At 41.3% G+C, this 140,651-nt stretch overlaps 16 protein-coding genes across 19 annotated transcripts in view; 6 read left to right on the forward strand and 10 right to left on the reverse strand.

The window, feature by feature from the left end:
- The first annotated feature begins 3,558 nt into the window (after window positions 1-3,558).
- On the forward strand, window positions 3,559-42,622 carry LOC111594359 (ecdysone-induced protein 78C). The gene is given in 9 exon segments (XM_023307619.2): window positions 3,559-4,181; window positions 4,183-4,250; window positions 4,253-4,471; window positions 4,556-4,644; window positions 9,551-9,820; window positions 9,888-10,029; window positions 40,663-41,294; window positions 41,367-41,642; window positions 41,743-42,622. Coding segments are annotated over 9 exon segments (2,697 nt in total). The 3' UTR covers window positions 42,121-42,622.
- LOC111594376 lies at window positions 11,357-36,727 on the forward strand. The gene is made up of 2 exons (XM_030222937.1): window positions 11,357-11,435; window positions 36,189-36,727. Exons 1-2 carry the CDS (start codon window positions 11,357-11,359, stop codon window positions 36,698-36,700), a joined length of 591 nt encoding a protein of 196 aa, XP_030078797.1. The 3' UTR covers window positions 36,701-36,727.
- Window positions 42,623-44,601: 1,979 nt separating the features above from the next.
- On the reverse strand, window positions 44,602-45,907 carry LOC111594370 (inositol monophosphatase 1). Its single transcript, XM_023307635.2, has 4 exons — window positions 45,720-45,907; window positions 45,522-45,655; window positions 45,097-45,465; window positions 44,602-45,036 (listed from the first exon to the last, which is right to left on the reverse strand). Exons 1-4 carry the CDS (start codon window positions 45,786-45,788, stop codon window positions 44,772-44,774), a joined length of 837 nt encoding a protein of 278 aa, XP_023163403.2. The 5' UTR covers window positions 45,789-45,907; the 3' UTR covers window positions 44,602-44,771.
- Window positions 45,908-46,165: 258 nt separating this feature from the next.
- On the reverse strand, window positions 46,166-48,088 carry LOC111594371 (inositol monophosphatase 1). The gene is made up of 3 exons (XM_023307636.2): window positions 47,106-48,088; window positions 46,675-47,046; window positions 46,166-46,609 (listed from the first exon to the last, which is right to left on the reverse strand). The coding sequence occupies exons 1-3, from the start codon at window positions 47,921-47,923 to the stop codon at window positions 46,228-46,230; spliced, it is 1,572 nt and encodes a 523-aa protein (XP_023163404.2). The 5' UTR covers window positions 47,924-48,088; the 3' UTR covers window positions 46,166-46,227.
- A 14-nt stretch (window positions 48,089-48,102) lies between these two features.
- LOC111594372 (inositol monophosphatase 1-like) lies at window positions 48,103-50,323 on the reverse strand. Its single transcript, XM_023307637.2, has 5 exons — window positions 49,958-50,323; window positions 49,667-49,903; window positions 49,019-49,597; window positions 48,452-48,957; window positions 48,103-48,393 (listed from the first exon to the last, which is right to left on the reverse strand). The coding sequence occupies exons 3-5, from the start codon at window positions 49,151-49,153 to the stop codon at window positions 48,120-48,122; spliced, it is 915 nt and encodes a 304-aa protein (XP_023163405.2). The 5' UTR covers window positions 49,154-49,597; window positions 49,667-49,903; window positions 49,958-50,323; the 3' UTR covers window positions 48,103-48,119.
- Window positions 50,324-50,522: 199 nt separating this feature from the next.
- LOC111594374 (inositol monophosphatase 2-like) lies at window positions 50,523-51,622 on the reverse strand. The gene is made up of 2 exons (XM_023307638.2): window positions 51,224-51,622; window positions 50,523-51,166 (listed from the first exon to the last, which is right to left on the reverse strand). Exons 1-2 carry the CDS (start codon window positions 51,335-51,337, stop codon window positions 50,660-50,662), a joined length of 621 nt encoding a protein of 206 aa, XP_023163406.2. The 5' UTR covers window positions 51,338-51,622; the 3' UTR covers window positions 50,523-50,659.
- An 835-nt stretch (window positions 51,623-52,457) lies between these two features.
- LOC111594356 (acetyl-coenzyme A synthetase) lies at window positions 52,458-59,615 on the reverse strand. The gene is made up of 6 exons (XM_023307615.2): window positions 59,014-59,615; window positions 54,072-54,810; window positions 53,851-54,005; window positions 53,603-53,771; window positions 53,358-53,547; window positions 52,458-53,297 (listed from the first exon to the last, which is right to left on the reverse strand). Exons 1-6 carry the CDS (start codon window positions 59,322-59,324, stop codon window positions 52,849-52,851), a joined length of 2,013 nt encoding a protein of 670 aa, XP_023163383.1. The 5' UTR covers window positions 59,325-59,615; the 3' UTR covers window positions 52,458-52,848.
- A 538-nt stretch (window positions 59,616-60,153) lies between these two features.
- Window positions 60,154-61,204, reverse strand: LOC111594358 (glycine cleavage system H protein, mitochondrial). The gene is made up of 3 exons (XM_023307618.2): window positions 60,881-61,204; window positions 60,488-60,766; window positions 60,154-60,433 (listed from the first exon to the last, which is right to left on the reverse strand). Exons 1-3 carry the CDS (start codon window positions 60,996-60,998, stop codon window positions 60,333-60,335), a joined length of 498 nt encoding a protein of 165 aa, XP_023163386.2. The 5' UTR covers window positions 60,999-61,204; the 3' UTR covers window positions 60,154-60,332.
- A 344-nt stretch (window positions 61,205-61,548) lies between these two features.
- On the reverse strand, window positions 61,549-65,377 carry LOC111594357. The gene is made up of 5 exons (XM_023307616.2): window positions 64,956-65,377; window positions 64,322-64,610; window positions 63,242-63,573; window positions 62,197-62,276; window positions 61,549-62,136 (listed from the first exon to the last, which is right to left on the reverse strand). Exons 1-5 carry the CDS (start codon window positions 65,034-65,036, stop codon window positions 61,815-61,817), a joined length of 1,104 nt encoding a protein of 367 aa, XP_023163384.1. The 5' UTR covers window positions 65,037-65,377; the 3' UTR covers window positions 61,549-61,814.
- Window positions 65,378-66,097: 720 nt separating this feature from the next.
- On the forward strand, window positions 66,098-70,018 carry LOC111594375. Its single transcript, XM_030224331.1, has 3 exons — window positions 66,098-67,011; window positions 67,069-69,472; window positions 69,539-70,018. The coding sequence occupies exons 1-2, from the start codon at window positions 66,420-66,422 to the stop codon at window positions 69,411-69,413; spliced, it is 2,937 nt and encodes a 978-aa protein (XP_030080191.1). The 5' UTR covers window positions 66,098-66,419; the 3' UTR covers window positions 69,414-69,472; window positions 69,539-70,018.
- A 3,021-nt stretch (window positions 70,019-73,039) lies between these two features.
- Window positions 73,040-74,235, reverse strand: LOC111594377 (pupal cuticle protein Edg-78E). The gene is made up of 3 exons (XM_023307641.2): window positions 74,223-74,235; window positions 73,591-73,648; window positions 73,040-73,531 (listed from the first exon to the last, which is right to left on the reverse strand). Exons 2-3 carry the CDS (start codon window positions 73,627-73,629, stop codon window positions 73,175-73,177), a joined length of 396 nt encoding a protein of 131 aa, XP_023163409.2. The 5' UTR covers window positions 73,630-73,648; window positions 74,223-74,235; the 3' UTR covers window positions 73,040-73,174.
- Window positions 74,236-80,985: 6,750 nt separating this feature from the next.
- On the forward strand, window positions 80,986-81,502 carry LOC111603047 (pupal cuticle protein Edg-78E). The gene is made up of 2 exons (XM_023320491.2): window positions 80,986-80,997; window positions 81,092-81,502. The coding sequence occupies exons 1-2, from the start codon at window positions 80,986-80,988 to the stop codon at window positions 81,500-81,502; spliced, it is 423 nt and encodes a 140-aa protein (XP_023176259.2).
- Window positions 81,503-83,084: 1,582 nt separating this feature from the next.
- On the forward strand, window positions 83,085-90,231 carry LOC111603070. Its single transcript, XM_023320528.2, has 11 exons — window positions 83,085-83,128; window positions 83,474-83,701; window positions 84,433-84,633; window positions 84,695-85,612; window positions 85,691-85,813; window positions 85,876-86,865; window positions 87,415-88,377; window positions 88,442-89,430; window positions 89,490-89,592; window positions 89,655-89,821; window positions 90,043-90,231. Exons 2-11 carry the CDS (start codon window positions 83,647-83,649, stop codon window positions 90,154-90,156), a joined length of 4,623 nt encoding a protein of 1,540 aa, XP_023176296.2. The 5' UTR covers window positions 83,085-83,128; window positions 83,474-83,646; the 3' UTR covers window positions 90,157-90,231.
- A 1,600-nt stretch (window positions 90,232-91,831) lies between these two features.
- On the forward strand, window positions 91,832-95,159 carry LOC111603059 (protein henna). The gene is made up of 5 exons (XM_023320518.2): window positions 91,832-91,988; window positions 93,492-94,164; window positions 94,305-94,567; window positions 94,629-94,858; window positions 94,921-95,159. Exons 1-5 carry the CDS (start codon window positions 91,959-91,961, stop codon window positions 95,081-95,083), a joined length of 1,359 nt encoding a protein of 452 aa, XP_023176286.1. The 5' UTR covers window positions 91,832-91,958; the 3' UTR covers window positions 95,084-95,159.
- A 685-nt stretch (window positions 95,160-95,844) lies between these two features.
- LOC111603064 (circadian locomoter output cycles protein kaput) lies at window positions 95,845-109,803 on the reverse strand. 3 transcript variants are annotated; one of them, XM_030225990.1, is made up of 8 exons: window positions 109,710-109,803; window positions 102,827-103,159; window positions 99,526-99,674; window positions 99,282-99,463; window positions 99,000-99,216; window positions 98,590-98,940; window positions 97,941-98,527; window positions 96,282-97,874 (listed from the first exon to the last, which is right to left on the reverse strand). In XM_030225990.1, the coding sequence occupies exons 2-8, from the start codon at window positions 102,862-102,864 to the stop codon at window positions 96,282-96,284; spliced, it is 3,117 nt and encodes a 1,038-aa protein (XP_030081850.1). In that variant the 5' UTR covers window positions 102,865-103,159; window positions 109,710-109,803. The 3 variants fall into 3 exon arrangements, with proteins under 3 accessions (XP_030081849.1, XP_030081850.1, XP_030081848.1); XM_030225988.1 differs by having other exon boundaries at window positions 99,526-99,686; XM_030225989.1 differs by lacking the exon at window positions 109,710-109,803 and having other exon boundaries at window positions 95,845-97,874; window positions 99,526-99,686; window positions 102,827-102,864.
- Window positions 109,804-114,185: 4,382 nt separating this feature from the next.
- Window positions 114,186-140,651, reverse strand: part of LOC111603035 (LON peptidase N-terminal domain and RING finger protein 3) — a 27,521-nt gene continuing 1,055 nt past the window's right edge. The window contains exons 1-6 of one of the 2 annotated variants that reach the window (XM_023320463.2): window positions 140,365-140,651; window positions 121,443-121,561; window positions 121,244-121,381; window positions 120,680-121,181; window positions 115,092-115,978; window positions 114,186-115,021 (exon numbers count right to left, since the gene is read on the reverse strand). The exon at window positions 140,365-140,651 is cut by the window's right edge and continues 1,055 nt beyond it. In XM_023320463.2, coding sequence (XP_023176231.2) covers window positions 114,770-115,021; window positions 115,092-115,978; window positions 120,680-121,181; window positions 121,244-121,381; window positions 121,443-121,561; window positions 140,365-140,651 — 2,185 coding nt within the window. In that variant the 3' untranslated portion in view covers window positions 114,186-114,769. Of the gene's footprint in view, window positions 115,022-115,091; window positions 115,979-120,679; window positions 121,182-121,243; window positions 121,382-121,442; window positions 121,562-140,364 lie in introns of those variants that run through there. The other variant, XM_023320464.2, reaches the window with a different exon arrangement.

Here is a 140,651-nt window from a genome sequence, read left to right on the forward strand (position 1 = left end):
ATCTAATTGCTTGGAAAACTAGAGACTTTTTTAGACTTTCTATACTTAGAAGTTTTCTATATAAATTCTATTCAAAAATATTTTTATATCTCAAATACTTTGCTATTTAGAGATAAATATAATTGCATTAAACATACATTTGTATGAGTCAAAGTTTTTTGGTTCTTTACATTTGTTTAAGTACTTTAAATTATTAATTATTTCAGTTCCACTGATAACATTGCTGAGTAATCACAAATCTAAGTTGCTCTTCTAACATCTTAGCTCAACTAAAAGCCAATTAATTCCAGCTTCAAGTATTAATTTACTGCGCCTACTCCAGAACTTGTTTACAGCTTTTTAAGCTATCATATCAGCGCAGCTCCAAGCAGCAGCAAGAACAAGCGCCATCTATCCAACAACAACGACAAAAAATACAGAAGCTATGGAAAAAATGTGCAAAGTAAACAAGAATTTAAGAATCTAGCAGCAGGGGCATAATAATGAGCAAATAAATAAAACTAAACGCATTTGCGCCACTTTGTTGCTGCTGTCCGTGACGCTGCTTAAGTCATTGAACTTAGAGACAAGCGAATAAAAACGCAAAAATAAAAAAGTTGAGTAACAGCAGCAGCAGCCGCTGCCGTCGCGTTGATAAGTGAAATGCAATGGGCGCATGCCAGCAAATAGGCATGGTCATATTGGCATAGGCAATGGGCACAGCAACAACAACAGGCCACGTGGTTGCGGCGAAGAGGGCGACCCGCTTCAAATAACTCTCACTCAATGCACACACACACATACACATAGATATATATACGCATATACGCACACATTTATAGACAAATTCTCTCGTACGCTCTTTCGCACTCTCTCGCTGTTACACTCACAGCGATTACACAATCTTCGCCTGCAGCTGCGTTAGCGAGCGGCATTTTCATTTTTCTCTTCCTGGTTCGTCGACGTTGGCGTCGACGTCGGCGTTGACGTCGCGTGTCTTATGGCGTCGTCGTGTGTGTGTTTGCAAAGATCAGGTTTTATCAGGCAAATGCAATCGAACATGCTACGATTGTTGGGGGCGGTCGGCGGTCGGCGGTCGGGCATACGCTTCGGCTTTACGAAGCATTCCCGTTGCGCCCGTCTGCGACCGTCTGCGCCCGTTCTTTGCCTCGTTGACTTTTCGCTTTCGATCCTCGCTGCCTTTGCTGTTTCTTGTTATTTACAGTTTCTGTTGCTTTCGCTGCCGTTGGAAAAATAGCAAAACTAGCCGCAGTTGCGGCCGACGTCGTTTTGCCACACGCTGATCATTGACTTTCGTTGCTTCTCTTTTGTGCCAGGCATTCGTCATGGAAAATGTGTGAGGCGGTTGCGCCATGGAGACCGTTGCGAAATGTGGAAAACTGTGCGCATACAACACTTGCTTGATTTTTTTCCATTTATTTATAATTTTGTCATTTCTTTTGCGTTTTGATGAGTGCGTGAAGGAGGCAGCTAGACTATAGATTATAGATTATAGAGAGAGCAAGATTAGGAGTTAGAGTGGTAAACCAATATACTTTGATGGCTACTGCCTTATTCCAATTCGAATAATACTCTTCTCTAAATAGAAAGATTTTTTATAATTACATCTATTCAACAAAAACTTGTTTTCTTCTTCTTCTAATTTGCTTCCAGTAATTATATTCAAATTCTCACTCATGTGCAACTGTTTCTTTGGCTCTGTCTCCCTCTCTCTCTTTCTCTTTCGTCTAAAAAGTTCTTTCCGCTATGTTGCGGGCGTCAGCGCACAGCTCAAAATCTGTTGGCACCAAAACTTGTTTGGCACTTTCTACTGCCTAGCAACAAAAACAACATCAGCACCAACTGCAGCAGCAGCAACAACTACATCGAGTGCAATATTTATTCACTTCCGCATTGTAGAACTCCCGCTCGTTCGCTGCGCTCTTGCTCAAGCGCTCTGGCACGCTCAAAAGACGCGAAAGGTTCTTTGACTTTGCTGCTCTCTCCTGCCATTTGGTTTGCGCGCTCTCGCTCTCTCTCCCTCTCTTGCACTCACGCGATATTGCAAACTTTGTAACGGTTCTCTTCTCTAGGCCCGTTGCCTATCGTTGTGTGTGTGAAATTGATCTTGAGAGAAAGAAGTGTGTGCACTTGAAGTGAACGTCAACATCGACGTCGACGCTGACGCTGACGTTAGCGTTGGCGTCGCTGCTATCTCTGTAGCTGCTGCCCACGGGCAATAGAAATTGAAAATAGCAACCAGGAACCAAGTGGCCCCAGCAAATGGAAAAGTGCAGCAACAACAAACAGCGAGAGTGCCAATGCGTGTTGCTGTTGTTGTTGTTCTTGTTGTAGATTAGAAAGATAGATGCACCCCAGCTCCCACTCCTCCCGCAGCTGCTGTTGGTGCTCCTCTGCCGCTGCTGCTGCTCCTCTGCTTCTGAGTCAGCCGGTTGCCTAGTGCGGCGGTCGCTCAAACGGCGCTACAAAAGTTTTTCCTACTCCATGCAACCACACCACACCACACACACACACATGCATGCATGCTATTTTCCTACTCTTTCCACACACACACACACGCACGCGCCTTCTTCTTATTCTTGTTCTTTTCTTGTGCTCCGTCGCTGCCGTCGTCGTCGCCGCCGTCGTCGTCGTTGTTGTCGTTGTCGTAGGTTCTGCAGTTCTGCAGTTTGGTTTGAATTTCTGTTGCGCATTTGGAGCGCTGCGAAGTTGGCGCTTGGATCTCGTCGAGACGAGAGTTTTGTACGCGCGATCGCACATTTTCACAATTTCCATTTGGCATTTTCCTAAACGTTGTTGCGTCGTCGCCGTCATCGTCGTCGTCGTCGTCGCCGTCGCCGTTATCGCGCTCTCTCCCTCTCACTCAGTCTTTATCTCTCTCTCTCTATCTCCCTCTCTCTCTTGCTGTTTCTCCTTTTCAATTTGTTTAATTAGTGAACGCGTCCTGCTTATCCAACTGTCGAGATCTATGGATACTTATCGAACAGTTCCAATAACGGGTTTAACAAACATGGAAGTGATTCGAAAATTATATTGATGAAAATTGAAAATCAATCTTAAGCTTGTGTGAAAGTGAAGTGTGAAAATCGTTTAGCTTTTAAGCAATATATAAGTGAAAATATATGAAAAAATAATTAGTTTATTTTATAAATTGGAAAATATAGAAAGAAATCAAGAGGTTTTAGGATAAGGGTTGAGGGTCTCTGATATTTGATGCCAAAAATACCAAAAGGAAATATTTTGAGAACTGCAAAGAAAGGCTTGTTTATTAAATTAATAATTTAATTAAGTGAGATTCAGAAATGCATCAAAAAAATTAATTCTTTCGATTAAAAAAAGTTAAAAGTTTCAGATTTGTACAAATTATATAGGAATACAAATATTTTTGGACTAAATGTGTCATATATATATATATATAATTAAGATCGTATCAAGATATCTTTGAACTGTTTATTAAGTGGAAAGAAAATTGCAAATGTTGCTTGAATCGAATTCAATTTGCGAGATGTTGTTGTTGATGATAATGGATGCCAATGCGACTGCAGCGACGCCAGCAACATGGATGTATACCAAATAGAGCTGGAGGCACAGGCACAAATACGCTCCCAACTGCTGATCGATACTGTGGTGAAGAATCTGGGCCAGCCACTGACACGCCCGCAGCAGCAGCAGCAACAATTGCAGCAGGACAACAGCAATATTGCAGATTTGGAGGCAAAGCAAGAACTCCAGCAGGCAGACGACGACGAAGACGAAGAGGAGGAGGAGGAGGAGGAGGAGGAGGAGGACGAGGAGGAAGACGAAGAGCAGCCACAGCAGGAGGACGAGGAAGTAGATGAGGAAGACGAGGAGCAGGAGGAGGACGAATTGGAGGAGGAGAACGAAGCATTGCCAGAAGTCGGCTTCGATGCAAATTCAGATTTCAATTTGCATTTCTTTGACACGCCCGAGGATTCATCTACGCAGGGCGCCTTCAGCGAAGCGGGCAGCCTAGACACCGAGCCAGAGGACGAACAGGAACAGCAACTGTTGCAGCAGCAGCAACCACAGCAGCAGCAGCAACAGCAGCAGCAGCAACAGCTAACAGCAATAGCAGCTGGCCCAGCGCAGGAGCTGCAGCATTGTTTAAGTGCCATCGAAGCGGACCCGCTGCAATTGCTGCAGTGCGACAGCTTCTATAGTGCAACGCCAGCAACAGTTGCTGCCGCAGCACCAGCAACAGCTGCAGCAGCAGCGGCAGCAACAGCAGCACATCTGAGCTGCACGGCTTTGAGCAATGGTGGAGGTGCTCTGTACACCATCAGCAGTGTGCATCAGTTTGGTCCCGCCAGCAACAGTTGCAGCTCGGCCGGGGCACATTCCTCGCCAGACAGCGGACGCGGCAGCGGCTGCAGCTCCAGTTCCAGCTCGGCCAACGTCTCCTCCTCATCTTCATCCTCATCGTCGGCATCCAGTGGTGAGCTCTACAATCGTTCAACGCTACTCAATGCCAGCCATCAGCAACATCAGCAGCAGCAGCACCAACAGCTACAACAGCAACACAACGGCCATTCAGCAGCAACATCCTCGCCAGCGATCAGCTCCACGTCGGCAACTGTTGCGCATTTGAGCAAAGGACACGCAGGTATGCCACAGCCAGACGGTGTGTCACGTCTCTCTTCCGTGTTGCAACAGCAACAGCAACAAAAGCGGCAACAATTGCTGCCTCGACTCGTGCTTATCTTTTCTTTCCTCTTTCCATCTTTGCGTTGCGGAAACTATTAAAGTGCAGCATGGAAAATGTGAAAATGAATGTAATTCGCTTTTCCTCTTCTTCTCCTTCGTCTCGTTGCTGTTGTTGAAGGAAAATTGGCTTTCATGTCACTGCTGCTGCTGCAATTGAAAGCCATGGCAAAATGGTTTTCATTTTCATAAATGACTTTCAAATTGCATTTGCCAATTGCTCAGTTGAAATTAATTTGATTGCCGCAAACATTTTAATTAAGTTGAATTGGGCGGCGCATGCCACCAAATCAATCAACTTGTTGCAACTGATGTACAGGAAAAGCATTGGATAATCTTTGGCATTACATGTAAGCAAAGTCAAATTAGAGAGTTTATTAGGAAAATGTAGTGATTCGACTCGGAAAGCTGAAGCTTAACGATTTTGGTAACCTGGAAATATGAGCTGAGGCCTGTTGAGCTTGCCTGCCAGACTCTCTCTGTTCTTAAATTTGTATTTATATTGAATTCTTATCAAACACTTGAACTTTTTTAACTTCTGTATTTTGTACAATTTCTTATAATATTTGGGAGCTTAGGAATATATTCTTAATTCAAGTCATGAAATTTAAAAAAATATTAATTGATAAATTTATATTATTATTCAATCTTTTGAAAACAGTCTAGGGACTATATTATACTTTGTTATACCACACTACACTATACTATACTACACTATACTATACTATACTATACTATACTATACTATACAATTCTATAGTTAATATATCTCAACAAGGCAAGCATTTTTCAAGCAAGCTTACAGCTATAGAAATTAATGTTTTAAGTTCCTTAAATCAATTGCAAATAGTGTTCAAGCTGTGCTAAGTAGATACATGACTAACTTGGCTTTAAGCTCTTTGTTTTCTGTTTCGATAATTTGATTATCTAAATCAAGCGGAAACTGTTGAAATAGTCGCATGTTGTTGGCATATGTTTTGAGTGTCCTTAGAGAAGATGGAGTATGTTGAGTCGAACTGAAATGAAAACACATCAAATATTTATTAACAATTTATGTAAGCTTCTACAACGCATTTTATAAATATTTAAAAATATTTTAAATACAAATCAAAAACTTAGCAAAGCCAAAGAAAAGGCTTAGGCAAATATTTCATATGAGAAAGGCAAAAACGGACATTGAGGGCGGAGTGTATATGTGGGCTGCTCTGAAAATAGCTGAGCTAATAAAAATTGATTTAAATTTTCACTAAAATAACTGTAAAACTACGCTAGCTTTCAGACAAATAGAAACTTTATAAGCATATCTCAAGGCTTCCAGCTGCTCTTAATCACATCTAAAGCCCAATTTATAATTTCTGCTCAAGTTTATTAGTGAATTATATCTGTAAAGTTTTCTAGCAGAGTTTGCTAAGTGCCAAAGGAAACTTGTGCGCTGCAATTGTTGCTGTTGCAGTCGCAGTTGCAGTTGCTTTTGAGCAATTGCCAGGATTTATTTGCAGCATTTAATTGCGGCAATTAGCAAAAGCAAAAGAAACTAAATTGCACTTGAAGCGGAGGCGCTGTCAAAACGCGTTGCTGTTGCAACTGCCCCCTGTGCAGTGATTTTCCAAGCACTCAATCAGTTTTCCTTCTGCTTTGCGTCTTTTATCGCTGAATGCCAAGAAAAAAGCAAATAAATACAAAATTATGAACTGTTTGCTGTTGTTGTCGCTTGTCTATCGCTTGCCACTGTCTGGCAACGCGGAAATGCCAGGCGGCAGCTGCCCCTGCCACAGCCGCTGTCGCCCCCTCCCCTTCCGCCCAGCGGCAACAATGGCATCTAAATTGTCAGCTCACAAAGGCGGCCAAGTGATTTGCATTTGAACGCGGCGCGAAAATGAAGCGACAACAGCAGCAGCAGCAGCAGCTACAACAGCCGCCGCAGCAGTTGCAGTTGCAGTTGCAGCATTTGTGGCTGCAACAGCAACTGCCACTTGAATTTCCTTTGCCGTTGACATTTTCCAGTCGCCCCCGCCCTGCCGCTCTGCCACTCTTAGCTGAAAATTCAATTTGCAATTGCACAAGCCCGTAACACTGGGGCATATGCACCACACAAGCCCCAGCCTTGCCCCTAGCCAGCGTTGCAACAACTCTTGCGTCCAGTTGCCAGTGCGTCGCTCGTTGGCGCGTGCAAGCTGCACATTAATTTCATTTCATTTCGCTTCGCATTTCGAGGTGTGGCAATGCCGATTGCTGCAACAGCAGCAGCAGCAGCAACTGCAACTCGCAGTTCAAACTCCGCGCTTAGTTCATTTGCCTTTTTTGCATTAGAAAAAGGCAAATTGAAATGAAATGAAATGAAATGAAATGCCAAGAAGCCAACAGAGTTTCTCGGGTAGTTGTTGTTGCTGCTGCTGTTGCCGTTGCTGTTGCTGCTGCTGCCTCTTGTGTGCCTCAGTTTTTCCTGTGCAATTTGCATTGCAAATTTTCGGCGCTTGCAGTGGAAATTTGTGTGCGGCTTGTTGAAGAGTTTTCCTGCTGCTGCTGCTGCTGCTGCTGCTGCTGCACTTGTGTAGGTGGCTGTCTGTGGCGTATACGTGATTTTTTGGCATTTTTGCTTATCACACATTCAAGCAGCCATCAGCATTGTTGTTGCTGCTGAAGTTGAAGTTGAATGCACTTTTAGCGCTGCTGCTGCTCGCATTTGAATTTGATTGCTGTCTGTCGTAGCAATTGCGTTCACTAAATGCATTTTCGAGGCTGTTGCTGCGCAGCGCGACAGCACGACAAGAATCTGGTCTAAAAAGCTGAAGAGAACTTGAAAAGTTTTCAATTTAAACAAAGACAAATAAGAGCTGTCAAGTCGGGAGGCGGCACGACTAGGAGATACCCTGACCTCTGCTCATTTGAAACTTTTTTATACTTTACTTAGATGGATAGATGGATTACTTAGATGGATAGATTGCTATATTGCATAAATACATACATGCTTACATACATACATACATACATACATACATACATAAATGGATATCAATATATCCAGATAGATAGCTACATACATTCATACATACATTCATACATACATTCATACATACATACATACGTACATATATACATACATGCATGCATACATACATACATACGTACATATATACATACATACATACATACATGCATACATACATATATACATACATACATACATACATACATACATAAATGGATATCAATATATCCAGATAGATAGATACATACATTCATACATACATTCATTCATACATACTTACATACATATATACATACATGCATACATACATACATACATACATACATACCCTCACGCATATAATCATGCATTCATACATTCATATATTCATACATTCATACATTCATACATTCATACATTCATACATACATACATACATACATACATACATACATACATACATACATACATACATACATACATACATACATACATACATACATACATACATACATACATACATACATACATACATACATACATTCAAACTTACAGACATACATACATATATGCATACATGCATACATACATACATACATACATGCATACATACATACATACATACATACATACATGCATACATACATATATACTTACATACATAAATGGATATCAATATATCCAGATAGATAGATACATACATTCATACATACATTCATTCATACATACATACCTACATATATACATACATGCATATATACATACATACATACATACATACATACATACCCTCACGCATATAATCATGCATTCATACATTCATATATTCATACTTTCATACATTCATACATACAAACATTCATATATATTCATATATAAATTCACGCATTAAATCATTCATTAATATATTCATACTTTCATCCATACATACATAGATTCATTCGTTCATTCATTCATACGCTCTGCTTAGGCTCATGAGCTTCACTAAGGCAAATCCAGTGTTGAAAAACGTTTCTTCTAAACTTCAAGTCTTTTGTGATTTATAACAGATGAACCAACAGCAACATCGATTTAGTTCCCAGTTAAGACTATTCAATGTCCATGGAGCGTATGGAGTCTTCTTCTTTCTCTTACACAACTATTCTCAAGGTCATATCTGAATCCACATATCATTCTGTCTTCTATGGGTGCTTCTATATGAAAAGTAAAGCTCAAACCTGCAATTTAGAATATATATGCTCTTGAGTGCCCTTGCCTTATAAAGTGTTAAGCTTTTATGAGTACAACTACTAGATATAAGAAAACAAAAATTCTAAGTGAGTAAATATTGAGCTTCACTAAGGACTGAGCGACTGATCTATATATGCATAGATGCCCAAGATAGTTATTTACCTGCTCTACAGTTAGGTTTACTGAATGAATTCATTCAATGTGAATCAATTTGTTATTGAATTAATTTAATTTAATCTCAGCTTAATCTCAAATTTTTCATATTCCATATTCGATTCGCAGAGCTCGCCTTTTCCTGCTGCTTAATTGTGGCAAATGCCAGCTCAATATTGCCACAATCGAGCTGTCCATTAATATAATTTGTTTGCACCTGAATTCGATTGCCGTTAGCCAGCCACCCACAGGTAGCAGCAGCGTCAGGCAGCTCTATTGACAGGCGCGCGCGAGCTGTCAGCGTTTGTCACTGACAAATGAGGCGAGAGCTGGGAATGTGGCAAGAGATATGGGGCAGGCGATAGACGATTGACGCCTGCTCATTTGGCCAAGTGGCGTATGAGTAATGTGTAAAGCAGCTAACAGCAAATGCACTTTGTCATTGCAGAGCAACACTCACAGCAGCAGCAGCAGCAGCAACAGCAACAGCAGCAGCAACACACGCAGCAACAGCAGTTGCAACAGCAGCAGCAGCACCACGCGCAGCAGCAGCAGAAATTTGGTATTGTTGACTCCAGCAACGGCAGCAGCAATAGCAATCACAACAGCAACAGCAACAACAACAGCAGCAGCAACAACAACAGCAGCAGCAACGGCGTCTCCTCAAAGTCGTTTGTGCCGTGCAAAGTTTGTGGCGACAAAGCTTCGGGCTATCATTATGGTGTAACCTCCTGCGAGGGTTGCAAGGTAAGTTGCACTTGCTGCACTTGCAATTAGGAGTCAAGAGACTTCACTCACATCTATCCCGTTGCAGGGCTTCTTTCGTCGCAGCATACAGAAGCAGATCGAGTATCGCTGCCTGAGGGACGGCAAGTGCCTGGTCATACGGCTCAATCGGAATCGCTGTCAGTATTGTCGCTTCAAGAAATGCCTCTCGGCTGGCATGAGCCGCGACTGTAAGTACCCCAGCAGCTGTAGCTGTAGCTTAAGCAAAAGTGAATGGCTGCAGCCGACTGTCAACGCGCACAGCAACTAAAGCTGCGACCAGGCTAAGATCTCAGATTATGTCTGCCACAAGATCTGGAGAGTTAGATAAACAGTCGATTGAGACGTGGCCAAGCTCGTTGGGGACATTAACAGATTGTCGCGTTAAATGTTGTTAGGCTAAACAGCATTGCCATTACACTGTCTTATATAATCGTTTTATAGCCATTTAATTGAGTTGTAAATTGTGCGCGATATACACACAGATTGATATAGATAATTATAGATTATTATGTCTAGCATTTGTTTACATCGATTGTAGGCTTTTCGTCTCTCGAGTTGCCTTTAGGCATTTCATTCACGTTTCTCTACATTCTTCGCAATGCCTTTCTATGTGATTCTCATTGAAGTTCAGCTTTATGTTGACTTCCTATAGAAGTTATATGTCTTTCATTTGCTGACACAGATTTTAAGCTAATTGTAGGCTTTGCTGCTCAGTTCGAGTTGCACTGAAGGAGATCAGGCTTTTCTCTATAAATTTGCCAATTTGCGCATTGCCCTTCTATGTAATGCTCATTTAAGCTCAGTTATATTATGACTAGCGCCTATAGAATTTATATATCCAGTGTTTGCTTACAGAAATTCTAACCTACATAGATTCTAAGCTCTTCTGTCGCATTGCATTAAAGAATTTTAGACTTTTTTCTACAAATTTGCCCTTCTATGTGCTTCTCATTGAAATTCAGTCAATCAAAACTTTTTCTAATAGAATTTAATACAAACAAGCTTAAGCTAAATAAAATTCAATTATTAACAAGATTATCAAATATTTAAATTTATTTTGAATGAAGCTGTTTGAGCGTATTCGGAAAAACATGAAAGAGTATTTTTACATATATATAAGTTAACTTATAATTTATATATCCATATTTTTTTGCTTGGCTTCGAAATGTGTTAGACTCCTCTCGTAGCAGTAACTCAATCTTTTGATGTTGGAGCCTTAAAAGTTATGCTCTGTTCAAGCTCTTCTTTTCATTGTTATAACAAAGGCTAAGATTAGCTATGACAAAATTTGCAGCTATCGCTGCTACTCTTGCTGCATGTCTAGCTCTCTCTCTTTTCTGCCCTCCCAATTGCAGCACATCCACACGATTTCCCATCTCATGTGAATCGCATAGAAAGGCGTAAGCGAACGCTAATCGATTGCTGTTAACACAGCAGCTCGCAACATCATAATCCCTAGCGTTCGTCGCCAATAAAACTTTAATCTAAGCCCAAACATCAGTTTCCCTCTATGCGATGATCGCAGTTGACTTCGCCAACAAGCTGCGCACAGCCAGCAGCAACATCTGCAGCCTGTTGCAGAGGCCTGGCATAGGTGGGTGTACTTCCTGGTTAACACACACACACACTCAAGGAGCCTGAAAAAAAAGCAAATTAGTTTTTATGAAACTTGTCAGAGTGAAATGTTGCTGCGAGCAGCAATGGCTGCAGTCGTTGTAGTTGTTGTTGTTGTTGTTGCGTTTAAATGCAATTTATTTGATGTTGCACAATTAATTGCCTAAAAGAAAAGGTGGGCAAGGGGCAGGATTGTGACTTTGTTGCATGCTCAGTGGGTGTGTAAGAGGCAATTGTTGCTGCTGTTGCCGTTGCCGTTGCCGTTGCCGTTGCTGTTGTTGTCACTGCGAATCGTTGTTGCTGTTGCTGCTAGCTGCTTGCAACATTTATTAGTCGCCCTGCAACATTTGTTGCCATTTTTTATGGCCTGCGTTCACTGAGCAAACATTTCCTTCAATTTTGCCCACGCCAAGCAGCCCACACACACACACACACAGAGAGAGAGAGAGAGAGAGGGACAGAGAGAGGGAGAGAAAATATTCGTGTTTGCTTTTCCAGTTAAGTTTTTTTTTTTTATTGAAATTGTTGCAGCTTCCTCAATCCTTGCAGCCGTTGCATATGAAAACGTTTCAATAATTCACTCAAATTGCTTTTGTGGCAGCTTGTGATTGCTGTTGTTGTGGCTGCAACAGTTGCTGTTGTTGCTGGGCGTTTTGATTCGTTTGGCCTGTTGTTTAATTAAGCTCTTGGCCTGGCTTTAGCCAGTTTATGGCAATGCCAACTCTGCCAATCGCACGCCGTGAGAGAATTTCCAATTAACTTTGCAATTTTCATTACGATCTACAAAAACGAAAAACGAAAAGCGAAAAACTCTCAAATTATTTAGCAGCAAATTTTGTTTCTTTTCTCTCTCTTTTTTTGTTATTTTTGGGTCATGCAAAGAGGCAACTAAATGCAATTATGCTCGAAGCGGGCGTGGCACGCTTTTGTTGCAAATGCTGCAGGAGTGCAATGACATGGCCAGAAAGTGGCACAAATTTTTGATTGCAGCAGTAGCAAAGGGGGAAATGGCAGCATTAAGTAAACTAATAACAGATGCGGATCTGTATGTGCATCTGGAAATGGATCTAGATCTGAAGAGCTTCAATGCATTTTGCCTTTCTACGACTGATAGCTGCTCATTCTTTAGGCTACATCATTTATTTTCTCATTTCAAGAAATTAATCTTAAAGCTTTAGCTCAGCTTAGCAAAAAATGTTTTCCTCTTTGTAAATGACAATATTAGGCATAGCTTAAAGTTATATGAATCTAATTGCTATGAGCTTTATTCTAAGTTATAAAAGTCTAAATAGTTCTAAAAAGTTCTAAATAGCAATAAAAATATTTGAAATTGATTTCTCAATGTGCTCAATGTGTGCAAACCAAAGCTTAAATATTTCTATAGAAATTAAACAGTCTGCGCTCATGTGCTTTGACAATCAAAGCTTTTGAGCTCAAAGCTTATATAAATGTGTTCACTTAACTGCAAGATCTTCTTAGCACAAAGCTCTAAAAGCTGCTTTAATTGAAATCTTATTGATAACAATAAGTAGTAAAGCACGCAAGTAAGTGAGAATAAATTTAAAAGCACATTAAAGCAACATCTGAATTGATTCAATGCAATTTTGTGCTATTAAAAAATAAATTTAAATATGAATGCTTTCACTAAGGTAGCCCTTACTCGACTAGTAAATAGTTTTAATACTCTATTTCGCAGCTTATATATATTTCTATCTCTTTCTATAATCAATTCATATTTTTATATTTTCTAATAATTTTCAGCTTCATTATGTTTTAATTATGATTAAAGCTTAAAGCTTCTTCTTCTAGACTTCAGAATTAGCTAACAGCTTTTGCGTGCTCTCTCAAAGCTTTGCTCTGGGATTTATTTTCAGCTATTGTCACTGGAACTTTAATTAACTGTTGCCTCAAAATTGGGTCACAGGCCACAAGCCCCAACAGTTTGCCCCATTTTGTGGCAGCAACCGCAATGCGAATTGTGTGCTAATTCAATTTTGTGTATTTTGTTTTGGGCTAATTGCAAAAGTTGCCGTTGTTTGGGCAGGACGAAATGCGCTGGCGATTGTCAAACGCGGCGTATGCGTGTTTTCTCAGCGCTGTCAATCGAAATGCAATTAAAATGCCAAATTTTTGTGGGCCAGCAAAGCAGCAGCAGCAGCAGCAGCAGCAACTAGGTCCTCAGTGCCAAGTGTCTTGGCTTGGGAATGGGTACAAAGTTGTCGCCCGCGGCAACAGCAACAACAGCAACAACAGCAACAGCCAAGGCGACACAGTAACATAGAACAGCTCGACATCGAGTCTGACTCCAATTGTAGTCAATTTGAAAGCAAACTATCAAATGTCAGCAGCACACAGAGATCTGCTCTGTTGGATGACTCTTTGAACAGCCAAAAAGCGAGCTGCTGCTGCTGCTGCTGCTGCGTCTGCGCAGCTCAAGACAAACAGCGGAGCTTTTGAAATACGAAATTGTAATTGTGGCTTAAAACTGGGTCAGCTGCCAGTTCTAGACGAATGCGAATTGTTATTGCTCTTGTTGCGGTGGTTTTTTATTTTTTTTGGCCCATTGTTGTTGTGTTTTGGTCGACAATTGCTGTGCTTTGTTTGCCTGGCTACATTAAAGCGCAACAGCAAACACCTTTTGCCATTGTTTTCAGCCAAATCCAATTGTTTGAACTTTTTCTACTTCTATTTGCCAATTGAAATTGAGAGAGAGAGCGAGAGAGAGAGGAAGGCGAGCAAGAAATCAAAATAAACTGAAACAAAAAGCCAAATAATTCGGTCTATTTGAGGGCTTTCTGGGGCGTTATTTGTTTGGCTTTTACGATGGAATTATGGCCAAGTGGTTGCCAAGCTGTTCATAAAATGGATTAATATGCTCGTTAATGTCAGCTTAAGTGCAAAAAGTATTTAGAGCCCCGCAGACGTATAGATTCTTAATGAGAATCAGCTGTGAAATTGATAGAGACTGTTTACCTTTTTAGCTCAAGTTTATATTGATTCTGTTTGTGTAACTTATAAAGAGAACAGAACTAAAGAGAAGATAACACATAGAAAGTTAAGTTTGCTGAAGAAGTTAAACTGTTACAGGGTAACTGCGAGTCGTGCAATTGTTATATAAAAAAGAAATCTTTTTTTGAACTTGTTTAACTAACTGAAAATTGTGTACAAAATTTGATGACTCTAACGCTTTAAGTTTTTGAGTTATGTCAAAAAAACATTAGACTCCAAAATCGATATTTATCGATATTAGGGATATAGGAGTAGCTATTGCTAGATACATGATATAATTATGTTTGGCCTGGCTTATGTCGTCTGCTTAGGCGTAGAAAGGTATAAAAATACCCTGTATGAATTGATGTAATATACAGGGTATCTGCTCAATTTAGAGAAACTGGCATACCAAACAAACTCAATAAATCTAGCTTATATAGTGTTCGAGCTGTATTAAAAGAAGCCATGCTGATCGATATTTATCGATATTTATCAATATTTGAAAATTGCTTACAGCTGAGAATACTTTGCAATTCCGTATACGAACCGGTTTAATATCTTATCATACCTTACTTCACACCTAATCTGTCGGGGCATTAGCTTCATGCAGCTCAACCTACTCGCTCAGGTGTGTTGCCATGTTCAATGACTTCGAAGAGAAGATTACAAAATGAAAGCATCTGCTTTGCACTTCCTTTACAATCTTCCAGCGCCTTTCACTTTCAGTCGCACTCACTTCCGCTGCTGCTGCTGCTGCTGCTGATGTTGCCGTTGTTCTGTCATCTCTTTCCACTCAGCAGTCGCGCCGAGTCAGCAGCAAAGTCCAATGCACGCAATTTTTTATGACTTTTCGACACAAAACGAACTGCAAACATCAACAAAGACGAGCAGAAAATAAATATAAATTTTTGTGAATTGCTGCCGAAATATCATTTAAATTTTAATTATGTATTTAAAATGTGTTGCTGTTGTTGTTGTTTTGCTTTATTTATAAACGTTTAGCATTTCAAATAAATGCGCGATTAATCGCTGACAATTGCGATGAAATGTGAAAAGTTAAGTCAGCAACAGCAGCAGCAGCAGCAACACCTGTTGCAGTTGTTGCAACATTCTAGCTGCCTAATTGCAGTTGCAAGCTTATGCAATCAGCACGAGCAACACTTTGTCATTGTTGGCTGTTGCTGTCGCCTCTCGCCTGTTGCTGCTGTTGTTACGCATGCGCGCGCCTGGCAGCAACATCGCAATTAGAGGCGCTCGTTTGCTGCACTTCGCAGGGCAATGCTTGTTGCTGCTGCCTATTTGTTTGTGGAATTAACACATTGTCGCTGCGCAAAACAAATTCGCAAGAAAAGTGCCAGAATAAACAAACGAGCGACGTCAACAGCAGATTTTTCGGCTGACAAAAGAATGAAAAGCACATAAAAAAAGTGTGTAAAAAATAAAAATAAAATTAAAAATTATAATAATAACAATTGTGAACTGCAGCACAAAAGTTCAATGCACAAAATTTGTGGCAAAGTTTTCGAAATTGACTTGGCAACGGCAACAGTTGCTGCTGCTGTTCAATGACTAATCGTATTTGCGCTGGCCAAAAAAATGAAATTCTTGTTATCTGCTGCTGCTGCTGTAAAATTTGCACATTTCTGCATCAATTGCAAATTTATTTGCCCAAAAAACAGCGAGAAATGAGTCAGCGGGTGGCATTCAAGGCAGGTCGTTTGCATTTGCCTTTCGCTGTAACTTTCCACACGGCGTATGCGTAATTTTGTGCTTGAATAGTCAAAAATCCACACAGAGAACAGCTCTGAAATGGTCTTCAAATTGTGGCGCAGCAATTGTCATTGTTTGCTTTCACACCTGAACTTGATTCAATGACTCGTCCCACAGAGCTGCCTTAGATGTGGCTAATGGCTGTGAGTGCTCTGTGACTGTGAGCTCAGAGAGCTGGGCTGCATTAGTTGACTTACTTAGAGAGAGGGAGAGAGAGAGAGAGAGATCTTAATTGAAGTAGTCTGAGCTGAAGCAAATGTCCACCAAGAACTGAAGCTCAAGTGATTGAAGTGAAGCGACTTCTAGGCGAAGGGAAATTTGATTTGGCTTAGAGTGAAGCTGCAGATTGATAGAGTGACTGAGGTAGGTTGGAAAGGCAATTGGTCTAACGTACTGTATGAGGCACAAAGATGACATTTGACATCTCTTGGCATCTCTTAGCAACACTTGGTTTTATTATGTGATATATAAAATATTTTAAATAATTATTCTATAATATTTAAATAATTTTATAATATGTACTACAATTTTAACAATATATATCATATATATTAAATTTAAAAAAAATATTTTATGTAAATTTTATAATATTTACTACAATTTTAACAATATATATCATATATGATATATTTAAAAAAAAATATTGTATGTAAATTTTATAATATTTACTACACTTTTAATTAGATATATTATATATAAAATATTTCAAAAACTTATTCTAACAGCAGCTGCAGCTCTGTGCCGCCTTCCTCTGCATAACTTTCACATTTATGAGCCCAGCTTCACGTAGTCTCTTAGCACCTGCAACTATCTCATGCCAATTAATGACAAAAGACAAACAATCGCCCACACACACACACACACACACACTCTCTACTCAGCTGCAGATGATTGCAGTTTGACTTTGCACCCAGACGGAGTTGGGCTGGCAGTAAGACAAAGACAGCTGCGAGCGTTGACTTCTAAATGTCAATCAGAGTAAACTAAGGGAGGGAGCCCTGCTGGCTGCTCGCTGTTCACTGCTCAGCGGCGCTGTCAACGCGCGCTGCATACAAAATTTCTTAGTAAATGTCATAAAAAGAAGAAGAAGAGTAAGAAGAGGGGGAAAAATGTGAAGCACTTCAACTAAATGCAGCAAACAACAAATCACTGCTAAAAGCGTAGAATGAATAAAATAAGTTTATAAAATTAGCCAAGGCACTTGAGAGTGTTGTTGTTGCTGCAGCTGCAATTGTTGCTGTTGTTGTTGCAGTCATTGTTGTCGCGTCTAGTGCAAAAATAAATGATTATGATGCGCTGCCATTCGCCATGTACATATAAATATATGCTGTTGCGTATACTTAATAGTTGACGACTCATCGCCGCAGCAGCAGCAACAACACAAGCAACAACAACAACAACACCGAGTACATTGACAATTGCACCCGCTTGGCTAGGTTCATTGAACTGCGCTTTAGCAACGTGACGGGCGTTGCACGCATTTTTCTTGACGCTTCCGCGATTCTGCTGCACTTTTATCAGCTTTGATAAAGCTGCCAATTGCAACAGTTGCTGCTGCTGCTGCTGCTGTTGCTGCCACTTCACGCCTCGTTTGCCATTGAAGACGCCACCCGGAAAGCATTACGCATTTCCATTATGCAGCCAAAACTGATTGCAACATAAATTGACCAAAGCGAGTTGCAGCTGCTGCCGTTGCAGCAATCAGCAGCTGTTGCAGGCGACAAATAAAGTTAAATAAATAAGTTAGTTGGCTTTAAGCACTGCAGTTGCTGCTAGTATTATATGCCTCTTCTTCTTCTTCCTGATATGCACTTTTAAATACCATTTCTTGAATAACTTTAATTATTTATTTTTGCTTCAATTAATGAAATTTTTGCCAGAAATAATACTAAAAAAATACTAAAAATAAAAAAATAGTAAAATAAGACCCGACATCAATATATATTCATGCTATGCTTGCAATCTTCGAGATCTTATTCATCTCCATAGATATTTATATCTCATAATACATTCAAAAAAATACCAAATAATATACCAAACTTTAAGCCTTCGAGAAGTTATCTAACTTTAACCTATTAAGAACCAATTAATTTGTTTTTAAGTTTAGCTTTTGCTCATAGATTATTTATTTCTATGCTCAAGAGCTATGGAAAGTTAAGTTTTGTAGGCGAGCAGCATTTAAAACTTTGCAGAGCTCAAAATCAATGTGGCTTGACTAGAGTCGTTATAATAAGTGTAACTCAAACTCTCTAATTGAGTTGTTAACTGGGCATAAATTGACTGACTGATATGTATCAAAAAGAGCTTGAAGAGTAAAGACTGAAATGTGTATTATATAGATAGAGAGAGACTGGAATATAGCTGGTATTGTGGATAATATATGTAAACTCACTTTAATATTAAACGAGTAAACATAAAATATCTGCAGATATATTTTAAGCATATGCAACTAGAATACAAACAGCTTGGATCTATATAAAAAAATATATTAAAGAGTATATATATATATATATAAGATATTTATATACATATATCTTTAACTCTTTTCTATTGCTCTATGATTACATATATATATCTAAATACATGCAATTCAGAGTATCTAAGACTCTTTATTTTTCCTGATATTTCATACATTACAACTTTATAAACTTGTTAACAGATTGGTAAGTCCAGGGAGCAACAATTTCACAAAGACAAATATGACTTTTAGCATTAGATACAATAGATTGCAGACCTTCAAACCTATGAAAAGATTCTGCATGCAAATAGTAAAACTTCTTTGAGCACTATTGAAAATTCTAAGCATATTGAAATTTTACCCAGGAAAATATCTGAAACTTCAATTAATTCTATAAAAAAAATGAACCTGGCTCAAGTCAGCTGCTTTCAAAAACTTCAGTTGGCAAGCCCTTTAGACATAAAGTAGCTACAAAGTACATGCAACAACATGAACTCACAACTAATGCACATATTTTGTATATAATTTTGATATCTTTTGTTGTAGCAGCTAAAAATGGCCTTAGCTGAGCTGCAGCTAGTTGCATTCGATGCAACTTGAAGCACTTGAGCTGCACTTTGGGTGTCTGTTTAATTGCAACAAATTTACGACGAGTGTCTGTGCAGCAGAGACAAAGACAACAAGCAGAAGCAACAAGCGGACAAACAGACAAATCAAAAGATTTGCACACAGATCAAAGTGCGGGCAAAGGCAGAAAGGCAGCCAATGCAAGCGGAGCATTTAAGTTATGCGGTTGCACATGCAACAAAAATGAGGAAGCAAACTGCAGCAGCAACAGCAACAGCAACAGCAAATGCAGGCAGCGCTGATTGCAACAGCAACAATTGCTGTTGTTGTTGCTGCTGCTGCTGCTGGCGGCCAACGCACGAATCAGTGAAGCGTTTGATTTTTACCAGAAATACGAATAAAACACCCAGACTACAACAGCAACAGTTGCTGCTGCTGCTGCTGTCGCTGGCTAACAACCTCAACCTCAGCTTTGGCCAGTTGCCTGTCTGTCTTCAATTAACACGCCGCTTCGTTAAGTGATGTTGCTGTTGCTGTTGCTGTTGTGTGGCATTTCCCTTTAGGAGCGCACAGAGAGCGAGAGAGAATGCGTTGACCTTTTGCGTGCGCTCTCAAGTGTGGCCGCGGCGGCAACTTTGACAGGCGCTCGTTGAAAGCACCTCCGAGCCGTCGGCATGCGGCATGCCCAAGCATTGAACGTTTTGATTTAACTGCTTAATCAAGTGAAGCTGAAGCTGAAGCTGAAGTTGAGGCTGAAGCTGATGATGTTGCATGTTAAATTGCTGCTCGAACTGCTGGCAGCTGTGTCATAAACACACACAGCACCCATCATGATGAAGATCATTTGCGGTCGTGATCGATGACTCTTTTCCTGCTGCCGCGTTGCGTTGCAAGTGTTGCAAGTTGCAACTAAATTAAATCAAAGCTGGCTGCGTGCTTAAACGTGCCTGACATGCCGCAGCGCTAAGGAAATCAGCACTTGAGACTCATTCCCCAGCTGCAACCTGACCCGCCCCCTCCCCTCCACCTCGCTCCTCTGCCAGCCGTGCCCCCATTCAATGCCCCTTTTTGGTGTTGCATGTTGTGCGTGCTGCAAATTAGTTGCTGCGGTTTGTGCACCGAATAACGGTCGGGCGACCATGTTTAGCAACAATTTCAACCAGCAATTAGTTTCGAAAACACTGGGCGTGGCTGGGCTTGTAGGGCGTAGGGCGCGGCGCCTTGGCACCATTCGCTGCAAAACTGCATTGAAATGTTACAGTTTCAAATCAAATAAAAAATACGTCAAATATTTATGTTTTGCGGCAACTGTACTTCTGATGGACGTTTGTCTTAGATACTGTTTTTAGCTTGCAGATACATAAGACTTTCATCCTAGAGAAAAGCACTTAAGTCGTATTTACTGTAGCTCACAGATACTCTCTCTCTCTGTCTCTCTCTGTCTCCCTCTTTGGGATACATAGCTCATCTTGTATCTTTGAGGTACTTTGCTTCTGCTATATCTATCAGATACTTTTTTATCCTGTAGATACATAGCGCCTTCCAAATAATTTCATAGACTCTCTCTCTCTCTCTCTCTCTCTACATCTCTCTCTCCATATTTCTCTCGTTGTCTCTCTCCCTCTCAGACTCACAGCTCATTCTATATCTTCCAGATGTCTCTCCACCTTATAAACACATATCTATCTCGCAACCTCTCACATAATCTTTTCAGCCTGCAGATGCATAACTCATTCCAAATGACTTACATAAGTTTTCCCTCGCAGTTTATCTGCTTAATTAAGATTTCTTTAAATTTTGCATCTATTTCATGACTGGCGGAAATAGTAAAAGTTTTTTTTTCATTTTTCGTTGTCTAACGAAATTGGCAGCGGAAAATTGTCAAGCGACTTATCCTGTTTCCTTGAGGCAGCAACTTGATCAAAAAAATGCATTCAAAGCGTACAAAGCTGGCATGAAAAGTTACTTCCTTATTGCCAATACCCGCACACAGACAATCACGCTGGGAGGGAGAGAAAGAGACGTATCTAAGCCGTCATCTAAATCAAGGCTTATGTAACTGCCAAGCAGTCGCCATGTTCAGTGTTTTTTCTCTACCTTTTCTGACTTTTGCTGGTATTGCAAATTGTAAAACGTGCCGCTGGCCACGTTGCCAAATGTGCAGCAGGCACAAGCAGTCGCAGCTTCAAAATGTAAATGCAAATGCATCTAACACCGGTTGTGCAGCTTTTTGTTGCAATCTCACGGATGCAACACACACAAATCTCGTTACTCAATTTCAATTGGTTTGCAGTCGCTGCTGGCGTCGACGTCGCTGTCAACTGCAGCGCTTCCTGCTGCATTCGAAAGTTCTGCAAGCGCAAAAGCTCGCTCTCCGTCTCTCTCGCTCTCTCAATGGGTGCCGTGCACAGCTTTGACTGACTGCGAGACGCTCTCTCGCTCCCATGCTGCTGTTTGCACTTCTTTGTTTTGGTTCTCATATTCTTGTAGTGCTGCTGCTGCGACGCTCGCTGCGACGGCAGCTGCTGCTGCTGCTGGTGTAAAAGCTTTGCGTCGACGTCGCCGCGCAGCAGCGGCGGTCGCTTTTCGTTCGCGTCGCTTCGCTGTCGTTCGCTTGCTCGTTTACAGTTGTCTCTCGTTGCTTCAAGCGCGCGGCACGCGAACGCTCCCCGAAAAGCGAACACAACAAACGCTGCTCGCAGCTCGAATTCGCGTTCGTTTTGTGTATTTATCAAAAAATAAGAAGCAAAAAAGAAGAAGAAGAAGAAGAAGCAGTATCAGCGCAAAATTGTAACTTATAAAGTGCGTTAAAGAGTTCAATACACACTGATACACTCACACACTTGCAGCAATTGATGCGTCCCAGAGCCTGGCCACAGTGTGTTGCATAAATTGCTCGCGGGCATTGTGATTTGAATTTCAAAATCAAGTTGAAGTTGCGGCCGCCCGCCGCTGTTGCCGCTGCTGCAGCAGTCTCTCTGTGTTTGTGTGTGCGTGTGCGTGTGTGTAGAGGAAGAGGCAGCAAGAGTTCCCCAATTCCAGCTGCGAAGTGACAGTGAAAAAAGAAAACGTCACAAGAGGTAAAAAGGAAAATATAAAAAATCAAAAAGCAGAGCAGAGTGAAATTAAAGCAGCTGAGCGGCGCAAACTGTTGCCTTTAAGTGAAGTTTCTGAAATCAACACACGAGACAACAACAACAACAATAACAACCAGCAGCAACAATAAAATTAACAAAAAAGGCCAACGAACGTAGCTCCATAAACAACAACAACAGCAACAGCAGCAGCAGCAAAATTGAGGCGAATTGGCAGCGCCTATTTTTGGTCAGCAGCCGCCAATCGAAGCTTGCGGCAGGAGCTGCTCCCAATTGAATGGTAAATTGAATTCTTCTTTCGCATTTCCTTTACGCGTAGAGAGTTCTACACTCTCCACTCTTCACTCTCCACTCTCCACTCTGCTCTCTGCTCTCTACACTCGCTGCCTCTCGCTCTCACTGACTGAGCTTACGGCATAAATAATTCAGTCTTACACAGCGTATGCTTAATATTAATATAATCATCAAAAAATCAACACACACACAAATAAAACTCCTTCACTTTCTCACACACGCACACACTCGCACAGGTTCATTCACTTACAATAGCAACAACAAAAAGGCCTGCAACTTCCTGTCTGTTGTTGTGTGATTGTTGCTGCTGTTGCATTTTACTTCCTACATTTTCCGTACCAAAAAAAATATTGAAAATACAAAAAAAAAGTAAATAAAAAACTGGTTTAGTTCAACACTCAGCGACTATTGCAAAACTGGTTGCAATTATTGATGCTGCTGCTGCTGCTTCTGCTTTGATTTTGCTGCTGCGGCTGCGGGTTTGGCCAATTGATTTGTGCCCAGTTAGAGTCGCTTGGCATTTGCATTCCGGTTTAGGGCGCATCTTCAGCACTAATCAGAGCCGGAAACATAAAAATTGCCAGCCTGCTGCTGGCAGCCTTCTTCAAATGTCCAAGCTATGAAAATTGCTAACTACCTGGCCAACAGGTGCAACAGCAGCGGCAACAGCAGCGGCAGCGGCAGCCGAGACAATCAGTTGCGATCATAGAAGGATAGCCAGGCAACTAGTTGCAGCTGCTGCTGCTGCCACGTCTCGTAATCCCAGTGCAACAAATCAAATTATAAAACCCAGCAGAACCTAGCACGACTGCTACATACTCTGTAAAATGCAAAAGGGGGCATAACTAGGCGTGTGATTTGGATTAAATACAGAATTGCTTAAGTACGACCTTTAAGAAGCCTTTAACTCTGTCAAAATTTATATCAGAACTTACAGCTTTATTCTAAAAGTCATTTATATTATTTATATATATTTAATGACAGCTTAAATACCCATGCCCCATTGCTAGTTGTACAGGGTATCTAGTCCACTATTTCCAAAAATTACTGCCCCAAATACAATCTCAAATTCCTTTCTATTATCTCTACCAGAAATATACCCCATTTGCTGCTAGTTTCCCAGGGTATCTAGCCAAATAGCTATGAATATATTAGTCTCCATTATGTTCTACACATGTAGATCGTTTAACCAACGAATATTCACATTAAATAGTTGACAAATTGGCAACAAAAATTGCAAACACACATACACTCTCGCACACACACGCGCGCAATGCCGCACTTGCCGTCAAAAAGTTTGTTTGCTCAGTTCATTAACATCTAAATTCGTCCTTGTACGGCCGAGTCAACACAGCAGAAAAAAAGAAACACAAAATACGAGCCAAAGCAAATTGCAAACATAAATAAATAAATAAATAAATAAATAATTTGCAACAACAAAAAGGCAACAGCCAGAGGCAGCCAACGTAGGGCGAGCTGGCGAGCCTACAATGTGACCCAAGGATATCAGACGACGACACGTGCGTCTTCCCAATCTGACTGAAATGAATGTTTGTATCTCTAGCTGCAACTGTATTCGGGCTATCTGCAGATAGAGCATTGATATAAGTATGCATTACTTAAGTAGCTGTATCTTCATACATCTGTATCTCTATCTCAGTATCTAACAATCTATTTATAGCCATACAGATACCTGAAGCTTCATTATACTTGAAATGCATTTATATAATTGTTTCTGTAGCCATAGCTGAGTATTGATATGAGTATAACAGTATCTGTATCTTCATGTATTTGCATCTTTATTTGAATATCAAACAATCTATTAATAGACTTAGAGTTATCTGTATTTGCTTAAGCTCACACATGTGATTATACAAGTGTATCTTTATCTGTAGATAGAGCATTTATATAAGTATCTGCACCTTCATATATCTGTATCTCTATTTGAATATCTAACAATCTATTCACAGCTATAGATAAGTAATTGCATCGGTGTATCTTTATCTGTTTATGGACCTAAGCATCTTTGTATTTAAATCTGAGTTTCTTCATCTGTAGCTGTAGCTGTATCTAACGTACGTTTGCCTTGGTAGCTATATCTTTATGCATAGCAGACTCTCTGCACTTCTACTTCTGTATCCAACTAGCTTTTAGTATCTATAGTTGTATCTGTATCTTTATTACATATTTATAAGTATTTAGACACGTGTAGCCATGTGTAGCTGTAGCTGCATCTGAATGTTAGTACAGCCACATCTGTATCTATATCTGAATCTGTATCTGCATTTAAACAACTATCGATCTATTAGTTGCTATAGTTGTATATGTGTATCTGTATCTAGATATGTGGCACCTATACAAATTTGTATCTCATTGTATATAGATTGATCTCTAGCTGTATCCATAGCATATGACTGTCTGTTAGATCTGCTCCAAACAGCAAAAGATACAAAAGTATCTTTACTCAGAGCTGAGTATCTGCATTGTATCTGACTAGCTGAGTAACTGATTTGCTGTATAGCTATATCTGCAGCCGTTCCTATACATATTAATCGCTCTTTGTATATATTTGGCTTTGTGTATATGCAACTGACTCTTTATCTATTGGTTTTTTGGCTTTGGCGACAAAGTCAGACGCCTCACCTGCCCTGGCTGACTGGCTGACTGGCTAGCTGGCAGTGTCTCTGCGAATATGCCAGAAAGCAACTCAGCTAAAACTGCTCATAAATAATCAACATCATTGTCGTCATTATGATCATCGCGTAATCATCATAGAGCAGACTGGCAGCCAGTCGAGCCAAACGTTTAGCTCGCAACGGTATTCGTTGTAAAAACGCGGCCAATAAACTGAATGCGGTGCGGTTCAAGGTTTGGCCAAAGCCAAAACGAAACTAAAGCAACAACAGCAACAACAATGGCAACAATAGCAACAAACAAAGGCGAACACAACGCAGCGAATGACGAGCGCGCGCGCCACAGCCAAATGAATAACAATTAAATCTCACAAAAGGCATGAAATCATCTGCCGAGCGCTAAAGACTAACAAAGCGAAAGAAAGAAAAAAATGAAAAAAGATACAAAAACTAGCACAAAGTCGAGCTGTAGCTAACGTATCCATGAGATACATCTAGCTAATGCGCCAAGCTCAGTGACCAAAACAGTCATTGCTCCAGTCTCCACAGTCTCCACAGTCTCCACGCTCTCCACTCTACAAGCCACAAGCTCCCATCTAAAGACTGTCTTAAAATCTTACCGTTAAGCTCAACTCAAGTTGGCCCATTAACAGTTAAGCGGGCCAATTACCCAGTCCCAGTATAATTGCCTAAGAGAGAGAGAGAGAGGGGTGGGGGTAGACTGGGATCGTTGCTCCAGCCAATCATTGCAGCTTGTCAATCAGCTGTTCATCAATTGGGGATGAAAAGCCCCTTGCGTGCCGCAGTTCTATGGCTGCCTGACTGGCGCTGCGCCTTCTCTGTTTCTTCTGCCACACACACACACATATATATATATATATATACTTTATTACAAAATTGACCCACATATTTGTTGTTGTTTACTATACACACACATTCATATATATATTTCTCGCGAGTGGCCATTAAACAGATACTTTCTGTTTGTTATTCATTATTATTATTATTATTATTATTATTATTATTATTATTATTTTTATTATTGTTTTAGTTTTTATTTTTGTTGGCTCACATTTTGGTCTTCTCGCTCGCTTTAATCGGCATTTTTGCAGCTTTCGGTTCACATGGCAAAAAGAAATATGAAAAAAGTCAAAGTCTGTTTCGTTTCGTGACATTAATGAACTTATATGGGCTGGACAATTTGGATTTGATGTGTCAACGATTCAGCTGTTCGTGTGTGTGTGTGTCACATAATTGTATTGATTATGTGTAAGTGTGTGTGTCAGTGTTGGTAAAGGGTGTGGCCTAGTGTTGAGTAATTAATTGGCACACATCATTTAGAGTCTGCAAACAAAGAAATACTTGAAAGCTTTTATCCATAATTATCGCATATTTCTTATAACATATTTCAGATTATATATAACAGTGAATGGCTACAGCATTAGCATATTCTAGTTAACATTGTGAATTTAACATTAATGAGTGTTAATTACATCTTGCAGCTAACATTAGGCATGCGCTGTTAAGTAGCTGTTATTGATAACCTTCTCATAACATGTCTTAGATCACATTCTGTTAAGCATATTAACATATTATAGAAACACATTATATTGAACTTGCTTTACTTTCTGTAAAAAGCAGTCTCTAGTTAATAACATTATGTTAAATTTAATAACAGCAAATGCATGTTTGGCTCATAAAACTCTTTTGCAATGTAATTCTCTACAAAGCCAACTCCATATAATATTATCCAGTTAATATAGTAACATAATACAGCTCTACATAATGGTCTCTGAAATAACATTGTGCATTTAACATTTGGTTAACATTGATGACATATTTAACATAACAGAAGCCATAAGTGTACCATATTTATTTTGCAATTAGTTTTATATCTATCAATACAAAATAAAAAAATATATATAGAAGAAAATTCTTAAAAATTTGTGAAGCGTATTAGAGTCGTGGCTCGCAGTACTCATTATAATTGACATTTTTGGGCCAAGAATATACCGCAAACTGTTTCAGTTTTGGCTTCACGATTTTTTGTTGCTTCATGCTTGGCTGCAGATACAAAGAAAACAGCTACAGATACAGATGCAGTTAGCTAAGAATGACCTCCAAATTGAATAGAATCAAAATGCCAGAGAGTTGAAGTAGAGTAAAGTAGATAGAGAGAGAGAGAGAGGGGTAGGGGGAGAGGGAGAGAGCTGCAACCCTCTAGAATGTGTGGCAAGGTGCAGGCGAGCATAACCACAGTAACCACAGCTCGAATGATAATTACAATGCGCATGATGATCGAGTTGATGTTGATGATGATGATTAAGTAACAGAGCTCATGAGTGCAGCTCATAATGTGTGTGTTTAAGAAGTGCAAGAGCTGTGTGTGTGTGTGTGTGTGTGTGTGTGAAAGCTTTGTGTTGTGGCTGTCATAGACGAGCGCCGACAAACCATTCAAAGTGCCAAACAGAACAGAACCGAGGAGCGACGACTGAACCAAGGGACAGTAAGGTCAAAAGCTGACCACGACATGGCGGGCGAGGAAGAGTCTTAAAAGTAACTGCAACCGGCCAAAAAAAGAAAAAAGCCATTGATGTTGCTTTGACTTCAAGTAGAGAGCGCCCGTTGTTTTAATGCGCATTTTATTGCAAAATGTATTAAAATGTGACACAGGTGGTGATTGGACTGAATTAGTAAGTGGCACGGGTGGGGCGGGCTAGGGGCCATCAGCGAAGTTTAAGTGGACAGGTAGCTGAGGCCAACGACGGCCCGTTGATGGGCCTGTTAAATGCTGTTGATGGCCGTTGCTGTCGCTGTTGTTGCTGCTGCTGCTGCTGCTGCTGTTGATGAGACATGCGATATAAATGAATATAGCTTTGGTGTTGTTGTGGCTGCTGTTGCTTGGCTAATGACTGTGCCCAAAAATGCAGAAGACAAGTTTAAAGTAGGTTAAATGCCGTCTGTTAGCTAGCGGAAAGTTGCTTTCGTGCTTTTCAACTTGAGAAAATTTAACACAAATATAAACAGAGTGATGTTAGCACGGTATAAACTGGAAGACAACAGAAACTACGAGTTGTAATGCCCAAAGAGCAGTTTCAGTTTAAAGAAATATATATTACAAAAATTATCCTTGGATTTGTTAACTTTCTTGCAGTGTAGCTCATTCTGTCTCCCTTTCTCTTACACTGTTCACATTTCGGGTCTCTCTTTGAGATAGTATATTCTACTCTCTCACTCTCTCTATCTTTCTCTCTACTGCACTTTCACATTCTCTTCTTCCTTGCCAACTCCCAATCACCGACATCATTCCTAATGCATATCGCCTCTCTTTGCGATTCCCATAATCATCTTACAGCTTCGGCTATTGTTGCCTATACAAAGTAATTCGACTCTTATAGCTTTACCTGTGCACTATGCAAACTTTTAAGGTCCTGCTGCGCTTTGGCCGTTGCTTCGCGAAGTGGCAAGCCCTTAAGCTAATGTGTGCCCATTTTGCATTTATGCGTAACTGCGCTTATGCCACGCCTCAGCTCATTAGCAAACGCCAGACGCAAGGGGGCGCAGTAGGTAGATGAACAAAGGAAGCTGAGCAAGAGTTTTGATGAGAGGGAGGAGGGGGAGGGGTCAGCAGTTGGCAACTGCAGCTTTCTAGAGCTGCTGCGGCGACTGCGACTGCATCTGCAATTTTCACTTGCACTTTGCTGCCGGCAGTTGAGTTAATTTTATTTGCAAAATAAAGCGAAACAAACTTTAAATGGAGTCAAATGCCAATACACACACACACGCGCGCACACGCACATATGAAAAGGGAGACAGGGAAGTGGGAACAGAGGCGCGAGGCGAGGGACCGAGTAGAGACCAGACGTCTGCAGAACAAAGATTGCACACACAGCAGCAGCAGCAGCAGCGGCAGCAAAAGCAACAAAACGAACAAAAAAAGTTCAAACGCCAGACAAGGATGCACCAAAGTGCAAAGGCAGAGAGCAAGCGACCAACGACCGTACGTACGAACAAACGAAGAGAAGGAGGAGGGGAAAAAACGGCAAAGCACTCGACGCAGCAGACGACGACGGTGACGATGAGGGCGACAGCGACGGCAACGTTTGCCGAGCCAGTGCCAGTGCTTTAAAAGCGGAAAGCAAAAAGGATTGAACAACTAGAGAGTGAGTGAGCGAGAGAGAGAGAGAAAGAGAGGCGGGTGCAGTCAAAACAGCAGGAGGCAATAGCGACGCACGTGAAGACGCAGCAAAGCACACGCACACGCACACGCACACGCACACGCATTCACACACACACATTCACATGTATATGGGCGACTGAAACAAGAACAAGTGCATTGACACTTTATAGCGATGACGACGCGACGCGACGCCTGCAAAGGGTGAAGCACCAGTGAGACGACGCTGGCAGCGCTGCATTTTGATAGCAGCGCGCCGTAAATATGCAAAAAGAAACAAGAACAAAACGAGAGGAGAGAACAAGGCACATGAAGGGATCGGAGCACACGCACAGCTGATCAGCCAGGGGCGAGAACGAGACAGAGACAGCGTGCGCAAAGGGAGTGAGGGAGATGCAAAAGGGAGAGGGCATGCCCAAAAACTGGCGATCGTTGCACTGTGCACAGCAGCAGCAGCAACAACAACAAAAGCTTTAATTTTTTGTTTTTGTTTGCGAAGCTATGGACTGGAGCCGGTAGCTGATTATGAGACTGCAAAACGAGTCGCTCATTATGAGCGGGTTCATAATGTTTGTTTGCCCCACGATGACGTTGCCAAACAGCGAAAGCGCCCAGCAAAAAGTCAAGAATGAAATGCGAACAGCAACAACAACAAGGGCACAATAAAAAGCAACAACAACAAAGATCACTGACGACCAGACGACGATCAACGACGACGTTTATAGTTCAACGCTCCGTCTGGGCGTGCTCCCTGCTGGCATCGTTAGCCACTGGCCAGTGCCCCAGAGGCGCTGCGCTTTTCTTTGGGGGTCTCCTTGCAGAGGAAGAAATCACTCAGCCAAAGTCGCCGCCGCCGCTGCTGTTTGCTGCCGCTGCTGCTGCAATTCTTCCATTGTCGGTCATTGATCGTGCGTGATCATAATGAAGCCAACGACTCTCGTTGACTCTTTCATTAACTACACGACCTGATCATGTTGTGATCTTATTATGGTGACAGACGGAGAAGTAAATAGAATGAGAGAGTGAGAGAGAGAGAGAGAGAGAAGAAACGGCAGAGCAAGCAAATCCCCAATCGTAAATCATAAAGATTTCTAGCTGGTCTGGTCTTTATAAATATTGACTTAGCTTTGGGCATTCATCAGAATTTGATGTATTATTCACACAATTTATCGATCATTCTATGGTGACACAATGATTATGAATTGAGGATTAGGTGAGTTAGACAGAGGGGCATCCGCAGCGCTCAATCATTAATAATAATAGCGCCTAACTAGCTTTAGTTTTATTTTCTATAAAGAACTCAGCTTCTCTTTTATCGATCTAGGCTAAGCTATTGCCTGAGGCTTCCTCTCGTATTTAGCAAATTAGCAAGAAAAAAGAAGACGAAGTTGGTAGCCTCAAAGTCATAGTTTTAACTAGTCAACAATTCTTAGCTGATCTGCTAACTAGTCTGATCGCAAAACTTAGCTGATCATAAACCCCTTTCGTGATCTCGTAATAAAACTAAATGATCAATTGAGTGAGCTTCGCTTGGCTACTCGTGGTGATCTTGCCGTGAGCCGTCTAATGACTGATCGCTACTGAGATAAACTAGACTGATCTACAGCTGATCGTGTATTTGTAATAAAACTTCGCTAGATCAGTGATCGCAGCTACTCGTCTTTTCATCTTGTTGTGATCTGTGCAGTCAGCGAGCTACACCCACACCCTGGCCGCACGATCATTGACAAGAGCTCGGGCAGCTACTGCTTTAGCGAGATCATTGATCTTACCTACTTGGCGCTGCTAATTTGTATTATTAATTCAATCAATCACAGTCCGAACGCACCCTAACAACGATCCGATCGTAACATGGATCGACAGCAGCTGCCAGCGAGCATTGATCTCGTCTACATACATATACCCATACCCATACCTATATGTATATATGTATATATATGTATCGTATCGTCTCGAGCGATTGGCATTTCACAAATGCGGCGCGTTCTAGTTTCTCGCTGTCGATGCGAATTCTTGTTGATTCTTGGTTGATTCGCATTTCGTCTTGGCTAATTTAATTGTTTGCCTTTTCATTAAAGCGGGATGTGGGCCCATGGAAACATTTATAGCACAAGCCCCATCCTGCCCTCACTCTCTCTCTCTCTCTTATTCACTCACTCACCTCTCGGTCAGCATTTAATTCGCTAATTGCTAATGCGCCCAGCGCTTATCAAATTGGAGCATCGCTTCGCTATTTGCGTCCACCTTTTTTTTTGGCTACTGTCTGATGTCTTAGCGCTCGCGCTGTTTGCTTTAATTTAGCTACACATTTTAGTTCAAATATTTGATAAGCAGACGGGGCGGGGCGCGCTGAAGCGAGTCTGGCATTTGCGTAACTTTCGGCATTACTCATACGCCCCCTTAGCCCGCTTCCGCCCAGCCAAAATGCTTTTCTAATGATTTGCAATACAGTTTCAGGCAATATATCTTTATATCTAATCAGCATTCATGGCTAATTTATTTGACGTTTCGCTTCTTTTTTTATTGTTATTGTTTTTGGCTAAAATTTAATTTGAATGCGCGCTTTAAATATAAACCCGAGTTCAATAAACGCTTAATGAGCTTTTGTGTAGGCGTCGCTTTAAAATCGTTTAAGATTTTCACTTTTATATTGAACTTTGCACTGGGCAAGGTCTTTCGCCAATTGCTGTCGATAAGCTGCTCAGTCTTATCTTTGGCATAGAAATGGATATTAATTCCGAAGTTTATAATAATAAAGAATTAGTTTTCGCTACAGAAGTGACTAAATGACGTTTCAGCTAGCCTACTGTAGGCTACTGTAGTTCGCTGTAGTCTGCTGCACTAGTTCAAATAAACTAGTGAACTTGTTCAAATGAACTAGCTTATATGAACGTATTCAAATAACGTAAACTTGTTCAAATTAACTAGCTAAAGTGAACTTATTCAAATGAACTAGTGAACTTGTTCAAATGAATTAGCGAACTTATTCAAATGAACTAGGGAACGGTTTAAATGAACTAGTTTACATGAACTTATTCAAATGAACTAGTAAACTTGTTCAAATGAACTTATTCATATGAACTAGTAAACTTGTTCAAATGAATTGGCTGAAGTGAACTAGTCAAAACTAACTCATTCAAATGAACTTATTTATATGAACTAGTGAACTTATTCAAATAAACTAATAAACTTATTCAAATGAACTAGTGAACTTGAACTATGGAAGATTTAGACATTTCCGATATGCCTTGACCACAGCAGACATCTATAAATGCTATCATCGGACTATACTTAGAAGAGGTCAAAGCTGGGATTCTAGCCCCAAAACTAGCTCAAAAGACTCAATGAACTTTCAAACCCAATGGGCCTATCTAAAGCCTCTTTATGCTGCAGCTGACAAGGCTACACCTGAGTAGATTTCTTCCAAATTTGAATGATGGGCAGATAGACAGAGAGACGCACCGTTAGAAAAACAATCCATAAAACCAAAGATGACCCCAAAAAAATAGATTCGACTTGGCAAAATTTCGATCAACTCTCTAGTTGCTGCCCTATTTCTATAAATTACCAGGTACAACTCGCTAACGTTTTGCCCAAGTTAAACGTCCCTTAGACAAGCTGAAAACATATCAAATGGCAGCTGTAAGTTGCCCTCATTGCTTGTATCTATGGAGCATTCCTGTTGGCAGCTCCAAAGTGGGGCACACACAGTCTCTAGCGAGAGAGCGAGTGGAGGCGAGACAAGTTGACACCCGCTGTTGCAGTTGCAGCTAAGTTGCTTGCTGGCAACACGCCTCCGCGCTGGAGCCAAAGTGAATGCAACTTTTAAACACCTCCCCAGGGAACTGGCGGGGGCAAACAGCGCTCCAACGTCAGCCAACTGTATTTTTTATCTAATTAGGTAGTCAAAATATACAAAAAAGAGACAGCTTTATGCTTAGGCGAGTGTGCGAGTGTGTGTGTGTGTGTGTAATCTAAACTGTGTCACTAAACAAAAAAAAAAAAATTCTGAGCGAGGCAGAGAGAAGGGAAAAGGCAGCCAGCAGCCGCTGCTGAGCCCAGAAAATTGTGTCAAACAGATAAAAACTTTGAATGGAGACGAGACGGAAGCAGCGGCAGCGAGTGGGACGAGCCACGCCCTCTTTTTGGGGCAACAACAACATGAACAGTTATGATTATAACCTCAATTCTCGGAGAAAACTGGCCCGAAAATTGTAGAGCATTTGAATAAATTTTAACAAGAATGCAATAAAGCAAAGCACAAACAACAAGTAAATAAAAAGAGTGAGGAGAGAGGGAGAGAGAGAGAGTGGGAGGGAGATAGAGATATGTGAAAAAGCGGCTAAAAAGCCAGTGTACAAAGTAGGCGGCGTTGATTTAAATGGCACCCAAAAAGTCAGCCACGAAACGAGAGGGCAAACAGATAGACAGGCAGAAAGAGAGGGCCAGAGAGTGGGTGGGAGAGGGACAGACAGAGAGGAGATGGACAACTATTCAAATTGAGGTCATTCATCCCGCTTCGTTGAACGCGCTTAAGTGAATTATATATGTGTGCGTGCGTGTATCTGAGAGATACATAGATAGACATATGGCGAGCCATAGGTTACCCGTGCAATAGTTACGTTATGTGTCGCCAACTTGTGAATGGGGCAATAAAGTGGGGACATCTATCGGCGCGACCGACCGTCCAGCTTTTCTATAGAAAACGCCACTCAACCCATATCTATTTTGGGTGAAAGCCTTTCTCCATGCCAGCTAAGCAGCTTAAGTTTTTTTCGATTCTTTTAGGGATTTGCATGCCGGCAGCGAGGCATGAAAACATAATGAAAACACGTTAATTGCACACAATTTGAGCGTTTATTTAAGCATTTATATTTGATTGACTGGCTGACTGACTGACTGATTGATTGAGTGTTGGCGCAACAGTAGAAAGATCGTACAACGCCCCCAAATCAAACTTTGATATCATCATCAACTTCATCATCATCATCATCATCAAACATCGCACGCACTTTATATATATAAAACTTTTCGATTTATATTCAATTTTAGACTGCTGGGCATTCGTCTCTCTCTCCCTCTCTGTGTCTCTCTCTCCCTCTCTAACTCTTTGGCTTCGCCGTTTCATTTGCTTTTCATATGGGAGTAGGTCAGTTCAAAATTTGCATATGCCTTGACTGATTTTTGTTTTTGATTTCTTGCTGATTTTTTATTCATATTCGTTGCGTTCGAGTCTTGCTTTGACTTTTGCTGCCACGCCCAGTTGCATTTGTTGCCAATACCACTTGCCACCCACCGTGCCCTCGCCTCGCCTCGCCTGCACGTGGCACACTCGAACCCCAGGGCAATTTGTTTTAGCTTTTGCTGCCAAATTTTTGCATTTTTGCATTTTTTACCGAGCTGCGTGGGACTCACCTTTTGACATGGAATGAAATGGACCACAGATGAAAGCGAATCAGTTTCATCCTATTGAATGCTTAACGCTGATGAAAGTAGAGCTCGAGGGTAATAAATATGCTAAGCTATGAATAATAGATGAAACCCTAATCAGATATTAGCTTACTAAATTAGCTTTTATAGCTCAAATGGACAGCAAATGAATGACTTCATAAATCTGTATGAAGACGTATAAGCTAGCAGAAGTTGGGACATAGCAGTAGTGCAGGTATTATCTGGTACTAAAATTTCTTCTATCAGTTCTAATAATACCTGCATATTGCTTCTTTATATATACAATACATTTCTCTTTAGCTTACTGCGTCTTAAGCTTAAGTTCTGGCAGCAATTATCAACAACTAGAAGCTGCTCTCTTTAATTATGCACTATCGATAACACTGCCTATCGATTGATCAATTAAGCAGTTGCATCAGATAGGTTTTTGCCTAAGGCAATCTGCATACGTAGCAGATATACCTGCGCTTACCTGAAATCGACTTTCTATCGATAACTAAAGCAACCACATTCGAAATAAATGAATGCGAATTATCGATACACCTAGCTATCGCAATTTCTACAAACAAGAGTTGCTTTAATGTATAATATGTATAATAATAAATTGATGTCTGCCTTAACAGCGCTTAGCTGCCTCTCTAAGAGAAACACTAATTTATCGATAAAAAGTAGCTGCGATTTCTAAATGGAGACTAAGCTCATCTCTGTCTGATTTCTCTAAATCAATTTCTGTTGTAGCATTCTGTGAGATATTCACTAAATGCAAGTGAAGCGTAACTAGGAGCATAGTTACTTAAGTTCTCTATAACGATAGCCCAGGGCTAAGCGTTAGCTATCGTTATCTATCTTTATATCAAGTTGAAAATATGTGCCTTAATTTCTATATAAGGTAGTTAATCAACTATCGATCTCAGATAACAGCTGATAAATTATAACTATCGATACATGCACTTATCGATTGTTGAACTTTCCCAGCCCAAGTCAGCTCTTCTCTCTCTGTCCCTCTGCCTCCTTCTTCAAAGTAAATAGAGCACTATCAGCGTGTAAATCACTTTAAGCTATTTGAATCAAAGTCTTAGCAGGTCAAGAGCTGAGTCAACAAACGCTTCATCTAACTGTCTATCCATCTATCTAATCTATGAGTTCAGCTATAGCTAAACGGCTATAAAATGTCGCTGGCCGTCGCCGATCAGGCAACAGTTAAGATTCTTTTGTGCTCTGAAAATGCAGCAAGGTAAAGTGTTGCACAGCTCGCGTTTCACTTGGGTCCTCTCTGACAGAGTTTTTCCTTTCAAAGTTCTTCAGTTTTGCCTGCTGCTGCTGCTGCTGGTGGGTGCTTGCCGGGCACTCGGCGAGCTAGTCTGCAACTCGAACGGCTTTTGCTTCTGCACTGGGCACGAGGACGGCGACCTGGTGCCTGACTGCACGGATTGCCGCGCCTACTACAGGTGCGGCGTGAACAGCATTCAGCACGAGCTCTGCCCGCCGGCCCTCATCTTCGATGTCCAGCTGCTCGCCTGCATGCCTGGCAAATGTCCACGCTCGGATGGTGGTTGCCCAGGACCCCATCCAAATGGGTCAACGCTTCCGCCGCCGCCCCCTCCACCCGCCAACTGCCTAGAGCAAGAGGTGAAGTGCAGCTTCCATGGCCAAATACTGCCACATGCCTCACATTGTCGCTTCTTCTGGACCTGCGTGGAGACCTGCCCCGTGCTGGGCTTCTGTGAGCTGGGCACTTGGTTCGATCGCCAGAAATTCGTCTGTGACTTGCCCAGCAACGTGCACAACTGTCCCCAGGGCATTGACTAACATGCTAGTGTTCCTTAGGCTGCAGTTGCTGGCGTGCACAGGCAATTGCAGCAGCAATAGCAGCAACAGTAGTAGTAATAGTGACAGCAACAACAGCAGCAATATGAACTACAACAACAACAATTACAGCAACAACAACTCAACACAGTAACGACAGCAACAATCACAGCAACAGCTACATTGACATGAACAACTTTAAGAGCAGCAACAGCAACAACAGCGACAACAACATTGCGTTAATATACGCGAATTGCTTGACACAATTTGTATTTGACGGTGGGCGCTGGGCGTTGGGTGGTGGGTGTGGCAGCGCTGTGTTTAGCTCATTTTTTTCAATGTTTTGTTTTGTTTTGTTTGTTATTATTGCTGCTGCTGCTGCTGGCGTGGTTGCTGTTGCTGCAAATTCAGCACGCAACTAACAATTTTAGCTGCTCCAAATACAACAACAACAACTAATACTACTACAGCTAAACACATACAGACTTAGACACACCTTGAAGCAAAGCAAAAAAAATGAGAAAAAATGATGTAGCTTGAAATACCCTAAAACTTAAGAGAGAAGCTTTAAATGGAAGTTCACTTGGAAAATAAGAAAAAATTCAAAAAGAAAATTTATCTGATTCGAATTCTGCTGTTAGTTTTCAGGCTAAGCACTTTTTATGTTTAGATATTAATATATATAAATATATATATAATATATATAAATATATAATATATATAAATATATATAATATATATTTTATATATATTTCGTATCAATTGGCACTAATTCTTTTCTTTATATAAATAAGATATTCTATCCAAATAAATCTCCTTGCAATTGCGCAGATTTTGGTTTTAGACAGTGAAACACTTGGGTCAAAAATATGTTACTTAATAAGAATTCCACTTGAGCTACTATCAAAACTCTTTAGCTTACTTTTGCTGTCTAGAAATTAACTAGATTTATTCAGCTTAAATGAAGCTTGACTTGAGTCAGAAGCCCAAGCACCTTAAGCTGCCCGCAGCAACATGCATAGAGCAGCAGCAGCCACAATAATAAAAACAACAAACTTTTACCCAAGCCGCAGCATTTTGGACAATTTCGTAACTGGGTAAACACACACACACACACACATACACACACGTATACATGCGCTAGCAAATGTGGAGTGCATAAAGTGCAGCACGGCGACAGCAGCGACAGGTGAATGAACGACCTCAAACGAGGTCAGCAACAACTGCGGGCCAAATTATGCCGGCGGATTGTCGAGTGGGGCAGCGGGCAACGAGCCGAGTTGGCGGGGGCCCGGAAACGTTGGGGCTGTAGCCCATTCATGCGCACAATAAACCCAAAAAAAAGTAGAGGAAAAATCAACTATACGCAGTATGATTATGTGAATGCGACGTTGTTGCTGTTGTTGTTGTTGAGCAGTTGATGGCTGCTTGGCTGGCAGTTGGCTTCAGTTTTCAGCTCGAGCTTCGCATGCTAATAGCCGTAGAGTGAACAGCCGGTCAACAGCAGCAGCAGCAGCAGCAGCAGCCCCACATTTGGATGACCCAAATCCTGAACAGGCAAATGGATGGCCAAATGGAGGAGGCTGTGAAACAAGTTTTGCCTATACAGCTGCCTCTCTCCCGCCTCTCTCTCTCTCTCTCTGTTGGGTCATTTGGCTGCTCTAAATCACTTAAGATGCTTTTAGCTGGAAAAGAAGTTTAGGCTTAGTCTTATTTATGTGACTTCACTTTGGCCTCGCACCCTGCAACCTGCAACCTGCTCCCTGCTCTCTTGCTGCATAATGGATGATGTTGACCTGCACAGTTGCCGAGCTGCCAGCGAGTGGGCGCTTGAAGAGGCCTTCGTGGCCGGCCAAGTGGGCGGCAGGTGGCAACAAAAAATATGTAGAGCAGCCTGTCTAAGTTGGCCACGATTGAATAGCTAATTTCGTAGATTATCGCTGCGCCAAATGCAGCAACAAATTATTTACCTGAGCTGCGATTGAGTGCGCTATTACGTTTAGTTACAGTTTGATTGTTAAATACAAAATATACTTAAAGAAATATTTGGCTAGAAACTGGAATACTTAGTTGGCCTTTAGAAAATATTTAAATAAAGCGGGCTGAAATTTTTAAAATTAAATTTGTATTTTCTTAATAATTTGTTATTTTGATTAAATTTATTTTTAATTTAATTTTATTTATGTGGATAAACGACTTATTTTATTTTCTTTATTTTTTTATTAATTTTCTATAAATTTTATATTACTCAAAAATTCTATTTTACTTCAACAAGTGTTGAAATTAACACTGCAAAGATTTGATTTGTGATTCCTCTCCAAGTTGTTTACCTGCTGAGGCTTAACCCGAATCCTCTGCACCAGTTCAATTACCCATTTGGTCAAGTTTATTTGCAAATTGATTATAAATATGCTGCGATACTTAGCTGCTGCATACTCCATGCCATTCGACTGCCCCACTTATTGGCAGCTGCAGAGTGGCTCCGCGCATACCCTTGAGATAGAGTCAATAATAAAATACAAAATCTGCACAAAGGCAGCTAACAACGATTGACGAGCGCTGGGCAAACAAATCGTGCAGCGGCCAAAATGAGCTGCTAATTGAAGACACCTTAGAAATCATGAAAATAAACAGAGCAGAGCAGGGCAGAGCCCGCCACTGGCAATTAGCAGAGTTGAAGGTGGGCCTCCACAGTGTGCAGCTGCCTGCGTGTTGCTATTATGTCATAATTAATTTACGAGCTGTGACAATTAACGAGATGAGCGGCTGATGCATAGTGACAAGGCCAGCCGAACAGTCGAACTGGCAGCCAGATGTGGGTCAATGTGTTGACCAATTTGGAGCGTACGATCGCGCTTTTCCACACGTTCACAACTTTTCCGGCGCAATTTTCCAGCGGCGTGGCTTGAGCAAGCGCTTTGGCCCACTCTGCGCTCTGACCAATTTGCACAACTCGCACGCCATTTCGTCATAAGTGCACACACATAAATACGAGTATCTACAAGATACAAATGTATCTTTTGGATTGTCTGCGGCTGTTGCTGTTGCTGAAACTGACGCCGCTGGCTGTGCTGCGAATACCACGAAGGCAACAACAAGACAAAGCGAAAAGCAACAAAAAAATCAGTTGCCGACAGTTTTTTCTTTTTTTTTTTTAATATATATATATTGAGCACAGTGGGTCAATGTCCCACTGATAAAGTGAACGCCAGTTGCCGCTGCCGCTGCCACTAGCAGCAACTGGAGCAGCAGCAGCAGCTGCGACGTCGCTTGCCAAAAGGCAAATGCGATTTTAATTAACAAAATATGCGGTGTATCTTCGGTTGCACAAAAGAAATTTCACGTTTTTAATATTTTTGCAATTTGTTTCGTTCGCATTGGTGAAAACTTAGCCAATGAACATATTTTTTATTAAGTTATTTCATTTGCAGCAACAATCATTTTGCTGGCTGCCAAATTCAATTTGTAGTACACATTTTCTACTTGAGATGGCACAAGAATTTCGTTGCCCATTTGCTGCGTTCGAAGTGTGTGTGCGTGCGTGTGTGTGTTTGTGTGTGTTTGCCTAAGATTTATGCGTGTGCCAGTTTTATTGTGTGACATTTTTGGCTAAGATTTAAATTTAAATTGCTTTTAGAAACTAATAAATAGGTTGATATGTTTTCTGACGCAAAACAACAAGTTCGGTTGCCATGTTCGCCAAATAACAAAAATTACACTAATATATTCGTTTATTAGCTAATTATACTTGTGGGTGGAAACATTGTATACATATAAAGTGATTATTAAAATGCCGGCGCGCAAAAGTATGCTACAATTTTATAATACCGTCTGATGAAATTGAATGCAGCATACTTTTGTGCGGTTGCAAAATTCCATTTGTGCTGCATACTTTGCGGCTGCTTTGATTAATATTCAATTTGAATTGCTAACGTAACCCACGTCGCTCTGTCTCTTTCTTGCAGCTGTGCGTTATGGTCGCGTACCCAAGCGTTCACGTGAGCTGAACGGTGCAGCAGCAGCAGCAGCAGCAGCCGCCGCAACAGCCTCAGCAGCCAGCGGCGCGCCCCTAAATGTGGATGAAACCAGTGCCAATAATTTGCATACAAATCTAATACAACAGCAACAGCAACAACAGCAGCAGCAACAACAGCAGCAGCAACAGCAGCAGCCGCATGCGAGCAGCGTGCGCGTAAATACACCAAGTACACCACAAACGCCACAAATGTGTTCGATAGCCTCGTCGCCATCGGAGCTGGGCGGTTGCAATAGTAGTGCCAACAACAACAACAATAACAACAACAGCAGCAGCAGCAACAACAACAGCAGCAGTAATGCAACAGCTGTAGTTGTGGGCAGCCATCATCAGCAATTGGTTAACATGGGCAGCAGCAGCGACATGGCCATGACCCAGGTGGGCGTGGGCATGTGTCATCCCTCGATCGATCATCACGACGGCCTCGCCGGCACAGCCAATGAGCTGACTGTCTACGATGTGATCATGTGCGTCTCGCAGGCGCATCGACTCAACTGCTCCTACACCGAGGAGCTGACACGTGAGCTGATGCGACGACCCGTCACAGTGCCCCAGAATGGCGTAAGCATGCGAACTCAACGAAGCAACCACAACAGCAACCACAACTAATCGAGCGTATTCATTGCTTTGCAGATTGTCACCACTGTGGCCGAGAGTCTGGAGTTCCAAAAGATCTGGCTGTGGCAACAGTTCTCGGCGCGCGTGACGCCCGGCGTGCAGCGCATTGTGGAGTTCGCTAAACGCGTACCTGGCTTCTGTGATTTCACCCAGGACGACCAACTGATACTCATCAAGCTGGGCTTCTTCGAGGTGTGGCTAACCCACGTGGCGCGCTTGATCAACGATACGACGCTGACGCTGGACGATGGCGCCTATCTGACACGACAGCAGCTGGAGATACTCTACGATGTGAGTGAAGTGGCATGAATGGACGTAGAACGGCCTCTCGCTCTCTACTCTCCTTAGCTGATCACAGATCTAATTGAGTTTAACTTTGTTACCTTTGCAGTCGGACTTTGTCAATGCCCTGCTGAACTTTGCCAACACACTGAACGCCTATGGGCTGAGCGATACAGAGATTGGTCTCTTCTCGGCTATGGTGCTGCTGGCATCGGATCGCGCGGGTCTCAGCGAGCCCAAGGTAATTGCACGTGCACGCGAGCTGGTGGCAGAGGCACTGCGTGTGCAGATACTCAGATCGAGGGCTGGCTCGACGCAGGCGCTGCAGCTGATGCCGGCGTTGGAGGCTAAAATACCGGAGCTGCGCTCGCTGGGCGCCAAGCACTTCTCACACTTAGACTGGCTGCGAATGAACTGGACCAAGCTGCGTCTGCCGCCGCTCTTTGCCGAAATCTTCGACATACCCAAGGCGGACGACGAGCTGTAGAAGTTGGAGCAACGGCTCTGCGAACTCTATTTCTAAGTTATATAACATAGGCGTTAAACGAAGAAGAAGATGGAGGATGCAAGCAACTCTGCAACTATTCATAATATGAAAGGGCAAACATAAACCATTCTAACAGATAAAAGATACAATTTACCAGATACAAGATACAAGCTACAAGATACATAGTTAACTACAACTACAACTACAACTATAAAGTTATGCATTAAATATTTAGCAATGTTAAAGACGTTCGCAAACATTTTAAGCCAGACACACACACACAGATACACACACACTCCCACACACTCGATTATAGACTTTGAGATACTTTTGTGTTCTTTTTTTTTTGTTATTTCTGCTTGAGCTCGTAGCCGTACATATCCCATGCGCAACATCAAGTTTTATTTATTTCATTGATCAAGCTCATCGAATCATGCACTATCCTAAGTAATCCTTAAATTCCACTCCCCAACTCACTCAATTCTCATATTGCAACACTTCAAAAAGCAAAAAAAAAAATGAAAAATTAAGAAAATCTCGACTGATGTTCGAAAAGTACTGTTCACATCTTTTTATTTAATTGAATAACAATAACAATAATTCTTATTGTATAATTAAACAAAAAACTACTTATAAATCTATATATATATCAAATATATACAATCTATATATATACATATATATGTAAACCTAGTGGTATCTAGCGTAGTTCAAGCAAAAAGACCCAAAACATTTTCTTTGCTCGTTTTTATTTTTATTGTAAATAAATTTTAAATTAATTTTTAACAATTTGATTATTATTTCTTTAAGTTAAGCTAAACGAAGCTCTCGCTTGGACTGTGTGAGAAGCAATGGCAAGAATCGATCATCGATCAGTGATTATCGATTATCGATTATCGATCATTGGAAACGTGTTCATATTCATTTCTTAAAAACATTTATATATCGCCTAATCTTAAGTGCTTCATTTGTATAACTTGGAACAATCAAAATGATTTGATGAATTTTTTGAATAGATTGGTGCTAAATTTTTTCTCTCTGTGTATTACGTTTCAAAATCGAATACATATGTTATATATATATATATTTGACTTCAAAACTTTAAGGCTCTTCTTTAATTGTTGAATTTATATAGAAAAGATTTTGTAAAAACTAAAAAAAAAATATTAAATATTATAGAATATATATAGCGGGGGCTACGCATCAGATCTAAGGGCGTAGCAACCAGTTTAATGCTCCATGTGTACCTTTCGCTTATTGAATTAGAATATCTATCTATAACGATATATATATATATATGCATGTGTTTATGTATGTGTATGTGTCTATATGTATCGAAAACTATTAACTAAACAATTGTTCTAGCTGCAGATCCAAGAAGTTCAGTGAAAACCTCCTGTGAATGTAGCATTAATATTTGATTTAACTAAAATACATAATTAAAATGATTAAATAATATATATAAATATATATATTTAATATATAGATGCAATTTTTTACCTACTGTAGCTTTGATTACATTTTTGAATAATGTGTCAAATTTTAAATGATATTTACGATTAGCAACTACATTCATTACATCAAATACTCCACTAAAAACATAAATAATAAAAGAAAAACAAAATATAAAATCAACAACTTTTAAAAGAGAACAAGTCGACTTCCTATTGCAAGCAAATCTTTCACTCTGTCTCTCTCCCTCTTGCTAGCTAGTGTAAGTACTCAAAGACAGTTAAAAAAAAAAATAATATATATTTATATATATATATATATATATATATATACATATATATATATATATGTATATATATATATATATATATATATATATGTATATATATATATATATATATATATATATATATATATATGATCATATCATATATCTTTATTGCTTTGCTAAACACTAAACACGAGTTCGACTTTAGCTGGAAAAAAACTATTTGGCAATTAATTTATCAATCTTATCAAAATCATATATATATATATATATATATATCATGTATAAATATATATATATCAGTGCAATATGCTAAACTTCTATATCTGATCTAACAATAGTTGTTATAAGCCACAAACTTTTCTGTCTACATGCCATAGAAAACAAAATTGCTTTACTATCGCTAAAACAAACTCAAAATCTTATATATATATATCTGTATATGCATATAATAGAGACAACAGTATGCATAACAATAAGCTACAGAAAGTAGATAAGAGTGCGTTATAGCAAAATGATATATAAGAAGCAAAAACAAGCGCCGTAAAATGTAATAAAATTACAGAAAAAAGTACTTGAAAAGCAAACAAACAAACGTCTTTGAATAAACCGATAGTTATACAAGTATATACAGACTTTTAAATTTAAAATGCCAGATGCTAAGAGCGATTAAACTATACTATATAAGTATTGAGGAACTAATTGGTTAACGATGGCCTTTGTTCACATATATATATAAAAGGAATTCATTTATTGACGCATGGTAGTATACATCTGTTTGCCCATATAGGTCAACAGTTTTATTTCGATTAATAATGGAATTGCGTTTAAGGTACTTGGTTAACAGTAATCAAATGCTATTTGGTTAGGCGTCAGCTGCAGAGAACTTGAAGAGTTGGCCGATTGACATATTGATTCCCTCTGCGCTGCTTTAATCATCTCTTGGTAGGGGCTGATATTGCGTCAGCAGCTTGGCCAGATCTTGGGCCAGCTGGGGGGTGGCAGCGGCCAGAACACGGCGTGACATGATATCAAAATCACCGCCGGCTGGATCAATGACAACGCCGCCTGCTTCACGCACAATCAAATCACCGGCGCAGACGTCCCAGGCGTGAATGCCGAATTCGTAGTTGGCATCAACTGCACCTAGGGCCACCATGGCCATATTCAAAGCAGCAGATCCCAGCGCGCGCAATCTAAAAAGCCAGAATAATAAATCAATGCGTTGAGCTAGCATTTATAATCGTTCAACTCACCCGTGCACATGCTTGGCCATTTTGGCAAAGTTCTCATTGACCACCTTCATCTTTTGTTCGTCGCGCGTGGTTCCGAACTCGCTGGTGACCAGCGCTTTGTTCAGCTCTCGCTGTCCACTGGCTTGAATGCGACGTCCATTGTAGTAGGCACCTTGACCACGGCGAGCCGTGAACCGCTGCTCCAGCATGGGATTATAGATTATGCCAATTTCCGTAACCTTATTTACCTTGAGACCCACGGAAATGCAGGAGTGCGGAAAGCCGTGCACAAAGTTCATGGTACCATCGACGGGGTCGATTATCCAGGTTGGCGCATCGGTCAGCTTATTGACTCCGGCACCGGAGCTGCTCTCCTCCTCGCCAATGAATCTGCATTAAGAAATGTATCAGGCATTGGCATATACATTCGAAGTGAAAGCGCCGACTTGTGATCCGGAAAATGCTGGCGAATACCGTCCATAATTAGCTTCTCGACATCCTGATCGGTTTGCGTGACCAAATCAATGTCTCCGGACTTGCACTCAAAGTCTTGCCTCGTCTCATTGTTCCGCGCAATCAACTAAATGAAAGCCCTTCAAATTATTTATCAACCACTCGTCGCGAAGCCTTAGCTTGCGACTTACCCGACCCGCCTCTGTTGTGAGATTGTTAATAATCTCAAAACATTTTCCCAAGTCTACGCTGTCCGCCATTCTGTACCAGTTGCTGCTTTAATACGTCTACTTAACGAATGAGTCTCTTAATTAAATTATGTCTACGCACAGCGCATGTGAAAAGTTTTAAATGCCTGTATCGAACAGCTGTTTCAATAGAGTTGCCAAGTGATGGCAAAAATATTGAATTGGCACACATGAACAAAGTTGAGGCTCTGGTGAGGCGAAACTCAGTTGTCTATCGATTATTAATTAAATGTAAGAAATTCAAAGGATTTAACAAATAACACAAATATTCATTAGCAAAAATAAAAAAATGAGACTAGCTTAATTATTGTAGTTGTTAGGAAAAATAACGGTATTTGCACTTGCAAAAATAGTGACTAAGATTAAATGAAGAACAATGAAATTACCGTTTTTATCGTTCCGCAAATTTACTTAATTACATTAATTTTGAAATAGAGTATTGAAATTTGAATTACTTAGCACTATGGAATGCTGTCGCCTTTGAACCCTCCGAGTCTAATTCATCACTTGAATCGGAAAACTCTGTCTGCGCACTGAAATCCTTTGTTTTGGGCTGAGCAGCTGGTGTCTCATCGTCTCTTGGAAGAGGATATTCCTGCACTAGTTCGGCAGCCACTAATAAGGCAAGGGGCTTAGTGGCCGCAGTTAGGACGCGACGTGACATAATATCAACTATACCGCCAGCCGGATCAATTACCGTGCCGCCCGCCTCAGTTATCAGAATATTACCAGCAACCATATCCCAGACGTGTAAGCCAAAAAAGTAAAAGACATCTGCGAATCCAGAAGCAACCATTGCCATAGCCATGCCCGAAGAACCAATGGAACGCAACCTGCAAGAAAATGCACTCAAATCAGTCGAAGACTGCCAAACTTAAAATTTAGCAGTTGGACTTGCCCTTGTGACTTGTTAAAAAGCCGCTTGGCATTCTCTATGGCTGATGTGCTTCGGATGTCGTTCGTTCCAGAGCTGTACTCCTCAAGCATTAGTGCCTGCTGGATTTCCTGCTGGCCGCTGGACCGAATCGGTTCGTTATTGAGCCGAGCGCCTTCGCCATGGCGCGCCGTATACAAAGCGTTCAGGGGTGGATTAAATACAACGCCAAAATTTGTTTCCTTGTTTACCATCACCGCAGCAGTAATACAATAGTAGGGAAAGTTATGTGCGTAGTTCATGATACCGTCAATTGCGTTGATGATCCAGGTGATATCATTGGTAAGGGTCACTTTTTTGGTAGGCAACTTATTTACCGCCTCCGCAGCTATTATCCTGCAAGGACGGAATGAAGCAATTATGTAGAAATTAAAAACTGAACTCTTTTGTCTTACATGTGAGTTGGATGCTTTTCGGAAATTTCTTTGATCATTGCTTGCTCAATTTCAATGGCGGTCTGCATGCTCTGAACGCACTCATTATCCTTTTGATTACTCGCAGTGCGTTGCTTGTTGTATGACAAGGCAGTCGCTCCTGACTTCCTGACTAAGTAAACCGCAAATTCGAAAATATCATCCATTTCCCCTCCAGCTTTGCTAGGAACCGGCGTCGGCTCTGCCACTGGTGCGGGTTCTGCTGCTGGTACTACTGCTGCTCCTGGTGGACACACACAATCAAAGCCCGAGGTGTTTGTTGTCTTCGATGCATACTCTTTCGATGGATTGAAAGTAACATCCGTATTGGTAGTCTTTGTTACTCCCAAGGTCTTTTCTTTGAAGATTTTCTTTTCCACCATCGCTGGCGGTGGATTGTAAACGAAGACTTTTTGAGGCGTCTCTTGAGCTAATTCAACTCGAGATACTTCATCGGGTACCTTTGCCGGCTCTGCAAACACAACTTCGGTCGCGGGAGTTTGAGGATTCGAAACTTGTTGAGTGTTATCGACAGTCGCTTTTGGGGGTGTGGGACCTTGTTGAATTTGATTTAGTTTCGATGTGCTTGGGTCTGTGGAAACAGCCTTTGGGGTGCCATACACTTTGGCTGGTGACGATGTACGCCGGTTCATCGAACGTTGGTTCTTTAGCTCGTGCACCCGCGGATCCCAAGAGGTGGCCTCATGTTCCTCGAGCCCATATTCTGTGGCAGCATTCTGTGGGTTTTCCGGGGCGTCTGGCGTGGGATCAGGTTTTTCTTTCTTCGTCTCATCGACCATGGCAATAAATTGAATGGCTGCTCCGTTCGCTGCTAATCTACCAACTGCCTTTGGACAGTTGCATGCTCGTAAATAAATGTGCGGCCTGGCCCTATATAAGTTTGCAGTACGTATTTATATATAAATATAAAAATATGTAAGGGTGTAAGAATGTTTAAGCCCAACTGAAATTTTTTGATATTTGGCCCCATGCCATCTAAAGCTCATCATCTCGTTTATGATATATCTGATTGGCAGCTAGCACCTGGACCATTCGGCAGCCCAGCTGGGGCGTTGCTGCGGCCAGGACACGCCTGGACATAATATCGACCTCGCCTCCAGCTGGATCCATGACTACGCCGCCTGCTTCACGCACGAGCAACGTGCCCGCTGCTATATCCCAGCAATGGGGCAAAAACTCCACGTACCCATCGGCAGCGCCCATGGCCACCAGCACCTGATCCATTACACCAGAGCCCGTGCTGCGTATGCTGTAAGGATCTGGTAAGAGAATGCAGCTTAAACCGTAAACCTTTATAGATCATTTACGCTTGAGCAGTGCGATAAAGGTCGACTGTAATCGCCCACAGCTTGTCCTTGTGATCGTCCGTCATGTTCAAGGCATGCAGCTCGTGCATGATCAGCGCACGGCTCAGCTCTGTCTGCCCGCTGGTGCGTATTCGGCGACCATTCAAATAGCAGCCACAATTGCGACGAGCTGTCAACTTGAGTTGCAATACTGGGCACGAGCATATCGCTAACTCTGGCTGCTTGTTCAGCCAGAAGCCCAATGAGATGCAGCTGTAGTGAAAGCCGTGCACAAAGTTCATGGTGCCATCAATGGGATCAATGATCCAGGTGGGCTCATTTGTTAGTTTGCGTCCCGTCGAGGCGCCAGAGGTGCCCTCCTCCCCAATGTAGACATGATCTGGAAACTCTCGCCTCAGGCCCTTTACCAACAAATTCTCAATTTGACGGTCTGTGGCTGTTACCAAGTCCTGATTGCTCGTTTTGGCTTCGAATACTCGAATCTTTTTATTCGCCTCCATCAGTAACTGCCAACATAGCAAATAAACTCTCTCTCTCTGCCTTTCCCTATCAATCCCCAACTCTTACCTCTGCAGCTTGATCAACCAGCTCGCAGCTCTGCTTGGCACATTCGTCGACGTCCACCACACAGTTGGCAGTTGAGTAGCGCTTGATGGACGCGCTCTCTAGTCGCAACAACTGCCGCCATGAAAATCTCAACATTTTTCAAACAATATTTATTGTCCTAATTTTTAAAATAATTTTAAATTAATTGCCTGCTATAAGTAGGAAGTTTGTCAAATCGATTAACGACCTTCCGGTTTCTCCTTAATCTCGGTGTTACAGTCTCTTGTGTCGATCCGTGCGTTCTCGGCAACTCTCGCAGTGCGCTTCTTTCTTTCGGCACATTTTTGACGGCCCGTGATTTTGATGGAGCCCCTTCTCTCCACTATTTCATACTCTGGATGAGACTTTTTGAGTAAAGACAAAAGGTCGTCTGTCCAGTGCCGCATCGAAGAGGCCGTCGTGCCTGCCTTTTGATCCTGATTAAAAAACAGCATAGCTGTTCCCATATGCCAAGCCTGGTGGCCAACCTTATAGAGGGTCCTCCAATTTTCCGATGGCTTCTTGCATCTGATCAAATATTTTCTGCCCAGTCTGCGCAGTCTGATTACAAATTATGAAAATGACGGCTGCAGTTATTCCTTTCGAGTGGCAAATAAGCTGACGACTTACCGTTGAGCCAGTTTTGTGAATTCATCTATAACCTGTTGTTTCTGTGAGCCTATTCCCAGTACAATGCTAATGTTCATATCATTGTGGTTGGAAGATAGGGTAGTAAATCCGCGTTGGGAGTAGCAGGGCAGAACTCTTGAAGAACTGTGCCAAGTGACTGGCAGCAGACATCGAATAAAACCGTTGCTTGGAGGAGCACCTGCTGTAATCACACCCCCATTATGCTCGCTTTTATGACTGAATAAGTGTCGATCGTCAGTTCACTGGCTGCTTCTAGATGTTTCTACTCACCCATTCATTAAATCTGCCTTCAATCTACTCTCAAGTAGTCTACGATTCCGATTCTTCCGACTTACATTTTGCGTGGCCATAGCGTGGCCGTGTCGTGTTGTAGAATGCCACATGGCCCGTCTGAGGGGCCTTCTAAGTTGTAGCCGGTACTTGTCGGACGCAACAGCATTGCTGTTGATCACACCGTATGGAATATTAAAGGCAACAGCGGCAAGCAGGCCTCGACCGCTGCTTAATCCCGAGAATCTCCTACTAATGCTCTGCATCGGCTTATATTTACAAAAAAAAAAATTTTAACTAATTTACTTATTCCGAATACCGAATAGTTCCCTATCTCCTGATGCCTACTTATTCGAATGCTTTCGTTTCAGATTTACGTGCGCTCATCGTCTCGGGGAGAGGGAAAAAGTTGCTTTATCACAGACACAATTTGTTCAGCTAGTTCGGGTGTACCCGCAGCAAGCAAGCGACGGGCATACATGTCAAACGGCCCTCCACATGGATCGATGACAACGCCGCCTGCTTCCCGCACCATCAGCACGCCTGCAGCCCAATCCCAGACGTGCGAGCCACAATGGAGATACGCATCGCAGGCTCCATTGGCCACTTGGGCCAAATTGAGAGCCGACGAGCCCATGCTGCGTATGCTGTAGAGACGCACCTTAGGATCAACGGACTCCGGCTACAACTGTCAATCTCCACTCACCCGTGTGCCGTAGTCCCCAGCTCAAAGATGTTAGACAAGCTCACAAAATCCACAGCTTCGTGCCCCAAAGTTGCGCACTCCACATAGACGAGCGAGTGCTTGAGCTCTCGCTGCCCGCTGACACGCATCCGCTGGCCATTGAAGTAAGCCCCATTGCCAGGTTGCGTCATATATATTTGCCTGAGCATCGGATTCTCTATCCACCCAAGCACACCTTTCTTCTCCACGTACAAGGCAATTGAGGTGCAGAAGTGCGGAAATCCATGGACAAAATTGGTTGTGCCATCGATTGGATCAATTATCCAGGTGGGTGCATCGGTGAGCACCCAGCTCTTGGCGGTGCCCTCTGTGCCCTCCTCGGAGATGATCTCGTGCTCGGGAAACACCTTGCGTATGCCGCTCACCAGCATGCGCTCTACAGCTCGATCCCACTTGGTGATTAGATCGCGTTCATTCGCCTTTGTCGCATACTTGGGCTTGTGCTCTTGAGCCCGCATCATTATCTGTAAATATTCCGAATGGAATACCCATGTTAAGGCTACCCGAGGAATCTACGCTACCTTGCCTGCTGCCTTGCTCAGCTCCGAGACTGCCTTGCACGCCTGGCCGGGGTCTACCTTGGAGTATTGCCTGCTCAGACAAGGAGAGCTCACAGTCCTTAAAACTACTTGCATTTTGGCAATGGATGTTCCGCAGAGAATCGGGTTTTTTACTAAGTTAAATATTGGGTTATTAATTTAAAGCTAGAAGTTTAACTCTAAGGCTCTTTGCCAGCCTAGCAGCTGAGCTACAGATGGTATCGTATATGTTTACGATATGGTTAAATACTATATTTTATGTAGGGTATCACAAGGCCAAGGCATGAGACCGCAACCTCGTTCCGCTGTCTAAAGCTCCTCTGGCGCCGTCTTTAGTTAGCCTAAATTAGACAACTCCAAATTGCATTCAAACACATTAAAACAAACTTTATTATACACATATATATGATTCGATAAATATATATATTAAATATGTATGTACACAATATATATCAGAGTTAAATAATTGAAGTTCTTCCCTCATCGACACACACGCTAAAGCTAATCAACTTTATACAATCAGACAGGGCCGCTTCTGGGACGACCCTCCATTAAGATTAAGAAGCACTACGTTCCATTCAAATCTCTTTCGACTCTCTCGTCCAACGGTGATAACTATAAATAACAAATACTTACTAAGGTCTGTTTGCAAACACGACCAACAATGGCATCTATATATATATATATATAGTTTAAATATATTATATAAATTTTGAGTTTTGCAGCAGTTTCTTTGAATGATATGTACTTGTTGCGGTTAGTCTCCTTGCGACTATATAGCATATAGCATATACGATATATACGTAAATATGTATATCAAATAAATATATATAGGAATGTTGATAAGCTTTATGCAACACTGATATGTTTCGTTTCCAATCTTAAAAGCTAACGAACGTTTCGAACGTCTAGTAAATATCGCCACAAATATATATCTACGATCCGGACTTACGTGTTCCATAGAGGGCTAGGCTGGTGCTGGAAGTGACTGAAGATCGAACTCAACATAAGATAGTTATAAATATGTGAAAAACTACAAGAAAAATTCTCTAACGAACAAATCAAAAGTGTGTGTTTATGTGTTTTGTTAATGGATATTACTGGAATCGTGTATATATTTTGTTATATCAATTCTACTAAAAATACATACATAATCAATATATAATTAAATTTGTATCACAACGAATTTAGCAAGAACTTAATCTAAGACTACAACAAAGAAACAAAAGAACTGGAAAAATGTGCGTGCTCAGTGTAACATTAACTACGGTATATAAGGACACATACGATAAGAATCAAGAATCTGAATATATATATGTATAAATATATATATAGAAAGTAACGGGTGCATTTCGTATTGGTATCCAAGTGCTTGATGAATCATTACTTACGCACGCAGCTTACGAACTAAGTGGAATCTGTAAGCCCGGCTTGCGGGGGCGGGCGGGGGCCAACAGTTAAACGTTAAACATAGATAATATGGAGGAGGAGATTTACAAGATTCATGTGGTTATAAGCTGATCAACTGTTAGCCTATAGCTAGGTAAAGGTTTACAGAGCAGCAAGGTCATTCGATAAGCGAAGAGTAACTGCATCAATGGGTCTGTCTACTTGGCCTCCACGGGTCGATTAGCGAACAGCTGCTCCACGATTTGCTCGTCGGCCAGCGTGGACGTGTCGCCCACGTTGCGATCGTTTACGGCGATCTTGCGCAGCACACGACGCATAATCTTGCCGGAACGTGTCTTGGGCAAGCCGGGCGCATTCTGTATAACATCTGGCATGGCGAAAGGTCCGATCCGATCGCGAACCATCTTCTTCAGATCAGCGATCAGTTTTTGGTCGAAAGCCTCGTTCTCATTGGGCGTGATAAAGCAGTAGAGGCATTCGCCCTTGACTGGATGCGGACGAGATACCACAGCCGACTCGGCAACTCGTGGATGCTCCGTAAGCACAGACTCCACCTCAGCAGTGGACATAAGGTGACCAGAGACATTCAGCATGTCATCCACGCGACCAGTGATCCACAAATAGCCATCAGCATCGCGACGAGCGCCTACAAAACGAAGATTCGTTATGCATGTAGATATTAATAGGAAGGCATAGTTATACACACCATCTCCGGTGCAATAGTAGCCTGGAAACTTGGAGAAGTAGGTGTCCTCGAAGCGTTCATGATTGTTGTACAGCGTGCGCATCATGCCTGGCCAGGGCTGCGAGAATACCAGGTAACCCTCGCCCTCGCCCTTAATCTCAATGCCGCACTCATCCAGCAAAGTGGGCTTGACGCCAAAGAATGGAAAAGACTGCGAACGCAGATGTATTAGATAAGGCCTAGAGCATACATATCGATTCACTTACAGCAGAACCTGGTTTCATGGGCGTGGCTCCAGGTAGAGGGGTTATAACATGGCCTCCAGTTTCCGTCTGCCAAAATGTGTCCACAATGGAGCACTGCTCCTTGCCAATGTAGCGATAGTACCAAAGCCAAGCCTCTGGATTGATGGGCTCACCAACGCTGCCCAAGACCCTGAAGGAGAGAGAAAGAGAGAGGACAGAGCGAAGCTCGTTAGCTTTAAATTTTACTCCGGTTTGACAGGAAAACCTACTTGAGTCCGCTCAGATTATGCTTGAGCACTGGAGCTTCGCCGAACTTCATGAGCGCGCGTATGGCCGTGGGTGCGGTATAGAACTGCGTGACCTTATACTTGTCAATGACGCTCCAATAGCGATCGTTGCCCGGGAAGAAGGGCGTGCCCTCGAACTGCAGGCAAAGTAAAAATAAAGTTAGTTAATTTAATAAGCATTCGCCGGCTAATTGCGCACGTACGATAATGGAGGTGGCGCCGTTAGCCAGGGGTCCGTAAACCACATAGGTGTGTCCAGTGATCCAGCCGACGTCGGCAGTGCACCAGTAGATGTCACCGGGCTTGTAGTCAAAGACGATCTTGAACGTGGTGGCTGCGTAGAGCAGATAGCCAGCCGTGGTATGGAGCACGCCCTTGGGCTTGCCCGTGGAGCCGCTCGTGTAGAGCATAAATAGGGGATCCTCGGCATCCATCCACTCTGGATAGCAAGCGGGCTCCTTATCCTCCATCTCCTCGTGCCACCAGTAGTCGCGATCGTCAGTCCACGGTATGTCCTGGTCCACATGATTATCCTGGCAGGGCGTCACGCGCTTCAGGTGCGACACCACAATGCATTTCTCCACGGAATGGCCCATCTCGTCGACCTTTTCCAACGCCGTGTCGCACAAAGCCTTCAGGTAGAGCGGCTTTTCGCCACGCCAAGCGCCATCCGCTGTGATCAGCAGCTTGGCCTTGCAGTCGAACATGCGTTCCGCCAAAGAATCCGCCGAGAATCCGGCAAAGACAATCGAGTGCACGGCACCAATGCGGGCACATGCCAGCATTGCAATGGGCAGCTCCAGAATCATGGGCATATAGATGGAGACCCGATCACCCTTCTTAATGCCATGATCCTTCAGCACATTGGCGAAGCGGCAGACCTCCTCCAGCAGCTTGCGATAGGTGAGCCCACGCGAATAATCATCCGGGTGATTGCCCTCCCTGCAACATTATAAGAAATAAATGCGGAAATTAATAATAAATCCATTTTGGCAATCTGCCCAGCTAAAGAGAGAGAGAGAGAGAGAGAGAGACAGAGACGATGCCTGTCCACAGCTAAGTGGATACCTATTTAAACGCCCACGCAGCACTTCAATTGGATCACTTACTGCAATTTGATGCTTCCTAATTGTCGCTAGCTATTTCATTTGAATTTGCAACATAATTTGATGATTTGATAAGCGGCTCTCGCCTCTCTTCCCTAGTTGCTAGCTGACCAGCGCCTTTCTCTTTGATTCTCAACTTGGCAACAAAAGCCAATAACCGACCGCAAATCGCGACTGCTGCATCGACTACTTATACATATACTGCATATATATAACGTGTAATATAATATATAATAGTCATCGACCTAAGTACACCCACGGGACGAATTTTGACTGTAATGAGACAGTAGTCTATATACATGATCGTTTATATGTTTCCTTTATACAAAATATCCAAAAATATCCCCAAAAGAGCATATGATTAACGGATAATTCCCAATTTTCAAAAGAAAATTACTCATTTCTGATGGGAAAATTTTTATATTCACATATATTTTTGTATATCATTTTATCAATTTTTCAAATTTATCATTCATTGATTTAATTTTTTAAGTAAAAAAAAAATAATTTAACAATTTTTCTATAAATTCGTTTAACCAGTAATCTAATTTAAATATAATTTTTAGCAATTTTTAAAATATTCTCCAGCCAAAAACTGGTTGCTGTTCATATACTTTTGCAGCGCACTGTTATCCATTGAATTGTCTGGGTAGAATTAATTGCAACCAAATACAAAATGCATAAACTTAACAATGCGCCGTGCACAATTCAATATGAATTCGTGACGGATATATGTATATATATCTATGTATATTGTAAATTTGCTCAAGGACAGGTGGCAATAGAGAAAGCTACTAGCTCTACCTCTACGGTTACGGGTCTTGGTCTAGGTCAACTGTCGAAGTTCTAGACGTAGCGACGTGCAATTTAACACAAAAGCCACAGCAAAAAAAAACCTTTTTAAATGACTCAAATGCCATAAAAAATCTGTAAATCAATGACTAAATATTAATTTGGGTGTGTGAGGAAGGAGGTATCCAACTGCTTTGTCATTGGAACGATAAGATTTAGATGCCATTCAGGAAATAAATAAGTTACTAAAGCGCAATCGTGACGTACAAGAATCTATTTTAGCACTGCTATCATCGGCAGGCCGGGGCAAAGTACATTTCTTCCTCGAATATGCTATGAGTTGGCCTAGATATAGTATATATGTAGGAGGTGCGATAGTCGCTACTGTAGCCTAGCGAAATAATTTTCAACGCATGTGAAATGAATTGTATTTAATTAGTAAGATGTTAAAAATATATCGAAAACAAAAACAAATAAATGCTTGATAAACGGCGAGCAACAACAACACAATGATTGCAGTGACTGTTAAGCTAACAGCGCTGTTAAGTTAGCCTGTGCTTAAATCAAGGCCATTGCTCTCTCCCTCTCTCGCATTTTCACTCTCTGTGTAGTTTAGCAAGCACATTATTGCCGCACACTTGTCAAACTGTTGAGTATTCTCTGCAAGTGACTAATTATGAGTGTTAGCTATTCGGCCTATGGCGCGATGTTTTCTGTGCTTGCGCTGAAGTGCTTTCCATATAAACAATCGTAGCGTTTGTCGCTAGACAATCTTCCAGCTAATCAATTTACTAGGTAATCACACACATCGCCTGGAAACCAATTGAAAGACGGCAACAGCTCATGATCTTGACCGGAGACGGGGCCACTCATTGGCAGCAGACAGACGCGTGGCCCACCTCGCTTATCGCAAATCAAAAAAAGTCGCATTTTTTGTATTGGGAAGAAATTCACGCACGCTAGAATCATGTGAGGGTGTGCGACAGCCGGCAACGGCAAAAACAACAGCAACAAACACATTAACAATTATCTTAGCGTAAGCAGCTGTTGATTCGCGTGTCTGAAAGTTAAACAAAAACAAAACACTAAAACAAATCGCATCGAATGTTTTCATTTGTTGTTGGCGTCAAGAATTTAAAGTTAGCTTATTTTTGTGAAGCTAATGTGAGTGAGCGGTCGGCCGGCCTGCCCTACAGTTTGATATCAACATCGTATGATTTGTGTCTAGCCAAAGTAGCAGATGCTAACTTATGCAAATTGTTATTTTTAATGTCGAATGTGATGAGAGTGTAGATTGTAGGGTGTAGAGTGTAGAGTGTAGAGTATAGAGTATAGAGTGTAGAGTATAGAGTGTAAAGTGCCGAGTATGTTCTACTATAAAGAGGGCACCTCAACAATTTGATACCAATTACAAATGTGCACTGTTGCGAAAAGTGATAACAAAACGTGGGCGAAAGGGAACAAACAGACTGACATGCATATGTATGTATGATGACTGCCCAATTAATGTTGTTGTTGCCCATGCTTGCCCTTTAGTTGGTGTCAGCACTAACAATAATTTCGTTTCTTTTACACATGTACACACACACGCACGTACCAACACACGCACACTTTTTAGCCGGTTTAGCGCATGTGTGAATGCCTATGAATTCTCTTTATGTGATTGGCTGTGAGTAATCGGACGACATGATCGCGTGATTTTCGTGGGCCGCTCAGTGCAGCTCAAACTGTGTAGGAAGTGCTGTGACCTGCAGCGCGGAAGCTGCGCTTTGAGCTGAATCTTTTAACTTTTGACACTGGCATTGTTTCTTATTCTGGTTTCTCTTCTTCTTCTGTTTGTGTCGGCATTTGTTCATTGCCAGACGTTGTGACATACATTAAGGCGCGAAGTATTTGATTTGATTTCGTTTTGTTGCGTTCACAGCTCGAATTCAATTTGAATAAACAATTTGAGCACCTTGTGCTAATCGCACGCTTATATAAAACTGACAATACAAATGAGTTCAGGTGTGTCTGAATTGAAACTTATAATTTTATGGCACAGTAAAAGCGGAAAGAAAAAAAAGATTTTGCTGTGCTTTTCAACTTTATTACTTCGTCTATGAATTATCTGTACTTTCCTATTTCTTTTTTTTTTGTTGATTGTTGGTTATTACGCGCTTTATCTTATCTCTACTGATGAGCGTTTGTATTTGGGATTTCAGTTCAATGTTTTTTCAAAATATTTCTAGTTTGACCTTGCCAAGCTCTGCTCCATCTATGTATGTACCTGATTTCCTATGCTCTACAAATATATATTACGATTTGCATTTCTTTTCGCACGCGTCTTCGTTGAACTCCTGATAACCCGAGAGATTAGAAAAAATTAACATTAGTTAAAGATTTTTATTTTTTCTTATGTCGGGATTGATTTGAACTTTGTGAACGATAACCTGCAAGACATCAAATATTCCACAAAAATATGAAAAAGAAAAACAAACGGAAAAGACGCAATAAGACGTAATCGATTGCAATCTGAGGGCATTTGTGACTTTTGAAGAACACTCGAATCAATCGAGGCACCTGATTCAGTAATTAGACATTGATAAAATACGAAATAAATCAACTCGATTACAAATTTCAAGCGATGGGAAAGTCCTATGAAACGTATAGATTGTATTTCAATTGTACTTTTGAAGTATTTACATTAGTTTGTTTGCCAATAGGCTAGGCGAGGTGTTAAATATTTGAACAGAACAAAGTAAACATGGAGAAGAAAACTAATAAACTTTGCAATTTACAACTCAAATATTGTATACATATCGATATACCTGTGCTCAGAGCTCTGACATTGACCTTGCCAAGAAGTAGGCGCTGCAGCTTTAATGAATTCACAATATTCGGTCAGCTGTCAACTCGTAAAGAGCAGCAGGGCTCTGTCCTTGAAAGAGAAACAAAGAGAACAAGAGCGACCGACCTAAGGCAAAGTAACGGTGGCCGCTGCCGCTACCTCAGCCTAAGTTAACGGCGAACAGATGTTCCGTCTTCGTTCCATCTCGTGCCTGCGCACTGCAAGCGAGTCAAGGGTAGGTAAAGGAAGGAGGCGCAAGCCACCACGATGGGTGGCAGCACTTCGCCTACGTCACGCGCGCGTTTCGTAACAGCAAAAGCATGAATAAAAAATCAATACGTAATTATCCTTTACGTTTACTTTTGTTTTCATGCGTCGCACTCAAAGGGCCAGGCCAGCATTTGTTTTGAAACTTACCAGTAGTAGGCTATTTGATCGCCCAGTCCGTTGCGCACATTTCGATCGAGCAGATTGTAGCAAATGTTGGTCGAGGCGCCCTCCATCCATTTTATGGAGATGGGTCCTTTGGAGATATTGAAGTTGTATTGCATGAATTTCGAGGGATCCGCTGGCGTCTCCCAGTGAAATTGTTTCGCTACGCGAGACCAGAACTCAGCTGGATTGTCCAAGGACTCCTTGTAGAATTTCGTGTACTCGTCAAAACTGGATATGTAGGCATTACGGCTAATCGCCGGATTCGGACTGAATATTGATTTTTCCGTTGGCATTTTGCGTCTGTTGTATCTTTTGTTCCACTTGGTTGGCTCTGCAAATCTATGACAATTATCCTTTGCTCATTCAACTTGTCACTGTGCCCCTTGTATTAACTGTCACTTTGTTTGGCCCTTGACTAATAATGTGTGCGTGCGGCTGTGTTTCAATTTGTGTATGTGTATATGTATATATATATATATATAATATATTTATTTATTTATATGTATGTGTGTTGTTCTACTGCCCGAAGCGCACGACTTCTTGTACCGCACGGTTCGAGTTCAATTTGAGCACTGAGCGGAGCGCTCACCCGATATCAAGCTTTTTGCCATGCCGAGAGCTTTTGCCCGGTGAGCTTTTAGCGCGCGTACGAGAACCTTTCTCGCGCCGTCAAGTTCAAACTATGCGAGCTTATCAGCATCTGTGTTTGTGGGCTGACACTGGCAGACGCTCGACCTGCCCATCAGTTGCTTATCACCTCATCACGGAACGTACGTACATTTCCACGCTTGGCTCAAGGGTGTGCTTACTTTCAGTCCTTATCTAGAGCGACGTCTGCCGCCGTACGTAATCAGGTGATAATCGCAGCCTCAGCAACAGATTCCGTTACATGTTGCGTGCAGCGGCTATTTCCGCTGTGAGCCAACGCCACGCTGCTTGGCAATGATCTAACATTGAGTGGAATTTGAGTGGTTTGATAAGAGCTCACTCACACGCTAAGAGCGCACTCTCGCTTGATCGCTCGCTCTCAGCTCGACTGTCTTATCAGTCGCAGCCGTTGTGATTCCATGGGGGAGCAGCGATATTGAGGAGCCACCCGTAGGTCACTGTGATTGCGATTGCGATTGTGATTGTTTCAAGTGTAATATTTGGCTTTTAAGTTTATTCTTAGAGCATAACGAAATCCAATGGATATTTGTGTATTTTTTAACTGTGTGGATGATAAGAGTTTTGAGTTGGAGGCGAATTGTCAATGAGTTTACAGCAAATGTTTTAATGAAAGCAATTATCTCATAACTGACTTAATGATCTTCGCTGTTGGCAAGAAAAACCTTGTACTGCTCCTCAGTCATAAGTTTCTTTAGTTCCGTGGCATCTTCGATCTCTACCTTGAACAGCCAACCTGCATTTAAAATAAAGTTAGAATTGCTGATTGCAATAGTGATGAACAACTCACCTTTCTCGTAGCAGCTGCTATTGACTAGGGCTGGTGTATTCTCGACTTCGCCATTCTTTTCCGTCACCTTGCCACTGACGGGCGAGTAAACCTCGCTGGCTGCCTTAACGCTCTCGAGTGCTCCGCACTCATCATCCTTCTTAAGCTCGGTGCCCGGTTCGGGCAGCTGTGCAAACACAACGTCGCCAAGTGCTTCCTGTGCGTAGCTGGAGATGCCCACAATGGCTTTCTTGTCATCTACCATCTCGACCCATTCGTGTTTGTCTGTGAAGCGTCGCTCTGTGCGATGGAAAAGATATTAATACCTTATACATTTTCAGCTGACTTCGCACCAATGGTTCTCAAACCGTTGTTGTGTTTGCCTCGTTTGATTGCATAAATGTATGGGTTTACCTTTGTCGAGAATGCAGCTGACATGGAAACTGCGCCACTGTGATGCTGGAAGAGGCATGGCACGCACCTGGCGAGCCATTTGTACACCAACACGAGCGAATTTTGTTATGAAAACCATTTTCGTTGGAGAATATTAAATGCGAGTATATATGTATTTTTTCAACGATTTTCACCGGCACGTTATGTTCCCGAGTACGTTTCAAAATGAAATGAGCAGTATTAAGGCAGAGTACTACGTTTTACGGTCAACAATACGCTTTAAGTCAAAATCTGTCGTCAAATTCGACCGGCTTATCAATATTATGAATTATTTTTGTGAACTTTCGATTGACCTGTGTTCGATAGATATGCTCAAACTGCGTAACGGAAGCGCAATAATGAGCAACGTAAACGCAGGATGCCAATTACTTGACGTACATTTAGTATTTTTAGTACTTTTGCAACCAATCATGTGTTTTCCTTTGTTGGCGCTAAGTTTAAACTTTAAGAAAACATTTAGCTGTTACCGCTAAAATCAAAATAATTATTATATGACGTAGCACATTTGACAATCTAAACAAAATCGTTGCTGGGGTGCATGATTCAATAGAGCGTAAACTTTTAACATTAGTTTGCTCTCTTATCAGCAGTAGAACCAAAATCAAACACATTAAATTATACCGTGTGTGCAAATAAGTATAAATATGTATATTTTGTATATATTGTATTCACAGATAATAGCATATATACATCTATTGTTAGTTGACCGTAAATAAATAGAACATAATACTCTGATAAAACTACAATTGGCGCCAAGTAAATGTTTGTTACTTAATGTTAACTGCTCTACTTCTTGCTGTCTTTAATTGTGTGGCGAGGGCGTTGGCTAGGGTGGGGGCGTTAAATATTTGAGAATTATATGGATTACTTTAGGTAGAATTGCCTTGGCACACATTTAGTACTGATGATGACGTAGTATGCCATTGGGATTGGGGCTGGGCTGTGGCGAATAGTCGGGCATTGGGAAACCAGTAGAGGCCATAACTATTGTCTCTTGTACAGGACCCTGGGAGGACTGTCGTGCGGGTCTGTTGTTCGGGTTGGGCAGCGGATACTGCTGGAAGGCATCGATGCTGCGGAAACGACGATCCATCAGGTTCGCGTCGCGTGACATATGAGCAGCGCGGACAATAGCCTCCTCGTTTACCTCGATGGTCTCCGCCGTGGAGCGAGTCTCCGGCATGAAGGCATCATTGTTATAAGCCTGCACCTCGAGTCTATACGAATGAAAAGTATATTTAAAGAAAGATTTCATTAAAATTTAAAGACAAACTCACTTCTCCTCCTCGTAGGCGCGTATTGGGGGTCTGCTGCTAAGTATGTCGTTGGAGTCCTTGCGTGGCATGAACAGCGTGTCCTGTAAGTAAAAAAAATATTAAAAATTAAAACTTTCACATTTTTATTTTCTTATTCGAAGACAGCAGGAGTTAAACGTATTTATGTAGAGTGCATTTCAACAATAAATATACCCTGCAAGCGATAAGCTCTCTCTATATAAGACAATTAACTTCACCACGCCGCTTAAAAGCTGACAGCTATGAAACTTCCCCTGGGCAACGCCGGCTGCAACACAAATTATACAAGGAGATTTCACAGGACTAGATTGACGCAACTCTAGATCCTGCTCAAGATTATATATACGTTCTGAGCTTTGGCACGCCCACTTCTGCTTGCAGAGCACATTTTAATAATATCAATAATATCCTACTTTCAGTGTGAAAATATATATGAAAAATAATTACGAGAGCGTGCGCTGGGCTGCTGTCAGAGGCTGTCTGATATGAAACTACAAGCATTTATGTCGTACCCGAAAGATGCAGTCGAAATGAAAGAGCTAGAGTGCTGTAGCTGCCAGCTTTCGAGCTGCTACTGTTGATGTTATTAGAGAGAGAGAGAGAGAGAGAGAGAGAGAGACTGGGAGACTTGAATGATTACAGGGTATATTTGCAGCCGCTGCCAACTGAATTTTGCATAAAATTTAAACGACGACATAAAAATTCCCATTATTTATCAGCGAATGGGTAAGCCAGTTTATCGACTGCTGGACGCTTCCAACTGATAAGCCTCTGCCTACGTACATTCTCCGCACTTCCCGTGTGTACACAGAGCTCTAACTATAGACGTGTCGTAGGCGCACGGCGTAGTCATCGAAAGTATCACAATTTAATTTGTCGCTTACATACCACACACAAGAGACTCGCATGTCTACTTAGCTCATTGATCTTAGTAGTTAGTGGGGCGAGCTGACAACGGGACTTGGCTTGATTTATTGCAGCCCAATTACATGAGCCACGAGCTGTCAAGTCAGATGATGTCACTTACCGAACCATCCTTATCTTGGTTAATTTGCACCGCCCGCGACACCAGATAGATGAGCAAGTGCAGGTTGATCAGCCACATGATGAAGCCCTTGAAGGCGATGATCATCATTGATATGGCTGCCACGCCCCCAGCGACAAGCTGCGCCGCATTGGGATCCACGTAGCCACTGTTCATAGAGTTCGCATTGAAGTCGGATGCCCGCCCATGGAAGCGGCTATAGTCAACGCCAAAGATAACGCCAGCCACCAGATCCATGGCACAGATGACGCCCACGAAGAATGCCCAGCTATAGATCACGCTCAACGTCTGCTTCACATTATCTTTGTTCAAGGCTGCAAAGGGGACGTTGCAGAAAGGAAAATATAATTGAGGAAATCAGTTTCACGCTCATCTATCAAGTGGACAATTAGTACAGTAATTACGTATGAATGATAAAAAGTGCTTGACTCTGACAAGGAGTACATTCCTAACTAGCTGTGTGTGAGTGTGTGTAGTGTGTGTGTGCGTGTGTGTGTTTGTTGTTATACCTAATCAGGAACTTGAGGAAAACCCTCATCGTTTATTACACAACACAAATATTAAATACAAGTAAAAAGACAAGCAAACGAAACGTTCCAATATACCCTGTACACATTAAGCTGACTAAGGGGCATGCTGCACGCGTATTACAATGTAGATCATAAGTTGTGTGTGGAACAAGTCTGAGCTGAACTCGAGCTCGAACTGCTTGATCCAAGGAACATCTTTCTGCCTGTTGCTTGCTGTTAGGAAAAGGGGTATCTGCTAGTCAATCACCATAAATTGGAGCACACATTTGTTAGTTACGGGGCTTTTGATTTTATCTTTGGGCTAAGCTGCTTGAATATAAAAATGTTATTGAAATGACGTTAGATAGTGATAAAAGTAACTTTAACTTTATTGAAAGGCCGCGCCACGTGAGTCACCCAAACTAATGAAATTGCAATTTCCGTCAGCGTAATCAATGCCAAAAGATGAAGAGATATAAATATTATATATTATTATATATATATATATATATATATATATATATATATATATTGGGGAGGTGGCGCGACTCACCTGTCAGGAGCAGCAGCGATACAATGAACCAGCAGACCGCGAGTCCAAGGTAAACGCAGTCCCAGATGAGCAGCTGTGTGGGATCGAAGACGGTATCAACGCTATTGATCATGGTGCGATTGTAGCTCTGATAGGCATCCAACGACATCTTGCAGCTGCCGTGGAAGTAGACGTCGAAGAAGATGAACTTCACGAAGTTGCCATAGTTCATTTTGTTGCCGATGTAAATGTTGCAGGTATACGCAATGATTGCCGTTATCGTCAGACCGATCCATATGACAGCTTGCACCTGTAATGAGCAGGTGACAGAGATGGAGAGAGGAAGGTGGTTAGCAGTTGCGAGTGGGTGGGCGGGGGGCAGCTTGTTTGTTGACACACGTCAATGGGCGCATTATGTAGCTTTTTTGTGCAGTCAAGTGAATCAGTTTTCGATAGCGACTGCGATTGATTACGCGCAGCTGATCGGCGGAAAAAATATGTGTTGCCTGCTCTTCAGTTCAGGTACATTCCCCAAAAATGAAACTGTAACTGTAACTGGAACTGTGCCACAGCTGGCCAATAGATGTCGCTCTTATCGAACGCTCGAATGAGGTCAGGCTAAGATAAAGTAGTTCAAGTTGCAACAGTTACTCACCAGGCCGAGGGCACCTGCCCAGTTGGCCCAGGTCTTGAGGGAATCAAAGTTCCTAATGCCCAATGCTGGACGCCCGTACATTTTGACTGACTACCTATATCAGACGTCCACACAACAATTACTCCCACAATCGACGATTGCGAGGTGCTTTAAACAACTAAATCAACCGGACGCGTTGAATGGAAATCGCAGCGGGTCCGTAACATGGGCTAATTAAGTTTAGCGATTTTCAATTTGTTTTTGCGACTCGTTTAATTTTCGATAACACTTTGAATACTACGGCAGCAATAACAACAACAATAACAACAGCCACAAACTGGCCAATAAAAAATTGTCTGAGCACACTTTTATTTTCAAATGTTCGACTTTACACGCTGAAATGCGTTCGCTTTTCGTATCGTTTGGCAACTGAAAATGCGTCTTTTTGGCCACGGGCACTGCTACCAATTATATATATATATATATATGTATACCATTATTATTATTATCGGTGAACGGAGGTTGCTGATAACGCTTGCTTCAATATTGCCAAACGTGGAGTCTCTTGCCCCTGTCTCCCTCATTTGCCACCCCCATAAACCGTTCTTTGGACGTGCAGAATCGTGTGGAACATATATAACAAATCGCTGTGGAATCTTATCATCCCATTAGGAATGTTCAAAGTTGTAAAGATATATCAGCTATAAATTCTAGAGTGCAGCATAACCTACACAGCAAAATTTGAATAGCGCGCGCATTTGGCGACACCTAGAGTTAGTTTGCAGTACTAGGCGGAACAAACTAATGCACTGACGTGTCGTACGAACTGCAATGCGTTACTGATAAACGTGCATAATTTCCTAAAACATACAATTAACACTTAAACATGCATTTTATGTTTGCGGTAAATATTTCACTTGCATTTTAACAAAAGTCTACATTTGTTACACACTCAAACAATATGTAAATAAGTTTTATAATATTGCATGATGTTTGGCACACGTCAATTGATGTTTGATTTGCGTGTCGAAACGTGTATGTCTACCTAAACGGCCGCCATTTCCGCATCGTGTAAAAGAGACAGCTGACTATCGCATTGGCAGCTAACCCGCCATATGCGTGTGCTGAAACGAGACAACTATATTACGCGCCGTAGCTCAGAAGTATTTAACCCTAAATAATACAGCACTCTCGATAGACTTTAGTACAGTCGAAGTGACGCCGCGGCATACAAACTTTAATGAAAACCTAAACAAATTGTTGTCCGCTTGCCGAACAACAAAAACGACAGGAAAAAAGATTATAAAAATAAAACAAAGTGCCGATTGTCAATTGCTTCAAACTGTGCTCGACTCAAAATAAATGTGGTAGTGAATGCAGGCGGTTTTAAAGAGAAAAAAATTTTAAAAGAGATACTAGAATAATAGCCAGCGAGATCCACATAGAAACACACAAAAACAGACACATTGCACACACTCGTATATAATGAACAATCAACTCAACCCGGCCACCTACCGCAAATTCAATAATTTGCTCAGCAGCGGCGCAGTCACCGTCACCGGTCCCGGTCAGCCACGCATATTGAAGACGACGCGTCTGGCGACGCCCGCATCGAACGTCGCAGCGCAGCAGCAGCAAAGCATGATGGACTCGGATGCAGCTGCACGTTGTTACATCTGTGACGAGCCACTGTTGGCCAGTCAGACTCAGACATCGCTAACTGATATGTGCACCACGCACACCTCCACCAAATTTCCGAATAAGCTGGCCCAGCTGGTGGGTGAGGGCTTCTTGGTGATTGTGTGCAATGAGGATTTCGTTTGTTCGCGCTGCACTAATCTGGTCAACTACTTTGATCGCTTGGAGAATGACGTAGAGCGTGTAAAGTCGAATCTTTTAAACTTGCTTAATAAAAAGTATGGCATCAACGAGGACAGTGGCGGCAGTCATGCAGACGCCGCTAGTCCTCCGCTCAAGATGCAAAAGCTAGCCGGGGGCGTAGGCAATCGCTCTATGGAGGAGTCTGGAGGCGGGGAAGTGTTGCGCACACGTAAACTTGTGCAGCAGACGACGCCAGGTGAGCACTGGTAGCTGGCCAAATATTTGTCAGCCTTATTAACTTTCTCCCTTTCAGTCTCGCAGCAGCTGAAGCTGGCCACAGGTTCACAAGGCACTGTAGGTGGCACACAGACTGCAGTACAGCGTAAGGCAACAAAGATTTACAAGTGCACCTCGTGCGATTACAAGACCTCGGACATGCGTCTGTTTAACACTCACTACGAGACCTGCAAACAGCAGACGTTCCAGTGCAAGACCTGCCGCAAGATCTTCCCACATTTTGGTGCCATGAAGCAGCACATGGTCCGGGATCATAATACGGCCATGGACAACACGTGCGCGATGTGCCACATCAATTTCGTTAACGAGGCCAGCCTGCGCAAGCACATGGAAACCAATCATGCTACAAATGTGCTGGTCACTAGCACCACAACCATACCAGCAGCTGCAGCACCTGTTACAGCGGCAGCTGCTGCTGCTGCAGCAGCAGCTGGCGTCACTGAATCCATTGGCGCATCCGGCTCAGCTCTGTACACATGTAATCACTGTCAGTTCAAGTCGACCGACAAGGGCGTCTTTGATGAACACATGCGCAAACATGTCAGCGGCAAGCCGAAGCCCTTCAAGTGTCGTCTCTGTTCGCAGCGCTTCGAAACGCGTGAGGCGGCCACCATTCATGCCAAGCAGCATCAGACGAACTACTTCAAGTGTGGTCAGTGCGCCATGACGTTCCCCAAGCGTGAGCTGCTGGTCAAGCATGTTGAGCTGCATCAGGCTGAGAAGCTGAATGCTGCAAGCGGTGGCAGCCAGAACTTGAACACACAAAAGCTGCTGCAGGAGACGATTGATGAGGCGCTCAGCGATAGCGTGCCGGCTCAGGCAGGCGCCACTGTTGTGGCCAACGCTGCTGAGGCTGAGAATAACATACGTTTCTTCTCATGCAGCATCTGCTCGCTGACCTTCATCCAGGAGACGTACTACAATCACCACATGGAGACGCATAGGCGCGATAAGAAGGGCTCAGCTGCTGGCGGTGGCGGTACCACAGCCCTCAACTCGGCAGCCACAGCGCTGCTCAGCGATGAGCCTGGAGATGCGGGCGCTGGCGCCAAGGAGGAACTCAACGAGCAGAATGCCGAGGCGGATATTGAGAGTCTGTTCGAGAAATTGCATTCGGATAAGAACGATAGCGAGAAGACCGGCAAGAATGAAATGGTCATCACCTCGCAGGAGGGCAGCGGTGGCATCACCTTCAACATAACCATACCACAAGTGGATGCCAGCGGCGAGCAGGCAGAGAAGCATTCGCCAAACTCGCAGGCACCCGTTTCGGTGAGCATTGACATGCCTGTGCTTGACCAAGCCGAGGAAGACGAGTCACAATCCCAAAGCAGCAACGACAACAAAGCAGCCGAAGCCAGAGATGGCGGCAAGTCGAATGCAGCGCCTGTTTCGATGCCCAGCCTAGACGATGATAATGAGGCAGCGGCAGCCAATGCAGCGGACACAACTGACGGCAATACGGCCAGCAGTGGCAAGGCGAACGAGAAGGTCGGTGTCAAGGCAGACCAATCAGCAGCTAAAGACAAGTCCAAGGAGGCCGAACAATCTGGCGACGCGGAGGGCGACGCAGAGAAGCGCGAAGCCAATGAAACACCAACGGCCGAGCAAGCAGCTGATTCGGAGGCAGCGGCCAACGAAGCTGCCGAGGCTGAGGCAGCTGCCACAGCTGAAGGCGAGGCAGCTGAAGGATCCGCAGGCGAACAACAGGTGGCCATGGAGTTGGATGAGGCCATGCAGGCTCAGGTCGATGGCGGCCAGATTAAGTTCATTGTCAATGAGAACGGACACTTGCTGCAGCTGGACAACCACATACTAACCGATGCCGATGGCAATCAGATCATAGTACAAGATCCAGAGCAAATCCAGCAATTGCTGCAAAGCGTGGGCGTCCTACAATCGGGTGAAGGTCTCGAGGGCGAAACTTTGCAAATGATGACCGACGGAAGTGGCCAGATGGTGCTCGTCCATGGCGACAACAATGAGCAGCAGCTGATCGACGCCTCGCTCCTTAATTCCGAGGGCCAAATAATAATACAGCAAGGACAGGATGGTGAGGAGGGACCGCATGTCATCAGCGAGGATGGCACACGCATACCAGTCTCCGTCTCTTACAATGAGGAAGGCCAGCCCGTTATCCAGGTGCAACAGCAGGTGCTGGAGGCAGCGCAAGCGGGCGCCGATGAAAAGGAAGCCGCAGCTGCAGGCCAGGAGGAGGCTGCCGAGGAGGCGCAAACAAGCGAAACGGTGACAGTGACCACCGCAGCTGCTGCGGTTACCACCAGCACAGCCAGTAGTAGCACCGGTGGCACCGCTGGCTTCTTTGCGCTGGAAGAGTTCGCCGAGACGAAAACGGACTAGGATTGGCTCTAGGAGCGGGGCCGTCAACACTACACAATTCTGGCATGCGATGAGGACTGGTAAATGGACCCCATTAATCAACTGAAATTTGTTTAATATTAATGGGAATTTCTCTTCTTTTGTAGGTTTTAACAGATATAGACCAAAACAGTTGCTAAATCGAGCTCTGACAGAACTCTCGGCACAGTACCCCAAATATACAGACTCCCACACAACACTCACATCCGCATTTTAAATACGCATCCTCACACATACACACACACTTACACGTTTATACATACATTTAGCTTATGTATTAACACTCCAGTTGACAACATCAACAACAACAACAACATCTGTAATCAAGATCGAATCACTTCACAATTGCTGCCGAAGCTCATTTTTATTGGCCCTGGCAACTGGAATTGGCAATTGTTTTTTTGCTGGAATTCGCAGAGAACGTTTTAGGCTTAGTTTTAGCATAGGCAACAACAACAACAACAACAACAAAATACAAAACAAACTATAAAATGTAAAAAAAAACAACAAAAAAAGAAACAGTTCATAGATGATTACAACAGAAGCTTGAATTATTATAATAAATATACAAAACAAAACAAAAACAATTATAAAACATAAACACTAAATAAAAAAGAAAGAAAACAACAACAAAAGTTGTCTCAAAGTAGTTCATAATGGCAAGAGCTATGCACGAGCTAAAGCTAAGCTGAGCTCGCTGTTAGATTGATTCACAAATGATAAACACACGAGCACACAAAGATACATATATATATATATATATATATATATATATATATACGTGTATTGTATGGCAAATGTAAAGATATCCGATTGTGTATGAGAAAACGGCAAAGCAGAGTGTTTTATATATTTTTGCATTTCGCTTTAAGTGCTTGGAATTCAATTTGCATGTAGATGCAGATAAAGCATTTGCAAAGCCATATAAATATATAATTTTTATTATTCATATATAGATGAAGATAGATCCCGATAAGCTTGAAAACAATTCTCACAAATTGCAGCGTGCATTGAACCCAACTTGGCTTGACTTGATTAGGTTTCAGATATGCATAACTAGCTATGATACAATCTTTTCTTTAAATGCAAATAATCGAAAGTTATTTTTGTTAATGTTTGTAAATTTAAAGCCGTTGGATGTCTTTGTTTTCGGTGTTGATAATGTCGTAGTTGACATTGAAACTTTATTTTCAGTTGCTTTGACCGCTCTTTAGGTCATTTTAATTGGGTAATAAATCTTCAGATTGTTGGCACTAAAGTTTGAATCTCAAATCATGGCTTGACTTGTGCGCAGTTTGATACCCTACCTAGATGTTGGAGAGGGCTAACTAGGTTGATAGAACTAAGCTGATAAAAGACTAAAAGCAGAGCTCAGTAGCTCATTTTTCTTCAACTTCAGTTCTCTTGTTCTCTTGATCAGCAGGGCAAGCAGTGTCTAAGGTAGTCTATATTATCTAGTAATTTGAAATTTAAATCATTCTATATTAAACATTATATTCATAAAAATTATATTTTAGTCATACAATCTTATAATTGTGTAAGCTTAGTTTAAAAATTAGTTCGAAACGTTTGTCTTTTTTTAATTGAAATTCTTTTTTATTTTATATTAGTTTTATTTACTACTCTTTGAGTCTGTACAAATGTCATTGAGATGCATTCACACTCTGATTTATATTCCAACTTAAGGCGAAGACAGGATACATCTAAATACATTCAAGCCGTTGTTCGGCGTCCAATTAGCTTAACAATTTTTCAGTTGCTGAACCAGATCAGAGAGGCAAAAGCCAAAAGCATGCATCTTGAATTGCAAGAAGACGAGGATATTGAGTTGGAGGATAGTGACGATGAGGAGCTACAGACCGAGGACGACGAGGACGACGAGGACGACGAAGACGTCGAGAATGACGAGGACGAACAAGTTGAAATGGTGAGCATTTCCACTCAGACAGACGGCCCCATGGTCCAGCTTTGGATACGAGAGCTGGTCTATTCCCTGCTACTTGGGGTGCTATCTAAAGTGATTTGCCAGTGCACATGGAGCAAGTATATAAAGGGGTCTTATTGGCGTTTCTCACTCTACCTGTTGCTGATCTTTTTTGCAATTCTCTTAAACTTCCATGTGGTGCGCAGCATACGTGAGAAGTGGAATGGCATAACGGAAACTTAGTTCGATTCAAATAGAAAAAATAAAAAGAGACAACTCTAAAAACTTAACCTGCAAGACTCAGCTATGATGATATTTATTTTCGAAAGAGTAAAACTGAAAAACATATCACGAGGTATCAGCTAGTTAGCTATATCCGACGAGAATTAAGTTTGATATACACAGTATAAAATAGAGGTATCACCTAGTCAGGCATTCCTCACTAGAACACCAGTCTAGTAGACAGTCTGAGAGCTATCTTCACATCATTTATTTTCTTTACAAACGTGTTGAACTATCAAAGTTATCCACAGCCAGAATTCATGAATAATGAATGAATAATTTCGGAAAGTTTTGTTTTTTTTTTTTGTAAACGAATTCACGTAATGCTTCATCTCTGTTTAGTTCGAACTACGTTTTGATTTACGTTGAGCTATTTGGTCAAGCAGAATCTTCATTTGGACCATTCACCGAGCTGATTAAATACATTCCAGTCAAGGACGTGGCCTAAGTGGGATTACACAGTTGCAACAGTAGTTTCTGTTGTTGGTCGGCTTGAGATGAAAAGCTCGATTTGATGGTTGTCTTCGGTTTACATTTATTTATTACATAATCTCTAGCTCCAAGAGTCGGTCAACATCATGCAACGGCCTCAATTAGTCCAAATCGCCATGCAAATGAGTGCCATCAATATTTTCTGTTTCTGCTTTTGGTGTTACGATTCGAAAGTCGTTCTAAAGGTGGTTCGAATTGCCATTTGCAAAGCTTTAAATATGTCAGATATTTATCGAATTTATGATAAATGGATGCTATTAATTGAAGCTTTCAATGCGCACATGAATCAACTGCCAAATGAATCAATTTAATTGAAATTTGTTGAGACTTTTGAACTAAATAGAAATCTTCATAAAGCTTGAAATATATTTGCTGTATATTAACTCATATATATGAAACAATATTTCGTTATTATATCTTGCATTCTTTAAACTTTGTTTTTGTTATTGCTTCGCTAAATGTTTAAACAAATTTGACTGTCTGCAGCTGCTGCTACGCAACAGGTTTTCATTCCCCATAACCATAAAGCTGTCACAAAGGTGTGTGAGGCTTACTTTTTATATATTAAGAATATTTCATTTAATTTAGAGTACATACATAATAATATATCCATACATAGTACGAGTTTTGTCCAAGTATTAAAATTAAATAAATAAACATATAATTACGCCATATTTGAAAGTCGCGCATGCCTCATTGCAGCAGTTTCACTTTCAATTCATTTGAATACAACTCAGAAGAGGGTTGGTCTCTGATAGAATCAATAAAGAATTTCATTTAGCTATCAACTATGTTTATTTTTTGGAATTCTATATATATATATATATATATATATATATATATATATTATGTGTGCAATTTGAAGCGAAATTCACCATTTGCATTCGATAGCAATAAACATAAATCTCATCTCAATTACGTCTTTGCTACATATAATTCCATAATATTAATAATAATAATAATGTATTTGTATGACAGTCGCTCGATTTATCTAGATATACAAAAATGTATGTGTATATAATATATACATATATAGTCAGGATCACTACCAACGTCTCGATTTCTGCTCATCTACCGATGGATGCGAGCGTAGATACTCCAGCTGTCGATCCAAATGCTTTATGGCATGATCTCCACTCGGGTGATAGCCATTTTCATCAGCCACATAGGTAAAGGTTATGGGCAATCCTTCCTTGGATATATACTGGACCACGCCCACTGATCCATGCTCATTCCCGGCCCCCTTAGTGGTGATGCCATTGGAGGTTTGGTATTCGAATTGGTAGTTTCCCTTCGCATCTGGTGGCTGATAGTTATAGTAGATTGTATGGGGCGTTGCTGGGCGTGCGGTGGCAAATAACAGTGAATAGGAGAAGAGGAAGAGCAGCTGCATCAGCCGAGACTGTGGCAGGAATTTTGTTGAGCAGAGTTCAAAACACCAAATGAAAACAACTCACAAACCTTGACAAACAGGCGACGGCTTTGATAACTGGAATGCATCTCTGGGCGCGACAAATAACTGTAAATATATATAGATATATATATGTATATGCGAACGTTGATCTGTTTGTGATCTGAACAGCGAGTGCGTTGCGAGATCCGTGTGATACGAAAGTTAATTTGGAACTGGGATACAAACAATTGGCAAATGTTCAAAGAAGCTTACGCTTCATTTGAATTTAAGCAAAATTCTCTGAGCTCTCAGCTTTACCGGAACTTCAGCATTCTGTTCTAACTCAGTATCAGCAGCTCTATAAAATGATCGCGTAACAGTGCAACAAGCCACGACGAACTGCGTATATACTTTTAGATCGGGTAGACGGCATTCTTCTGCTATATGAGTTGGATAGGATTTCTAAGGATTTGAACTTGAGACATGGAATTTTAACTTGAAAAGCAAATGTCTAAAATGTATCTAAATGTATAACTAAAGTATTTAATAGATCATGATAAAGTAGTTTCAGAGCAGTATATAGCTTAATACTCTCATAAATAAAAATTCAAATTCAAACTCAATTTCTTGTCTTTATCTTATCTTCATCTTCTTTTATCTTTCAATATGGTTATCTACCTGTGATAACTATCTACCTTACTCTAAATATATGGATAAATACCGTCTGCAACAGAAAGATTTTATCAAGTCTCGTTTTAGACTCATAGACGCCCCGTTCATATAGACAGATGCATATTTATGATGACAACACCATCAAATATTTGCATTTACAGCTGGGTAGTACTTAAGATCGTTGGCATAGCTGACAATCATATGCAGATCTGCCTAAAATATTAGTGACCGATGAAACATCTGTAGGTGTGTCGTACAGTGGTGCAAACCTGTTTGGAAAGTGTCGCAATTATATATAATATAATTATAAATGATCTTGAGAATATATATTTAATTTAAAAGGCATGTAATTAGCCAGAAGGCTATAAAAAAATTAGGGTATAAACGCGCTAATTTGACAAGAAAATATAGAAAGATAACTGGTCCATCAGAGTTGAACGTAATTCGACTTGAGGCTTCATAAAATAATGCAATTAAAGAACATGCAAGTTAAATGCTAAAGGTAGATTTTTATTTATTTGCTACTGCTATTTCTTATGCTCGACTTCTGCGGCATTTGATTAATGATTAACACGAATATCTTCGATATGGACTAATGAACCAAAATTATGACCGAAGTGATCCGAATCGAAAATAATTGTCAAATTCAATAAACTGTAAACAGGTTTCGGAGCGGCACACACTTTGAACTGTTGCACCTCACAGAGCTGGCATCGCACTGTGCAGCTATCTCAAGGTATCTCGACCTAGACCTTGCACGACTTGACCACACCCAGCCGAAGCAACTAAAAAGAGATAGAGAAATCAAACTATTCCATATGCATAACAGTTCCCACTCAACTTTGCCGCGTCGCTCAAGGCGTTAAAAATCAATCAGCGCATCAATCCATTAATTATTATACGAAGAGATCTGCGACATTTGTTATTGATATTAAAGACATGAAATTGAGTTGTAGAGTTATACAACGTGATATCATATTGGAATGAAATGACATAAAATGAAATGAAATGAAACTGTATGCTTAATGCTGTAGGTTGTCATCTATCATCTATCATCTATCATCTATCATCTATCATCTATCATCTATCATCTATCATCTATCATCTATCATCTATCATCTATCATCTATCATCTATCATCTATCATCTATCATCTATCATCATCATCTATCATCTATCATCTATCGTCTATCATCTATCATCTATCATCTATCATCTATCATCTATCATCTATCATCATCATCTATCATCTATCATCTATCGTCTATCATCTATCATCTATCATCTATCATCTATCATCTATCATCTATCATCTATCATCTATCATCTATCATCTATCATCTATCATCTATCATCTATCATCTATCATCTATCATCTATCATCTATCATCTATCATCTATCATCTATCATCTATCATCTATCATCTATCATCTATCATCTATCATCTATCATCTATCATCTATCATCTATCATCTATCATCTATCATCTATCATCTATCATCTATCATCTATCATCTATCATCTATCATCTATCATCTATCATCTATCATCTATCATCTATCATCTATCATCTATCATCTATCATCTATCATCTATCATCTATCATCATCATCTATCATCTCTATCATCTATCTTCTATCATCTATCATCTATCATCTATCATCTATCATCTATCATCTATCATCTATCATCTATCATCTATCATCTATCATCTATCATCTATCATCTATCATCTATCATCTATCATCTATCATCTATCATCTATCATCTATCATCTATCATCTATCATCTATCATCTATCATCTATCATCTATCATCTATCATCTATCATCTATCATCTATCATCTATCATCTATCATCTATCTATCATCTATCATCTATCATCTATCATCTATCATCTATCATCTATCATCTATCATCTATCATCTATCATCTATCATCTATCATCTATCATCTATCATCTATCATCTATCATCTATCATCTATCATCTATCATCTATCATCTATCATCTATCTATCATCTATCATCTATCATCTATCATCTATCATCTATCATCTATCATCTATCATCTATCATCTATCATCTATCATCTATCATCTATCATCTATCATCTATCATCTATCATCTATCATCTATCATCTATCATCTATCATCTATCATCTATCATCTATCATCTATCATCTATCATCTATCATCTATCATCTATCATCTATCATCTATCATCTATCATCTATCATCTATCATCTATCATCTATCATCTATCATCTATCATCTATCATCTATCATCTATCATCTATCATCTATCATCTATCATCTATCATCTATCATCTATCATCTATCATCTATCATCTATCATCTATCATCTATCATCTATCATCTATCATCTATCATCTATCATCTATCATCTATCTATCATCTATCATCTATCATCTATCATCTATCATCTATCATCTATCATCTATCATCTATCATCTATCATCTATCATCTATCATCTATCATCTATCATCTATCATCTATCATCTATCATCTATCATCTATCATCTATCATCTATCATCTATCATCTATCATCTATCATCTATCATCTATCATCTATCATCTATCATCTATCATCTATCATCTATCATCTATCATCTATCATCTATCATCTATCATCTATCATCTATCATCTATCATCTATCATCTATCATCTATCATCTATCATCTATCATCTATCATCTATCATCTATCATCTATCATCTATCATCTATCATCTATCATCATCTATCATCTATCATCTATCATCTATCATCTATCATCTATCATCTATCATCTATCATCTATCATCTATCATCTATCATCTATCATCTATCATCTATCATCTATCATCTATCATCTATCATCTATCATCTATCATCTATCATCTATCATCTATCATCTATCATCTATCATCTATCATCTATCATCTATCTATCATCTATCATCTATCATCTATCATCTATCATCTATCATCTATCATCTATCATCTATCATCTATCATCTATCATCTATCATCTATCATCTATCATCTATCATCTATCATCTATCATCTATCATCTATCATCTATCATCTATCATCTATCATCTATCATCTATCATCTATCATCTATCATCTATCATCTATCATCTATCATCTATCATCTATCATCTATCATCTATCATCTATCATCTATCATCTATCATCTATCATCTATCATCTATCATCTATCATCTATCATCTATCATCTATCATCTATCATCTATCATCTATCATATCATCTATCATCTATCATCTATCATCTATCATCTATCATCTATCATCTATCATCTATCATCTACATCTATCATCTATCATCTATCATCTATCATCTATCATCTATCATCTATCATCTATCATCTATCTCTATCATCTATCATCTATCATCTATCATCATCTCATCTATCATCTATCATCTATCATCTATCATCTATCATCTATCAGCTAATCTATCATCTATCATCTATCATCTATCATCTATCATCTATCATCTATCATCTATCATCTATCATCTATCATTTATCGTCTATCATCTGCTGTATGCTGTATGCTGTATGCTGTATGCTGTATGCTGTATGCTGTATGCTGTATGCTGTATGCTGTATGCTGTATGCTGTATGCTGTATGCTGTATGCTGTATGCTGTATGCTGTATGCTGTATGCTGTATGCTGTATGCTGTATGCTGTATGCTGTATGCTGTATGCTGTATGCTGTATGCTGTATGCTGTATGCTGTATGCTGTATGCTGTATGCTGTATGCTGTATGCTGTATGCTGTATGCTGTATGCTGTATGCTGTATGCTGTATGCTGTATGCTGTATGCTGTATGCTGTATGCTTATGCTGTATGCTCTGTATGCTGTATGCTGTATGCTGTATGCTGTATGCTGTATGCTGTATGCTGTATGCTGTATGCTGTATGCTGTATGCTGTATGCTGTATGCTGTATGCTGTATGCTGTATGCTGTATGCTGTATGCTGTATGCTGTATGCTGTATGCTGTATGCTGTATGCTGTATGCTGTATGCTGTATGCTGTATGCTGTATGCTGTATGCTGTATGCTGTATGCTGTATGCTGCTGTATGCTGTATGCTGTATGCTGTATGCTGTATGCTGTATGCTGTATGCTGTATGCTGTATGCTGTATGCTGTATGCTGTATGCTGTATGCTGTATGCTTAGCTATGCTGTATGCTGTATGCTGTATGCTGTATGCTGTATGCTGTATGCTGTATGCTGTATGCTGTATGCTGTATGCTGTATGCTGTATGCTGTATGCTGTATGCTGTATGCTGTATGCTGTATGCTGTATGCTGTATGCTGTATGCTGTATGCTGTATGCTGTATGCTGTATGCTGTATGCTGTATGCTGTATGCTGTATGCTGTATGCTGTATGCTGTATGCTGTATGCTGTATGCTGTATGCTGTATGCTGTATGCTGTATGCTGTATGCTGTATGCTGTATGCGTATGCTGTATGCTGTATGCTGTATGCTGTATGCTGTATGCTGTATGCTGTATGCTGTATGCTGTATGCTGTATGCTGTATGCTGTATGCTGTATGCTGTATGCTGTATGCTGTATGCTGTATGCTGTATGCTGTATGCTGTATGCTGTATGCTGTATGCTGTATGCTGTATGCTGTATGCTGTATGCTGTATGCTGTATGCTGTATGCTGTATGCTGTATGCTGTATGCTGTATGCTGTATGCTGTATGCTGTATGCTGTATGCTGTATGCTGTATGCTGTATGCTGTATGCTGTATGCTGTATGCTGTATGCTGTATGCTGTATGCTGTATGCTGTATGCTGTATGCTGTATGCTGTATGCTGTATGCTGTATGCTGTATGCTGTATGCTGTATGCTGTATGCTGTATGCTGTATGCTGTATGCTGTATGCTGTATGCTGTATGCAGACAGAAACAAATGTTTCGTAGAATAAATAAAGCAATTAAAGAAAAAATATATATTATGTGTTAAAAAAGGTGTCAAAAGCGAGGAAAAAAGTCTTGAACGAGTTGCTTCATGGACATTATCATTAATACCTCTAGGTGAAGCTGAGATTCTCATGAATCTTAACTCAATATATATAATTAATTTAAAACTCGAATGGAATTGAGTTGAATGCGTGTGACAAATGCTGTCGCTGCTCTAAGCTGACAATAGATGTTAGACGAAGTCTTCATTTAAGTTAAGCATATGATTTAGTATAGAGTATATCTAAGTATACAAATGCATATCTTTATGGAGTAGCTTTCGGTTTCACTTCTAGTTGCTCGATTTGCATAACTGGCAAGTCAATCCTAACGATCGATCGATCGATTGATCGAATCAGTTGGTTATTGAGCTGTGAATCGGCCTAAAGATCTTCGCATCTTTTCTAGAATTAGTCGTTGATTGGCTTTGAAGCGGTTAAGAACTCAGCTGGTGGGCCCATTAACTGGTTGATACGGAACCACAGACAACTCTTTAAATTGTTCATGTTATTTTACGTGCTATCTCATGCTGTGTTCGACTGTGCGATTCTTATCAAACTCGATAATTTTAATATCAGTTTTTCATTGGATTGGCATTCTTAAGTGGCATGTGACGTCTTCCAAAGATTATTTTTAATAGCTTTAACCAAAAACATAAAAGTGGACGACTCGCAGCTTCCGTATTGTCGCGTCGCGTCATACTTGTCCAAAAATTATGTGTGCAAATTATTAAACACTTGTTAATTGGATTAAGTTGCAGAAGGTGAGATGAGAATGGCGGGAAGAAAGCTAATTAATAAGAGGACAAAGCCGGCAGTGTGCCCATGGATTATGCTTTATCTGAATAGAAAGTCTTAATGGCCAAAACGTAGATAAACAAGTGCTTGGAAAAAGATATCAAATACAAAGATGATGTTAAAAAGAATAGATTGTGACGGATATTACGGTGTTAAGCTTTACTTGAAGATAATATGTGTATGTAGACTGAAAGCTAAAAGTTTATAAGCATATTTACCAACAAATTACACAGATAAACTTTATTTAAACTCTTCAAATCATTTTCTCATTTCAAATCATTTATAATTTTCAGCATTTGGCTTCTTAACGAAAAGCCCTAAGATAACCTTCTTATAATTTATTTAAGATTTTAAAACTGTATTTTAACATTATTTTGCATACAAAAATGTCTGAAATATATGAAATTAACCCAAACATTATAAAACAATATTTTTTATTACTTAAACAGGTTGTCAAAACCGTATATATGTCAAAGTTGATTGGCCTAAGCCGCAATAATGCAAATTAAATAACATTTTTGTATCGAATATTTATAATATATTTCGGAACTAAGAACCGGAGAACTGGAACTAACATAAAATGCAGTCATAAATAAATATAGTTAGCTAAGCAAACAGAATTGTTGGCTATTAGCGCGGAAATGGACGAGTGACCATCGTTGATTGAAGCAACAAGCCAAGCCAAGCCAGCCAAGTCAGCCAAGTCAAGACAGAGAAACAATACAGCCGTGTTTATTTGCTTATGTTTATTGGTTTTTCTGTCGCTTCTCACATCGATGACTATGTTAGATATACGTATAAAGTTGGTAACACGCGCTCGATCAGGCTGCAGTACGTTGGCAAACTTTGAACCTCGCAGAGCTCACGACGCGTTCGTCGCGCTGTTAAATCGAACGAATCTATTTTTTATAAAAAACATTTAATTATAATTTATAATTTATAAGACTTACAAGTGTGTTTGTTTGTGTGCCACTCAAGAGTTATGCGAAATTTTGTAAGCCACTCGACCTTGTGCCAGTCACGCGACCCATATCGTCTCAATATGCTGATAAAGCTGTTTCCTCTCTCTCCACTCTCATTCCATGCAGCTGTCGATCACTTTGCTGTGTCTGGCCCTGCTGTGGTGTCAGCTGGACGCAAGACTGGTAAGGGTGCGTCGCATACGCCGTTTGGTGGGCCAGGATGAACGCTATGCAGAGATTACGGACTATCGAGTCTCGCCCTTGGACGAGCAGGGCATCTTTAAGTTCGCCTTTAAGACCAGCAACGGCATCGATGTGCAGGCAGCGGGCAGCGCCTTGGAGACCATTGGCATCTTCAGCTACACCTCGCCGGAGGGCGTGCCCATCGAGACGCGCTACATAGCAGACGAGCTGGGCTTCCATGTGGTGGGCAAGCATCTGCCACAGCCACCGCCCACGCCGAGCTACATTCTGCGCTCCCTAGAGTACATTCGCACCCACAACGCGGATGGCAGCCTGAAGGCCCACACCCTGTGAACCGTAGCTCGTAATCATTTCGAAGAAGGCTGATAATACCGTGTAGTAACCGACTAATTTCTATTTTTAGTTCTTGTATAGCTCCTAGATCGTGTCATCTGTTATAAATCATGTGCTCAACACCTTTACATAAATCTTACATTTAAATATAACTTTAAAATATAAAAATAATAATCAAATCTTATGCGTGTTTCAGTTTTGGTGTGATGACCCTAACAAATCAGCTCTCGTTACGAGATTAGCCATAAAATCTTTTAATATGTTAATCAAATCAGCTTTTTAACATTAATGCTTCTACTCAGATCGAAAATGAGATTCTATTTCGATTGCGACTTCAGTTCTTTCCGGGTGTTGTTGTACTACGAAAGAAGTCAGCTGGCTGTGAGTACAGTAGAATGATATGTGGCTTTGTTTTCTTTCAAGATTTGTCAAACTTGTTAGCGGTTTACGCTTATCAAGAGCCATACCACAAAGCTTAACGTTTGTATTTTATTTCTAATTATCAACTAATTCAAATCATAAGATTTTATATGCATCATAAAAGATTTCTATACATGTGTTGCTATAGGTTTTTGCTTGTATTCGTTTAAGTCGTCTACTTGGAGGCTTGTCCATTGTTCTTGTAGAATATTTGTTTTTATGATCAAAAATGTTATTGAATATTGCGGTTCCCAGAATCAGTTAAATTATAATGAGCTTAACATGCGCCTTACCATGTGCATTGAAACTTATAATATAATTTAATATGGCTTTCACTGATTCACTCTATAGCTAGATAGATCTATAATAAATTTGGCAAGATGCATTCACTTTTGCTGCTTTTTACTTTATTTAAATTTTTCTTCTTTATGAAAATCGAATATCAAATCTTTCTCATTTATCAATCCTTTAAGTTTGTCTTAAGAATAGTTAATCCTCTAGTTAAATCTAATATTTACTTAACATAATTTTATAAAATATTTCCAAATTTTCAGTCAAATGTTTCAAATGTATCATGAAATCTCCCAAGTCTCTAGCTTCGGTAAACTCGTTTTGTATGCAAATTAATTTAAAACAAATTGAAAATTGTTAAGTTATGTCTTTCATTGACAACACTAAGGATTACCATGAGGACTTAAGCTAATCCTCAGGCATGCTTTGGCAGCTGAAAATTCTTGGCATTTAATGAGAGAAACGAAATGTTTTAGGTGCTCATCTGCACATTAACAAGTCCCTCTCCCAACCCAATAGCATATTTTTGACTATATTCCCTATTTGAGTAAATATTAATTGCACGGAGTGAGCTGCACGGCCATCAAGTTCATTGCAAGCATCTTTGACACGCTCCTTGGCATCGGGCCACAGAGAGAACTCATCAATTTGAGGCAGCATTCGCAATGATCATCAGCAATGGCTGCTGATCATACTTTCAGCTGATTCAGATGATGATGATGATGATGTTCTTAAAAATAGGCCGACGACGTCGTCGTTCTCCCTGTGGACGGCAGCGGCACTTGTGCAGAGCTCTCGCGCTAATTTGCTTTATGATAGACATGAAGATCAGCATAAATATATCTTTTTGGAGACAAATTTCTTGGCTTCCCTTGCGACGAATCGTCAGTCTTGCCTTGGCGCTTGTGGGGAACGGTACGTTGTCTCCTTTCAGCAAATCCTTGGATTTGATATCATCAAGTGCAGCCTATCTTTATATCCATATCCATCTCTATATATACTTGCTCGTGGTGTTATTTGAAGTTCTTATCGAGTCCGCGGACAGATGTCGGCGACTGATTTATAGTTTTCATATAGTTCTGTGAGTGATGTGGAGTGTTCTTATCGCGTTGACAAATGTGAAAATAGTTTTTTTGTGTTCCTGTACCACTCGAATCGAATCTACATATATGCAGATGAAGTGATGCTGTGCTATTTATAAAGCCGCCTTAATCTTAATGGATTTTTATACCATCTACCTATACACATCTATATTTTCAGCCTGCGCTCGCCTTCCAAAATGTTCTGAAAGAAAACTAAAAATTAATTAATGGCTTGTTATTTTTAAAAGACAAAAAAAAGCTAAGAAATCAAGTTTCGAACGTGTAAAGGTGGAAAGCAAAATAGTTTCGATCGAGCACATATAATACCAGATTATATTCCAAGGCGTCAGAATGTTGCCAGCACATTTTGCTTTATGTCTGCTCGGCTGCATTGCACTCTCTGGAGGTAAGTGGGCGTAAGCCTAGGCAAATATCTATCATAAAGATCTCAAATATGACAGCTCGAAAGCTTCCTGTTGTACGGCTGGTAATAAATAATTGGACTATATTTTGAAATACATATATCAGACTGGCCAGAAAAACTTGTAACCTTTTCTTATGGCTCATAAAGACATCCACATGTGACTATAAAAACCATTTGCTATAACATCCATGAGTAAGAACTAGGTATACGAGGTTCGTCACAGCGAATGCCCGAACTATATTTTACTTTTGCATCGTTTCTTTAGTTTAGAGTCGTAAATTGTTCGTACCCCCCTCGCGGTTATAAATATAACTATATAGCTATATATATTTAGAGATCTATTCACCTTTTTTATGATATCGCGATACATATAGGTGAGATCTAGTTCAACATATTGATGATTCATGACCAGTTTGTCTCTGGCCCAAGCATCTTTAGCATTATGAGAGTCCCCTTAGCCCTACAAATAGGTCCCCACTTAATTACCGGCCGGAATTTACAAACTATAAACATAAATAAGGATCGTAAATTTCTGTAAAGATAAAAATAAACAGAAGTATAATAAAAATTGTTTTAGCAAAGATTTCGAAGAGCTCTTCGTAATGCTCTATAAAAAAACCATAGAGCTATCAGAGCAATGGCTGTGCTAATAGTTCCGATTCGTTTTAATATTCAAATAATGTAATATTTTATATTTTGGTAATCTTCGACAGCTGCCCACGCTGTCTATGAGGACTGCAAGACGCCTCCGCCTGTGGATCACGCTCGGGCAGAGCTGTTCGAGAGCGAGGACATTAACACGGCTATCTACAGCTGCGCGAGTGGCTATGTGCTGCAGGGCTCCAACGAGCTGATCTGCAATGTGGAAACCGAGGAGTGGCAGGGCGAGCCGCCCAGCTGCCTCAAGGCGAAGGGTGAGTGAGTAGCGGAGCTTTGCTCACATCCACAGCTCATAGTCAGGTTCTGCTTTCACAGTGAGCAGCTCTCATGCCAAGCTGAAGAAGAAGATGCTGTCCATACCCGAGGAGCCAAATGTGCCCGCCGACCTGGCCCAGCGATTGGATCTGAGCTGCATTCAGGCCAAGATCCAGGCGCCTGAAATCAATCATGGCATAGTTTTGAAATACGAACGGCGTCGACATGGCGAGAAGATCTTCCTGGTGGCCTACTATGCCTGCAATGAGAACTACGACTTCGAACGTGTCCAGGTGCAGGCGCTCTACTGCAGCGCCAATCAGTGGGTGGGTGAGCTGCCCACCTGCCTGCCACGTGTCGAATATACCGAAGAGACCGATGATCTGGATGATTACGATGAATACGAAACGACGGATGAGGAGGATCTGGAGAGCGAGTCACAGCCAGCAGAGACTGCGGATCCCGTGGCACCACCACCACCACCGCCACCTGTAGAGAAGGTGGAACGGGAGGAGCTGGACGAAGATGAGGAGCAGGAGGAGGAGGCCTCTGTGAAGAAGGAACTGCAGCCTGAGCCAGTGGCTGAAGTGGAGCCCAAAACAGAAGTGGAGCCCGCAGCTGAAACAGCAGCTCCTGCACAACCTACCGCCGAGCCAGAACCTACAATTGTGGTGCACGTGGATGAGCCGCAACCGGAACCAGAAGTGCAGCCAGAACCACAAGCAGAGCCAGAGCAACAACCAGAGCCCGCGGTTCAGACCGATGCTGCTACGCCCGCTACAGATATCAATATTGTGGTTGAGCCCACAGAGGATCCGTTTACACCACGTCTGCTGGATGAGAGCTGCGGCGAGGATCGCGGTGGCTGTGCTCACAAATGCGAGCGTCTGCTGTTCCCTGGCGAGAATGAGCCAAGGCTCAAGTGCAGCTGCAACGAGGGCTACACTCTGGACCCACAGGACTATGCCAGCTGTCACGGTGGGTGACCCTCGAAGTTGCATCAAGCCTTGTCAACCTCCACTAATTTAAATACTCAAACGTGTCTTTCCCTTGCAGACATCGATGAGTGCTTGGAGTCCAATGGAGGCTGCGCAGAGATCTGCAATAATCTGCCGGGCAGTCATGAGTGCGCCTGCCAGAAGGGCTATCAGATCAATGCGTCCAACGGCAGCTGCGAAGGTGAGTCAATGCCAAGGCTAGCCTTGCCTCGCGTCTCAGCTCTTACTCACTTTCCTCCTCAGACATTGACGAATGCGCACAGCCGGAGGTGTTGGCCGAGTGCAGCAATGCCTGTGAGAATACGCCTGGCTCCTATCGCTGTGTCATACCCTTGGACGCCAAAGAGGAGGCTGTGGAGGAGTCACTGGAAACTGAGCAGGATAACGAAGCTGAAGCCAATCCTGTTGAAGAGCCGAAGGTGGAGGAGCCAGCTGTGCAGAAAGCCAACTGCAATGCAGGCTTTGTGCTCTCGCAGGACGGCAAGGAGTGCCAGGACATTAACGAGTGTGAGATCGTTGTGGAGGACAATGATAACGCCGATCATGTGCCGCATCGCATCTGCCAGCAGCAGTGCGAGAATACAATTGGCTCCTATCGCTGCAGCTGCCGCGAGGGCTTCCACTTGCTGGAGGATGCGAGCAGCTGTGCGCCGGATGGCTGCAAGGACTTGGATAATCCGCAATTGAGTCGCAGGCGTTGCGCCCATCAGTGCGAGGATTTGCCCAGTGGTGGCTATGCCTGCCGATGCCCCGATGGCTATAAGCTGGGCGAGGATCTGCATAGCTGCGACGTGCTGGAGACCGTGTGCAGTCGAGAGCAGGGCCACGAACGCTGTCGCCCGGGCAGCTGTCTGGCCAGCAAGGACAACAGCACCTTTAGCTGTCTCTGCCCGCCGGGCTATGCCAGCGATGTCTACAGCTGCCAGGATCTGGATGAGTGTGCCATGGGCACGCACAAGTGCAGCCACGAGTGCTTCAACACCGCCGGCGGCTATCAGTGCTTGTGTCCGCGTGGCATGTCGCTGCAGGAGCCCGAGGGCCACACCTGTGTGGCACCAGATCCGTGCGCCTTCAACAACAATGGCTGCGAGCAGCTCTGCCTGAGCGCCGAAGGCGGCGCCTGCACCTGCAGCAAGGGCTACATTTTGAGTGCCGATCAGAAGAGCTGCTCGGATGTGGATGAGTGCCAAGTGAACAATGGCAACTGCCAGCAGCTCTGCCGCAACTTGCCAGGTGCGTATGAGTGTGTGTGCGCCGATGGCTATGAGCTGCTCCAAGTGGAGGGTCTCGATGGCTACTGCTTCGACATTGACGAATGCGCCAGCAACAGGCACAGCTGCGACTCGAGCATGCGCTGCGAGAACCTCAATGGCTCCTACACCTGCCTGTGTGCGCCTGGGTACGCCTTGGGGCTCGCAGCATCAGCTTCAGCTTCATCTGCATCATCTTCATCGACTGCTTTGCCCGCTTGCTTGGACATCGATGAGTGCTCCATGTCCAATGCCAACTGCTCTCATTTCTGCATCAATCTGCCGGGCAGCTTTCAGTGCGCCTGTCCTCTGGGCTTTAGTCTGGCTGCCGATGGCAGCAGCTGCCAGGATAACGACGAGTGCCAGCTGGACAACGGGCATTGCTCACAGCTCTGCTTGAATCAGCCTGGCGGCTTCGCTTGCGCCTGTCATCCCGGCTTTCAGCTAGCGCCTGACGGCTTTGCCTGCCTGGACATCGATGAGTGCGCTGTGGATTTTGGTAATTGCAGCAGCATTTGCATTAATCTTCTAGGTGCGCATGCCTGCGCCTGCGAGCGAGGCTATGAGCTGCAGTCCGACGGACAGAGCTGTCAGGATGTGGATGAGTGCGCCGGCCTGCTCTCTGGTGGCTGCACTCACGAGTGCATCAACAAGCCGGGCAGCTATGAGTGTGGCTGTCCGCTGGGCTATTTGCTCCAGGAGGACGACCGCAGCTGCCGACCTGCCCTGGTGGGCTGTCCGCCTGGCGCTCGGCAAACGGAGCAGGGCTGCCAGCCAATTGAATGTGATGTTGGCTTGCTGCTGGGCGCCGATGGCAGCTGCGTGGACATTGACGAATGCCGCGTGAACAATGGCGGCTGCTCGCACGACTGCCGCAATACCCAAGGCTCCTACGAGTGCGCCTGCCCAGCTGGCTACGAGCTGGCGGCCAATGCGCGCGACTGCCAGGATGTGGATGAGTGTGCCAAGGCCAATGGCGGCTGCGAGGGCAGCTGCATCAATGAGCCAGGCAGCTTCAGGTGCGAGTGTGCGGCGGGCAAGCGTTTGTCGTTCGACGAGCGCAGCTGCTATGAAGTGCCGGCAATCGAGCCAAGAGTAGCGCCCTTCCCCCTAGCTCCCATAGCACCTGCTGCCCCCGAGCGACCCGTAATGCCTGTGCGTCCCATGCCCACGCTGCGACCCGTGGTATTCTTTAAGCCTTCGGAGTCACCTGCTGTGCCCAGTGCCACGCTGCCGCCATTACCAGCTTTGCCCGTTCAACCCGCTCTGCCCTCTCTGCCCTCCTTCCCCAATTTCCAGGTGAGAGATCAGTGTCAGCGCTTCGTGGCCCCGGCCAATGGCCAGGCGCACTGCAACAAATATCGCCACAAGCGCAGGCTCTTCTACACGACACGCTGCAAGGTGCGCTGCAATGCTGGCTATCAGCTGATTGGCTCTGAGATACGCAGCTGTGGCGCCTCCGGCAACTGGGAGGGACAGGAGAACAAGTGTGTGCGTAAGTATCAGCCATAGACCCAAACACTCTCGGCTGCTGCTGAAGATTAGCTCTTTCCTTGCAGCTGTTTCACAGCCACGTCTCTGGACTTCCGTGGCCACTTCGCGTGGCCAGTCTGGCTGTCCGGCGCTGCCAACGCCACGCAATGGCGTCATCTCGCCCGCCAGCTGCACGCTGGGCCCCTCCAGCTTTGGCTCCATTTGCCAGCTGCGATGCAACATGGGCTACGTGCAGGTGGGCGCAATGTTCACCACTTGCTTCAATGGCTGGACGCTGGGCTCGCTGGAGTGCAAGCCCTTCGATTCCAACTTATTTGGCTCCCAGCTGAACACGAAGGTTCGGGCGCCCTGGCAACAGCAGTCGTTCAGGCAGCCGCAAACAATCAACCAGCGACAGCCATTCCGACAGCCGCAACTATTCACGCAGCAGTCATCGATTCAGCGGCTGCCCGTCAAGCCCTACATCAAGTGCCCCGAGAACGTGGTCATTCTACTCAATCCACTGCAGAGCAAGGCTCACGTCATACTCCAACGTCCCGCTACGAATGTGGATTATAGTCACGTGGTTGCCTTTCCGGCCTGGGCCAAGCAGCTGCAGGCTCATCTGCCCGCAGGCACGCATAAGATCGTCTACAGGGCACACGATCCAGCTACGTCACAGAGCGTGGGCTGTCAGACCATCATCACGATCAAGCAGGCACCCGGCTCCAGTTCGATGCCCTCTTTTCCTGGCTTCAGACCAGCTGCCATTTCGGGCTTTAGACCCGCGCCCATGCCACAGTTTCAATCTGCGTCGCTGCCCGCGAGACCCTACGCTAATCTCATTGATGTGCACTCCGAGAACTTGATTGCCCAACCTCCCGCTGAAGAGAGCTCAGTTTCATTTTCACCCTCGAGATCTGCTGAGAGTAGTCGCATTGATCTGGGCTCCTCCTCCTCCCGCTTTTGTCCGCCTTCCTTTGAAGTACATCTGAAGGAAAATCAGAATCTGCGCTCCGTTGTCTGGGAAGAGCCACGCTTCGAGGGCAAGCTACTGAAGATTTACAAGTCATCTGTGAGTATGAAATGAACTCGATTGTGGATGAAACTTATTCGACTCGACCCCATTCGCAGTTCCCTGGCGCTCTGTTCGGCAGGGGTGATCACGACATCCGTTACGAGGCCACCACCACGGATGGCCTTAAGCTACACTGCAATTTCCAGATACATGTCAAGGGTAAGCCCACAACAGTTGAGCCTAAGATCTGGATATATTTTGTATCTCTAATACCCTTTTAGCTGCTGCACCAACACCCCCGCCCTCCCACGCCGAGATCAGCTACCCAGATCTATCCCCTGCTCCCGCTGCCCTCACCCAGCCCTCATCCAGCAATCTCTTTGCTGGCCACGAATCCTATGTACTGTGTCCCGGCAAGGAACCAGTCAAAGTGACCTCCAGCCAATTCGTAAGTTCAACTGCGAGCAACTGCAGCCAATCCAAAGCCAAAGCTTCGACTAAGTATAATGCAAGAGAGCTCGTGAAGGCTTGGCTGGCAGCCATATGTATTTGCTTATATTTGTATCTCTGTCTTGACACATATGCCTTGGTGCATCTATAGATACATATGTATCTCTATGTCTATCTTAATTGCTATTTCAATTTATATCTATTCTTATCTTTATCTAGGTCAATCTGCCCGTGGGCTGCACTCTGAAGAACGTGCGTCCGCAAACGTCTGGAAAGACGCATCTGAAACGCGGCATCCTCACCTCGCTCTGGCGTCGATACAATAATTTCTAATTATTTATTTATTTATTTATTTATTTCTATCTATCTATATATTATAATGAACATTTGTAAAACTACACACATTTTTCGAACACTATTTTTTTATGCGATTTATTTTTGTATACCTTTTATGCGTAATTTAAATAAATATTTTTATGAAATGTACTTTCAAATGCGTTTTTTATTAAATGGGAATGGGCAAGGTTTCTTTTGAGAACGTAAAAATCAGCTGAAGGCCGCTTGGATTTGGTCCACAAAAAGTATCTCAGCCTCTTTGTCTTGTGTTGTGAGAACAGATCAAAGTCTTTAGCTGCGTGCTCTACTTCTTAAGATTTTACATCACGAAACTGAAGCATCCGAAATATGCTGATAACACAAAAATTCGGTTTCTGTAAATTTCATGGCATATTGCATCAGATTTTCTGGAGATTGAAGCGAACCATAAAAAACTCATAAGTGTTGACCTTACGATGGCGCGGAATGCAGAGCTGCATAATCTACGAAAAAGAGAGAGAGGTACAAAAGTACCAAAACGTTAATTTATTGCTTAATGGTACATTTGAGTAACATGTACCCCAGCTTTCTGTATACATAAGAAGAAATATTTTATATTATTTTATTTATTAAATTGATTGAAAAATCCATAAATCATATATTTATAAATAAATATATGTTTCATTCTTACATTATTATTATTTATTTTAATTTCTGGTTATATATTTATTATCAAAAAATTTATTTTATTTATATTATTTAATTCATTATATATTTTTTGTTATTTATAATTATAATATATTCTGTAAAATAAGAATTTAAAAATAAAATTCAAGTTCAAGCTAGGTACATTATCAGAAAGGTACATTTCCCTTATTCGACATATGTAGGTACAAGCAGATGCAAGTGCTGCGCCAAAGCAGAGTGCTGCAGATGCGTTCCACAAAACACGTTCCACACACACCAACCGCAAAGGCGGCCTCGCGTTGATTGAACGAAAGCTGATTTCGCACACTTTGTCAGTTTGTTGGGGCAGTTGGGCGGGTCAACACTCGTTGTTGTTGTTGCTCACTTGATAAGCAGCTGTGCGTGTGCCTTTGTGTTTGTGCCACTTGCTGACAAACTTAAGACAGGTTACCCAGCTAATCAAAATATTATTGTGGAACTCAAACTAGAGCTGAGTTTTTAGAAAGCTTAGCGCGCTTAAAATGCGCGCCTATTAAAACTTTATTTACCTCCAATAATTGAGCAGAAATGCCGTTGAACTCGTTTGGTTAGAACCTGTCATTAGAATATTGATTATTTCGCTTAAATATTGTTTTTTGTTTTGCTCTTAAATTTGTTCTTAATTTTTTTTTTTTTTGCGAATTTCAAAATATTCAAAGACCACAAGCAGCGCACATACTAAGATAAGAATAATGTTCATACTTACGCACCCATATAGACAACTCAACGATCTATATGAAGACGCCAGCTGAGCTGATAACCCTACGAGTGCGATAGATTGACTCTACGAAGTGGATGCTGTTCTGTTCTGTTCTGATCTCCGATCGCCGGCCGCCGATCGCCGATCGCCGATCGCCCGCTCCGTACTCAGTTTTGGTTGTTATTGTTGATGTTATTGCTGACAGAGATTAGCTACTGGCGAGTCTATAAAAGCGCCTGAATAGCTCAAAAGCCAAATCAGTTTTAACTCGTGTGTTTTACGGTGCGTTTGCATCTGTTTCGTTTAATTTCAATTCGTTTCGTTTCGGTTCGTTTGGTTTCGTTTCGTTTCGCTTCTTAGCAAAAAAGTCTTTTTGTCGATCGAGTCGCAGAAAATGTATCAACGACAAGTTTCCTTCGATAAGGTTCGTACACTACGCCATTCCCATACTATATATAGACTATAAAAAAGTGAAAATCATTTCGATTTAAATCGTAAACAATTAGTTGACGTAAAGTGTTAAAATTGAAGAATATTAATTTTAATTGAATTATCAAGATTCACATTTGTCTCAGCTATATTGTGGATGATGCTAATCTCTCTGGAATCATAAAAAATCCGGGTTCCAGTGGTTGCCTTTGTCAAAGACTTCAAGACTTCTAGTTTTTAACTCTGAACTAATTTCTACTACTACTTAATAAGAGTAACTAAGCATATATATTGGTATACTTGTGTATTATATAACTATATAAAGATGTTTTTTTAAACCAGCTTTTATAGAAATTTAAATTCTAAAAAAAACTTTTATGAATATTTATAAATATTTGAGAGAATAATTATAAGTTTATGAAGATTTTTAGAACTAGTTTCTGTAGAATATGCAAATGAGAAAAACAAATGATTTTTAATGAATATATATACATATCTGTATATATATATGTGTGTGGGCGTGCTTACAAAAGGACAACAAAAATTGTGTTTTAAATTTCACAAGCTAAAATCTAATTTGATTGAAATTTGCTTGTCATCGCGTTGTTCTACATAGATAATTATACGAGTCTTTAGAACTATGAACTGTGGAACCTTAAACACGCTTTCAATTTTATGAATATATATAATTCATAAAAAAGTCTTTTGATATATGCCACAGAAGGATTTAGATAGCCAAAAGAGGGTAACATTGAATATTTTTGGTCTATATAAGTTTGTTAAAAATTCAACAAGATAAAATTTAGAAGCTAACATTTGCATAGCTGTTTACAGTTAGATTGTATTCTTAATTAATATATAATAATTAGAGTACATAGTTTTTTTCTGCTTGAAGATAAGCCTCCTGATCTCAAAATTAATTTTCGCTGCCAATTTCAAAGCCAAAATCAATGCTATGCAAACCTCTAAAATGTAGATTAAAGTCTTAGACTTTGAGAATTGACATCTCTAAAGCAGACTTAAAAGCAAGAGTTGTGTCTCAGCTTAGCTTAGCTATATATAAATATCTATATAGATAGACCCTCAATAAAACCTAGTTGTAGGCTTTGGCCCTGCAGCGGTGCATTGCGGTTAGAGTGGAAACCTTCGATATGCATCGAGCAGATCTCGGTTAGTTGTTAACCTTTGTAACCTGAGCAACGCTCAGCAGGCATCAAATTCAGTATTCAAAATACAAAATACAAAATACAAAATGCAATGAAATAAAATTTCCCTGACGCTAATATCTGTTTGCAATGCCCAAGACGCAAAACCACTTGACAATTTATATGAAAACAGAAATCTATAATGTAGAACATTAGCTCTGATTGATTGATGGACACTTCTGCTGATGCCTAACTGATAGCTTAGTCAGACTATTATGCAAGGCGATTAGCATACGAATTGATAAGCGCTCGTATTAACTGCTTCGATTTTGTTGCTGGGTTTTTTTTTATAGCCCACGCGCATTGAGGACTCGGCGTATATAGCGGAGGGCGTGGACATGCAGGAGGCTAGGAACACCTGTCTGCTCTTCTCGCCCAAGGACTCGTCGCTTGCCAGCGGAGCCTTGGCCAATACCCTGGCCATCTTCAAGAAGCACGACATCAATTTGCTGCACATCGAATCGCGCTCGTCGCTCCGTGTGCCCGGCTACGAGTTCTTTGTGGAGTGCGACGGCAAGTCGGGTGCGCTGGGCAAAGCCATTGAGGATGTCAAGGAGCAGTGCAGCTACTTCAATATAATCTCGCGTGATTACAAGGACAATGCCACGGCTGTGCCTTGGTTTCCACGGCGTATACGCGATCTGGATCGCTTCGCCAATCAGATCTTGAGCTACGGCGCCGAGCTGGATGCCGATCATCCCGGCTTCACAGATCCCGAGTACCGCAAGCGGCGCAAATACTTCGCGGACATCGCCTACAACTACAAGCACGGCGAGCAGCTGCCCCATGTGGACTATACGAAGGAGGAGATCGAGACCTGGGGCATCATCTTTCGCAATCTGACCAAGTTGTACAAGACGCACGCCTGCCGCGAATACAATCACGTCTTTCCCCTGCTCGTCGACAATTGCGGCTTTCGCGAGGATAACATACCCCAGCTGGAGGATGTGTCCAACTTTTTGAGGGGTAAGCCGAAGCGGGTGGGGATCTAGTTCTAGCTCGAGTGCTGGAGTTATCTCCTAGTCATACACAGCCGACTACTACTACTACTCTTACTCTTACCTGTTAGATTTATATTCAAGTTTCTCATGATTTCTATTTGCCAGACTGCACGGGTTTCACTCTGCGCCCAGTGGCTGGCCTGCTCAGCTCTCGCGATTTCCTCGCCGGCCTGGCCTTCCGCGTCTTCCACTCCACGCAGTACATTCGGCATCCCAGCAAGCCCATGTACACACCCGAGCCGGACGTCTGCCACGAGCTGCTGGGTCATGTGCCGCTCTTCGCTGATCCAGCCTTTGCCCAGTTCTGTCAGGAAATTGGCTTGGCTTCTCTGGGCGCACCCGATGACTACATTGAGAAGCTATCCACGGTAAGTTGCCCCCTCTCTCACTCTCTCTCTCTCTCTTTCATTTGCTTAAATTTGCCTACAGATCTTCTGGTTCACAGTGGAGTATGGCATGTGCCGTCAAGAGGGCGAGCTGAAGGCTTTCGGTGCTGGTCTGCTCTCTTCCTATGGCGAGCTGGAGTATTGCCTGACAGACAAGCCGCAGCTGAAAGACTTTGAGCCGGAAGTGACGGGCATTACCAAATATCCCATTACACAATTCCAGCCGCTTTACTACGTGGCCGACAGCTTCGAGAACGCCAAAGAGAAGACCATGTGAGTAGCTGCAACATTTTAGATTAATTCAGAATTTTTCTCAAATCTCAATTTGCTTTTAGTAAATTCGCCAACTCCATTCCGCGTCCCTTCGGAGTGCGCTACAATGCCTACACACAGAGCGTGGAGGTGCTCGACTCCAAGCCCCAAATCTCCAACCTGATGAACAATATCAATGCCGAGTTCCAAATACTGCAGAATGCGATTGTCAAGCTGCGCGTTTGAGCGACGCCATATATCCATAAGAAACCCCCCACTTTCTCCCTATATATATATATACGTGTATACTACTCTATGAAAATATATTAAATACTCTGCTTTTTCACCTCTTGTTTATTACAACACACGTGTTTTAATTAACGATCTAGTTATTTACAGGAATTATAAAATACATTTATATACAAGGTTTCGCTTAGGCATGTACAGGTAGTACTTAGAGCTATATATAACTAGCTAAAAGATAGATCGTATATGATTTAAGCTCTCTGCATTTCGGCACTTCATCAGCTCTCATTGAATGTGAATGTGAATCTGATTTAGCAAGATATTCAGAACTAACGAATAAAAAACAATAACTGAAACAGAATTTAATACAGATGTCTCTCTCTTTTTCTATATATATGTATATAACAAAACTTCGAGCTGTCAAATTAGAATAGAAAAACAACAACAACAACACAAAAGAAACAGTCGAATGTTTTTTTTAATATTTGAATATGTTCACAGCAAATAATTCAGTTGCAATCTCAACCTGAGTTTTGGACTTAAGAACTAGTTATATCTTTAGCTTAAATCGAAGCACAGTCTTTAAAAATAATATATATATGTGTGTGTGTGTATAAGATATATATATATATATATATAACTGAATGATATGGTTTTTGTAAGGTTTCTTTTGTTTTAGTTGCTTTTGACTAAATGTACATGGAAATGTGTGTCTGTGTGTGTGTGTGTGTGGTATGCCTTTATATATATATATATATATATATATATATATATTTATGTATGTCTATATTTATGAGAGATCCCTTGTGTGCGCCACTGGCACTTACTGGTTTAATTGCAAACGTTGGGCTATTCTTAAAACAAGTCGAATTTTCGCTAGACTAAAACTAAAATTGATTTTTGAGAACTTGAGCCCAGAGTAGACATAATATTTAGCTTAGCTATAGCTAGAGTGAATTAAGCATTAGAGCAATACTCAGTCTGTTGAGATCTACAACTAGTTGTGGCTATTGTCTATGTACGATAAAGAGAGAGCCATGTGCCGTAGGACTTAGAAACGATTTTTACAATACGAATTACAGCTATATACATATATAGATATATATATATGTGTGTGTGTGTGTGTGTGTGTGTGTGTCTATGGCTAAGTTTAAGGAATTTCAGTTGGTCAGTTCAAGTCAGGCCACGCCCACTTTCACTATTGACTATTGTTCGCTGTGTGCGGCGAGCTGAACAGATTTTGCGTTTGCTCCTGCGAGATTTGATAAGGCAAAATCTCTAAATCATTTGCCAGCTGACTTTGACTCGTGCTGCCAAAAGGATTTGCGGCAAAGAAGTTTTGCGGCGGTTGCTGCGGCTGCTGCTGTTGCTGTGGCTGCAACAGTTGCGGCTGCGCTGCTGGCTGTGGCTGCAACAGCTGCTGCTGCTGCTGCTGCTGCTGCTGATTGCTGCTGCTGCCGCGCATCAGCTTGTTGTCCTCGCTGTGCGACTCGGAGCCATCGTCGCTGATGCCCATGTGAAAGTTGAGCGAGGCGCCCGACTCGGTGGCCATTTGCATATAGGAAAGCAGCGAGTCCTCATTTGTGTTCTCAGGAGCATTCGAGTTGTTGTTGTTGTTGTTGTTAGTGTTGCTGTTGCTGCTGTTGCCATTATTGTTGTTGTTGTTGTTGCTGCTGCTGTTGGCAGCAGTGTTGCTGTTGGCATTGTTGGCATTGTTGTTGCCGCTGCTGCTGTTGAGCTGATTCAGCGACTGCAACGGCGACAGATTGAGAAAGGCATCAATGTCCTCCATATCCTCGCGCGACAACATGCTGCTCTGCTGCTGCTGCTGATGGCTGTGCTGCTGCAGCTGCAATTGTTGCTGCTGTTGGCTTTGACTCTGTTGCAGCTGCAACTGTTGCTGACTCTGCTGCTGCTGTTGCTGCTGCTGCTGCTGCTGCTGCTGCTGCTGACTCTGCTGCAGGCTGTGATTGTGCTGCTGCTGATTGTGCAGATTCTGTTGCTGCTGCATCATCATCTGTTGGTCCTGCTGATTGAGCATCTGCTCTGAGTTCAGGGCAAAGCCGTATTGATTGAATTGGGGCTCGACAGCGTTGCTGCCGCTGAAGTTGAAGTTGCGCTGCACGTGGGCGCCGGCAGTGCTGCCCTCGGCTGCAGCGGCGGCTACGGCCATGTTGCTGGCAGCAAAGCCCATGGGCATCATGGGCTGCAGATAGGTGTAGCGCGCGAGCAACAGCTGCTCGGAGACGATGCGCAGCTCGTTCTGCTGCTGCATGATCAGCTTCTGCAGCTCGTCGTGCTTGCGCTGCAGCTGATCCTGCAGTTGGCTCTGCGTGGAGGTCATGACCACTGCGCCCGGCAGCAGCTCCGATTGCGCCTGCATCGGCAGCGGCGACAGCACAGGCGCCACCGGAAACGGCGCCATCACTGGCTGCATGGGTATGGCAGCCAGGTACTGCGGCGGCTCCAGGAAGCTGGGCGCCACCAGCTGCGGACTGGTGAGTGGATAGCTGGACTGAGGAAACTGGCAGGCATTGCTCGTGACAATCTGCGTGGCTGCCAGAGGCATGGGCAAGATTTTGGGCGCACCAACGCCCTGCTGCAGCTGCAACTGTTGCTGATGCAAATGATGTTGGGTGAGCTGTTGATGCTGCAGCTGCTGCTGCTGAGAGTGCGAATTTTGCTGCTGCTGCTGCTGTTGCTGCTGTTGCTGCTGCTGCTGCTGCTGCTGCTGCTGTTGTTGCTGCTGCTGCTGCTGATGATGATGATGCGAGCGCAGGCGTTGACTTTGCTGTGAAGACAGAGAAGCCAGCGATAGAGAGAGAACCTATCAAACAGGGCCAATCCAAGAGCTTACCGAACTGACGTGCGTCATCAGCGACTGCCGGCTGATCACAGAATCTGCGGACATCGAAGTGGAGTCCGACTCGTTGCCTCTATTGTAGAAGTAGCACTTGCGCTTGGCCTTCGGCGAGATGCCAGTGGAGCTGATGTTGCCATAGCTGGAGGCAGGGCGCGAGGTCTTCACCGAGTTCAGCTGGCAGGTGCTTGCAGCGGGCGCCGCACCCGTCGACCACATGGGCGAGGAGTCCACCGTGGGCGATGTGGCAGCAGCCACCTCGTTGCTCAGATTGGCCAGCGTATTGCCCAGCAGCGTGCTGTCCAGATTCTGATTGCTCAGCTCGAAGTCGCGCAGCGTCGTCGTAGCCGAGGCGCATTTGCTGCTGCTCGAGGAGGTTAGGGCTTTGCTCGGCTTCTGTCGCTCCTTGTGGTTCTGCTTGATTACCTCCGCATGGCTGACCACCTTGTGCGTGCACACGACATAGTCCGGCTTCGAGTTGTACTGGTGGTAGCTCACATAGTAGTCCGTCTGCAGCCAAATCCATTGCTGGCCCTTGGTCAGGAAGCGGTAATAGCAGGACTTGCCCTCGCCCGTCTGGCGCACTAAGCGGAGTAGAGTTAACGATTAGAGTTACATTTGAATGCCGAGTCTTGCCTTGGCTTACACTCTTCGTGGCAGGCCACAATGCTGTCCAGGTCGTCGAAGTGATAGTAGTCGTAGCCCGAGGTGCCCAGCACCTCGAATGGCATGTAGCCTATGATGGGCGGCGCTCGATGGTCGAGAAAGAGAAACTTCCATTCCATGCTGTGCTTCGAGGTGAACTCGTTGCTGGTGGGATCGATGATGCTCATTTCGCGTATCAGCTGCGGCGTCTGTATGCGGCCCGTGCCCACAAAGACCAACTTCTTGTCCACCTCGACGCCCAGATTCTGCTGCAAGATGCGCGGCAGCGACTGCTGATTGCTGTTGCTCTGGCTGTCCGAGCTGGCGTTGGCATTGGTGCTGGTATCGTTGCCTACGGAAAAGATCTTAGTTTAAGTAACTCCGCTCGCGCTGCACGGCTCGACTACCTACGAAAATAGCCCACAAACTTGACCAGCTCATAGGAATTGGCATCAACTTTCTCTAAGCCGCCGCGCTTCAGGTGCGTGTAGAAGGTAATTTGATTGCTGGCACTGATGTCCGTCTGGCGGGGCTCGATGACAGGCGTGGGATTCAAGAAGATGTTCAGCAGGGCCTCGTGATCCGTTTCATAGGCCAGATCATAGATGCTCATGTTGTATAGGTCGTGCTGTGCAGACAGAGAGAAATGCCATATGAATACGTGAATCGTTGCCTTTGAGTGGCGCCACCTACCGGCAAGTAGCCCAGCTGCGAGGTAATACTTTCTGACGCATAGAATATGGAGCCCAGACTGCTAAACACCATCATGAAGCCATCCAAAGACTCCAGCATCAGGTGCGTGAACTCATCGTTTGTGAGAAACGTCGGCTTCCATTCCGGCTGTATCTCAAAGACCTTCGATCGGTCGGTCGCCTCTGCAGAGACCAGAGAGAGATCATAGAATTGAATCGCCGCTAGACTAGCGCTAGGCACTTACCATTGTGATTCTTTAGGAATGCAATTGTGGATTTGAGCACCGTTGATTTGTCCATTTTGCGATTCGATGTGGTTATCAATGCACTCAGATCATTCACCAGCGAATTGAACTGATCCCGACGCTTCTTCTCGCTCAAATTCCTGGACTTTCTGCAAAGAAGACTTCGGGTTAACCAAAGAAAATGATGATCAAATCATTTGTATATGGTAAGAGCACAAAAGAGTGAGGCTTATGGAGATTAGCTGAAGTGTAAGAGGTCTTTTATGTGTAGCCAACCCCCAACACACACGCACACACACACAGAGAACAGCTGCTCACCTTTGGCCCACGTGTGTGCTGCGCTTGATGCTTTGTCTGGCGTTTATTAGACAAATCCGCCCACATGCTCTCACATACATGCTTAGGCAATTGATGTGAGAGTGGGTGGGGTGGTTTGGGTGGCTTGGGTTTTGGTTGCGTGGCCGAGACTGAGACTGTGGGCGGGGTTTTTTTCAGTTCTATTGTCGCTTTGCATTCGTTGCGCTAGAGCAAACATTTTTGGGCTTCGAGTTTTGCATTTGACATTTGCGTGTCAATAAAATGAAACGCATACAGAGCAATTTATAGAGAACGCCAAGAGAGACAGAGAGAGAAGGAGTGTATGACAGAGATAGCCAACTACCTAGTTGTTTATGTCAATTCCTGGAATTGGGACTCATTGAGAAAGAGAAGGCGAGCGAAAAAAACATAATAACTCATACCACATGATACGGTAGTTGCCTTGGCTTAGCCACTTCTTCTTCATTCTGCTACTTTATTAAACGGATTTAGATACAATTTGCTTTTTTATCGAAACGGACTGAGGTTGATGCATCAGCCAATCAGAAAATAGTAAACTTGTTAGCTAAAGATACATAAATATGTGTATTATATCCAACTATAATACTGTATGTCTATGTAAGTGAATATATACGTTTATCTACAGAAATATATCTGTCAAAAATATATCACATCTACCTATCTATCTCTATATCTATAATTTGTCAGACCTATATCTATATATCTATTTTTATATATTATAACTTCTATCTATTATTTATGAATTCATTTATATATATTATTTATTCTCCTTTCAGCCAGCACTACTATTTCTATGAAAATCCGCTAACGAACTAATGAATTCTAAAAAAAATAAAAGGGATTATTTCGTAATTCTATTCTTTGTATTCTACTCTAAGCAAAAAATAGGCAGTTTTGTATTTTCCATCGGAAAAAGTGTCTTTTTATTCGGTTAATGTGTTAATAAGGTGAGCACTACTATTTTTTTTAACAAAATTGTACATATATCTAAATATTAGATATATATATATATATATAAACATATATCTTACACCTAAAAATATAGTTTTTAAACTGAAAACTAGTATATATAATATCTGATATATCCATACTTCCTTGTCACGCAATTTCTTAACTATAAATGCAGTCGAAAGACCTTTCCTGCATCAAGTTATATGCTGCACAGTGGAATATATCTATATCCTTAGTTATTTATTCTTATTATTCTCTATATACATATATACCGTTATTTTTGTCTGCCTGCATCTCCCTCTTTCTCTTCCTTTCCCTCTGGAGTTACTAATTTGATATTGTAATACAAACTCAGCGCGTTTACATATTATGCAATGTCCCAGACAGAAATGGAAAAACAATTATTATTAAATATAATTATATTATATATATATAGCTACATATATATAGAGAGAAATACAGAAACAATTCGGTGAATGTCCAAAAAACAAATTACGCTCAAATTTCAGTTAATTGAAGTTCGGAATTGGACTTCACTCTGCTTTTGATTAAAGGTGTCTATTACCTGGCCACAAATTTAGCCAAGTAAGCCCGTTTTGTCTTTCTTTTTCCCGTTGCAAATGGGCCAAAAGGGTGGGCAAGAGGAGGCAGTTGCTCGATTATGACATAGCAAACAAGCAAATGAATTAACACACATTTTTGACTGATTTTGCTGAAGTTTCATTAAAGCTAAACAAATTACAAAAAAAAAAAAAAAAAAATATATATATATATATATATATATATATATATATATATATATATATTTATATATATATATATATATATATATATATAAATATATATTATATATGCATACATATATTCAACTATATACCTATATCCCTCAATTTATCTATGCTATTTGTTAGCTGTAATCTCAATTTCTCTCAGAGGTCTCACTCATTTCTTTCTATCTCTCTTCCTCTCTCTCTTTATTTCGCGCTCTCTCTTCCACAATAATTATAATAAATTAAAGCTGCCTTAACAATAGTCAATTAAAACCAAATTCTTCTTGTATTTAAAACTTCTCTAATATTTCAAGAAATAACTTTGATACTACATAAAAGACTAAATGTTGTTTATCTAATATATACATAGGTATATATAACTTTCTTCCATCTTTTACCCAACTTTAAGTCTTGTCTATAAGTCCTGTTGCTGCTCTAATGCTATCTCTACCTATTTATACTTTTACAATCAGATTTCTTTATAAAATATATGCATTAACTGATATGGATTATTATCCATATTTCATATAAAAATAATCATTCATCCAAACCAAAGTTTTTGCATGTTAAACTTGTCAAATTTATACAAATATTGATTGCTTTCTTAGTTCCTATCATAATCAAAGCTCTAGTTAACTATATTTTATACATATATATTATCTGTATATATATATTTATAGATGTATATAAAGTACATAATTTCTTAAGTAAATAACATTAAATATATATTTAGACAGCATCGCTTACTAAAGTCTTTTAGCATAGAATTCTTTTGGTACTTTCTCGAAACATCTTTAAGAATTCAAGATATCTTAAGTAATCAATCTGTGCCTAAAGTAGAACTGATAAATCTTAGTTAATCAGTAAATTCTAAATAGAATCGCTTGAGCCTGAGTTTTTTCTAAAGAATATTCAAGTTTGTTCTTAAAAAATATCTAAATTAAAGCAGAATCGAGGTTCCATATTTGCCATAAGCACAATCAGTTACTAATGAAGCTTTCACTTAAAGCTTCCACTCAAAACTTTAAAGCTTCCAAAGAGCATTCAAGTTGTTGCGTTATACAAATTTATACAACTTATTCCCACTTGATTCTATTCTATTTCGTTGTTCTTTTCCCTCAGTTGTTGTTGCTGTTTTGTCTACGTCTTCAAATCATAACTGTCAATTGCAGCGCGCCCCACCCACTGCAGTGGCTTGATGTATTATATGTGTATATGTTTTTTATATATTTTTTGCTCACCTTTTCGTGTCATCCTTATCGTCGCTTTCGTCGTCCATTTTCGTATTTATTAGGTAATCCACGTCCAGATTGCTGATAAATATTTTATTTTTTGTTTTTTTTTTTATTAATTTAAGTTAACAAAAGAAGGAAAAAACAAACACCTTTGCACTAAAACTTTGTTCAGCCCACAATTTAATTTTTTACATAGTTATTTCTTTGAATTTTTGAAATTTCTTATATTTTTAATTTGATTTTTATGCTTAGGTCACATTCACACGGCAGCTGAGTTCCATTTGTTTAAATATTTGACACATATTGTGTTTTTTCTTGCTTCCAGTTAGTTTTGAGCTGCTGATAATTTAAAATAAATTTTAAGAAAATTTTCAATTTATTGAATTTTTTATTACTTTTTTTAAGAAATATTTTTTAATGCGCTGAATTTCGCGTACCGTCAGCAACAAGTGCAGTTAAACATCTGCTGCTGGCCTTTCAATATACATTAGCTGTCGACAATGCGCACACACACACACAGATACACACGCACACACACGTACACCCACATACATCGGGCATTGTTCATGGCTTTATGCCGTTGGCAGCAGCCGCATCATCCTTCGTCAAGAAGCTGCCGTTGCTGCTGCAGTTACGTAACTCTCTGCTGCGCCTGCGCATGTGTTCAGCACCGAGTGCCCTGTGCCCAACTAGCAGCGGCCCAGCGCCAATCAGTGCAGCCGTAGCCGATGCTGCACTTTGCAACCCCTAAAAAGTATGCTACGTTATTTTGCGCCTGTTACTAAATGCGACAGCAAATGCCATAACAACTTTCCAAATGAATTCAGCTTTTTTTCTCTATATAGACAGACTACATATATGTGTGTGTGCCTGTGTGTGTGTGCCTGTGTGTGTAGCAGCTGCTAACCAAATGCCAACCAATTGGCTGCGCTTGCCTCTGCCTCACACACGTATTGCATAATCGCGCGTGTGTATGAGTGCGCGTGTCTGCGTGTGTGTGTGTGTGTGGGTGTGACACTACATTTTCAAGCACTTGATATGTATATATATATATCGAATGCTAATGGTTTAAGTCTAGTGCTCGCGCTTTTTAACATCCATAACAGAACAATCGTTTGCTTAATTGCAAAGTTTGCTGGGGCTTCGAGTTGATTTGTTTTGCAGCAAAACTTTCACTGCTGCCGCACAAGTTGTGTGTGGGCCAAAAGAAAATGTCAAAGAAAAGGTGTTGCTGTTGCGAAGTCTTTTTGCATTTGCCAGGCTTGCCTGCATTGCCTTAATTAAAAGCGTTGCCAGCAAACGGCTTTAAACATGCTGAAAACAAGCGGCTTAAAACGCACGCACACACAGACACACATGTGTGTATGTGTGTGTTGGTTACTGCTGCTGCTGCTGCTGTTTAATTAATCCGTTTAGCCATTTGTCCGGCGAAGCATTTAACGAATCATAATTTCCCACATGTATTCAACAGTTGCAGCACAACAAACATTTTAAATACACATCAAAGTCAAAAGCGCCGACAGCCTTTGCCCACCTCCAGCTGGGCGACAGGTGAGTTCTTGTTGTTGCAAGTGTTGCTGGTTAACCCTAAGTAGCTATCGCTGCTGCTGCTGCTGCTGCTGTTGCTGTTCTAGCAACTGGTTGGGTTCAGCTTACGTGCTGTGGTTTTGCCCAGCTTTAAAAAAAGCACAAAATTGCTGCCGCTGATAATTGCCAACGTGTTGTTTAATGGCTCGAATTGCAATTAGTGCGGTTTGCTGCCTGCCAATAGCCAACAGACTACGAGACCGGCTGAGACCGAGACAGCGGGATTGGCGAGAAAAGAGAAAGGTAGAGTGGGTGGGAGGCTGGTGCAGAGGTCAAGATGGTTAAAGCTCAAATTAAACAACAATGTAGACAAGTGATTGGTATGACTTACTGATCTAGTTTGAAGAAAAAATAGAAGAACAGAATAGAGAGAGAGAGAGAGAGAGAGAGTGAGAGAGAAAGAAGTGAAGACAAAGCATTAAGAGAGAGAAAGAGAGAGAGGGAGCGAGAGCTGCAAAAATGAACAAAAAGATCTGACGGAGACAGAGACAGACAGATATAAAAAGAGGGTCAGACAATATGAAAAGAGTGAGACAGACGAAGGAAAAGTGAAAGAGAAGGACAGAATAGAAAGAGAGAAATATTCAGTTAGAGATAGAGATAAAAGTAGAGTGTGAGGGAGAGAGATAGAAGATAAGAAGTGACAGACAAAGACATAAGAGAAAGAGAGATGAATACAGATATAATGACAAAGATATGCAGTAGAATAGATAACGGAACAAGAGAAAAAGAGAGGGAGCGAGACCCCAATGGAACTACAATAAAAGAAAGAGAGCCACAGAGTGAAGTGTAGAGATTAAGATAAAGACAAAAAGTGGATTAGATAAGACTGAAAGATAACTCAAAAGAGAGAGAAATGAAGAAGGAAAAGTGACAGAAAAAGAGAAAGGCTGAGAAAGACAGAGATAAGGATATAAAGTACATTAGATATAACTGAGTGAGAGAGAGAGCTGAAGAAAAAAGGCATCAGAAAAAGGCAAATTGAAAGGCAAATGAAGGATGAAAGAGAGAAAAAAAGAATACCATATTATATAGAAAGAGTTAGAAGGAGTATAGCAATTCAAGTCAGAGAGAAAGATATAGATGAAGTGATTGGGAAAGAGAGAGAAAAAAAAGGCTGCTACAACATCTAATATATCCAGATCTAGAGCTCTAGAGCAACGCTCGAGCTGAATTTAATGTCATTTAGCATTAGAAGCTGAACAACCAATATATAGATACATTCATATGCACATATACTCAATTAGGTAATGTACATATAGAAAAAACTTAGCTATAAATAGAATAAATCTAATGCAGAAGCTATTTAGATTTCATTCGCCTTCACCTTAACAAGACAATTGCATAATAAATCTAGCCGAATGCAGAGCTTAAGTTAAACAAAACAAATAGCTCGAAGAGCTTGCGACAACTGCACAACTCCCATCCTCAACCCCTACACCTGCACACATTCAATCATTAAACAACATTTTGTTGTTCTTATTCTATGCTCATTTGGCATTGATAAACGTTTTGTATTTGTTTTTGTTGTTGCTTTTGCCTCTTTTGCAATGCGGAAGCAGAAAGCTTGCAAAGCCGGTTGCCAACTGCAGCCGCAAGATCGTTGACTGACCTACTCATGTTAGAAAGCTCTCTATTTGCCAAGCAGCGCTCTCCGCTCTCATACTTCTGCATAAGAACGCGCGCTCTCTCCCTCTCCCGCTGTCAGTCGCTTTGCACGCGTGCTCTGCCTGCCTCTCTCGCGCGCTCACACGCTAGCAGCTAACGTCATTTGATTGCATTTCTAAAGCTTCGCTCAGTGCGCAAATTATCGCATAGTTGCTCTGCCTCAGTATTAGTATACATATATATGTATGTGTGTATCTGTGTGCTTGCTTGTGACAGTGTTTGATTTCTTTGTCAGTGAACTTGAGCTTTTGCTGGCTACGCTAATTGCATTGCGATTACAGCATACTGTAACTGTATGTGTCAATGTGTCTGTGTGCATGTGTGTGAGTGTTTGTGCATGTTGTGTATGATAATACCGCCCTGCCAGCACCCACAGTACTTTTGCAGTGTTTTGTTTTGCTGCGTTCCGCCTTTTTTCCAAAGCTTTGCGACTTTTGTAATATTTTTTGTTTCACTCGCACACACACACATATATATGTATACAGTTACAAGCTGGTTCTCTCTTCCTCTCTCTCTCTCTCTCACTATACATCTCAATTGTCTATGCTCTTCTCCTTGTTGCAGTTGTTGTTGTTTTAAACTTGACTTAATTAAATTTTTCCTATTTTTTATTTTTATCTTTTGCCAATTGTCTGTCATTCATTGATTTGCTAGTTTTCTATATACACACATACATACCGTATATCTATATATATATTATTTTTTCTTTTCCTTTTACGCTTTGTTTCTAATAAAGTTTTAGCACTAGTTAGGCCTAGGCTTGAGCCTGAGGCTTTTCATTTCATGCACACGCTGATCTCTGCTCGTTCAGATAATTTCCATGCAAAGCTGCTTTGCCGACTTATAGACATGTCTGGTTATAGTATATACTATATATTATAAACTATTGTAATTATTCGTCTGGTTCTCATAGTTAATCGATCTTCATCTTGAGGCACTTCATCTCCACTTTTGATGCGGATGCGTTGCAGCTCGAGTACTTTTGGCTTAAAAGGCATTCACTTTAGGTTTTTTTGTTTATAAACTTGGCTTTGTTTTAAGTCATCATTTATAATAGCTTTATAATGATTGTTAATAATTACATTATGAATTTTCAAACTTTAATTGGTTTGAATATTTTTATATTTATTGGAATTTTTGTCTATATTTAATTTATTTATTTAATGATATAAGTTTGATATTTTTAATTCAATTTTGGTATATTTATGTATTTAATATATAATTTTTAAATATACATAAATTGTTAAGTTCGTTTTTATTATTTATTTTTTCTATATTAATGACTAAATATTTTCTAACACTTTTTTTTAACTTTATGACGCATTGAGCCAGTTGGCCATTAGTTAAAAATGGCTAAAGGCCTTTCGAGTGTTTTTTTACTTATTATATTATATATTTCTGATATTTATTTGGAGTAAAATACTTTTAAAGACTTCGCATACATCTTAATGGATGTTGATCAATATTGATTAAGAGCTATCAGAATAATTGAAGCCTGTTTGATCACTGCAGTCAAATTGTATTTTAATGCTATGTAATGAACATAGTTAATCATATATTCACGATTTAATTAGAGGAGTGGAGCTGACTGCATGCCATCTCGCTCGCCCTCTAGTAGTAAATAGTTGTAACATATTTGTTTATTATTTGCGGGTTGTCAATTGAAATGATTTTACGCTGGCATTTTAGCTGCTTGGCGCATGATCATACACACACACATACACACTCAGGCTCACCAATGCAGAATGCACACGCGCACTCACACAGTGAAGCGCGCGAGGTAAAACACACTCACACGCACACACACACACACACACAGAGTCAGTCACTCACTCACAGAGACAGTCGACTCAAACGCTGACGATGACGTTTCAAAATAATAAAACTAAAGACGCTGCTCAAGCCCTCGCAAAGAACCAAACCCCAAACCCCAACCCACTCAACCCCCTCTCTCTCTCTCTCACCAAAAACAAATAAAAACGCAGCTCCAAAAACCGCAAACGTGTCGCCTCAATCCCATCAAACTAAACGACTTTGACACTGTATTCAATTTATAATGAAAATAGAAATAAAAATATAAATAAAAAATTGTATATATAAATATAAATAAGTAGGTTCTCATATTATTTAATTTAAAAAATTAAATGAAATATGAAACCTTTTTCTTTCTTTATTTAATTAATTAATTAATTTAATGATTTTCAACAATTTTATATTAATTTTTCATCCACAAAAAAATTAAATATAAAATAAAATAAATTGTAAGAAAGTCTTTAAAATTAATTTGTGGGAAAACAAAAGAGATAAAAGTAAAAAGTAAATTTATTATGTTTCTTGCATGAAAATCCTTTTATTATTAAGTGTATAACTTTTACACTGTTGCAAAAGTGTTAATTTAAAAAAATCAAAAAATGGATTTATAAAAAATTCTTTAAAAGGCTGACAAGTTGCTCTGTTTTTACAGACAACACAATAAACCACAGATAAAAATATATTAACTATTTAAAAAACTATTTCAATTCATCTAATTCATTATAACTTTTTCTTTTCGAGTTCTTGTCTCACAAAAAAAGTAAAGAAAAGTTGCAGAAAATAAAGACACAAAATTAAAAAAAAAAAATATAAAATTAAAATATAAAAAAATAAATATTTTCAAATTCAAAGTTTGTACAAATTTTTCTTTATTTTAAATAAATAGAAGCCAAGTCAAAAGAGACCAAAAAATCGCAAGCTTTCTTTAAGTGCATGCCTCTGGCCAGTGTTGCATAACGTTTTATTAGTGTTTCCTCAACATTTGTTTGTCCAGTTGCGTTTTACGCCGTTCGCTTTGAGCCGCCATTTAGCGCGCTCTCTGCTTTGGGCACGGCATGTGCCAAACACTTTTGGTTGAATGCACTTTTGATTAGTTCTCATTGAATTCTCTGTGATTCTCTCTCTTTCTCTGCTGATTCCCCCAAACAGTTAAGTTCCTTATACTATAGAAACCATTTTTTATTATTTATTTTTTATTATTGTTTAAACTTTCGTGTTTCACTTTAAGTATTTTCTTCTGTATATTCACTTATTTTTTTTTTGTTAAATTTTTAGTGCTCGTTTTGTTTAGATTTTTTTATTTACTACTGTCAAATAACTTTATTTACTTTTTTAGATTTAATATATTCATGCATTTTTTTGTTGATTCAGCTTTTTTATTTTGAGCATTTCAAGATTACATAATAATAAATATTTTTGTTTACTTTGCTTAAAGCTGAACAGCACAGCTTGTGGAACTTTATTTATATTTTACTTCATATTTATTTTATAATTATTTTCAGCAAATTTTCTTGTTTTGATTTTTATTTAAGCTTAAATTTTTTGTTACACTTTTTTGATTTTTGAAATTTGAGCAAACACCAAAAACGCGCGCAGGAAGAAGCCGAACACAGCGACACACACACACTGCAAACACCTTAGCCAGGTGAGAAGAAAACGTATATACGATCGAGTTACAGCTGTTAAGTCCGTTAGGCGATAGAGCGAAAGCAATGCTAAACGAGTTAGAGTGCAGATATTTATCCACAAACATGCACAGATCTATATATATATATATATATATATGTAGAGAGAGGGATATATAGCCAAGTATGTGTAGTACGTTTAGGCCCTCGCTGTGGCGCCTCTGAACCGTGTGCGAACGAATGGAGTGAGAGAGAGACGCGCGTTGTTGGGGCTCGTTGTCGCTGCGCGTGTCAAAATCTAACTGAAAGAAAAAGGCCCCAAAAACCGCTGGCGACACGAGAATTGCAATTTCTAAGCTGAAACGCGCTCACAAACAAAAACCCAAAACACAACAACAACAAGCTGACGCGCGCGCGCATGTGTGAGAGTGTGTGTGTGTGTGTGTGTGTGTGTGGATAAGCGTCGAGCGAGCACAAAATGCAGCGAAATGCAACCGAATGAGCGCAGACCGAGCGAACAACAAGAATGAAACGCTCTCAGCACACACACACACACACTGAGACACTCTCGCACACACACACATACAGAGACGCATTCGCTTCATTTAGCCGGCACTCGCTGCTGGCGCACGGTACGTATACGCGATGTGCGCGCACGTTCTCTGCCTGCGCGCTGACATTTGCGAGCGTGTCGGCCCGGCTATTATTTAATATTACAACAACTCTCTCTCCCCTCTCTCCACCCCTCCCTCTCTCCGTCTCTCTCCCCCTTTCTCAGCAAGCACGATCGTCGACTGCGCTTTATCTCTGACATTTACAGCTGCTTTGGCAGTTATCAGCCAGGCGCAGGGTCGCCTCAACTGCAAATGCTTGGGGCAAGGACGCATGCCCCTGGGCTTGTGGCATGCCACCACAGATAAGACTACAGACGCCTTCATTCAACGTTTCTCTAACTCCCGCTTTACTGGCGCAGTTCAAGGTCCGTCGGATCTTGTCGCCGATCTTGGCGTAGGTTAAGGCAAGCGACAGCCTCTAATTATCATGAGCTGCAGCTGGCATTAGCAGACTAATCATACCCTTTGACTGCGCAACAGACGCCGAGCACAAATGTGCTCAATAAACGTGCAGCCACTCAACTTATAATTAGAATTCAATTTAGTTAAAGTGGAAACTAATTATTATAGATTTATTCTTATTTATAAGAGAAATTACGGGGAAAATATTGCCTATGTACAAAAGTTTCTATGGGGGGAAAGCCCTAAATACAGATCTTACAGATCATAAAGAAGAAGAAAAGAGAGAGGGAGAGAGAGAGGGAGTGGAAGAAAGAGCGAGAGAGTGAAAGAGAATTAGAAGTCAAAAGCCAAAAGTCAACTGTCTTTAGTGAGCTACAAATTTAGAGACAGAGAAGAAGATAAAGAGAGGAAGAGCAAGAAAGAAAGAGATAGGGAGGAAGAGGGGAGAATGGAAAGAGAAAAGGGAAATAGAAAGGAAGGTGAGGGAATTGTAAAGAGGGAGAGAAGGAAATACAGAAAAGAGACAGAGAGAGAGAGAGCGTGTGTCAGATAGAGACAGAAAGACAGAGGCAAACAAAGAGAGGAAGAAGAAAAGAGTGAGCCAGAGATAGAAAAAAGAAAGCGTGGTATAGGAAGACAAAGAGAGCGTGAGAGAGGGAGAAGAGAATCAGAAGACATAAGAGAAAATGACAAAGAGAGTCTCTGGGACTCTCCAGAATAGGAAAAGCGAGGGGAGGGAGGGAGTCAAAAGCAGCACCAGATAAAGAGAGAGAAAGAGAAAGATGAGAGAGTATGACTTAATAATAGACAGAGACAGAGACAGAGATAGAAATGGCAGGCGAGTGGGAAGTAAAATAATAACTAAGCAAAGTAGTAGAGGAAAAGAAGAAATTTTGATGAGTTCTTCAACTTAAACTATTCTATCCATCTATCTAGATCTATAACTCTTTCCTTTCCCGAATATTGAAAAGCTGAAATATCGCAATTGAAGCAATTGAAGCGAGTGAAACACAACACGTTTCATCGCAGTTGAGAGTGGAAGCTTCCAGTTAAGATTTATGCTCTCTAAGAGCATCTACAGGTCATCCACTGGAGCGTCGCAGCATCTTTATGCCGTTATCTTTTGCGCATGCAAATGTGCGCTTTGAATATTTCATAAACAGAGTTTGAGCTTAAGATGGGCACAATTCGAAAAGACCTTAAAGGTTCGGCTCGAGCTGCGAACTCTGTGGCATATCAAATGATCGATGCAAATGCAAGTCGAAAGTTTCATCAATTAGCATTCAGATCAGATTTGGACGGCATAGATTTCGTATTTATAATATGCTGAAGTAATAGTTGCGATTTGCATTTTATCGAGTTTTATTGGGGTTTATGCAACACAGGATATATTGAGATTGTATATAGTGCAGTGGCCACATATATCGGAGCAAGTGTTAAATATTTATAGACCGAGCCAAGCCAGGCAAAGCGTATGCCTTGCATTTCAGCTCTATCGATGCTTCTAGTTGGCTTTTCAGTTTTCTCGTAGCGTTGAACTCCAAAGTCGAAGGCTAGATGCCAGATGCTAAGTGCTACATAGGCGAATGCATTGCAATATCATTAAACCGAAAAAGAACAGAAAAAAACAATAGAAAATCATAGTGAATTGGGGTGTCACTGACAGCATAATACTCGCTCGCAACTCTGAAACAACTAAAATTGATTAGAAATTCGATTGCTAGATCTATAGATCTATAGATGAATGTAGTCAGCCCTAGCAAGCGTAGAGTCCAGAGTCTATATATACTTCTATATATAACTATATCTTCCCTAGTTTCAAATCTGATTAGCTTAGCCATAAAACTTCAGTAAGTTTGTTGTTTTTCAATTTGCCAAGCGCCAAGAAAAGGTCAACGATCATTAAGATACCAAACTTTGGAATGTTCCCCGTCTAACTTTATGCAGGCTCTTCGAATTCTGAAACACCTCAGGCTACACAGCTTAGAAAACTTTGATGGTTTTTCTAAATAGTAGTTTATATATTATTTACCAAGTCTCTAGCAGTAATAGACACCCAAGGGAAAGCATTCATGTGGTAAAAAGATATAGCAAAGGCCTATTTATCAGCTCGGTATACTCTAGACTATGGCATAAACATTAATTTCGATGCTATAAATACGACACTAGAAACCAAGCCAATATACCCGTCTGAGCTCGTGAGCGAGCATGCAAAATCTAAAGACTTTATCAGGCAATAAGACCAGCGCGTATATATCTTATATATCATACAAATCTCAAGACAGCGACGTTACATAAAGCCCATGTACTCCGCCCACTTCGGCTAACGGGCACGCAGAAAAGTGTAGAAAGAACTGTAAAATGTGAAATGTTAAATGTTTTCTCTCGTTTACAGTTTATTTTGAAGGAATCGCAGCAAATTAAGAAAAAGTAGAAAATCAATTGAATGATTTATATATGGTTTATATATATCGAAGATATTCGTTTTATTTTTTATTTTTGTTTTTTTTTCCCTTTTTTTCGTTTATAAATTAGACACAAAAAACGTTTACAAATTATGTTTGAAATTTGTTTTGCTTTTCTTGTTTTTTTTTTGTTTTTTTTTTTTTAATTATAGATTGTATAAAATTACATAGCTAGGTGCTAAATGTGTGTGTGTGTGTTAAAATTAAATTCGTGATCGTATAAGAAGAAGATGCTTGTTTATGCTCGCTTCTAAGGCGTAAATTGAACAAAGTCCTAACTATATACAAGTACCGTTATATATATATATTTATTATATATATATATGTAGTCAAATGGGCTGACTGGCAAAGCAAATTGTTGTTTTTAAAATTCATTTGCTTTACAAATACAAAATCAGCAGAGAAAAACAAACAAAATACAATTGAAATGAGGCATGAGGCATTGGCTTAAAGCTAATTAAATTAGTTTAATTGCTATTTAAAGTTTGTCGTGTGTGTGTGTGTGTGTGTGTGTTGGGTGTTGTGTTTATAGGAATGCGGACTTTAGATACAGATACAGATACAGATACAGATACAGATATAGATATAGCATATATATACACACCTATATATATACCTTTAAGAATACAGAAAAACGAGCTAGATTTAATCCTGCGCATATATATATATAAGCATATAGAATAATATAACTTGAATATAGCTTAACAAAGAGAGAGAGAGAGAGGGACAGTGTGTGTGTGAGAGAGAGACGGCTATAGAGATGTTACTTAGATATGAAAGCTAAAGCCAAATCGTTCTGAAAATTGCAAAAGGAAAACATGAAAATTCTAACTACGCGCTCTTCCTCTTCTTCTTATTAATATTATTTATGTAGTTTTAAATATATATATATATATATAGAGTATATAACAAAGAAAAAAATAATTTTGCAGATTGTCTTATAGTTCCAGCCGCTTAGTCTAAGAGAAGAAAAAAAAATAGAATTTAAGAAAAACTCTCAGAGTTTTCTCTGCTTTTTTTTGTTTGATTTCAAAAAAGTTTTCTTGGCCTTTACATAGTTTTATTTCTTTTAGTTTTACTTTAAAAATTTGTGTATTTTTTCATTTTGTTGTAGAAACCATGAGTTGTTGTTGTTGTTGTTGTTAAAGTTACTTTTTTGCTGCAGAGAATTTCGATTTAAATTTTACTTTTGACTTGATTTTTGGAATGTGTTTTGTTTTGAAATGGTTTCAACAAGTTATACATATATATATATGGGGTGGCTCTCTAGATTGTTAGGGGCGCGACTTTTGATTGTATGTGTAGTATATATATATATATATATATATATATATGCATATACATAGATATATCGATAGTTATATAGTACTATATATATTGTAAATCTCTCTCATTGGCTACACACATCGAGCTCAACATTTTACACACATTTAGTTTACAGTTTGTATAGCTACAGTTGCTTAACATTGCTAGTTAACAGTTACAGTTACAGTTACAGTTACAGTTAGAGTTAACAGCTACAGTTACAGTTACAGTTACAGTTACAGTCGCTACTGATAATTTGGTTCTGCTAAGTTAAATATATAGATCTATATACCTTTTCGTTTTGGCCCCTAGGATAACAGTTAAAGTGTAATACGAATGGCTTTTAGACACAGAATTTGCTTTTACACATTGAGAAACGCTTTAGACACCCAACTAGAGCTACAACCTAGCACTATGCATATACGTATCTATATAACTAAAGCTAGATCTATGTTGCGACAGGCGGCTGCACTACACGAGCAGCTCCTCGTCTGTGTGTGGCTCGGCGTACAGGCAGCACTCGTCGCTGTTGGCTGCCACCTCATCGACGGCCACCTGCTCCTCGCAGTCCAGGCTGAGATCATCGTGCGGCTGCAGCTGGGACTGCGACTGCGGCGCCTGCTGCTGCTGCGGCTGCCGCTGTCTCAGCTCGCGCAGCCAATCGAGCGTCTTGTCTATGGCACGCAGACGTTTCATCAGCGAAGTCGTAGCCAAGATGTCCACCTGCAGGGTGAAAGAGAGAGAGAGAGAATGAGTTGGAATTCCATTGGCATTTAGTCCAATTGCCACTCACCTTCAGCTGCTGGGAGAGCGGCAGCAGCGCTATGATCCACCAGGCCCAGGCAGGTCCGTCTGTGATCAGCTCCCAGCTGTGCTCGACCGGCGGCATTTGGCCATAGCTCTGAAAGATCTCGTGCTTCTGCTCGGTGCTCAGACTCTCGAACCAGACGGTGGCCTTGGCCAGCACCAAGGACTGCAGCGTGGCCAGCGACTGCACCTGATCAATGGCTATCGGCTCGTCGTAGATGTACTCCACCTTGGCCGTCTCGTAGCCATCCTTTTCGCTGCGCGCCAAGATCTTGAAGCGCTTGCAGCCGATGGTGCTCAGTATGGAGCAGCCGTCGCCGAGCAGCACACAGTCCCGTATGTCCAAAATGGTGCCGACGTCGTAGTAGCGCGACTTGCCGTTGTGCGGCTGGACAATGCCGAACGTCTTGTCGCCGGACTCGAGGGCACGTCGCACCATCAGGCGATAGCGCGGATCGCAGACGAACAGCGGACAGGGCACCGAGGGGAAGGCTGCGGTGCATATGAACACGGGCACCGATGGCTCCTGATCGATCTCTTGGCGAAATCTGGTTTCGTAGTGGTCTGGAATGAATCGTTTCATTGCGGCTTCTAGGAATTTCGTAACTGGCCGCTTGGCCAGCGCAAAGGGTACTGGCGAGGATGAGCCCTGATACAGATTATTGACATTTAGTTCCACAAGTGGTGACATGCACAATGGACACGAGGAGTTGTAATCCATGCAACGATCCAAGCATACCAGACAGTAGGTGTGTCCACACGGCGTCACCACCGGCTTCCACAGCGTGCGACAGCAGAGCACGCAGTCGAAATCGCTGGCATCGATCAGTTGCCCGCTCACCGACACCTGTCGCTGGCCCGAACTTTCCAATTCTGAGGGAGACAATACAGAGAGAGAGAGAGAGAGAGGGAGAGGGAGAGTGATTTGATTAGTAATCAAATTTGATATTATAAAAATACTGAATTCTAACTAATCTTAAACTAAATTTAATTTTTTTTTTTTTTTTTTATTTTTTTTATTTCTTTATTTTGTTGCAGCTTATTGTCTTAGACTCTATAGCGCATTTAGCTCTAAACCTTAACTAATGGGAGGGCAGATATGCCAATTATTCTGCACTTGTAGCTACTATCTTAATTAGTTCTAATATTGTCTAGAGGATGCAATCTCTTCAGTCTTCGCCTATTGTTGTTTATAGCCAGGTTGCTTGCGAGATGGTTAGGATGCGCTGCAAGTCTGTCCGCGTATCTTGAACTGTGTCGCCCAATGAGTTCAGCAACTGTGGGAATTGCTAAATCCCTATGTAAGACTGAGTTTCTTACAAACCAGCTGGCTCCAGTCCATCTGCGTAGTGCTTTATTCTGCAGGGTCTGAATTTTGTTCCTTGTAGTCTTCGCCGAGGAGCCCCATAGAGAGATACCATATACGAAGGTTGGGACAACTATTGCCTTGTAGATGGCGGCCTTGCTGCTGTAAGACAACTTGCTTGAAGCTCTCAGCATCCAGTCGAGGGTTTTTAGCTTGCTTTTGCATTTTGAGGTTACTTGACTTATGTGCGCTTTAAAAGTCAGCCTTCTGTCAAGAGTGATACCAAGGTACTTTACTTTTGAGGCTTTGGGAATAGTGGGCCCCAATGCAACGCTTGGGCAATCTCCTCTTCTAGTGGCGAAGGTAGTATGTACAGACTTTTGTGCATTAATGGTGATACACCACCGTTTTGCCCAGCGTCCGAAAGAGTCCAGATATTTTTGTAGTGAGTCTGAAGCTTCTTGCGCAGATACGTGACGTGATAAGATGGCGGTGTCATCTGCATAGGTCGCTATGAGTACTGCATCTGTACTTCCTATATTTGGCTCGGGAGTTGGCATATCTCCTGTGAATAAAGTATAAAGTGTTGGGCCTAGAACACTACCCTGTGGTACTCCAGCCATAATTGGTCTAGTCAAGGATACTGCTTGCCCCCTTGACACTTGGAAGGTTCTTCCAATAAGGTATGAGGATAGCAACGCGAAAAATGGGGCTGGAAGGGTGGTCCTCACTTTCTGCAGCAGTCCCAGGTGCCAAACTCGATCAAACGCCTGTTTGATGTCTAAAAAGACGGCAGAGCAGTACATCTTTTCTTCAAAGGCTCCAAGGATATGGTGCACAACTCTGTGAACCTGTTCCGGTGTTCCATGCTGTCTCCTGAAGCCAAACTGATGGTTTGGAATGGCCTCCTGGCGTCCCAGATGTGTCAGTACTCGTTCCAGAAATATTCTTTCGAATATTTTGGAGAGTACTGGCAACAGGCTAATTGGTCTGTACGACTCAATTTCTCCCACGGGTTTGCCAGGCTTAGGAATCATCACAATCACGGCGCGCTTCCAGCAGGCTGGAAAGTGCCGGATGCGGAGCATGGCGTTGTACACCATAGTTATGTAGTCTATGGTGGAGTCAGGCAGTGCTCTAAGGACTCTGCCGTTTATTAGATCATATCCAGGGGATTTTTTTGCCTTCACTCTTCTGATGTGTTCAAGAACCTCTTCTTTTGTACATCCAGTTATCTGGTCTTCAGCTGGGAGGGGCGAGAGAACGATGTCTTCTGTTGCTTCGATTTCTGAGGCCTCTGCGGTAATCACCGGCGTGAATTGGTCTTGAAGGTGGTTTGCAAAAGCCTCAGCTTGAGCTTCGTCACCAATGTGCCAGGAACCAGAAATGCTCCGAATGGGATGTCGACGTATTGGCTGCCGTTTGAGCTTTCTTGTAAATTTCCATAATTGAAACTCTGCGTCAGTGGGCGATTCAGCTCGTACCAGCGCATCGCTGATACACCTCTTTTGAAGCAGGGCGAGAGCAGCTTTAAGATGCCTCGTGGCTTCGTTGTACGTGGATTTGGCATCAGGCGTGCGTAATCTTAACCAGCGTCTCCTGGCCCATCTTTTGTGTATTAGTAGGTGTTGGGCCTCCAAGGTGAGGGGGATGTTGTACGGAGACTGTTGTCTTGTTTGGCAAGATGGTGGGGCGGCTTGGTGCGCAGCTTTGACTATTTCTTCCTGCAGTTTGTTTGCTGCGTAGTCCACGTCTTCAGGAGTGTTAAGTTCCATTTCTATGTGCAAAGAGTAATGGAGCTCGCGCCTAAAGACTCCTAAATCTGATCCTGCTGGCAGTAGTTGTTTCCTAATGGGCAAGGGCTGTGGCTGCGCGTGGATTGTGACTATTAGTGGCAGGTGGTCAGAGGATAGGTCCAAGGATTCTTCAATGGTCAATTGCCGGTCACAGATGCCTTTGTAGACAGCGAAGTCGATTGCCGAGGGCCTGTGTCCATTAATTGGGTAACGGGTGGGGGCTCCAGTCGCCAATATGCTGAATTGTAAGTTTTGAATCGCCTCAAATATGACTTCTCCGCGACGATTCGCACTATTGCTTCCCCAAAATGGGTGCCATCCATTCCAGTCGCCGCCGATGAGGGTCTTATTCAACCTTTGGCCTAGAACCTGTTCCATGTGATGATCACACAGACCAGTGTTTGGCGGAAGATAAATTGACGCAACTTCGATCGCTCCAATAGACGTAGGCAGGGTGATGGCTGAGACCTGCATTGTTGCGTTGCAAATTGACAGTAAAGGTGTATGCGGTATTGTTGCTCGTATGAGGATTGAGGATCCACCAAAGCAGTTTGCTCCTTCACCATGAGCCTGATAGTGTTCGTATCCGAAAATTTGTGTAGTGGGGCACTCATGAGTTTCTGTTATTAACATTATATCTATGTTTTCTTGTGAGAGAAACGCAGCCAGTTCCTGAGTCTTGTTTCTCAGGCCATTGGCGTTCCAGATACCCACACGTAAAGCCATTATTTGTAGGCAAGCTTGGTTATGATGGCCATTAAACTGTTTAGCATGGTTGCTTGTTGGGATTGTACTTCTCGCATCGCTTTGAGCTCGGCATTAATTGCGTCAAACTGACGTTGTTGTTGCTGAAGCATTTCAGTGAACAAAGTGTCACTTGTGGTATTCTTATTTGACGGTCCACCTCTAGCGGCCTGTGCGTAAGAAACACCACTAATAGGCGTTGCAAAGCTCGTGGCTTGGGTAATGCTCCGGGGCCTTGTAATTTCGGAAGCAGTACTCGGACCCGTAGACGGTGTTTGTGTGGGACTCCTTTTTTGTGCTGGGGATTGCAATTTGCGCAACCGCTTGTATACTTGGCAGCCCTTATAGTTGGCTGGGTGCTGTAACTCACAGTGCACACAAGTTGGTGCCTGGTCCTTTTCGCGGGTGCAGTCTTTGGATGCGTGTTTCCCGGCGCAACGCACACACCTGGGAGCTTTGTGGCAGTAGCGTTGTGTGTGTCCAAATTCTTGACAGCGATGGCATTGTGTCAGGTCGTTGTATCTTCTTGGCAGTTCCACTGTGCAGCGTTGCCTGCAGACAACTCGAATGTCCAAAATTTCTTTGTTGTTGGGGGCCTGAGCCACGTCAACAAAAAATATATTTAGCGGTGTTTTGTCCATACGGCTCAGTGGGTTGTGCACATTTGTAATTGTGTGGCCTTTGGTTTCCAATTCCTTTTTAATTAGTGTTGTATCAGTGCTGGAGTGAAGCCCTTTGAACACGACTCTATATGGTTTGTCCTCCTTAAGCTGGTAGCAGTGGAACTCCAATTCCAGCTTAGTAAAGTGGTCTATAACTCTGCGATAGTCCTCACTGCATTGGGTTAATACACCTATGTTATTCTTCTTTGGCTTAATTACGTATGATTTAGCATCAATTACTTTATCTATTATCTGTTGAAGTAGGGCCACAGACTTGATGTTTGGACACCATATGGGGGGCGGACGAGGTTTCGGTGTAGTTTGCTGGTCGGTCAATACTGGGGCTTCTGGAGCTACAGGTGATTCGCTGTAGTCTTCATCTTCTTCTACGAGCAGTGAAAATCGATTTTCTGATATTAATGCTGCATTGCTGGTGCTTGGTTCGTCGAAGATGAGCCTTTTCTTGATGGTTTTTGGTGAATTTGGCTGTTTACGTTTCGTGTTTTTGTTGTTAGTGATGCCTTGCACGGAGGCGATATCTATTTTTGAGTTTATTGGCATGATTATAATTATACAGTTTATCATTCAGTATTTTTTTTAGTATAAATAATATTTACAAAATACCATAAATATATCTAGTTATCTATAGAATTTATTCAGCTTATAGCCGCATTAACTTATTTATGGTATTTTTTTTTGGTATTTTTGTTTAGTATTTGTGTTTGTTGACTTTCACATATTGATATATCGTCAGTTTTATTTGATTTTCTCATTTGATATTTTTTTCAATTTTTTGGTATTTTTATTTGGTATTTTTTTTATTTTTTTAGTATTTATATTTTGTATTTTATTTTATATTTGTTCATCATTTTGACATTTTTATTGGTATTTTATTGGGTATATTAATTTGGTATTTTAGTATTTAGACTGTTTTCTATTATTTTTTTACAACTTTTAAATCTCAGACCCACTTTTCAGGTTTTTCAGTCTTCTGCCTAAACTGCTTTGCTTACTATAGCTTTGGTATTTTTCTTGGTATTTTCAGTATTTCTAGTCTACAACTCACTTCTCAGTCTCTGCAATTCCTGCTGCGTGCGCTCGAGCACGCCGCTCACCAAGCGGCTGCAGCGTCCCGTTTCGACCGTCGCCGCTGGCGTCAACTGCGCTGCCTGCGCCGCTGCCCATTTTCTGCGGCAATGCTTGCGGCTGGCACGGCGACGCGCCTGCAGCTCGAACTGCTTGGCGCTGTGCAGCTGGTCGTACACCTGTCGTCGATCAATGTAGTCGAGGGCACTCGGAAACAGAAAGTCGCCATCCATGGCGGCTGCCTCGACTACCTCCTCCTCGTCCTCCATGATGTAGTTGTCGTAATGCTGCTGCTCGCAGCTCAGGCTGAAGTCGTCCTCCACATCGTCCAGGTGCACATGGTGATGATGCTGTTTCCTGCGTCGGCGCAGCTGCTCCCAGAGCAGGGCGTACGGCGCTTTGCTGCGCTGCTGCTGCTGCGCAGCCAGCGACGGCAGCGAGTCGCGACTCTTGGGCGTTTGAGCCAAAAGACGTTGCAGAATCTGAAAGAGTTGAGCCAGTTAGAGCAGCTGCAGCTGAATTGTGCATGGAGTGGGAGACGCACCTTGGCGAGATCATGTTGAAAGATTTCCGAATTGCTGAGATTTGTGTTTTTGTCCAGGCAAATGGCCAAAAAGCCATTGAACAAGGCCTCCTCCAGGCGGCCCAAGCCGCTCAGGGCCAAGGCGCGCAAATAGTGAGCCTGCAAGCGAGAGTTGTATGTAGTTGACCATAGCGAGTGCTCACTGCAGCAGGCAACTTACCTTGGCCGAAGTGCAGCGCGTTCTGAGCGCATTCTCAATATCCGCCAAGGAGCTTTGATAGTGGCTCAGCTTCAACAGGACCTCAGCGCGCAAGCAGAGACTCTTGAAATTGCTCGGCACTAAAAGAAGAAGAAGACACGAGAGAGCATGAGTAAAAATGTTGTCTTCTAATTGCTGCTTAATGGGCGCCAACTCAATCGCGCACTTAATGTCAAACGGCAAGAAAATTCAAATTAAAATTAAAATGAAAATGTCAAAATTTGACGTTTTTGGAGGCGATCGCTTGCCAAGCAAGTGCAAAAATATACACACATATATACACACAAGTTTCTGGCAGCCAAAAGAAGCCAAGCAAACACCCACATAGCCACCCAACTAGCCAAAATAGCAAATTTTACAATTAGTTCGCTGTCGCCGCTGACGTTTACGTTGACGTTGACAGCGCTGCTGCCGTCAAAGCACGGCACGCGCCTGTTAATTAACATTGGCTGCACTCTTCCATTACCTTAACATGTTGCCAGCGTTGTTAACAGCAAACGTTGTCTATTGAGTTAACATTTCACTTTAACAATGCTAGCAACATGTTGCGTTCATACTTAACAGCGCTCTCGAAATGCGCACTACTCCACGCCAGCACTGTTAACATTTTAAGAGTAAATTAACGTTTGCGCTCTTCAACTGATGCGCGCTCTTGTGCTGTTAACTGCTAAGAGCAGGTGGCTGAGGTTGGTCTGTTAAAAAACGCGATTATGTAGCCTAACATTACGCAACATAAAAACAAGCGCTACGTAGATATCAAATATATGTGTGTGTGTTAGCCCTCCAGTGGCTGTTGTTGTTTGAATTGTTATACAAAATGTTGCAAAAAATGATTACATATCAGGCAAAAGCCCAAATGCAGTTTGCAGCTCATCGTCAGCTTCAGAAAGATTTGCATTTTGTTGTTGCAACATTGAATGCTGCTCATAATATGAGGCGGCTCTTGTTGTCGTCCAAGTGTTATTCATGTTTTTGATTATGTAAAACACGCATTCGAAATGTTTGTCAATATTTAATTTTTTTGCTGCCCCAAATTGATGTCAAGTGTTTGTCTACCTCACTCTTTCTCGACGTGTGCGGGTGCGTGTGTGTGAGTAGGTGTTTAGGTGATAATAGCCAGCTAGATAAGACATGGTAAATTGAGGATGTGAGCTGCCTAAGTATGCTTGTGCCATGCGAATTATGCAAAGAGCAATTTGGCCCGCGTTGACAACCAATTAGATAACGGTTATTACTATAAAGGTAGAGGTGTATACCACGATCGACAACTGTTTCGCTATCTATGCTATATATAGAGGGTGGGAAGCCCTAGCTGCTGGCTTCGTTTCTTGGAAAAATACATAAAATATATGTTTTATATAAATATGGAAAATTGAGTTAATTAATAATGTTTTCATACCAGGAATCCACAGCAAAAATAATATTAGAATCATATTACTTGAGACATTGATTATTGTAAAAGATATTGATTCTATTAGAGATTGTTGGCAAAGCAAAATTTAAAATATAATTTCTTCTTATTTATATTTTTTTGTAATGCATTTTTAAACTACAATACATAGCTCTTAAAGAGCAGAGACTATTAATTTATATGCTTTATTAATTAATTAAAGCATAAAAAATTATGAAGTCTGAGCTGCTTAATTAGTAAAGAATATAAATAAAATAAGTAAATATTTTATTTATTTTATTTTATTTCAATTTATTTTATTACTAGAAATATGTTAAAGAAACATTAAGATTCTAAAAGAAACTTAATAATATTTAATATTTTTTATATTTTATTTATATTTATTTTTTATATTTTATTTATATTTACTTTTTATATTACATATATATTTATTTTTATATTTAATATTTTTTTTATATATATTAATAATAATTTCTATATATTTTCATTCTGAAATTTTGCTTATAACTATTGTTCAACTCTTAGTTATCCCATTACATAACTATATATATGCTGTCTGATTCACACAGGAACATAGCGCGAAGCAGGCAAAACATGTTTCAGCTAAATAAATACAAAGGAATTAAGTTCTATATCAAGTCGAATGCAGCACGCAATATATATATATATATATATGTAAATAGGCATATATATATGTACATATCATTGCTAAAGCTGTCGACTTCCCGTTCGATATAGCCAGCATGCTTATAAACGTAATTGCCTTCAGCAACAACAACTCGAGCAAAAATTCAATTAAAATGCAAAAGGCAGCATTGCGCCTGTTGCTGCTGCTGCTGCTGCTGTTGTTGCTGCAGCTATTGTTGTTGTTGTCAATTTGCACTTATTAGAGAATTTAACGCTAGCCAAGCACACAGAGAGTGAGGGAGAGAGAGAGTGCCCCCTCCCCACTCTCTCTCATGGCGACTCCCTCGCATCCTACGCTTGATCATTTTTCCGTAACGCTGCAGACAATTTAAGCCCAACTGTTGATAAATTGCATTTGGCTGCAAGATAGTCGTGCTATATATATAAATAATATATGTACTTGCAAGTACACACACACACACACACATACATACGTACACTCATGTGTGTGTGTGTTCTCTTGGCCGCATTGAAATCAGATTTCGTCACGTACATTAAAAATGATTTTGCGAATTTCGCTTTATTCTTGCTGATTGCATAAGTAGCGCAACAGCAGCGGCAGCAACAACAGCAACAAGTAAATTAAATAAAATTAAGCAGCAGCTGCAACATACCTTTTTCGTTTGTTATTTTTGCTTTTGCCAAGTCTCAACTTCCGCTTCAGCTGCGGCCCAAGTGTGCTTAGAAACTTGCCCACCATTGTATGCCTAGATCGGCATACTATATGTGCCTCATCTCAAAACTTAATTGTGCACAAAGCGAGCGGCAGAAGAGCGCATAAAAAATGGCAAAAAAAGCGTCGTTAAACAATTTGCTAAAAATAAATGTTGCGTATACGCCGCATGCGCCCGCCGACGACTGCTGGGCACAAGCTTTGATTATGCTCTGTGCAAATATGGAGAGGCAGACTAGACACACACACGCACACACACACATGCACAGTTGGTTCATTATGTAAAGCGCGCTGAAGGAAATAAAACACGCAAAGCTGGAGCCAAACTGACCCAAATACCAACAACACAAAACACTGAATGCCCATTAAATTGCGCCTCAATACAAGTGTGTGAGTGTGTGTGACTGTGTGTGTGTATTTTAAGGGGGCTGCTTGTTAAGGGTGCTAACTCTACGCTGCGAGCCACAGCATACAGCAGAGACAAAAGATAAAGCAGCTGCAGGGTATTCAAATTACACTCCTTGTTGCTGTTGCTGTTGTTGTTGTTGTTGTTGTTGTTGTTGTTGTTGTTGTTGTTGCAGTTGCTTGTGCTTGCTGTACTTGATTTGCTATGTAATCAAATATATTTCAACATATATATAGGTAGCTGCCTAGCTAAAAACTTAATTTACAACTCAAAAGTCAAACTGAATTGAATATCAAAAGTGTAACAAAGACTAGCTAATACCCTGCATAATTTAGCTAACTAGCTAGCTAAGAACTTTGCAAGAAATATATATAAAAATAAATATCAAATGCAGTTTACTTAATCATACATAAAAAAAATATAAAGAGACATGAAATATTAGTCTCTAGTGAAAGAGAAAGATATATATATATATATATATATATATATATATATATATGTATATATATATATATATATATATATATATATAGAGCGAGAGAGAGTTACGCTTTAATGCCGCTTTGGCATTGGCATCACTCTAGGAACAGGAAGCGAAACGCTTTGTTTGCACGAAGCGTCGCGCCGTGGCTTGGCTCGGCTCGGCTATTAAACGTTTCATTTGCCATAGAATTTCAAGAGTCCATTAATTATGTTAAGAGCAAGAGCCAGCGTATATTGTGAAATTGTTAAATTGCAACAACAATTTAATTATTGCACTGACAGGCGACGGCGATTGCACTTGAAATAGTTTGACAGCGTGTGGCACATGCGGCGTATGCGTAATTTTTGCATCTTATATACCTTATATATACTATAAATAAACTCTTATCTATGCATTACAAATATTTCACCTGACATTGACTGAGAGGAAATGCATCAACATTTATATATAAATAAAATTACAATGAATTTTCGCCTTTCGCATTTCCCGTTCGGCTGCTCGACTTTTATGTCATTTTCCATGAGTTTCATGTTTTCGTGCATAGAAAATCTTTGAGCACATTTTCCTACTGCCATTTGCGTCATTTTGGGCCGTATGGGCGTGGACAACGCCTACACACAGCCTGCTCAAATGTCAAAGCCAACAAAAAATTAAGCAGAAGAGAAAACAAATGAATAGAAATAACTGCGTTTCCACAGCGTCTGCATGTCCTAGCAAATGGGGTAGCTAAGACTTGTAAGGCCTTTCAAGTTTTTCTATTTCTTTTCCCTTTGTTAGCGCATCTGAACTTCGTTTTACTCCAGTTTCCATGGCTACTGCGTTCTCGTTCAGCGTTAGCGAAGCGTAGAGATTCTATCTCCGGGCAAATGTCAATTTAACGCCTGCGGGTTCGAGCCAAGGTCAACAGGCGGCGGCTCCACAGGCAATGCGGGCAGCTGGGCTAAGCGTTGCTCAATACACAAAAGCACAAAGCACACTTTAACAGCTCCAATAGCAGAGAGACGGCAACAGAGAAGCTGCATCTGATTTGCGTCTGCGTTTTCCATGGGTGATTGACCGACCCACACCCGAGCAGCGCTAACTGTGGCTGCTTTTCATGAATTTCCATTTTGTTTTGCGACGCAATTTTATTCAAGCTGGTTGCGGGGGCTGCAACACTGCGTATGCGTCATTTGGCAGCAGCCACAGCTAGAGGCAAAAGCAAATAGACATACAACACACACCAACACACACACGCACAACACAGAGGCACAGCCACTTAAACTTCGCTTGGAGCTGAGCTAAAAATCATTTCAAGGTAAGCCAAACAAATAAGCCAAAAGAAAAAACAACAGCAGCAGCAACAAAATAAACAAGTAGGAGTGCTCAACTAGGGTATACTCGACTAGGTGATACCCTGCAAACATGCTAATGATCAAAGCAGTATACAATTGTCATTATCATTGTCATTGTCATTGTCATTGTCATTGTCATTGTCATTGTCATTGTCATTGTCATTGTCATTGTCGTTGTCATTAACATTAACATTAACATTATCGTTATCATTTACATTAACATTAACATTAACATTAACATTAACATTAACATTAACATTAACATTAACATTAACATTAACATTAACATTAACATTAACATTAACATTAACATTAACATTAACATTGTCATGGTCATTATCATTACTGTGAACATAGTCATGATCAATAATATCATTGTATATATATATATATATATATATAGATATCTGTATATATAAACTAATCCCCGCCCGTTGGATGGATAGATATCCCCCCGGCTAACATGCCTTCCCACACAGTCAATACACCCGAAATTCGCTCATTTGCCTTGAGCTGCGGCGTATTAAAACAATCTCCCAATAGTTGTTATATAATCGAGTTGTTGCTCAGCCAGCCGCAACCTTCAAGCAATGTAGAGCGTTAACAGCAACAACCAACCAACCAACCAAACAAGAGCAACAGCGGCAGCAACAACAACAAACAAAAATTTACACACGCAAATTGAAAATGTGAATTCAGATTTCTTTGCGTGTAAACAGAAATTGCAATCAAAATCCAAACTAAAACAAAAATCTACAAATTTTGCAAATAAATTTTGTTGCAAACTGCTCAAATTTGCAACTAACTGCAAAATGTTAACATTTAATAAATAACACGCTTTTTATGAGGCGCAGCGCACAAATTTTCAGCTGCGAAATGAGCGTGCAAAACGAAACAACAACAGAAAATCGCTTCAGTGAGCAGCGACGTCGGCAGCGCAGTTGCGAGCTGTGTTCAAGGTCAAGCAGGCTAGGCGAAAGAGTTGTGGCAGAGTTACACTCAGCCAAAACGGGGCTAACTTGCTGATAATTCAAGTTCGAGTTAAAGGCGAGTTTGGCAACAGTTGAAAATTAAGTTAAAACCTAAAGTGCTTGGAGTCAGCAAAGTTATATTTTCTTGGACTGAAGAAATTCTCATTTTAAGTAAATTTTACACTGAGAAAAATAACAATAAATTGAAGTTTGATTTGTCAAATTTAATTTCAGTTTTAGTAGCTACTACTATTTTTGTGAACAACTCAATTTTGTCAATTTTGCGTCTGTAGTCCTAAATGTCTAAAGTAAAGTTAGTAAATTTATAAAAAAAATAGATTAAGCTTACTATTAAAATATTAAGCAATATTTATAATATAAAAGTATTGTGTTTATCACTAAATCGTCTTGTCCACCATTTAGTGCTTAGTCGCACTACTATTTCTATGAACAGAGCTGTTTAGCCATTTTAGCAAAAACTTTAAGCTTCACTCACATTTTACAAGGCTAATTTTAACTACATTTTAATAAATAATATTTTATAATTATAATTTAATTAATAATAAATTAATAAGTTTCTCTTTTTTCATATTTGCTTAAAATGCTAGTCAAGCTCAACTAACTTTGCCCCTTATTTTGTCAGTGTAGCCGCTTAGACTTGGCCATTTGTTTCTCTATTGCGTTCGCTTCCTTTTTATATAAATATATTTATTTTAGTTTATTTTCTTTTGCAACTTGTGCAACTTGTGCGGGGCATTAGATAGAGTTCAGTTGTTTTTATGGTCATTTTTATGGCATGTTGTTTTGTTGCTGCTGCTGTTCTGCTTCCTCTGCTTAGATTGTTGTAGAAGCTTAACAATGTGTGCAGTTGAGTGTTGTTAAGATCTAGCAGCTTATGCAGTTGAGCCAACAACTAGCAAGAGACCAGCAAGTCGACAACATCAAAGCCCACACAGACAACAGACAACAAACAGCAGCAACATTCCAAGTAAACTCTGCTGATTAGCAACAGAGCAGGTCACGCCCACAATTGGTTTGTTTACCAAATTGTGTTGCTAATAAAGACATACAACCTATTCCATATATCATTGCCAATACCCAGTGAAAGGGACTAAGAAATGATGGCCATGATGTGCTTGAACAATGTATAGAGCAAGCACGAGCAAATTCGAATAAATATATAGAGTAAAATCATTATCAGTTCAGTTGTAACTAAGTTATCGTGCATGAGAACATATTTACTTGGCTTTTTCATTTTCATACTTATTTCTATTATTCAGGGTATTTAGGTTCGTCTTATCGCATTCAGTTTGAATGCGGTGCCTTTGTTGAGGGACACACAAAGAGGCGGCGCTTGAATCTGCTGCGTTGAGATATGGGCGTGCTAGCCGCAGTAGCCTCTACCACAAGCCACAATTCCTCACCCCCCTCCACATGCGCTTGTTATGCCATATGTTGTATATTGACTGTGCGCAGGCATTCGCCATATGTTGTCGTTGACATTTGATAAATGTTCTATGTGCGTGTGTTCCCGACTCTCTCACAGACACACACAAGGCGAGACACAGATACACTTCCACTTCCGGCCCGTGGTCAGGCGTTTTTGACGCGCAGTTAATTGATTTCTGAGACCCCCAGGCGGACAAAAAAACTGGCGACACATATGCCCAATAATCCACTTAAACTACCAACGAGAACAGTAGAGGTTGGCGGGGGTGGTAGCTGGTTCTTTGATTCTGTCTATTTTTAATGTTGAATTATTTTTGGGCAGCTGCAGAGACTTAAGCGGCAGCTCAAGAGAACGAGAGCGACTCATTCGCTTGCTCCCAATCAGCTTATGTAATGCTGCAGAGGCGCGAACAGCCCCTAACATAAGCCAAAAGAGACGCAACGAAAATCGAAAAAAATGACACCAAAACCGGCTTTTTATGCAAAGCTGCCAAAAAAAAAAAAAATCAAAAAAATAGTGAGTCGACGACGGCAGGGAAGTTAGGCAAAAGCATTGCGTGAGCGTAAGCTTGTGCAACAACAGTAGCCACTGTGAGAGCGACAGAGGCGAACGAAGAGTACAGCTGAGATGATATGTGTGCCAAAGCAACACAACAACAGTGGTCAGTGTGAGAGCGACAGCGGTAAGCGAAGAGTGCAGCTGGGACGAAAAGTCTACCGAAGCAACACAGCAACAGGGCCAAAGAGCACGAGTGCTGCAAGAGAGCACTTAATTTTAAGAGCGTACGAGTGAAATGGCGCAAGCTTGGCTTATGTCAAAATTTGACAGTTGCTTTGCTGGCGCTCTTTGTTACTGCGGCCAAAAAAGTATGTCAAAGTCAACCGTCGCTGTCGCAGTTGCCATCGGCATCGGCATCGCTGTCGCCGTCGCTGTCAGCGCTGACGTCGCGTTACTAAACATTGCTTTATTGCTGCTGTTGTTGCTCTTGTTTGCTGCTGCTTTTGCTGCTGCTGTCGACGTCATTTTTATTATGTTTGTTTGGTAAGTGGAGCTCTGGTTATGTAAGCCCAGCAGCAAGCAGCAGACAGCAGCCAACTGTTGGCCATCGTCGTCGTCGTCGTCATCGTCAGTTTTTTTTCTTGCGCATTCGTTACGTTAAGCATAAGCCTAAGCTCGGCCGATTGCCGTCACCCGCTCTCCTCGCTCTTATGTCTTAGCCTTTTGTCTTTTTCACGCCGTCTTTTCATCCGCCCCTCCAGCTGTCCCGCTTTAGCTCATTTGTTTGTTGCCAATTTCAACGCTTGACTTTTGCGTCGGCGGCGACTGAAAATTAAATCGTGATTTGTAAATGCGCTCAATTTTTCGTCTCGCTTGCCTTTTGAGAGCAGCGGCGCCGGAGTGGGGGGCGGCAGGGGATCAGCAGCAGCAGTGAATTTGGCAATTTTGTAATAAGTTTTTTTTTTCTCTGTGTGGCGATTAAATAATCAACAATGTGGCAACTCGGCAACAAGCGAATGGCTGAAAAGTGATTGTTGATATCTTGTGTCATTCTCCAGTGTTGTATAATTGGCGTTTATTGCGACGTTTCAACTACTGCAGCTGATGCTGTTGCTGCTACTGCTTTAGAGTTCTTTACATGAAGTTTTTTGGAGAGCTGAACTAATTAGCTTTTCGCTATAGTCAGCGCCTTTTAGCAGAGCTCTGATGTAATAAGTCACATACATACACACGTGTGTATATGGAAGTTATTCTAGCCTGTTCTCAATGAATACGTAATGCGCTTTGTCAGCCCCCTTTTTGCCAGCTAAAAGCTTCTTTTTATTTAATTTGCGGCACTGAGTGCTTGCCTTGCTTTAGCTGCCTTCTGCTTCTTCTTCTTCTAGCAACCACCCGATATTCTAGCGGCAACTGTTGCATAACTTGCGGCGTGTGTGTGTGTGTGCGCGCTCTTTGATAGCTCATTTTGTGTGGCAAATTGAAATGCTACGCCTTCCTTTTGTTTTGTTTTTATGACTGAACTTTGCTTGTACGGAACAAGTCGCACTTTGACCTCCCTAGCCTGCAGCGAGGCGCGTTTTATTTGTTTAGCTGGGTAAATGAAATGCAAATGCCAAAGCTTTTGTTACCTATTGCCTATTGCCTATTGCTATTGCCTAACAGATTGGTAGGGCAGCGAACCTAGTCTAATAATGCCTTTAGCCAGATCTCAGTTAAGCATTTGGCTGGCTCGTGTCTATTACTCAATATATACAAATACATATACATCTAGATGTGTGCATGTATATGTAAAAGGCAAATTGCAATCGTCGCTGATTGCCGTTAAATCGCTTACAGTTACAGCAGCGATAAAGCGAACATGAGCAACGACAACAACAGCAACAACAATAACACAAGCAGCTGCATGTGGCCCGCCATTTGCTTTGCGAGCTACGTTCTATGACATAACTGTAATTCAAACTCGCGAGAGTCAAGCACAGTGAACGGCAAAGAGAGCGACCAACAGCCACTACGAGTGTAAGTGTATGTGTGTGTAAGAGAGGGAGAGGTAGCGCGCGCGCAGTGTGTGTGAGCGAGCGACTTACTTTTGATTTTTTACTGCTGCTGTTGCTGGTGCAATTGAATAAGCCAATGTTGTTGTTGTTGTTGTAGCTGTCGTGTTTTGTTTACAAATGTTGAAAGTGAATTTTCAATTGCAATTCACAATTTACAATAGAATATTACTTAATAAACTTAATAACAAGTGACTCACAGCGTTAGTGTTGCCAGACTGTCGCAATGCTGTCTGTGGCTTGTGTTGCCACTCCTTTTGCATTTTGGCAAATGAGGACAATATTGGCTGCTGCAACGCTAGTTGCTGTTGCTGTTGCTGCTGCTACTGCAGCAACTTCAGTCAGTTGCGTCGCTCATTATGCAATAAACAAATATTTGACTGCATTTCCATAATGTGGCTGCCATTTAGTTTCAATTAAGACATGCCGCATGACACATGCCACATGCCGCATGCCAGATGCCAGATGCCAGATGCCAGATGCCTAATTATGCAGCCACTGTACATACATTGTTTGTTTTAAGAACTGGATATAACCGATATATATATATATATATATATACAATATCCCCCGTCCAATATCTCTCTCTCCCTCTCTCTCATTACATCATACTCTGTTGTGTTGTTGGCCTTTAATATGCTGCCGATGGCAAATTCTGTTGATTTTTATGGCTTATTTCGGTGTCGATGAGTTATGGCTTGTTTATCATGCCGTTCCTTTATTACTATTATTGTTCTTATTATTATTATCATTATGCATTGCCCGCTGTTACGACTTCCCGCTGGCATTATCTGATGTGCATAACAGGCACCGCGTTACGAAACAAAATGACTTTTCCGTATCAAGAATCTTGTATAATGCCAAGGCAATTGTAGCTGCCCCTTGAGGAGGGCGCGCAGTGTCTAGCACTAGCTCATTGCACTTACATGTTAGGTAAATGGAAATTGATGGTATTTATTGCAAATATAACTAAGTTTGTTCTATATTTATAATACACATATCTATATATACGTATGTGTAGATAATAAAATATATTCGATTTGAAAAACATTGGGAAAAACAGTTGGGGATCTTTATATATGTTTGTTTATGAAAGCAATTGGATATATCTATTCAATAAGATAGATGTATAGATTTTGAAGTTGTACTATATATAGAATAGTTATAGGAGTTCGAAGTAAACTCTTCCATAACAATAAGATATGCATATATATCACAGAGGCTGTAGTTCTCTGAACTTCAGATGGATAAGGTAAACAAACCAAAACACACAAATTTAAGTGGAAATATTGTTTATATACAGGGATAATCCAGCTAATATGCAAATTAGTTATAATTAAAGAAATATAGAGAGAGTTTATCTCCCTCTCAAATCAACTCTAATCAAACCAGCACGCTCTTAGCCAATGCCACCGACCGCGGCTATCCACGACTTTCATTTGCCAACTCAAGAAGCAGCCACGCCCACTACTATAACAGCCACAACGCATAAATATTTCAGCTGAACAATTTCTGGGCCACAAGTCTCATTTGAATAGGGGAAAAAAGCGAATTTGCTGCGATGTTCTGAGCACTGTGCTCAGCGAAAGAAAGTGCAAAAAAATGTGCGCTGGCATTTGAGCAATTTGCAGCAGACGCGAACAATGCAGCAAGCAGAAGTAGGAGGGCGAGGGGCTGGTGGAGACGGAAGAGCAGCGGGGAGAGGGCGAGGCTAGCATAGAAACTGAAAGCCAAAAGGCGCCGCATGCCACAGCGCAAGTATCTGCGAAATAGACGCCGGGAATGCCGGCAATGCAAGATGCGAAGCCCGCGCACGAAACACACATCAAATAAATCAATTCAGAAAACAAAATTAACACAGCTTTATACTAGATGCGTTAAAAGACTTATATATATATATACACATCTACGTGCAGATAATACACATATATATAGAGATATAGCTAAGGCTTTGAAGAGTGCAGGCAACTGGCTTTGTTTCAAGGCCAAGTCAATTTGTGGGTCGTTAAACTTGCGCCAAGTCTCTTGACTCTCGCTCTGTCTCTCTCCCACACACACTCGCTCTCTCTCCCCCTCTTTCACTGTCTGTCTTTCACTTAGCAGGCCTTTGTTCGCTTTCACAAAGAACTTTTTTCTTTTTAGATATATAGAGCTCAACTGCGCATTTGGTAGCCAAAAATCGAAAAAAACGGCTGCCACGCCTCCATTAATAAGCCGCCTTCGCCTGTCTGGCTAATTAGAAGGCAAAAGCCAAAGCCAAAAGCAAATGTTAATTATTGCACTCGCTCAATTGGTTTTTTTTTTCGCTGCTTTCTCGACAGCTTGGAGACCTCTTAAGAGAATGCGTATACGTAATATACCCAAATATCAGCTGTTAACTCAGCTGACGGCCAGCGAGTCACATGGACGGACACTTATATGGCCTATTTTTACACATGCTGATAGCGCCACGATTATCGGGCATGACATGTATTTGGGTTATGGCTAGGCTACAGCAACACGTCGAAAACCCACACGAGTTCAGAGCACGCCCTTGAGCTGCTCGTGCAATTGGGTGCGCAATTAGCCAGACACAATTGAAAGTGCAATGATATTGTTTGCCTTTTGTTCTTGTCGCTGGGTTATCAGGAGTGTGTGTGTGTGTGCGAGAGTGAGAAGCGCAAGGAGAGGCGGCCAAGTTCAGGGCTGCGCTGCTTATCAGCTGAGAGTTTTGCTGATGAATTCATTTTGAATACTGTTGATAAGGTACATTTTGATTGAGTCATCGTTATGAAGAGCGCTTGGAGAGCTGATCAAGTTCAGGACTAAGAGCCCATCAGCAGCTGGACAAATATCTGAGAGAGTAAGTGACAAATGCCATAAGTATCCTTTTGAGAATCGCAGAGAGAGAGACGCATAAGCAAAGCCCAACAATATTAGGAACAGTGTATATATGTTTACTGTAGTTTGGTTCTATTTTAAATAGCACAGCAATATATCATGCATTCACAAGTATGCGAAGCGCTGAGAGAGGTTGTCAGTCGAAAGTACTTAAAATTTCTAGCTGACTATAAATGGAAGTAACTGTAGCTTACAGTTACATAAAGTCTTCTGAGAGTCGCAGAGAAAGGCAGTGACTTAACTGTTTTCACACAAAGAACGCCAGAAACTATTTGCTTTCTATATTTATTCAACATTCACATGAGAATCGCAAAGAAAGGCGCATGATTTAAGCTCGCCGTTCACTTCAATAGATTAAAAGGTCCCCCACGCCTATTTCCCTGCCCTATTTGTTCAATATTTCCTTCAGCAACTCACAATTATGTCAGCATTCAATTTGTATCGAATCAAGCCAACAATTAGCAAACATTTGGCCTAATGAATGCGTCGTCGTTTGCTTTTTCCTCAGAATTCGTGTGACCTCATTAGCCAAATGAGTGCCATGGCGAGTACAAATATCATTTGAGTTTAGCCGCTAATTAAATGCGGCCCACATCAAGTCCATAAAAAACACAAAAAACAAATTCAACTATGGCCAGGTGCCACAGCAGAGGCGCAGCGCTGTGTGCCTGCCACACAATGATTGCACGGCACGTGCTAAATTCTTTCGGACATTTTCACATTTCACATTTAATGCACATTTCGGTCAGTCCACAGCGCACGCCATCAAATTATACGATCTGTGATATATATCTTTATACATCGTATATATATATATATATATATATATATATATATATATATATATATATACAAGTGGTGTGGTGCATAAATTAGCATGGAGCTGCGTGCAGAGACCACTAAAAGGCCAAACATGCCACCGCGTTGCATGATATGTGGGCATTTCCCAGGCAGCTGCAACAGCAAGCCACAGCCAGTGGACAGCGACTGCGGCCACACGAATCGAGTTACAGTCGAGTCCTTGCGGCTGCTGTTGAGCAACTATTTCCACTCAGCACAAGGCAGTCAAGAGTTATACCCTGTAGTTACTTAGAAGTTGGGCGTGCTGCTTGGTAGAAATTGTTGTCTCGCAGATGCAAGGTTCAAGCTCCAACAAATACTTTGGCATTAGGATGAAATGGGGGCACGAACTAAATCAAAATGCTTTATATAAAATATAGATCTGAGGCAAAGAAGCGGATTCTTTTGGATTCTACTTTATATATTGATCTTGTTTATAGTTCGAACTCTTTTAATGAAAGAGATTTAAAAGAGTTGCTCAAGCATGAAAATATAATAAAATGTAAGCTCTTAAGATGCACAATCAAGGCAAAAGCTGTTTAATGTGATTTGATTATTTCTTCTTTCATCTTTTATATCTGCTACTCACTTTATAGATACCCTGTAATATCAATTGCTCTCTCAATGTTCGCTCTCCAGAGCATCTGTTAGTCGTTCCCTTTTGCTGCTTTAAACACTTGAATCTGAATTGTTGTTTTGCTGTGTGCTCAGTCGTGGCTGTAATTGCAAATTCGCCATGCCACATGTGGCACACGAGCGTGTTGCATGAGGTCGACGACTATATTAGCTAGCTGAGCTAGTATATCTCTCTGCATGTGTGTGTGGGTGGGTGGGTGTTGGTAATCTTCTTGAGGTCTGGCACGTGTTGCGGCTCATTTAGTGCCTGAATGTTAAGTGCCTCAGCCAAGAGGCAAAAAGCAAACACTTCACTGTTGCCACCGTGGCAAGTGGAGCACTGCTGCTGTTGTTGTTGCTTGAGCTGCCCTTGGCCAAGTGACACAGGAGATCTGGCAACGCCGCACGTTTTTTTTTCTATTTTGATTTTGAGCTAATTGACTTTGACTTTTGGCTTCTACTAAACGCAATGACAAAGCATTTGTTGATGTTTTTTTTTGGTGCTTTTGCTTCTTTTATCAACAACAAAATTTATTCGCTTATATTAAATTTCTTTCATATTTTGCTTTTTTCGACTGTTTCTTTTTATCAGCGCAAGAGTCAATAACTGATAGTGAGAGCGACTCATAAACAAAAGACGACAAAACATATATATATATAATTTGCTTAAAAATAACACAAATTTTATGTGTGTGTGTGTGTGTGTGTGTGTGTTTACGTGTGTTCAGCAACGTTTTGCTATTAATTATATTTCATGCTGCTTGCAGCTCGGACAGGTAAACAGCACAGAACATTTGTGTGGCTCGTGCGATGATGCGTCAGCATTTGCGTTGCCCAAATCAACGCATTTGAATCACTGCTGTTGACTTTGCACAACAACAACAACAATAACAACTGGAACAACTAGAATAACAACAACACTCACTCTGATAACAATTATGAAAGCAACATGAGCTTCTCAGCTGTGATTTTTTTTGGATTCTTTTTTTCGTATTCGACAAACCGTAAAAGTCACGCAACAATTCTCTGCCCCCCTCGCCCCTTTCGTGCTGCTCACCTGCGCCCAGCACCTGGCGTTTGTAGATCCTGTATCTTGATTATAGACACCCACTTAACTTTAGACATTGTTATTAGGCAATAGGCATTAGGCCAAAGCGCAAAAGCCAATCAACTAAACAAACACAGCCCTACGTGATGTATTGGAGTATAGATAGGCATTATAATTGGAATATATATAGTATATATGATATAGTAGAGTTGGCAGCTGTTAGTTTATATAAGCGTGAAGGCAATAATATACGATTTGAGGTAGATTAATCAATATCAATCTAAGAAGTTCTAGAGCCACGAAACAGAAATGTAGAATGAGAAGTTGGCTAAAGCTCAATCCTCAATCTTAAAGTAAATCGTAATACTTGAAAAATAATCTTAATTTAAGCTAGGAACCATTCGTTTTTTATAATCAAATAGTAATAAATAGGGCATGGCTCATGTGTTGTGTAGGCACTCTTCAATTCATAGCAAACATACTGATTATGTAGAGATATGTAGCATATAGAGAGCATGCCGTGAGGCAAGCATACAATTAACTGCTATATAGAGAATTATGACATATATCTATCTATATATAGCGCAGTCAATTGACATTTACTTTAGCTATAGGATGTTTACCTTCTTCGAACTACATTTCAAGCGTCTTCATCAACAAATTGACACATTTCAAAAGTTCTTAGCTTCACTTCAAGCAGCTCGACCTCGAATCGGCTAAGCAAACAAATATTGAATATTGAAATTGGCAAATATAAAGAAAAACTTATTTATGAAGATCAAGGCAAATACTCAAAATATTTGACTAAAAAGTAAACAAATGGAAGTTTAGAAGAATGCAAAAAATAACACTAAAGCTAACAGTCTTAAGCCTTTATGAAAGTGTATGCAACAGGCAGAAGAAGGCGTGGCAGATACCATTAAATATATTTTTAAGTTTGTTATGTATGCATAAAATCTTAGAATAATTGGAATAGCAGCTCTGTGCGTGATTCAGGGCAGTTTCTGGTCAAGCATTCCCAACTAGATTATACTAATTTATTTTTCTATTATTTTTATTGAATTTTACTTTAAAAAATATTTTATGAAATATTATAATTATTTATTATATATCAAAAATTATTAAATGCATTCCTTATCCATTTTTTTTTTTGCAATTATTAATTTCAATTTATTTCTTTTCCCTCGCTCAATTCTTTACTATTTATCTATTATTCTGTATCTATAAAAATGTATCTATTATTTTTATTTATGACTTCTCACCTTTCTCTGTCCATGATTCATTAATTATTGTTTATCTAATCAATTTTCTATTTTTGTTATCTAAAAATAATCTTTGTGCCAAATCTATTCAAATTTATCTATTATTAACTTATATTTTTACATATCTCCTCTGTTTTTCATCTCATATTGAGCAACCTTTCCCTTATCTCTTCTTGATTTTCATTTAACATTTGCCTCGTCTCTGCCTCCTCTTCCATTTCAATTGATCTGCTTAATTTCTGGTTCGATTGTGTGAAAATTGCCCGTCAGCTGTTGCTGGCTGCCACATCGCTGCGATTTTCTTTCATATTTTACCGACACAGCGCCACGCCCCACGCCACCGCCCTCGCCCCACTGTCCCACAGCCCCTTGAGCAGACGTTAAACGTTTCATCTGGCATCTGCCATCCAGTCAAGTGCCTTGCCGCTTGGCTGCTGATGCTTCTGCTGCTCAAACTTGTTTGATGGATTTCTAAGTGCGTGGATCGACGTGATTTTTCAGTAGAAAAAAATCATGAGAAAATAGAAAATAGAAAAATCTAAAGCAAATGGAAAATGGAAAAGAAATGAGCAGAAAATTAGGTAAAAACACACAAAAACAAAAAACTATTTGTGGAGCTGATGCGGAGGTGGCAAAAAGTGTCGCAAATGATTAATTAGGTGTTTGTTGTTGTTGTTTCAGTTGTTGCTGTTGTTAATGTAGTCTACGTGTGACTGGGAAAAGCCTCAAAAACGCGTTGACTCAACGCCTCAATTATTCATGCACAGTGTCAGGCAAAAGTATCTGTCTGCAATATAATCTCCAAGTGGAGTGTTGTCAAAGCAATTCAAAAGTTTAAGATGTTGCTTAAGATGTTGTTGCTGTTGCTCCTGTTGGCCCTTAAGTGTAGAATTTAATTTGGTTTGTCGTATTCCGCTTTTACTCTTGGCAAATGTCCCAAGTGATATGCCGCCTCGTTTTGACTTGGAATTTGCGTTGTAAATATTTAATAAGCGAGTCCTTGGCATGCAGAGCGAGAGAGGAAGAGTGACCATAAAATCAACAACACAATTAGACCAACAATCAACAACAGCAACAGCAACAACAACAGTTGACAAATTATGCCAGCAGCTCGAATGCTTCTGTTGACACTCATCACGCATACGAACTGTTGGCCAGGCCAGGACAAGCTTGGCTAGGCCAGGCCAGGCCAGGCCAGGCCAGGCCAGGGCCTCACTGCACTGCACAAAAAGGGTTGCTAGCTGTGCGTGTGTGTGTGCGTGAGGCTTTTCGATTGAAAAACCTGTTGCGCAGTTGTGCTGCTGACGTCAGCAGCAGCATTTAGCTGCAGCGCGCTCTCTCTCTCTCTCTCCGCCTGTTTATGCATGTGTTTATGTCCTTTTATTGATTTTTCGAGTCCATCAAAAGATAAAAACAAAATACATTTTGAGGCTACACTGGGCGAAATGATGTGACAGTTGAGCCATTTTTACTCAACTCTTTAGGCCTTGCACTTGGCCTAAAAATAGGTCTTGCGATCAATAATATATTAATAGTTTATTGCCTAACGCTATTTATACACTACACTTAGCGAAAGTTATTTGATAACAACCTTAGAGCTTTATTTGTGCAGTAATTATATATGAATTAGTGTGTTTTGTAGGAAAGGGCAAATATGGCATAAGTTCAATGGGTTTATTGGGGTGGGAAAAGCCAGATTTGAGACACGAAAATTGTTGTTATTTTTCGATAGACTTAGAGCATTAGCTAGAGTACGTATTCTAAGTCATTGGGCATATAAGGAGTTTATTTATATAGATAAATCGACATTGTTGGCATTATCTTTCTTTTTTATAGTCAGTTTATTTATATTTTTGTTTTTTTTTTTACACTTTTTTTTAAGAATTTCATCAAATTTCGTTTTTTCTATCCAGTGTAAAATTTATTTAATGCTTAACATTTTCTTGATTAATTTAATTCATATTTGTTTTATTTATCTCTCAGTGTAAAACGAAAGTAATGCTTGAAATTGACATTGACCTGACCTGGTTTCTATATTCCAAACTCAAATTATTACTTTTTAAGTTTCGGCTGCGCCTTGACCTCAGACTGATTCAAACTGCAATCGCTACACTTAGCGAAATAAACGTGTACAGACCTAAACACTTTCAATATTAAGCAAGGAATGCTAATTAAAAACATTTCAATTCCAGTTTTGGGCTTATACAAAACCTCAATTGATCGAAATTCCCTCAATATATAAAAAGATTTTAGCAGATTCTGAGCGAACTCACCTTTCTCTAGGCTGGCATTGCAGAACTTGAGGGCGTCGTCGAGTCGATTGAGATGCATGCAGCTGGTGGCCTTCTCGATGATCTTCTTGGCCTGCAGCTCGGGTCCCCACCACTTCTCCACCAGGTGCCTGATCAGCACATCCGGCATGAATTTCATGGCCGTTGTCACGCCCAGCGCATAGCCGCCGCCCATGCCGGCGACCAGCGCCGATGCTGAGCTGCTCGAGGCCATTGTCGTTGTGGCCGTGGCTGTGGTGGATGCCACCGTGGTGGTGGTCACTGTGGTG

Source organism: Drosophila hydei, unplaced genomic scaffold (assembly GCF_003285905.1).
Source record: "Drosophila hydei strain 15085-1641.00,03,60 unplaced genomic scaffold, DhydRS2 tig00000001-arrow-pilon, whole genome shotgun sequence".
In the NCBI taxonomy this organism is placed as follows: Eukaryota; Metazoa; Arthropoda; class Insecta; order Diptera; family Drosophilidae; genus Drosophila; species Drosophila hydei.

Excerpts from the sequence above, each read along its gene's own strand:
- LOC111594358 (XM_023307618.2), bottom strand. The coding sequence starts at position 60,998 with ATGGTTTTCATAACAAAATTCGCTCGTGTTGGTGTACAAATGGCTCGC. Across the intron at positions 60,767-60,880 it reads CAGCTGCATTCTCGACAAAG|AGCGACGCTTCACAGACAAA; the intron begins GTAAACCCATAC and ends TCCATCGCACAG. Across the intron at positions 60,434-60,487 it reads TAGCAGCTGCTACGAGAAAG|GTTGGCTGTTCAAGGTAGAG; the intron begins GTGAGTTGTTCA and ends TTTTAAATGCAG.
- LOC111594377 (XM_023307641.2), bottom strand. The coding sequence starts at position 73,629 with ATGCATTCCAGTTATCAAAGCCGTCGCCTGTTTGTCAAG. Across the intron at positions 73,532-73,590 it reads GCCGTCGCCTGTTTGTCAAG|TCTCGGCTGATGCAGCTGCT; the intron begins GTTTGTGAGTTG and ends TTCCTGCCACAG.
- LOC111603064 (XM_030225989.1), bottom strand. The coding sequence starts at position 102,864 with ATGGACGACGAAAGCGACGATAAGGATGACACGAAAAG. Across the intron at positions 99,217-99,281 it reads CGCAGCTGGGCTACTTGCCG|CACGACCTATACAACATGAG; the intron begins GTAGGTGGCGCC and ends CTGTCTGCACAG. Across the intron at positions 97,875-97,940 it reads TGATGACGCACGTCAGTTCG|CAAAGTCAACGCCTGCGCTC; the intron begins GTAAGCTCTTGG and ends CTGTCTTCACAG.
- LOC111594372 (XM_023307637.2), bottom strand. The coding sequence starts at position 49,153 with ATGTTGAGATTTTCATGGCGGCAGTTGTTGCGACTAGAGAGCGCGTCC. Across the intron at positions 48,958-49,018 it reads TGGTTGATCAAGCTGCAGAG|TTACTGATGGAGGCGAATAA; the intron begins GTAAGAGTTGGG and ends CTATGTTGGCAG. Across the intron at positions 48,394-48,451 it reads CTTTATCGCACTGCTCAAGC|CATACGCAGCACGGGCTCTG; the intron begins GTAAATGATCTA and ends AGATCCTTACAG.
- LOC111603059 (XM_023320518.2), top strand. The coding sequence starts at position 91,959 with ATGTATCAACGACAAGTTTCCTTCGATAAG. Across the intron at positions 94,165-94,304 it reads TGTGTCCAACTTTTTGAGGG|ACTGCACGGGTTTCACTCTG; the intron begins GTAAGCCGAAGC and ends TCTATTTGCCAG. Across the intron at positions 94,859-94,920 it reads AACGCCAAAGAGAAGACCAT|TAAATTCGCCAACTCCATTC; the intron begins GTGAGTAGCTGC and ends ATTTGCTTTTAG.
- LOC111594376 (XM_030222937.1), top strand. The coding sequence starts at position 11,357 with ATGATCGCAGTTGACTTCGCCAACAAGCTGCGCACAGCCAGCAGCAAC. Across the intron at positions 11,436-36,188 it reads GTTGCAGAGGCCTGGCATAG|TTCTTCAGTTTTGCCTGCTG; the intron begins GTGGGTGTACTT and ends TTCCTTTCAAAG.
- LOC111603070 (XM_023320528.2), top strand. The coding sequence starts at position 83,647 with ATGTTGCCAGCACATTTTGCTTTATGTCTGCTCGGCTGCATTGCACTC. Across the intron at positions 86,866-87,414 it reads GCTCTGCCGCAACTTGCCAG|GTGCGCATGCCTGCGCCTGC; the intron begins GTGCGTATGAGT and ends TTAATCTTCTAG. Across the intron at positions 88,378-88,441 it reads ACAGGAGAACAAGTGTGTGC|CTGTTTCACAGCCACGTCTC; the intron begins GTAAGTATCAGC and ends CTTTCCTTGCAG.
- LOC111594374 (XM_023307638.2), bottom strand. The coding sequence starts at position 51,337 with ATGCAAGTAGTTTTAAGGACTGTGAGCTCTCCTTGTCTGAGCAGGCAA. Across the intron at positions 51,167-51,223 it reads TGAGCAAGGCAGCAGGCAAG|ATAATGATGCGGGCTCAAGA; the intron begins GTAGCGTAGATT and ends GAATATTTACAG.
- LOC111594371 (XM_023307636.2), bottom strand. The coding sequence starts at position 47,923 with ATGGTCGATGAGACGAAGAAAGAAAAACCTGATCCCACGCCAGACGCC. Across the intron at positions 47,047-47,105 it reads GAAAAGCATCCAACTCACAT|GATAATAGCTGCGGAGGCGG; the intron begins GTAAGACAAAAG and ends CCGTCCTTGCAG. Across the intron at positions 46,610-46,674 it reads CTTTTTAACAAGTCACAAGG|GTTGCGTTCCATTGGTTCTT; the intron begins GCAAGTCCAACT and ends ATTTTCTTGCAG.
- LOC111594375 (XM_030224331.1), top strand. The coding sequence starts at position 66,420 with ATGAACAATCAACTCAACCCGGCCACCTACCGCAAATTCAATAATTTG. Across the intron at positions 67,012-67,068 it reads TGTGCAGCAGACGACGCCAG|TCTCGCAGCAGCTGAAGCTG; the intron begins GTGAGCACTGGT and ends TCTCCCTTTCAG.
- LOC111594370 (XM_023307635.2), bottom strand. The coding sequence starts at position 45,788 with ATGGCGGACAGCGTAGACTTGGGAAAATGTTTTGAGATTATTAACAAT. Across the intron at positions 45,656-45,719 it reads TCACAACAGAGGCGGGTCGG|TTGATTGCGCGGAACAATGA; the intron begins GTAAGTCGCAAG and ends GCTTTCATTTAG. Across the intron at positions 45,037-45,096 it reads ATGGCCAAGCATGTGCACGG|ATTGCGCGCGCTGGGATCTG; the intron begins GTGAGTTGAACG and ends CTGGCTTTTTAG.
- LOC111594357 (XM_023307616.2), bottom strand. The coding sequence starts at position 65,036 with ATGTACGGGCGTCCAGCATTGGGCATTAGGAACTTTGATTCCCTCAAG. Across the intron at positions 63,574-64,321 it reads ATCGCTGCTGCTCCTGACAG|CCTTGAACAAAGATAATGTG; the intron begins GTGAGTCGCGCC and ends TCCCCTTTGCAG. Across the intron at positions 62,137-62,196 it reads CGCGCCTACGAGGAGGAGAA|ACTCGAGGTGCAGGCTTATA; the intron begins GTGAGTTTGTCT and ends TCATTCGTATAG.
- LOC111594356 (XM_023307615.2), bottom strand. The coding sequence starts at position 59,324 with ATGCCAACGGAAAAATCAATATTCAGTCCGAATCCGGCGATTAGCCGT. Across the intron at positions 54,811-59,013 it reads GATCAAATAGCCTACTACTG|GGAGGGCAATCACCCGGATG; the intron begins GTAAGTTTCAAA and ends ATAATGTTGCAG. Across the intron at positions 54,006-54,071 it reads ACGGCGCCACCTCCATTATC|TTCGAGGGCACGCCCTTCTT; the intron begins GTACGTGCGCAA and ends CTTTGCCTGCAG.